Genomic DNA, 113,672 nt, shown 5'->3' on the forward strand with positions numbered 1-113,672 from the left:
CATATTCCAGTATAGTCACGTTATTATGCAAACAGCTTTGATAAATATTCGGCTGAATTCTGGATAAAATGTCCAACCCCTCAGCTCCCTGCTATTTTTTTTCTCATGAAATTATAATACACATTTCCCTAAGCGCACTGAATTATCTGAAGGATAATGTTAGAGTAAGATCAACTTTGCAGCAAAAATCCCCAGGGGAGATACAGTGTGGCAATCATCCTTGCCATTCACTTGTCCTTTTCATAAAGGTCAAACACTTGGGAGCTGCATGGTGATGGATCCATTGAAAGATAAAAATGTTACTGATAATCCATCTGGCTTTGTAAAGGGGACTGTCTGAACAGATTTTTTTTCACAAGCTACAGGCATCAAGAATTGCATTATTTGTATCTTTATACAACCAGTCACATTGTGATTTCACCGTCACTATCAATTCCACTGCGTTGTTTCCGATTGGTTTATATTTTTCACCCGTTGAAGAAAATAAGTCGCACACGTTTACATTTTTCACCAAACTTGTTCTGCACTTTCAACGGCAGAGATGTTTTACATTTGATTCTCCCTTTGATTGATAAGCATGCGCAAACACAGCGACGGCTTCACACATCTGCAGATGTAAGTTTCGGGGGACATGCCAGGCCAAAAAATGTCTCAAGCCCAGACTTACAAACACAATGGGTTGTCTCATTCCTATTTTCGGCATTGCGTGCCGGTCTTCAATTGGGCAGGTGCCACAGCCCTCTAGCCTCTTGTGATACTCTTTAAAAAGCCACAAGGCTCTCAGGGTGTGATTTTATCAATAACTGCGGCTTATACCTGCAATCTGAAGAGATCATCAGATTATCATGGATAAAGACGTACAATCAAGAAGGCTCCTAAATAATAAAGACATTGAGATCACAATTCCTGAAGTCCTAATGCTGTGAGTACATGGTGTAGGGATTGCATGCGGAGTGAGCTTTCCCAGCACCAATGCAATTCTAAAGCAAATCACTCACAGAAAGCAGTGTTTCTTCACGGGTATTGCCACTGTGTTATGTACAATAACAGCCTCCATCAAACACAGGAGTCAGCAAGAAGTTGAACAGCAGTGCATTTTTGTAGCGCATCGCCTTGCTCTATGAACGGTTTTGCAGCTTGGAATAAATTCAGTGAGATACCACAGTTTTGTGTGTTCTGCTTCATTCACGAGGATGACTTGTGAGCACCAGCTATCTATGCACATTTTAGAGTTTGCAGGTGTGGACTCCTCCGGAAGCTTCCGTTTCAAATGCAACACAAACAGCGAGATACAAATCACGAATAATTTCACAAGCAAAGGAACAAAACCATTTTCAAAATATCATTTGCCAAGCCATTTAAATGCATAATGTTACGCTTTCTCCTCACCCATCTGCCAAATGAATTTGAATGTAAGTAATATGGTAATGATGGGGTCTGCAACAAGGCTGGAACACATTTCTCAGACAATCTCGTGTTTCAGCAATGTAAATGAGGCAAACAGCACAATGGCCGTGTCAGTCAGTTATCGGTATTGTTCTAAGCCCCCGCCTCCCTCCCTCAGGCAGGCACCACTTTGAAAATTCTTTAGCGCAATAAACAGGACAATGTCACCTGTTGGAGATGATGTTACAGGGTTTTTTTAGATGTCTTGTGACCCCCCCCCCCCCAATTAATTGCCCACGAACATTTTTGCTTTCATTTGCACATTCATTTATGTTTTAAATAAACCCTCACTTAATTTTGTCTCAAGTTTTCGAGAACTAAATGTAGGGTCACGGGATATCTCGACCACCGTTGCAGGTAAAGGGATTGAATAAAAACACGTGACACCAACTTCATCATGCCTCTCGAATAGTCGATAAGTGCCAAGCGAAATAGTTGATAGCAATGGAATTAACAAAACAAAAACAAGTATGGATTGTTTTTAATGAAAGGGTTTTCTTTTGAGGGGGTCGTTCAGGGGGGTTTCTGTTCGTTGAAAATTACCGCAACCTGTCCCAGACAATGTTATCCACTTACGCTAATGCCTGCTGGTATGCGATGATTACACCCTTTTCATGTCCTCCCTTTGAAGCCAACAGAAACAGTCTCAAATTCTCATCCACAGGCAGAGAAGCCACAGCGACGCAGGTGTACTCGCCTCTGAATCGACTTAAGTCTGCAGCAGAATAGTGTCACGTTACATCGCCCTGGCAGTCAACAATGGAGATGGTTTCAGAAAGAAAAACAAATCAAGGAAACGCGGGGCACCGCATGGGCAGGTGGGATGCGTGGTTGTGTCGGGGAAGCAACTGGGCAGGTTTCTTTGTTTTCCAATGACAGAAGTTGGCACTGTAATACGTTTACACATTTTTCACTCCTGCCATGAAGGACAACAGTGTCGGAGGGACAAGACACGCACCACTTCGCAGTGGTTATGCGCGCACAGATCATTCGCGGCTTACACGCAATACCAGTTGCAACTCTGTGAACGTATTTCGAAACGGCACACCTTGTAAGTTCAAGTTTCAATTATTAGGTAGAGCCCTGTGAGCCATGCGGCTCTTAAGTCGGGTGCAACCGCAACAAACAAAATATGAATCTACATTGCAGAAAACTATTACACCACAACCAGACCAAAATAAAGCTACAAAAACAATGTAACAACAGTAATCATAGGAACTGTGATTTTAAATTTAACAATAAACGATATACATAACACGTACGACAAAACCTGCAGCCATAGCTGGCAGAACGACACTCCCAGTGTATGATGTGTGAGTGAGGCAGCAGTAGCGTGAGTGTATGATGTGTGAGTCGGCGTATGATGTGCGAGTCAGCGAATGATGATTGAGTCAGTATTAGGTTGAGTGAGTGTATGATGTGTAAGTCAGCGCACGATGTGTTAGCGCATGATGAGTGAGTCAGTGTATGATGTGTGAGCAAGTCAGCGGCAGTGTGAGTTAGTGTATGATGTGCGAGTGAGCCAGCACACGATGAGTGAACCTGTGTATGATGAGTGAATGGGTCAGTGGTTGTGCGAGTGTATGATGTGTGAGTAAGCGCATGATGAGCGAGTCAGTGCATGATGTGTGAGTGAGTCAGTGCATGGTGTGAGTGAGTCAGTGCATGGTGTGAGTGAGTCAGTGTATGATGTGTGAGTGAGTCAGTGTATGATGTGTGACAAAGTCAGTGTATGATGTGTGAGTGAGTCAGTGCATGGTGTGAGTGAGTCAGTGTATGATGTGTGAGTGAGTCAGTGCATGGTGTGAGTGAGTCAGTGCATGGTGTGAGTGAGTCAGTGCATGGTGTGAGTGAGTCAGTGCATGGTGTGAGTGAGTCAGTGTATGATGTGTGAGTGAGTCAGTGTATGATGTGTGAGTGAGTCAGTGTATGATGTGTGAGTGAGTCAGTGTATGATGTGTGAGTGAGTCAGTGTATGATGTGTGAGTGAGTCAGTGCATGATGTGTGAGTGAGTCAGTGTATGATGTGTGAGTGAGTCAGTGTATGATGTGTGAGTGAGTCAGTGTATGATGTGAGTGAGTCAGTGTATGATGTGTGAGTGAGTCAGTGTATGATGTGTGACAAAGTCAGTGTATGATGTGTGAGTGAGTCAGTGCATGGTGTGAGTGAGTCAGTGTATGATGTGTGAGTGAGTCAGTGCATGGTGTGAGTGAGTCAGTGCATGGTGTGAGTGAGTCAGTGCATGGTGTGAGTGAGTCAGTGCATGGTGTGAGTGAGTCAGTGTATGATGTGTGAGTGAGTCAGTGTATGATGTGTGAGTGAGTCAGTGCAGCTGACTCACTCAGCTGCACTGACTCACTCGTCGGACCCCCCTGGCTCCGTCAGCCCCCCCCCGGCTCCGTCGCCCCCCCCTCCCGGCTCCGTCGCCCCCCCCCCAGCTCTGTCGGCCCCCCCTGGCTCCGTCGGCCCCCCCCGGCTCCATCGCCCCCCCCCTGGCTCCGTCGGCCCCCCCCCTCGGCTCCGTCGCCCCCCCCCCGGCTCCGTCGGCCCCCCCGGCTCCGTCGGCCCCCCCCTCGGCTCCGTCGGCCCCCCCCCTCGGCTCCGTCGGCCCCCCCCTTGGCTCCGTCGGCCCCCCCCGGCTCCGTCGGCCCCCCCCTCGGCTCCGTCGGCCCCCCCCGGCCCCTTCGGCCCCCTCGGCTCCATCGGCTCCCTCGGCCCCCTCACAAACGGCCCCCACCAGCCGCTGCTGGGAGCGCGGCCCGGGAGCGTGCGTGCCTCAGGCGGCCATCTTGCAGATGGCCATTGCGGTGGTTGTAGGAGAAGGCAGTGTCGAAGTGAATCGTTTTTGAAAGGTAAAAGTCGCAGCCCTGCGATTGCTTTGCTCGCGGCACTGCTGGTGGAATGGCCTCCGCTAAGAAGCAGTTCAAGAGCCTAACTCGAACAGGATATTTGGTCTACTCTTCCACGCTGATCAGACATCTTGGGAGTATGTGAGAGTGTCCGCATTATACTGCACCACACGGAACTTGCCGATCTCCGAACTGTGGTGCATACATTTTTACTAAAACTTAACACTAACGATTGTCATTTTATCAGGTAAGACCTAATTGAGCTATATTGCTTATCTTGTGGAAATGTATCGCAGCCGAATACTCTAAACGCGTGTTTCTAAATGTAAGAGGGATTCACAGGGAGGACCGGGAGAAAAATCTACGTGACCACGTGGAGAGAGACACGCAAATTCCAAATACACAGGCGTCAGGGTTTGGATCGAACCCGCGGCCTCCTGCATACCAGGAGAGGTAGTTAACATTTCACCACCGTGACAGACACCCTGTTGGGTGGAAGAGAGGTGCTGGGGGAGAATGAGAATTTAAGAAACCTGCCCATTGTTACAACTGCCGTTCCTGGAGATCATAATTTGGAAAGAAAAAATGATATAGCAGTCGGTAACATGCATGCTGATTCAGAATTAAGCAGCTCACAGGAAGCAGGGGCTTTCTGAGAATTAATCAACGTTATTTTTGGTTGATTCGTATCCCAACTTGGGCACTTTTCTGTGCGGAGTTTGTATCTTCTTCCCCTGTTCTGCGTGGGTTTCTTAAACATTTTTAAACATATAACGCAAATGTTATTGGCCAAAAACGTCCCAATGCATTTTCCAACAGAATTACAAATAGCAACATCACCCCCTACTGTGAAAACTTGTCAGGATCCTCTGGAAAAAGCGGCTTGAGACCCAGGCTTTCCAAGGTAAATAAGAATAGTAATACTAATAATGATGAAAGGTGGCTCTAACAGAAGCAGGCAGCAAGGATAAAACTACAATTTTTTTCGTTGTTCCCAGAACAAAATGACAAATCGTTCCATAAAAAATATATAGCATTAAAAGAGGTCATTCATGAAGTGAAACGATCAATATTCCTGGTGGGACGTTGAATTATGGTACAATTCATCACAAAATTAGAAAATTAGGAAATGTTGATGCATCTTTCATGGAAACTTGTCCCAAAATGACCCCCCTCGTTGCCTAATCCCAGCGTACAGATGGACAACCTTGATTAATGTCGACTTGTTACGGCAGATAAGCAAGCTGCTTTTTTTTCTCATATTGTGAGTGGACTGACTGCACCCTCGGGGTTATGTGGCCTAGGTGCGCTTAGATCTATTGCACACAGCGCCATTGCGCTAACCTTTCGTAATAATTTACCAACAGTTACGCCCCGCGGCAAGACTGCCCATAACGTGGCCACGCATGGCATGAAATAATCAACTTAGAATATATCCATTACACCACCACGACAATTAGAATACATTGGGAGGTGGTGGGCGGGCGGGGGGGAATGTGAATTATTTAAAAATGTAGACTTTTTTGTTACAACATTTTCAGAAGATACGGGACAGAAATGAATCCCGTTAATGTGGACCCTTTGTCCAAGTACTGCACCGATTTGTCTCTCTTCTCGAGCGAGTGTCCACATGAGGAATTCAGCAGTCACTTTCACAAGGGTAGCAACGTTAGACCTTTGAGTGTCCTTTCGTGAGCATTGCTTCACTGTACACATAATCGTCATAATCAGCCATGATCTGTCCACTGCTGGATGAACGCTTCCCAATTGTACGCACGTGACTTTGCTTTGCAAAACGTCCACTTTTTGTCAGGGGTGATTTTTTTTATTTAATGCACTGTTAGTATTACAACGATATTTAATATCAGGGGAATTGTGGGACAAAGGTTGTCTCACTGCATTAAGAACCCATACATCAGTGAAGTGTGATATCTAAACCGGTCCTTGTTTGTACCCCCCCCCCCCCCCATAACAACTTCACCAACTGGTACAGACCAGTGTGGTGAAGTATGGTCAAACCCCCCCCCCCCATAACAACCTTCACCAACTGGTACAGACGAGTGTGGTGAAGTATGGTCAACCCCCCCCCATAACAACTTCACCAACTGGTACAGACCAGTGTGGTGAAGTATGGTCAAACCCCCCCCATGACAACCTTCACCAACTGGTACAGACCAGTGTGGTGAAGTATGGTCAAACCCCCCCCCCATAACAACCTTCACCACACTGGTACAGACCAGTGTGGTGAAGTATGGTGAAACCCCTCCCATGACAACCTTCACCAACTGGTACAGACCAGTGTGGTGAAGTATGGTCAACCCCCCCCCCCCCATAACAACCTTCACCAACTGGTACAGACCAGTGTGGTGAAGTATGGTCAAACCCCCCCCCATGACAACCTTCACCAACTGGTACAGACCAGTGTGGTGAAGTATGGTCAAACCACCCCCCATAACAACCTTCACCACACTGGTACAGACCAGTGTGGTGAAGTATGGTCAAACCCCCCCCCCCATAACAACCTTCACCACACTGGTACAGACCAGTGTGGTGAAGTATGGTCAACCCCCCCCCCCCATAACAACCTTCACCAACTGGTACAGACCAGTGTGGTGAAGTATGGTCAAACCCCCCCCCATAACAACCTTCACCAACTTGTACAGACCAATGTGGTGAAGTATGGTCAACCCCCCCCCCCCCCATGATTGCAAGGCACGGGGAGACCTTTAACCAACAGTGGATTTACAAAGGGCTGCAAATAATTACTGTACATGACTTAATATTACTGTACATGACTTAATATTACCCATCAAATACAGTTAATGAAATATGTGGAAATATTTTAAATAGGGGGAATTTTTTTTTATTTAGAATTAGGCTCGGAAAATGCATTGCAAAGGAGATTAAGACAAATCCCAAAACAGTTTGTTGGCATTGTGAACAGTAAACAAAGCTAAGTAAGCATGGGAGGTCCGTACGATTAGTGTTAATGGTAAACAAGTCATCTTCACTAAGACCTCTTTAGTGGTTTGTTTTCTTCAGTGCTCATGTGGAGACCCATGGTTTTAGTTCCTCCGGGAGCTATTCCCATTCTGGATTTGGTCCTGCAGTGCATTAGTGCTTGCCGGTGTGCCTGGTGACAGTCGTATTCATCATTATGTTTTACGACAAATCATGGGACCCACTAAAGCTACGAAGCTACACTCACACACATGAAATTTAGGCCGGCCATGCACACTTAATTAAGTACGAGCTTCCGAGCGACGAAGCTGTGCTGTAACGGTTAGCACACTGGACTCGCAATCCAGAGGTCAAAAGTTCGGTTCGGTCTACCGGCAACTGAAGATGATAAATTGGCAAGTTTCTTAAATCACCACACCTCTGTCTACCCAGCAATACAAACGGGTTCACCACAGCCAGTCGACTGGCAGGTCATGTGCGGTAGGGGGAAATGTGAATACTCGCACCTCCTTCAAGATGTTTGACAGAGTAGGCCAAACATCCCCTCGTCTGCTTGCAGTGGCACAAGCAAGCAATTACAGGGCTGAAACTTTAACTTTTAACCCTTTTAACGAATAACATGGGGCGTTAATGCACACATCCACAATGGAGTGAAGCCAAGTCAAAAGTTAGGATGCCCTCGTAGTTTTGACACCAAACATACAAAATTTGCCTTAAGACTGATTCAAAACAGGTTAATTCACTGCTATGTGGTGAATTAAAAAACACATGTTAAGTTCAGACAAAAGAGGATAATTTTTGTGATCCTTTTTTTTTTTAAACAGCATGCCTGCGGCACGGTTAATCAATGGCCAATTACTAAACAAATATGTTTTGAGAGGAATAAGTTGAAGTATATCCTTTTTGGCACTGTATACATTTCGCACGAGGTAAAAATGAGCTCACAGTTATCTTTCTGCGAGAAGGTCTGAAAGTCACTTGGCAATTACGGACCAGCTCCCATTATTGGAGCGGTGTGCACAGCTGCTGAGCATCTTGAGTGATGTTATTCAGGATCGCTGGAGAAAAGGTCGAAGGTTACACAAAACTGTAGCGCTGTGTCAAAGAGGGTAGAATCAATCTCTGACAATGTGATTGACGTTTTTAAACAAATTATCATGATGGTAAAACACAGCTTTATATTACAAGACTGGCAGGGTTAATATATTCCATATAAAGTTTCTAGCGAATAACTGACAAAAATTGCAATAGATTAGACATTCATAATAAAGGTTTTTGGGTTAGATCGCGTTTATTTATAAATGTGTCGTAACCCTCCACCACCCGATTAGACATTGTATGCAAGTATGCTCTTTGATTTTATTCGGTAAAGCCACGTAGATAAAATAAAGCTAAATAAAGGAAAATAATTAAATCACGACGTTTCGGAGACAACACAAGCTTCCGTCTTCAGGTGGAAAAGTCAACGCAGAATATCTGTGTCAGGAGCACAGTTCAGAGACAACAGGGATTATATACAGGTTAAGGGAGGGGGGAGGAGTCAGTAAGGGGGCGTGGGTGGGTGGGAGGGCTGGGTTAAGCAGCCTTTTGATAGGCTGCTGCGGGTAACAACCACTTCGCACTGCACGGGAGTGGCTAAAAAAACCCCCACCTTTTGTTATGCTGTGTGTGGGGTCGGGGAGATTTTGAAAGCAGGTGAAAAACGGCTGCGTTGACGTTTCCACCTGAAGACGGAAGCTTGTGTTGCCTCCGAAACGTCGTCATTTAATTATTTTCTTTTATTTTGTTTTATTTTATCTACGTGACTTTACCGAACAAAACCAAAGAGTATGAATCCTTGCAGTCACGAAAGCTTCAAATCTAGAATTGTATGCAAGTACTCTAGATTTGAAAAAAAACCCATGAAGAAGTGACAAATTGTAGATGTTAGCTTTGTATTAATTATGACTGCATATGAAATGACATCCCTCACCAGTCAATGCTTTTCTGTACAAATGATTATGTAAGTATGGAAGATATCTTAACAACACATTCCATATAGCTCATCACTTCAAAGAGAACTTATCAGCAGGACCAGTTAAGCAGATGAAATGGAACGCGTACCTAATGAAGGCGTCTTTAGAAAGAAAAAAAAACTGGCACTTACTATTGATGGATGTAAAAATTATTTATAATTGCATGGGTGTTTATATATAAGTGCAATATCATTTCCTGTGTAACATCATCTCATGCCTTCCAGTTTTACTTCCAATTTGGCCAAAAATATGTTCCAGAGACTGTCACATGTCAAGACACTGCGCGGTGTGCAGATGTCAGCACCGTAATGCTTCAAAATGACCGCTTTCACTAAACCCACAGGACATAAAGGATGGGCCATTGCCTAAAACATTGCCTTATTAGGTATTCGTTTTCTTTGAAGGCATTGTTATTTATGATACATGTATGGGATGCGTTTAATTAAAATATATAGAAATAGCATTTTAAATAATCCTAAACACCTGACGTGACTATTTTGAAGCTTTGCCTTCATATGTTAATGCTACTGGAAATGTTTTAAATTGTTTACCCAGGAAAGTGTCACTGGGTCTCACCTTTCTTTTTCAAAAGGGTCATCCATTTGTGGATGAGGGAGTAAACTAGACTACCCGGAGAAAACCCATTAAACACAAGTGGAAAATAAACAAATGCAAACACCAATGCTGTTAGACTACCAAATGTCATAAACTAAACTACTATGCTAAACTATTTTTTTTTATCTTACCAGGTAAGGCCCACTTAGCTATATAGCACTTTTTCAGAAACGACCTGGCCACAAAAGAATGCTCAACGAAGTGGATTACCATGTGGAAATGTATAGCGGCCAGATACTCTAAGTGTATATTTCTAAATGTGGAGAGAAAAACCGAATCCACGTGACCACAGGGAGAACGTGCAAAACTCCAAATATAAAACAGGCATCCAAGTTTGGATCAAACCCACAACCTCTTGTCTACCTGGCGAAGTAGTTAACATTTTACCACCACGGTACCCCATAGGCCAAACCCGTCCAGCCACACCACGTGGTCCGTGCTACTGATGGAGCTGAGAAAATTAGAAGACAGCCCCGTGTGGAAGATTGTAAATAAACAAGAACGTTGATTTATACATGTTATGTTTTTGTGTTGAAAGACACACTCTTGTCTGTTTCTTTGCTGATTTGTTACCTATATAGTATTAGTCCTCTCCTGCGTGGATACCTGGATGTAATGATAGCTGACTTTTGTACAGATACACCTACTACAGAAATACCAATTTGGAACTAATACCAATGGCAGGCTATCAGGATGGAATATAGATTGGGTGACCGGGTATCTCTTTTTTACAAGCAGGCAATGCCTACTTATGGAGACGCTAAAATGCGATTTGATCACAAACAACTCAGAGATGAAGTTGCGACTTTATAATTATTCATGGATTCGTAATGGATGCAGTGGCAGCGCAACGATGTGCTCACTTTGCCGAGTCTTAATTTCCAGATTCGGCTAAAATCAGTTGTGAGTGATGTCTGAACCAGTCCTGCACTGGCGAATGTGTGGTGAAGTATGGCCAAACAGCCCCCATGACAAATAATCTGTAAATTTGCTTGTTCATTCGTTTCTCAATCCGCTTGTCCTGGTGATGGTCGCGGCTTTCTGCGTGTTGAGTAGGGTGGTTCAGACCTCCCTTATCCTGGCGACAGACTCTTAGCTCTTCCTGGGGAATTCCCAGGCGTTGTTTCCAGGTCAGCTGAGCGACATAGTTCTACCACCGTGTCCTGGGCCGGCCCCGGGGTCTTCGCCCAGTGTGACGTCTGTCTATCAGTTTCCTGAACCACCTCAGCTGGCTCCTCTCGATGCGGAGGAGCAGCGGCTCGACTGGGAGGCCCTCCCGGATTACTGAACTCCTCACCCGATCAGGGAGAGTGAGCCCGGCAACCCTGTGGAGAAAACCTCATTTCTGCCCCTTGTACCCCATTTCCAAGGACCAGTCCGTCCAAGACTATCCCTCTCCCTGTAAATTAATAGATACATATAAATGTAATGGAATCCAGGTGTACTCGATGCAATGTTTATAATGTGACCAGAGGGTAGCAAATTAACAGCATAAGCGTTCACCAGTCACAAGTGATGACACACGCTGGAATTCTACCGTTTAAGTTATCATTCTAATTGCTTGCACCTAGAGGAACTGCTTGTTTTAGCGATGATAAGAAATTTTGAGTTTCCGGTTGGCTAGACGTTGTCAAAATACAAGTCCTGGGAATCCGGTCAATTGATCTGCAAGGCGAAAAACGACACGGTTGGTGAAATTACCTTTTTCTTGTTCTTGAAACGCTTGATGTTCCCGTGCTCTCAATGACCACTGTGCAGTTGTAATGTGAGCCAACTGTACACAGCTGTGCCCCATAATTCACACATAATTGCCCTGCCCATAACTCGCAACAAAAAAAAACACAGATGAGGATTTTTTTTCAAGTGGCACTATATACCCCCCACCCCCACGCCGACTCAACTCTTTCAAATGAGAATGTGACGGGCATGAAAAAACAGAGGTTGACTAAGAGGTTAATGAAGCAAATTGGGTTATTTCGATCCAATTATCCCATTTCCTTTTTCGCAGCCATGGGGCGGGGGACAGGCGGCTTGGAAAACAAGATGTTTGTTTGGTTGCTTGTGCCTATGCCTGCTTCTGGACATCTGTGACGAACAGAGCCGTATGGTTCATTGTATCCCTCCAGTATAAATAAATTAGCTGATTCTGATTTATGTTCCATGCGCTGTTAATGGAAAATCAATTGTGTTGTGGAAATTCGTGAAACCTGTAATGCTTTGCAAAATCACGTGTGTGTCTTTGGGAAATGCCGCATTTAATTAGTGATAATGAAGTTTTTTTTATTTAATAGTTATAAAAAATATATACGCATACACATTTAGTGAAATAGAAAATGAAATCGTTCGATCGCAAACTCGCAACAAGATGACGGTGACACAGTGTACAACAACGTCGCATGCAATGTCATCGTCGAGAGACGCTCTCACGTGACGCGTGATTTCATTGCCTTGGCTGATAAGGCTCATCAATTTAACGCTGTGTTTTTTTTTACCACCAAAATGTTACCCGCTCTTTGATCGATTTAGTTGGGTTTATTTTATTATTGAGTAAGTCCTTAACAGCTACACAATTTAAATTTTGATTTAAAGCTTTCGTGACTGCAGTAATTCATATTCTTAGTTTTTTCGGTAAAGTCACGTTGAAGAGAAACAACAAAATAACATATATATTTTTGTTATTTTGTTGTTTCTCTTCAACGTGACTTTACCGAAAAAACTAAGAATATAAGCTACACAATTTGTTTTTACTTACATTTGATTTTCTTTATGAGAGTTATCGTGACCACTCCTGCCCCCCTGCCGTGACAGGCAGATGTGCAGAACTAATCCGTGAACGCTTCGTGAGATAGCATGAACAACGAAAAAAAAGGAACATCACAAAAACAGAATATCACTTTACAAACACTCCACCAACCCACACTGAGCAGTGGTGTGAAGTAGGAACCAGCAAGCCCCACGACTGAGAGTGTGCGGTGAGGCAGTGATCTCTTCATCCAGACAAAGGGATGCACATTTTTGTTGTTGTTGTTGTTGTATATGTATGTAGAACTTCTTTCACAACACATGTAGCCAACCGTGCTAATTGGAGTTGCGGGGTAAGGACAACAAGCTAAGCACAATAATAAGTTCTCAAGAAAAGAGTTTTCGATCTATATTTAAAAGTGCATAGCTTCAGTGGCTTCCTAATATCGGAAGGAAGGAGCGTTCCAGACGGCCGAAGAACCGCATCCGAAAGCGTGCGATGTAGTGACAGTCTTTGTTCGATGGCTATCCAAAAGCTGCTGTTTAGGAGGACTGGAGTTCGCATGATGGTTTATACTTCAGTGACGAGATCAGCAAGGTATTGTGGCTCATTTGTGGCAAGCACTTTGTGTGTGTAATGAGTGCGACCTTATCATGTATCCGTTCGGCAACCAGAAGCCAAAGCAACTTGGCGAACACTGCACGGACATAGTTGGATCATGCAGTACCCGTCACGACAGGTGTCAAAGAATGTTGTACACGCAGCAACTTCGTAATGTTTTTGCCAGACGTCCCGTAGAGTAGTGAGTTGCAATAATCGAGTCTTGTCGATACTAGGCTACACGCCATTATGTTGGCAAATATGTTCTCATATGCCAATCGGTACTGAAATGAAACTGGTAGATTGTCTCAACAATTACTGCATAATAATGCAAAAAATAACCTTATTAAAATAGATCATCTTATTAGTTACCAGAAGTTCCAAGAAATTAGCCTGCGTGACCATCCAGTCTTTGCACATCATACAAAACCAAATTGTACTGCATATAAACAAACAAAGCAACAATATGTCTACTGCTGCAAGATTTGCTGTCGCTGCATTGCGGCTAATTTGCCATTTGTGGCATTCAAAATCAGCCTCAGATTCCATGAAGTCAACATCCATATTTGCAAAAAAAAATAAACGGATGAAAGGCGTGTCCCGTACAGCTCTTTCACGCGAGCGTGTGCCGCGGGGTCACGGCGTGCGTGCCTCTCCACCTACGGATCCATCTGCACACGCGTGTCATGAATAGCATAATGCCTATTGAATCGGATTGGCTGCGTAATGCTGCGTGGAAGCTGCCTGACTTATCTCTTCACACAAAGCTTTGGATCTTCTCAGCAGCAGTCATGGCTGTGTGTTTTTTTTTGTTCCCCCCCCCCCCCCAGGCTTATGAAATGTGAGCCTCCCTTATGAGAACCACCTCTGCTTTGCTTGAAGCAATCAGCCCGGCCTGTCCATGAACAATCCACGTGCCGTTCTCGGTGGTGGGATTTTGTGAGGTGCCGTTAACATTTTTGAAAGATATTTTTTTTGTTATCTATAATTGGGCTCGTAAGTGTCCATCTGTTGCATGTGTCATAGCATTGTTTAGATTTTTCAAAAAATAAGTGATCGACGTAAGAATAGCTCACTATATTGTACAAATCTATCACACAAATGATGGTAAAAAAACAACATTTGAGTGTCATGATTATAAGAATGAAATGTACTATAACTCAAGTGATGTAACATTTTGGCTGGTGGTCAGTTTGCTGAACATTATGTAAGTGGTTTTTATTTCCACGGCTTAAAACAATTACAGCATTAGTCAACTTTTACATGACACATTTTAAAGCAATACTGTGTAAAAATGTTTTTTTGTTCCTGGGTAGTAAGTGTTATGTCCTAATTGCTTATGTCTCAAAAGTAAAAAATAATGTCTATTATTCCCCACAAACTTTGCTTTTGTGACCAGGACAGTGATATTTTAAAATTTACCTATTTTCCAGAATATTCCAGATAGATTCAGTGCTGCATAAACTTGGCGTAACATCTAGAACAATCTAGAACTTTCCAGTAATATAAATAGTAGTATAAATACAGGGACCTTAAGCCCACCAGTTCAGTTTAGTTCCACCTGCCTAAGTGGATACAAATCTGCATTTTCTGAGATGGCATCAAGAGGTTGCAAGCATCAGGCAGACGCATTTTGCGATGTCTGTGACCAATTTATCAAGACAAGAGCGAAAAAGTGCTCTGTGGAAGCATCTGCTAAGATGTGTGAGGCCTACAAGGAATATTTCGGCATGCCTTTCGAGGATCAAGACAAACACTGAGCACCTCATTTCACCTGCGAGCAATGCAAAAAAAACTCTGCAAGGTAAAATGTACAATTGTTGCTCGGAATTTTATGTTATAAAAATTTTTAACATTTTTTTAATTGTAAAAGTTTTGAATTTTAATGTTTTACAGCTTTCAATGTTATTTAAAAAATATATCATCTACGAAAAATGTTGCGAGAATCTTTTGCACATTAGTCATGGGTAAAATAAATGTATATTTGTGGATGGTACAGAGGGGAAAAGAGAGCTATGAAGTTCGTTATCCCAAGAATTTGGTGGGAACCCACTGACCACTCAAGCAACTGCTAATCCTGTATGGTGGACCCTTCCAAACGTCGGACTGGCAAGAATGCACCTGCTATCACATATCCGGACCTTCCTTCAGCCACACTGCCATGAGCTCCCCGTACCCACTCCTCCAGAGAGAGAGCAGCCTTCTTTAGAAGAGAGCAGCAAGTCACAGAGTGAGGAAGACATTGTAGATCCAGATGACTATTTCAGAGGTGTAGCTGAGGAGAGTAACCCATACTACCTCAACCAAAAAGACCTCAACGACTTAATTAGAGATGTTGGTCTCACCAAGTCCATTGCCGACCTTTTGACGTCTAGGCTCAAGCAGTGGAACTTGTTGGATGAAAGTGTGCAAGTCGCAGATCAGAGGAAGTGTCACCAGCCTTTTTGCAGCTTCTTCACCTGTCAAGATGGGCTCTGCTTCTGCCACAATGTGACCAGTCTGTTCGAGGCAATCAGAATCGCCTGTGACCAGAATGAGTGTTGCCTCTTTATTGACAGCTCATCCAGGAGCCTCAAAGCCGTGCTGCTCCATAATGGTAACAAGTACCTGTCTCTTCCCCTGGCTCACTCGGTGTACCTCAAAGAGGATTACAACAGCATCAAAGAGGATTACAACAGCATCAAGACATTGCTGGACTCCTTGAGGTATGATGAGTACGGCTGGGAGGTCATCGGAGACTTCAAAATGGTGGCATTCCTGATGGGTCTCCAAGGCGGTTTTACCAAGTTTCCCTGCTATCTTTACCTTTGGGACAGCAGGGACACCAAGGCGCACTACCACAGGCGGGACTGGCCACAGCGGACCGAGTTTTCAGTGGGGAGGAATAACGTCAAGTGGGAGCCACTGGTGGACCCCCAGAAGGTGCTGATGCCACCACTGCACATCAAATTGGGCCTTATGAAACATTTTGTCAGAGCTGTAGATAAGGAGTCGGCAGCCTTCAAGTACTTTCAAGACTTCTTCCATAAGATGTCTGAGGCAAAGGTCAAAGCCGGTATCTTCGCCGGACCACAGAAAAAGAAGATCCTGGAGTGCAATTAATTCACTAGTAAGGAGAAAGCGGCTTGGAACAGCTTTGTCGCAGTGGTTCGTGGCTTCCTGGGCAATCACAAGCTCGAAAACTATGTGGAGCTGGTTGAGACTCTGGTGAAGAACTACGGCACAATGGGCTGTAGGATGTCCCTCAAAGTCCATATCCTTGATGCTCATCTTGATAAATTCAAGGAGAACATGGGAACGTACACGGAGGAGCAAGGCGAGCGCTTCCACCAGGATATACTGAGACTTTGAACGCCGCTACCAAGGACAGTATAACGAGAACATAATGGGAGACTCCATTGGGGGGCTGATTCTTGAAAGTGATTTACAGTATAATCGTAAATCTCGAAAAACTATTCACTTCTAAATCTTTTGTAGTCATTTTGTATTATTTGGTATAAATAGATGTTCATTTTGATTCGTATATATTTTTTACTTTATTTGAACGAAAAGACACAAATTCGCCCGTTTTCTCATTGAAAATAGGTACATTTCAAAATATCACTGTCCTGGTCATAAAAGCAAAGTTCGTGGGGAATAATAGCCATTTTCTTTACGTTTTAGGTATAAGCAATTACGAAATAACACTTACTACCCAGGAACAAAAATTGTGTTACATCATGTAATCTTTGCAATCTATCCATCATAAGGCAAAATGACTTTTTTACAGTAAACTATGATCATTTTTTTCCCATCAGACACTCAGATTTTCATTACCAGCTGCACATTTTACAAGATCATTCAGCAAGATGTGACAAGTAGAACGAAATGATTGCCAGCTGTGTACAGGTGTTACGCACAACAACAGAGGCTTTATTGATTGCTTCATTGCTGCTTGCCTGCCTCCGACTACACAGTCTGCAGATAAACAGCTCTGAAGCAGGTATTAGACTCTCATTCTGCAAACCCTGCAAGATTAAAAGGTCATCAGTTCCCACGACACCATATTACAGTGGATTAGTTGACGAGGGAGATGGAAATGTGCTCCAGTGTACTTGAAAATAAGTACCTGTTTGGTTATGAAACACAAGAATGATGTTAAACGGATTTCTTTTTGACGTGCTTAGATGAATTTCGCCACGTGCCTTAACATTTCAGACGAATGGGTTTTCCTATCAACGGAATTTCATGTTGCCGCAGCTTTTTGCGCCGTGACTGTGTTAGCACAGTTAACAAGACGAACATCATACAAAGTTACGGCCGTGTGTCATCACCCTGGTTGAGAAAAAAAATATGTCAACACTCCTGAGTTACAATCTGAGTCAAAACTTAATTATTGGTGGCCTGCATACCAGAATACAACAAAGATATCATCAGCAATGATCTATCTGCTGCTGGATGAAAGCGTCCTTCTCGCTGCCTTGCAATTCAACATCCCACGTGGCACCTGCACACGGGCAATCATCATCGCTCCGTTTTCCACAGTGGATACATTCTCCTCCTGGACGTGTTCTCTCCGTCGCTGTCACTTTGTTTCCACCAATGGCCATCAAATCCCTCCGAGAAACGTGTCCTGCAAAAGTCCGCCTTACTTGCTGAACGGTTCAATATTGTTGTCCCGAACTTGTGTATGCTCTCTGATCTACGTGTACCTCTGTCTGTCCATCAGTGTAATTCCAACGTGTACCACCTCTCCATGATTCTCTTCAGCTTTTGTTACATTTTCTAAGTCCGTGTCTATATTTGTTTTATAACAAGCAGCCCAACCTGTTCTCATTTACATTTCATTTCATCGTTTTCCTCCCGGTTCACTGTCAATAACTGCCTCGGTACGCATACTCTGACAGTGTTTTCACAACAGCAACAGCCGTCCGTGTACTGAGACGGTGCTAATATGACAGCTGTTTGTTGTTCAGATCCATGGGTTACGCGTGTCTATATTCAACGCAACCTGTACCAGCTGCCATGCTGGGATAATATGTGCGGCATCTCTTAATGAGTTTGGGAACCCACATGGAAATGCTTGGAGCGTTCTTTGGGAACTTAGCAGGTCTGGAGTGTTCGCATAAAGGGCAGACGCAAAAACAACACGACTTTTTGGGAGATAGAAGACGATGTCCCAAGACCTTTCTGCACTGCACAAAGCATGTCCCCCCCCCCCTTCCTTCCCCCCCAATAAATTAGTATCCGAGGTGACACCAAATCCACTTCACTCTTGGCATTACAGCTTTGTCATCAACCGTGGGAATATAACGCCGCCACGATGACGAACATCGGACAGCCTTCCGACTACGCGACACGCGCGGACTCTTTCCCATCGCGTCCTTTGGCGTCGCCTCGCGTCCTTTACCGCGCCACCCGCTGGAGATAAGTCGCCTGCAGATTGCCGGAGTGACGCTCAACTAAGCAGTGTGTCGTGCGTGCGCCATGGTCAGAAAGGCAGTGCGTCACGATGGGGAGATGAAACACAACAAAAAGAGCTACCTTTAGGCCGACTGATAATTTGTTTTACTCACCATATGTCCGTGGGGGTGGGGGGGTATTGCATAATCGTTCGTAAAGCAGAGGTCACTGGGTCAATCTCCTGGAATAGCAGTTGACAAAATGTGCAACATTATTCAATCCCGCCCACCTCTGTCCATCCAGCAGTATAAATGGTAGACCACAGCTAGTCGACCAACAGGTCGTGTGTGGTTGGGTAAAGTGTGGGTATTCCCACCTCTTCCAAGACATCTGACCAGCGTGGAAGAGTAGGTCAAGTGCCCTCTAAAGGGGCTCTCCAGAGCTTCATCTCGTGGAAGTCCTTCTACCAGCAGGGACGTGAGCATTTAAATGCAGGGTTCCACTTTACCCTTTTATTTTTAGATTGACGGAAGCGGCGGTGCGGTAGTCAGCACACTGCACTATTTACCTGCTGAACTTATTTGTATTTTGAGTCAGAAATAGCATTGAACAGGTCTCGGTTCACCCTTTCACCGACCTACACTGACCAGCATGGTGAAGTATGGTCAAACAACCCCCATGACCGACAGACCAGAGTAAAGACCTTCATCCAGCAGTTGATTGGCAAAGGCTGGAAATGAATAAATAAACTAGGGCCAAAATTCGACCATGCATTCAATAACATCTGAACACTCTGTTATATGTCCTTGATAAGACCACACTCGGGCACATATCATTTGGCTTTTAACAAGGCATCCACTTCTCTTAGGAGCGGGGCACACAAAATAGCAATTTCACTGAGCTACACAGAGTCTCACTGCACATAAAATGAGAGACAAAGAATCAAACGAATGTGCCATTTGTGCTGGCTCTCCACCAAGCTTGGCATATTCAGAAGTAAACACTGTCTGCACCTGCTAGACATTGAATCAGATGTAATATTTGAGGCACGTTAATCACTTCCGGCTCATTCGAATGCAAAGCTGCAGGGTTTTATAAATGCACGTAGCAATCATATTCACGGGCACTAATGAGTCAATTTTATTTTCTCATACAAATTTAAATAAACTGCAGTATTACAGTCTGACTTTAAGTGAATTTGAAGCTTTTTTTTTATAAGATCGGCTCTTAATTTTTCAGGAAAAAAAAACAATTACGCAGCCAGCTATCAAACACGATCCCTAAAGGCCACGGAGGCTGGATTTACGTATTGCACAGACAAGAACCTACAGTGTAGTCTTGGAAATTTCCATAAATTACACAAAGCATTTTGAACATTGGCCAATACTAACTTCTGCAATTATTAAATCTTAGCAAATAGATTTGAGCTTGTTTTTCCGTGCAAGCAAGCATGCGCACTCCCGCATACATAAGTTGGATTTCTTGCACATGTGAAGTAATCAAACGATAGCATATACTGTATACGGTGCGAAAAAAGTCCACCACACATCTATATGGTTCCAAAATGTGGTGGAGACGATCGATGGAGTAGCAGCCGAAGGAGGAAACGCCCGACAGGACACCCACCATTGAGATGGCACCATAATTTGTTTTTGCCACGGTGGCGAGATGTTAATTACCTCGCCTGGTATATGGGAGGCCGCGGGTTCGATCTTGACCTGGATACCTGCTGTATATTTGGAGTTTGCTTGTTCTCCCCATGGTCATGTGGATTTTTTTTTCCCCGGGTCCTGCAGTTTTTTCCTCCACATATAGAATCTACGTGCGTTCAGAGTATTTGGCCGCTATAAATTTCCACGTGATAGGCCACTTCGTTGAGCTATCATATGAGGCCAGGTCGCTTCTAAAAAAGAGTTAAATAGCTCAGTATGCACGTTGAACTTCTTTCACACCATATGTAGCCAACCGTGCTAATTGGAGGTGCGGGGCAAGGACAACAAGCTGAACACAAAAAGCAGTTCTCAATAAATTAGTTCTTAATCTATATTTAAAAGTACATAGCTCCAGTGGCTTCCAAATATCGGAAGGAAGAGCGTTCCAGACGGTCGCAGAAGCGCATCTGATAGCAATCGATGCTAGCCAAAAGTCACTGCGAGGAATTACCTGAAGTTCGCGTGATGGTTTATGCTCCTTGGATCAGAAAGGTATTGTGGTTCATTTGTAACAAGCACTTTGTGTGTGTGTGTGTAATGAGCGCGACGTCATAATGTATTCGTTCGGCAACCGGAAGCCAGTGCAGCTCAGCGAGCACTAGACGGACATGGTCGGATCTTGCAGTACCCATCCCGACGTCTGCCAAAGAATGTTGTACACGGTGCAGCTTGCTAATGTTTTTTTTGCCAGACGTCCCGTAGAATCTACTCATGTGCAGGAGATGGATGAATTGTTGCATTGCAAGACCATGAGATATGCAGGTGACGCCTTGAGGAGACCTTCATCCAGCAGTGGACAGATCATGGCTGATGATGATGTTCAGAAACATACAATTTTAAGGCAATCTTGATGTGATAAAGTACGACTTGTTTGTCATTATCTCACAACAACCATAGCCTGAAATAGTGATAAGAAAAACATGTTGGCAGCATTTATTTTTCAGATAGGAATACTAAGCAATGAAAAAGTACACTGCAAATAAGATGTTCTTTCATCGCTGCAATGTTGTTCCAAGGCAAAATAAATTACGGTGGAACAGCATAAGTTTAATTATACAATTGTAATAAACAACGTGATGCCGTGTGATGCAATACTCGACGACACCATAAGAATTGGGTAAATTTGAGAATAAAAATAACAATTTATACTGAACACGCAAACATTTATGACTTTCAGTGTGTGTTTTATGTATACTGTAGAGTCTCAACAGAAGGTCACAGTGATGCCCTGCTGAACTTCTGGTGTGAATAAATTATTGTGCAAGCGAGTAGTGACCGCACTTTTGCTAAATAATATCAAAATAAGGCAGCACACATTTACCGCACTAGGCGTCACTGTGTGATTACATTGTCATATTTTAGAGTCACAAATAAATGCGTTTATTTTTCACGTGCATAATTTGTACGTCTCATTAGTATCGTTTATCATTTGCTCTGTCTCGTTAGTAGCGCCATTCGCCCTATTATCTTAAATGCAACATTCGTGTGTACAGTTTTCATAAATTGTAAAAAAAAACATGTAGTTTTATGCACACGATTCAGTGTATACATTGTGAAGATAAGAATTAATTTAAATATATCAATTGGTAGATGCCAAATATAAAATGCTGTGCCCTGCAGAACAAAGCAATGCATGAATTTATCAATTGCATAAACACAGTAATTACTCCCTGGTTTTCCTTTTTCACTTTCCAGAAATAACAATAATAATTCGTCTTAACAATATCAAACAAGCCCCTGAAAATCTGTCATGAAATATATCCGTATTGTGTGGAAGGTGTACAGAACACACTAGCAACTGCTTTGCAGGGGTAATGTCACAACAGGGAGCCAATGAGAACTCTGTTTTCTCATGTCCACACAACACAGATAAGACTTCCTGAACGAGGCGGCGTCCGGATGGATGTGGCAGTACAAGGGTCCCCAGCCACACGGTGTCAGGAAACAGATGTGACGGGTCAGCTGTGTAGTAATGGCCCCAATAATACCGGGAAGCGGCAACCCATCTGCTTGCCTAAAAGTGCAAAGAGGACAAACTGCTTCCGAGTTGCATTTCAAACGGAGAAATATTACCATCCATTGTGCAGGAATGGTACATTTAATAATTAAAAATATATATACAGAAATGTCCTTTATTTAACCTCACTGAGTCCCAGGACTCTTCTTCAAAATGGTTCTGCAGCATCGGGGTGTTTGGTCAATACCATCAATGAATTATTTGGCTCAGCGTGTTAAGGTTATTTTACTTGGGAGATCTGTGGAGCATGATCACAGGGACAACAAAACAAAGACAAAAAAACATCAATATCTGCAGAGAATGAGTACATGGTCCTTAAGGAATGTGGCACAACTAACAAACGAGATGTTTAATGGTTGTAAAAGAAACACACGTGACTAAAAAAAACCAGTGCAATATGACAAAGTTACGTAGATGTGCAAGTTTTCTCTATATTTAAGTGTAACAGTGATATCACCACACGCAATCCTAAAAAGACTGCAAACATGCGGGAGCAAGAGGTGCCAGAATAGTAAAGTACAAGTGCAAGTAACCTCTGAGGGTTTGGTTTATAAGGGACGTAAAGAGGGTGAGTGAAGGGTGGGAACCAAGCCGTAGTTTAGCGGAAAGGCCATTCCAGAAACATGGAGACGCAACGCGGAAATGCTCTTTACCAAACGACGTTTTAGCAAATGGGACTTTTAGTACGAATAAGGAGGCATTTCTGAGGCTACGGGAGGCAGTTAGAGGAACTAGGTGGGCCTTTAAGTAATTGGTGGATTTGTATAAGAGGAACCTTCGGATGAAGACAGCCCAGTGATGGCCTCTGTTGAGAGGAAGCCGGAGAACCCAGAGAAAAGCCCACACATATGAGGAGGTGACAATCAACACTCTCCTCTCCTGGCCAACTGGCTGGCGAGCAGAAGTATTCTTGAAAACATTGCATGTGTGAGCCAGAATTCTTTGCCAAATAAACGTGACATGTTGCTGCCAGATGCACTTCAAAAGCAAACTTTTTCCATCACCAAAGCGATTTCATATTTCGTGTTTAATTAGTTCGCATTGTATGCTAATGTGAGCCAGTTGCTGCTTGCCTTTTGGCACAATTTTACAACCACATTCACACGGAGTACTGAGATCTCAAAGTATGCAATTAAATCAGCGCTCCTTGATTGGATTTTGATTTATGCAACGCTACAACTTTCAAATGCTAATAAAGATATTCGCTCCATGAAAGCATCCAACTTTCATAACAGCAATGCAAATTAAATTCAAATCACATCTTAAAATGCAGCGAGTCAAAACATCTTGCTTTTACATTTTTTTTAATACCAAATTGTAATTTCCCATTATACGGGAGTTCTGTATTTGCGAGTTTCGCATATTCGCGAGTTACTAAATGTGTGCAGTACTAATTCCCTATTCGCGACACACCGAACTAGAGTATTCGCGAGTGTACATGCCAGACCACCGACACCGCGGAGGTGCGCGCAGAATTTTCCATTTGAAACTGTCTGCGAAGTGCAAGCACGCTTCCTCGGCTGCCCACTTAGTCCCTTAGTTTCGCAGTAATCTCACTCTGAACTCGCTATTGTGCGGTGGTTTCCCCCCCCCCCCCCCCTTTTATACGCACTTACAGTCGACTCGTTTGCACATCTCGGTATAAACGAATGGCCTGTGAGGTCCACTAAAAAGAACGCGAATGCAATCAGGGGAAGTGGCTGGTTGATCCCCCAGAGTGCTAAAATGATAACTGTGCGACATCGTTGTCAAGCACCGGCATCTCCCGAGGAGTCACCCTCCTGAATTCCTCACCATCACCACCGCCACCGCCACCTCAATCGTCGTCAAATCGTCATAATCAAAGGTGTTACAAAAACACATTGATCTTTATGATTGATTATTTATGTATTGCACGCGTAGTCATGTTAACAGTACTACTCACAAAGTTTCAGCATTCGCAATGTGTGCATTTGAGAGTGCTTTTCAAGAACGTAACCCTCGCGGATAGAGGGTTTACTGTATATATCTATTAAAAAAAATGCATGATTAAAATTGTTGTTGCCATCATCAGTCATCTATTTAAGGCTGTGTGAAAGCATTCCACTACAGCTGTAACAATGCATTAATGCATTGGTTAAAATTGAGTCGATGCTGTGAAAGTAATACGATGTGTTTCGATGCAGAAATGTATGCAATTAGTAAAATGGAACCATTGAAGACAATAACGGCTGGTACATTCAAGGCGATCTTTAAAAAAATCACCTGATTCTTCAATATGAATCACGACCTTGAATTGATACAATTCATCATCTCACTGGTGGAGTAGTAGGGATTTGATTAATAATTCTATTTCTATATTCTACAAGCTAAACCCAATGAGATCCAGTCATTTGTACAAAATCATTTTGTAGCATTTAATGCTGAAAAATGGTAACATTGACCGATATAAATTTTCTTTCTAATACAGTGCTGTATTGATAGGTGTGTGTGTATAGACAAAGATCCCCCATCAAACCTGTTAAGGCCGGAAAAGGCACACGTGGGGTGGGTGGCCAACACCACGCCAGGACGCCTTTGTATCCCCAGTGCCGTTGTGTGTGTATCGATATATATCTTGATTTGAAGCTTTCGTGACTGCAGGAATCCATACTCTTTGGTTCTTTCGGTAAAGTCACGTGGGTAGAAAAAATAATAATAGTTCACGACGTTTCGATCGCAACACAAGCAACCGTGTTCAGGTGAAGACGGTTGCTTGATCTATCTGTTTTTTTTTTCTACCTACGTGACTTTACCGAAAGAACCAAAGAGTATCGATATATACACAAACACACACATCTACGACTGTGGGTTTAATGTTACGTGAAAACTGTTCCGTGTGGATTTTTAAAAATGGGTGACTTTTGCAAAACTGTGTGAGCCTTTCATAACAGCTGCAGTCACAAACCCCTAAGCCTGCAGTACTTAGCACGAATACATTAACATCACCGGCTCCAGCAGTAAAAATGAATTTGTCGACTGCAGGTGACCTTTTATTGCTAACCTGATGAGAAAACCAGGCTCACCAACGTCACTTAAAAGAACACTGTCGCCATTACGACCTCTTTGATGTAATTGCATCAGCTTGAGATTTTTGTAATGTTAAACTGGAAACATCACAGTTGTCAAGTACTGCTAAAATCTCGGTTGTTTAATGGCTCCTGTTGACTAATGACTGGCATACACTGGATACAGTGTGGATTTTTGTTTGCCTAAAATTCATGATCATCATGAGCTATGATGAATCCACTGCTGGATGAAAATCTCCCTAAGCCGATGCCATCTCTCATGGTCCTGCTATGCAAACAATCCATCTAGCAGTTGCACAGAGGCTGATTTCACCGCTCCATCTCCGTGATTAACACCCTCTTGGACATGATCCCTCCTTTAGCTGTTACTCTGTCGTTCGTCTCAACCACCGGCCATAATCCCTGATTTAGCCGTATTCTTATCAATCACAATTTACCAATTAATGCACTCAGATATAAGGGTTATCGTTTCACAAACAGCGAAAAGTAATGTAGCAATCAATGTAAAGTGTATGTATCTTGAACTTCTGTCACCACCGTACGTAGCCGAACGTGCTAATATGGAGGTGTGGGGAAGTTCAACAAAACACAAGTATCAAAAAATACAGTGTATTAGTACACAGTATGAAAAATAAAATATGTTTTATGATGTCTAGAGAGTGGCTATGCTCACAAATAAGTAGTATACCCCACGAACAGATTTAAGACGTAGCGGTGTTTACAGTGCTTTTCGCTAATGAATGCCTACCATCTGGATAACCAACATAACAGAGGATCTACTCTCATTAAAGGCACAAAGTCATTTATTCCTAGATTGCCCGTTCAGAGAAACACACATACCCCACATCTTTAAACACTTTAACAATTGTTATACAATGTAATTATCTTGGCATTTTTTTTGCAAAGGAACACACTACTATTATACATACCTCTGTTTATCAAGACATTTTAGCCACTATGCTTAATAAACATACAATTCAAACTAGATTCGAAGCTTTCGTGACTGCAGGAATTACTCTTTGGTTCTTTCGGTAAAGTCACATAGAAAGAAATTTAATTAAATAATAATAGAATACGACGTTTCGATTGCAACACAAGCAATCATCATCAGGTACAAATGAATGAGAAAACAAACCTAGTAAAATAGAATGCAATACAACACAGAGAGTCGGCCAACAAAACAGTCAATACCACACCTGGTTCATTACGTCCTTCCAAAGATTGCTAAATTTGAAAGAGAGACAAAACATAGACACGGAGACACACAGACAGACAAACAAGCAGAGAGAGAGAGACTCACACAGAGACGTGACTTTACCGAAAGAACCAAAGAGTAACTCCTGCAGTCACGAAAGCTTCGAATCTAGTTTGAACCACCTCTACGGGGAGGGTTTGCCATGCTTGTTTGTTTCACACTTAACTTCTAATTTAGCAATCTTTGGAAAAACGTAATCAATCGGGCTATGCGTTAACTGTGTGCTAACCGACTCTCTGTGTTGCATTGCATTACACTTCCTAATTTTACTAAATTTGCTTTCTACCGTGCTTGTTTATAAGTCCATTCTCTCCTCCGGCCGCTATGGGCAGGAATTCCACACAACTCCCCCTCTGCCCCAACCCCCCTCTCTCTCAATTTAAGGCCTCGACACAGAGACGTTGCCTTTCTGTGTGCCTATGTGTGTGTCTCTGTTTGTCTCTGTGTGAGTCTCTCTGTCTCAGCTTGTTTGTCTGTCTGTGTGTCTCCGTGTCTATGTTTTGTCTCTCTCTCAAATGTAGCAATCTTTGGAAGAACGTAATCAACCAGGTGGGGTGTTGACTGTTTTATTGGACAACTCTCTGTGTTGTATTGCATTCTATCCCCAAGCTTACAATGTTTGTTTTCTCATTCATTTGTACCTGATGATGATTGCTTGTGTTGCAATCGAAACGTCGTATTCTATTATTTAATTTAATTTCTTTCTACGTGACTTTACCGAAAGAACCAAAGAGTAAACATACAATTATTTTACGCAATTATATTTCACTTCTCATTCACATAGAATAAAACATATATCACAACCGATTTTAAATCCACTGCTGAATTAAGGCGTTCCTCACACCGTATTAGTCACGGGGCGTTTTTTTTTTACTCTACTTCACTACACTGGTCAGTACAGGTTCAGGTTGGTGAAGGGGGGTGCCGAGGATACGTTCAGATATCACTTGCCACCGATTGTTCTCTGTGGCCGAGAGTCAAACTCGGGTGACTGCGTTCACGGTGTGGTGTGTGAAACCAATGCGCTCCCACTCCACCCTTCACATGGAACTCAGGCACATGCCAGCTCAATCTATCCATAACAATCGTCGATGAAAATCTGATGAAGTTGGCTGTCATACAAAATAGTGTAAGAGTACAGATAGGCGTAATTACGTCCATTGTCTACTATAATATCAGCTGTGACTCCCAAACCTCCTGGATGCCACGTGCATTAAACAAACTCAACATCCATTTGCATGGGCGGCTTCACTCAGCACATTTGTAAAGGTAACTTGATACGAGGGGGCAGAGTTATGAAATTGGACGCAGCTTAATGTTTGCCAAGGTTTACAGTTCATGTCGGATTTCATTTTCATGCCTGAAAAATTGAGGTGACTTTGAACGTGGATTGTCTTAAGAAGACGAGTGGTTATAAAGCTTTCAAAGTCAGAAGCCATCGTCATCTCTTCGTTTCACAATTTTTCTACTGCATAAGGGAAGGTGGTATCTTGACGAATGCCTGTGATTCTGCGTAACCATCAGCACACGTTTTAGGAGTGATTTACTTGAAAGGATGTGTGTGTGTGTCCATGTATATAAAGTCCGGCAAAAACAACCCCCTACCTCCTCGTTGGTGCAGGACGGCAACGCCGTGGTGGGCAGTGCCGTGGGGGGAGGGCTAATATAAATTGGCCATTCCCCTCAAAGCATTTGTAACCACCACAGCTGCCAAATAGGGGCTCTAGACAGGTGCGAGGGGCTGGTAATCCCTCCACCTTGAATTAATTACCACCAAACCACGACTGAAAATTGTAATTAATAAGCTTGTGCTGGAGTCCCCGGGAAGACAGGAGTCTATGATCTCTCCTGACCACCCATTTGGCGGAGCCAGGAGACTGAATCCTTACCCTCGGGGCTCCTCCAGAAACAACAAAAAAACACTACGTGTGGCCACGTGCAATGTTTGAACACTCACTGCGAAGGAGAGGCTGCCACTCCTCTGTTCGGGAGGTGGATCGGTACCACCTGGATCTCTGTGGTATTCAGGAGGTCCGGTGGACCGGCTGTGGCTCCTGTCACCATGAGGGGTGAACTGCCAAACAACAGGGAGTGGCTCTTCTTCTTAACAAAATAATGAATGGGGGTGTGGGAGCATGGCGGTGAGGTGTGGGATGCTGTAAGCCTCAGGCTACTTTGGGCTCGCCTTCCCATCAACCAGAGGTGAGGAGTGGTGGTCATGGTAACTTATGTGCCCACAAAAGACGAACATCCATGGAGGGATGCAGGTAAGGCTGATGAGTCAGATGCCTTCTATGACCTCCTGTCACAGGTGCTAGCTAAAGTGGCCCCTCAGGATCGAGTCATCTTGTTGGGTAACTTCAATGCCCGAGTTGGTCATGATGCTGGCACCTGGTCTGGAGTGACTGGAAGGCATGGGCCAGATCAGCTCAATAACAATGGCAGGAGGCTGCTAGATTTTTTTGTAGCCCATGGGCTTGTAATTACCAACATGCTATTCCAGCATCGGTGCATCCACATAACATCATGGATGCATGCCGGGTCCAAGCAAGAACTTCTGCTGGACTGCATAGTGATGTACCAGCGGATGCGAGCCCATGTCCTTGACACCAGGACCTACCGTGGAGCTGATCTGCTCACTGACCATCGACTTGTCATCTGTAAGATGTGCCTGCCATTCTTGCACTCCCATTCAAACCCATAGTGGCATGGTCTCAGCTAGCTGATGAGAGTTGCAAGTGAGAATTTCATCATCGCCTGCAGCAGGGGTTGACATTGTCCCCCACTCCTCCTGATGTCGAGGGGAAATGGACGAGGTTTAGGACTGTGGCTCATGCAGCTGCAATGGCTGCTCTAGGTACATGGTTCAGACCTCCCCAGAGACCCTGGCTAACAGAGGAAGCGTTCAGGCTGGCTGAGAAAAAGCGACAGGCCCACTGTCATTGGCTACAGCATCCCACGTCGGAGAATGAGGAGGCTTATCGTAGCCTTCACTCGGAGGTTCAGAGAGCCGTGAGGCGCTGCAAGGATGGGTGGTGGCCGTCGGTTGCTGAGGAGATGGAGTCTGCCTCAATGGCCCGCGATAAAAAAAAAAAAAACTCGCTGTTTAATTCCATTTAAAAAGTAACCTGCAGCACCACACCTATTATCATCATTAGGGAAAATAGCGGTGATCCAACTCCGACCCCCAGGAACAGGCTTGCAGATTTACTGAGCATTTCTGTGAGGTTCTGGGAAGGGGAAATCCCTCAGCCTGGAAAACAACATGGGACAAAGAGGGGATGACGCTGCTGAGGCTGCGGTGCCTCAAATATTGGAAGAAGAAATCATCACCTGTGAGTGGCTGGCTGAGGTTTCATCTGTTGAGGAAGTACTGAAGGCGATCCGGAGTCTAAGACCAGGAAAGGCACCGGGCAGAGATGGTCTCCCAAGCGAAATGCTGAGGGAGGGTGGCATTTGTGCACAGACTGCCCTACATGACATCATAACAACAGTCTGGACCACTGGACGGGTTCCACAGTATTGGAAGGATGCCCTGGTGGTCCCCCTCTTAAGAAGGAGGGCCGCCCAGACTGTAACAACTACAGGGGCATCTCACTCCTCAGTGGGCCGGGAAAGGTCCTGGCAAGGATTATTCAACATCGCCATGCTAGGCATGCTGAAGAGAGGCTTGCACAGATGCCATATTTTCTGTCCGTCTGCTACAGCAGAGGTGTAGGGAATCCCAACAAGACCTACATCTCTGCTTTATTGACCTGGTCAAGGCCTATGATACCATCAGTAGGCCTGGGCTCTGGGTTGTTCTTCGTCCTTTCGGAGTCCCTGACCCTCTGCTCATGATCATTAAGGACCTTCATGATGGTGAGCGGGCCCGGGTAAAACTACGTGGCCGGGAGTCGGAGCCATTCCCTGTACACCTTGGGGTGCGACAGGGATATCCTCTAGCTCCCACATTACTTAACATTTATTTCGACCACGTAGTTCGTGAAGCCTTCAATAGCTTACTGGAATAATTTCCATCTGGTACAGATACAATGGGAGGCTGATCAATGCCCGGGTGCGGTCAAGGGATGGCTACCTATTGCTCAACCATGTTATGTATGCCGATGATCTGGAAATTGCTGCTCACTCGGAGGAGGAGTTAGAGGTGCTGCTGCTGAACCTGGAGCTTACCACTTAGAGGTGGGGCATTACCACCAGCCCCACCAAAACTAAGCACCTGCCTGGATATTTTGTACCATCGAACACTCCTCCCCCACAACTCCCAATTGGTGATAGGGCAGTTGTGGAGAGAGTGGATAGTGTCCCATACCTGGGCAGTGTGCTCTAGACCGGCTCCGGTTTGACAGCAGAGGTCTCACTCCGAATCAGTCGTGCGGCATTATATTTTCATCGGTTGCATAACGCTGGGTGGAAGCTATCTGGTCTGTTGCTCTGCACGAAGCTTCAGGTCTTCTCGGCCACAGTCATTCCCTCCCTTCTCTATGCTTACGAAACGTTGATCCCCCTAATGGAACATCTTCACTGGTTAGAAACATTAAGGCTGGCCTGCCTACAATCCATCCTGGTTTTAACCAGGCTGGATTGTGTGAGAAGCTCACAAATCCTTGAAAGATCTGGACAAAGTCCCATCGGTGAGCTTCTCCGGCAGGCAAGGCTGCGTTGGCTGGGTCATGTAGACCGCATGCCCAGCCACTGCATGCCTAAACAGCTTTTGTTTGGCCGGATCGAGGGGGCTAAACGGGCGCGGTATGGGCTAGAGAAGAGATGGAGTGATGTGGTACAGGAGGATGTGGAGCTGAGTGGACTTGCAGATGACTGGTACCAGCGGTGTCAAGATTGGCTTCTGTGGAGGAGGCTTGTGAAGGACGCTACTGGGCAGTTGGAGGCAATCACCCTCCAACAACAACAGAGGGCGGAGGAGCAATGCTCACAACAACGAGTGGAGCGCCAGGTGGCTAAAGCACAGCAAGTTGGCACAGTAGGGGGCACAGGTGGTGCATCAGCCAGTCATCTCAGTCAGTCAACCCTTGGCACCTGGGTCTGCCCCGTGACCTCCTGTCAGCGGGCGTTTGACACTTCACGTGGCCTCAACGTGCACATAGCCTGTCACAAGCATCGTGGTGACATCACCGCCACTTAGTGGCAAATGGCGGTTGTTGCTTTTGTTATATACAGTATAAATATGTTACTTGTTTTGTCCTTGGCGAAGACCCCGGGGCAGGCCCAGGACATGCTGGTGGGACGATGTCGCTCAGCTGTCCTGGGAATGCCTGGATATTCCTCAGGAAGAGCAGGAGTCTGTCGCCAGGGAAGGGAGGTGTGGACCGCCACTACTCAACACGCAGCCGCCGCGACCCTCACCAGGACAAGCGGACTGAGAAACGAATGAACGAACGGATGATCGAATGTTCTGTCCTGTATTCCAATGAATTATAGGACCTTGTACAATATTTACTACTATAATGAGCCAAGAATGTCTGTGTGTCCCGTGCGTGATGTCACTCCACGTCGGCCAGCCCCCCTAATTAATAATCATGAAGAGGTGACATCTTCCAAAATGACCCCCCCCCCCATTAATATTAATTAGCGGGTGACATCACTCCACATGAGGGGGCGAGGCGCCTCCTCCCCCTCCTCAGCGTCAACTCACAACACTCACTTCAAAGGCAGAACCCTCACGTCACGCGATCTCTGTTACGCTGTTGAGACATCGAAGTAATAAGGACCTCATGATGAACAAGGGTTTATAACCTTTAAATGAAGTAAGTCTGTCTCACCGCGGCCTTGCAAATTGCACACGAATTGATGCAATGAATATCACGTCGCGGTCTGCTTTTCAGATTTACTGCAATACACCCGTCCTTGGTTGGACAAAAGGCTGATTTACAAATAGTGTGCGATGTAATAAAGAAGTATTACAGGGTGTTTCAAAAATATAGAGCCGATTAGAAATCGCTGTATCTCTGCAACCACGAACCGCCCATGAATGAAACTCTTACCACTTGAAAGGGCGGGGCATAATCTTTCAAATGATTACCGCTCGCTGCCTCTCCCAGCGCACAAACAGCCCCTAGCCTCAGTCATTCGCAAGATGGTGACCCCGCAACACAAGGGGCGTTTTGCGTTGTGCAGTTCAGCAAGACTGAATCCGTAATTGCGGTGCAGCGTGCATTTCAACGCCGTTTTGGCATTGATCCGTCAATGTCAAACAGCATTCGTCGTTGGTACCGACAATTTGAGGAAACGGGCTGCTGTTGATGTAAGGGGAAGAGCACAGGGCGACCACGCACCTCAGAGGGAAACGTGAGAAGAGAGGCGTTTAGGACGAATTCAACTATCGTCTCGATGTTGTCCGTACAGCAGGTGGAGGGCGCATAGAGCATTTATAAAATGGTTAGTAAAACTTGATAACTCATTAAACCGTTTGTAACTCTTTGTGTAATTGTAACATGTTGCCATCGTGAAATATACTGCCTTGAAATTGGGTCCATTATTTTAAAAGACTGTATTTTAATTCCTTTGTCAACCTATGACTGAAATGAAGACCTGTTCACACTGAATTGATTATGAAAGTTGTTTGATAATATGTGACAAAATTTCTCAAAGTTGGAAGAGTGGAGGAGGGACCTTGGACGGCTTCAGATATTACTCGTGACCGACGTTAGCTATTGATGAGAGTTTAACTCAGATCACAAGGTTCGTAGCGTATTACTGTAACCACTGCGACACCACGCCCGCCAACAAATGTGTTTAAAATCGATACTCAACTCTTAAAAGAAGACGTGTTTATGCCATATTCATAATGGCATTCATTTGACCATACTTCACCACGCTGATCCGTGCGAGTTGCTGAACACGGCGACCCAAGACCGGTGTTCATCTTTTACTCGCCAATGGCGTTCGCTATGGCCGTATATCAGTCTCAAATTGCCAGGTTCATCTTGTAGTGCACTAACCACTGTGCCACCACTGCTCCCTCTAGCAACACTATGCATATGCCTACGGTATTAATCGGATTTATTTTCTGGGCAGATTGGAGTCATCTAACACAAGACGTATGTTGCCGAGAGGAGGTGACAAGCTACTCTTCAGTTTGCACACACTGCTCCAGGTGTATCCACGGAATGACAGGAGGAATAATGAAAGAGCAAAGGTCTGCAACGGGGATTGAAGCAAGAGGAAGGCTGCAAGTCAACGAAGACAATGCACTGCAGCAGTGATATTATAAAATACAACTCTAAGCATGCCAGTTGGTATTAGTTTCACATTCACGCTCCTCTCTGCAAAATAGATTAGCAATATAATCAAATATTGGAATAAGCTGGATAGACAGCAGCAATATACTCTGTTTACTCTTACACTGACTCCTCAATCGATAATGTTATGCCTAGGAAACAATAAAGTTATTTCTTTGCTTTCCGCTGACGTTAGCTGTGATTGGAAATCAAACGCCGATCGCCAGTCTCACAGTGAACTTACCATTGTGCGCCTTTTTGCGACAATTTAGTTTCCTTTTTTAAACGTATAAGGTATTTATATTAAATTCCTTAGGTTATTAAAAGAAAGGTGGCCATCATAATTCTGTAAGTTGAATGTGCCGCATGTCGTTTTGTGACACCTTTTGAAGTGCACTCAGTTTTAAAATTATGTTTTTGTGCCTACAGCGTCTGCGGGCGCTGACTTTGTGACAGCTCAAGGGAATGAAAGTATATGCCGGCAAAGTGTAGGTCACAGGATGCATGGGCAAGTCTAAGTCAGGGGCTGGAGAGAGGCAAGGGCTGGGGTGTGTGTGTGTGTCACCTGTAATCAAGACAGGCAGTGGCTGTGCTTGCCCAGGCATTCACGCTGATAAACAGTGCTGGAATGACTCAACAGATTACATATCGATTTCCTGCACAATTATCAAGTGAGACCAGAAAGTACACAATTGTTAGGAACAGTGGAATTGTCTTTAAAATGCATACCATACGTACTACGAATAAAATACCCATCACGGATAAACATAGAAACTCGTCTCATTCAAAATGGCAAGGGCTAAGAGTATCCATCTACATTTTATATAATCAAGGGGAATTCATGGAAGTAATATAGCTTAAAATGAGTAGTGACTGATTACTTAATCTCATTATTATTTAAATTAATTTCATGAAAAATGTGCTAGAGTTTCCACTTTGGAAACATGCACCATTAATATTTCAAGAATAAATGTAATCTCGTCAAAACATCTCAGCGTAAGTAATCTTTCACTTTTTTACGCTTAATAAAAATTGTCTCCTCTGCAAAAATGCAGCCGGGCTGCGCAAGGTAAAAAATAAAATTCTCATATGCTCCATAAACCTCCTTAAACAAGGGGCTTATACACTGTGTATTTGAATAGATTTGGATTGACACTAGTAAAATGACGACAACAACAAAACAACAATATCGTGCATCGATGGTGATCTCTAGAGCAATTACCGCCGCATTGTATCAGTCCGGTAAAAAAAAAAAATTGTTTAACAATCCGACCAAATATATTGTTCACACAGCAAACACAAAGACAGTAACGCAGGTGTACGTTGCCAGTTTAAATACGAGGACAAAGACGCGAGTGTGCCTGGCTTTGTGTGTCCTCCACAGCAGCGGAATAATAAGCAGGGGCTCTCTGCGTGCCGATTGCACTTCATGTGACAGGCTGGGCTCAGGATTTGCAGCTCATTACCTCACATCAGGGCTGTGTACATTTATAATAAAGCCCCGGCACTTTGTGGGTCCATGCATTCACGTGCGATTGTATGCGCATGTGTGTGTGTGTGTTTGGTGCAGGCACTGAGACCCATTGTGCACGTAACAAACCAGTTATTGGGCCGTGGGAAGAAAGTGCTCCTGCCACAATGGTATTGCTTGTTGTCATTTCAGAAAGGCAGTGCAGAATCAATAAAAACACTTAGAATTACTGCAAAGGGTATTACTTTTATAGTGTTTGAAGTATGTCGTACCGTATTAGATAATGATATTAAAACGTAACCTTATACTTAATAAAACAGTAGTCTGAACATAACACATTGTTTTAAACATCACAATTAGGGTCCTCTTGAAAATTAAGTACGAAGCACTTAGGCTTTCCTGGGTAAATATACTATGTGGACATATCCGACCGTATCAGATAATGCAATGATACAAAGAGTACATTTTGTTTTCACTCCAATATTAGTCCTTATGCATATAGATTCACATCGCAACGAGGGTCCCCTTTTTGAAAAATAAGAATGGTACAATAGTAAATAATGAGTCAGGACTTCCTTGGTAAAGATATATCAACCCTCAAATGTGCACCACACACACACACGCACACACACAGATAAAATCCAAGGATTAAAAAGAAAGCGAGAAAAATACGCCACCAATTACGGTTCTGTATCACCCACTTTGTACCACTCACAGCAGTGGTCAGGAGCAGATCTGTTCAAGGGCGGTTTGGCGCATGACGGGGGTAATGTCCGACATTATCCACGCCGTGAATGGAGGCGCACAAAGACAGCGTGGGCCTTGGAAACCCAAGATTTTTTTATATTGTGGAACTTCTTCTCCCTTATGGTGATGGACCTATGCCTTTACATATTGATTAACAATTCGAATGAATAAGCTCCACGTGCTCATACAGCAATTGCTGATTTGTGTTTTCATTATTTTTTTGCCCGAAGTGTCTATTGTGCAAATTGGCTTAAATGTCTAAGACATGGCTGCTTTGGCTCACACATATTCTAACATTATATACAATTTGCACCATGAGCAGAATTCAATTCACTGCTCGATGTTGTCTATTGCTACGTATTTAATTGTGAAGCAGACTGAAATATAACCTCTAGTATTGAATAGGTGATATTTATAAAATAGTTCATTCCATTCAGCTCCCAACATGAGCCAAATATAATGAACAATTTCATCTAAGAATGTAAAGACATTGACTTACCTTTGTTGCTCTGCAACTGAGCTATTCAATTGGTGATGAACTCATTAAAAGTAGGACACTTAACAATTGTATACATCCCTGCACAATATCCAATCTCCGTGGTCTATAACTTGGAAACAGTTGAAAAACAATTGATAATGTCAATTATGTAATTACCTAGGAAAGGGGTCACTCCCATGTTGAAAGTAATGAACAGGAATTATTTGATTGCACGAAGGATGTTGTCATCGGCAGAATATAAATATCAAGAAGTTTTCCATTACATTGTAGGAACGTTGTGAGCACCCATTTTGATCACGCAAAAATAAATAAGAACAACAATTAAATACAGTAAGTTTTTCATTTGTTTACTTATCTAGCAAAATATATTTTAAAAATCCCATGTTGAAAGTTGTCCACCTCATTGTAGTGACAGTCATTGTTTTCAACGAACTGGTTGCAAACAGAGAACAGTCAATGGTAAAACACAGAGTCATTTATTTCAATATGGTCCCATTATTCCCCCAGATCTAAGCCACAATTCAAGTCTGCTTTGATAACCACACACTTTGTCTCAAATCCAGGATTTAATCTTTATGCTGGAGTGTATTATGAAAGGCAATACCATTAATAACTATCTTTACCACTATAATTTTCTTTAATCAAATATGGCAAAGTTCAATTTGAAGCTTTCGTGACTGCAGGGATTAATCTTCTTGGTTCTTGCGGTAAAGTCACGTAGAAGGGAAATAATAAAATAATAAAAATAAAAATAAAACATACTATTTTTATTTTATTATGTTTTATTTTTATTATTTTATTTCAATTCTACGTGACTTTACCAACAGAACCAAGAAGATGGCAAAGTTCTTCAAATATTGCCAAAAAATAATATGATTTTTGTTAAAAACATTATCCATCATTATGAAGTGAAAGAAATCGAAACATTTAAACAATATTTATAAATTGTGTCATGCATTATCTGAAAATGTAAGGATTTTTTTTCAAATTAAATATAATGATGTTGAAAAATAATAACGCATTATTTAAGGAATGAAACAGGAGGATTTCTCCACAAATCTGGCTATTGTCTGATGAAGCTAGTTGCAATTACTGGCAAACGTCCTACTCAGATTGTAAATGTTGTGGCTTGGCTCTCCAACACACCGGTGTGCTGTACTCGTAATGAATTGGCCACGTTCTGTTTACGTGACAAAACTTACTAATTGGCTGTGTCGGGTGGTGGCGGGTTTAACGGCACATTTATATATTTACGCGATCTAACCCAAATAAAACTGTATTATGAACGCATTACTGTTTACAAATGCATATATTTATCAACATCAGCTCAACCAACCACGGAGAATCAAAGACACATTTTATTTCGAATGCATGTGCCTCAAAACATTGGAAGTCTTAGTATTATTTCATAAGTTATGAGTCTGGAAATATAAATGTTGATTTCTTGAAGAAAAGCCAAACAACATTTCAAAACCATTCACTTAATGCATCTTTTATGGCCTCGGAACCCCAGCGTATAAAGTATTCTGAAGTGCAATGTTAAATTTTAGATTTCCTTTGCATATGGGAAACATTTATTGAGTACCTATCTTGAAGCTCTCTGCACAGCTTGCCTCATTAAAATTCATAAGCAATTTTCCCCCAGAGATCAGTTCACACAGAACAGCTATAGAAAATACACTGTACTCAAACCTTGTGTGTGTCAGTGGGGAGGTCAGGCTTCAGGTTGACCTTTAAAATTGCCTCCATAAAATAATAAATATATAAACATAATTAAAGCGTTTCCAGCATCCATGCCAACAACACAGATTTAATATATGTAACCTAAATGTGGCAGCCAATTATTTTCATGCCCTTAATATTATATTCAGGAAGACCATTAATGCATTTTTTTTCATTACCGAGAAAAACGTACTGTATGTATTAGTTAGGTTACCTTTCCTTCTTTGATTTTCTAATAAAATTGTGATGAGTCTAAATGTTGTGTTATGTTGTTACTAGCCATATATATTTATTCATTACGTAAAAAAAACTTGACCTTAAACGCAAAGGAAATGTCAAAACATACCATGGGAACATCTATAATTAATTTCCAGTCTCTTGCTGTGATGCCTTATTTCCAAAAGCTTTTACAAAAACCATTTTTCCTGTTGAAAGCTGTCACTGGAAAAATGGAAAATTAAATTGAAATGGTACATTAATGCATTATACAGCTCAAATAATGTCCATTATTTTTTTTGTGTGCATTACTAAGTGTTGAATCATCTGCTTAGCATTTCAAACCACATTTAGTCCAATATTCTACCTAAGGCTGTATGTCAGCAATGTTTTATACTGCAGAATGGGCAAAGGGTTTTACATCTCCTGTCTTTTTGTATTTGCCAACCGTAAGTGCATTTAACCTATGCCGTACACCACACGTGCATTGTTCGCTACATTAATAACGAAAGATTGCAATAGCAACAGAGCAGTGATATCAACATTCTGCAATACATGTAATCATTGCACGTCAGATAAAACATTTAAAAATTCTAAATTAACACTGTGCTGTAAGCTTCAACCCTTATTCATCTTAATATCCTCAAGCCAGATAAGACAACACAACTTCGACAACGACGTTGTTAAAGTGTTATAAAACACTATAACCGGTTAAGAAACACATTGAAATATGGAACACAGGAAATGTCGGGGAGGTGCGGAGGACACTATAATGTAATTAGCGTTATTTAATATAAATATGCTGTATTTTTAATCAGCCGTTTTGAAATACAAGCTCAATTAAAATTAATGTTGTACTTTTTCACAAAAAGTTTCACCATCTACTCCGAATGTACGTGCATAAATGTAGTCGGCTGTATAAAGAGTGCGACAAGCACAAACATTCAAGGCAATAAAAGCATTTAATGAACTGCATATGCTACACACACACCACAAATGTCAAGGCAGACAGCTCTCAGTATCAAAGCACACGGGGCGTGATGGTCATTGACCGCTACTGCACGAAGATCGACTAGAAACACCTCCAGCACCTCCTACTGGAGAGCAGCGAGTACTGTACCTGCTGTAAGGTATACTGTTTAATAATCCCTCGGAAATCTTCACAAATACGTGCACCCTGACAAACGTGGCGGAGTACTGTCCAGTCAAATAACCCCCGCGACCCGCACTCAATCGTGGGGAGGTCCACATCCAGCAGTGGAGTTACAAAATAACTGTACAGGAATGAATGGACACCTCACCTGCATTTAAAGCGGGGGTTCTTAACCTTCACTGCATCCTTGCCCCACTTTGGTTCTCAATCTTTAAACAATTTCTCATGTTAATAAATATATCGGGTTTATTAAACAAAGTAGTTGTATTTACGTGTCCGTGCTTAATTTGTGTTTCGATTATTTGCCTTCTAAAAAAATTTGGCCACGTCTCGCACCCCCAGGGGGTGCGTTCCACCCCAGGTAAAGAAGAACCACTGATTTTAAATATAGCTTTATTATTGAATGTTCGGCAAATAATCCCATTTTTAGGTTCCCTTTGTGCATTTTAGTTTCATATATGTGCACCTTAAATTTTATTTCTCAGATAATGTATAAGTCTCAAGAATGCAAGGCAGGTAAACAAATGTAACTTAAATGATGATTGGGCCCAGAAATGCATTGCTAAAAGTGGATTGTACTTTGTCCACACAGGAACAAATATTCTCACAATGCAATGTGCCAGCAACATTTGAAACTTTTTATATTAATGTGTTTATTTAGAAATACAATTTTAATTAGTTAAGGGGTTGTCTGTTACTCAATAGTTACTTTGAGTTAACTATTCATATTTCAAGAAAAAAACAAATGATCAGTTTTTTTTTTATTTTCATTCTCACTATGCACAATCTAAAAATGGTATTAAATGTATTTCTCCAATAATTATTAACGATCTGGCCTCTCGATTTATGTGGAATGAAAAAGTCACCTTCTCAAACGTCATCCATTCCATATATTTCCTTTTTATGGCAGTGTTATTGATGAATGTGTTGAGTATTTTTTGCTGTTATTAGCGGCTGTGCACCACTGCCAACGCACTATAACAAAATACTTTGTACTCGTACAAATGGTAATATTACTGGACATAAACTGTAGCTTTACCTCGTGCATCAAAACTAGTTTTTGTCATTGACCAGAAGGAATAAGGAACAACGCTAAACAATTAATTTTGGGCTGTGTTTTTTCTACAATTTATAAGTACAAATTTGACGACAACAACAACAACAAAACCCCCTGGACTTAATAAAAGAGCATAATCATTGACAGCATCATGCTCTTTTTGTCTATGGCGTTTGGCAGATGTATCCTGCATGAGCAATGAGCAAGCAATCAATTACGCCGTGTGCATCATCAACACTGCCCATCTGGTTATATTTGCACTGCGCAAACATTGGTTTTAATGCACAGTCTCTATGATTATTATATCAACACTCCTAAAAACAACAATATAAAACAAAACACTCTAACCCAATGTATACATTCTTGTTGCTTCAACCCACCCCTCCCTCACAATCAGCCCTATTTATTTTTTATTGAATATTTCCAGTTGGGGACAATTAAACATTAAACCTTCTACAAATGACTTTCAGCTATACACATTTCCACACATGTATATCCAATGTCCACAAGTTAAATATGCACATATGCTCTATCTTGAGAATAAATGCGGCTTCCCCCCATGGGGAAACTGGCTTAAATCCATTTCGCTTCCGCAATATGCTTTTGACGTTTGATTATTACACTCAGTGGAGCAGTGCCATGTGTTGTCCTTTGAACACACGTGATCAGACTGCGTGTAACCGTAACTGCGGCCACAAAACGGCACCACTTAAGCACGGGTGGATGGTACAGAACAACTTAATATCCTCACCAGGTTTTATTTATTTGTTTACAAGCGGATGTGACTGCTGAGAGGTATACACATCCGTTACAACAATGCGTATTATAATTATTAATTTGCAGAATCGCCTATTAAAGATTTAGTAAAATGGTCTTTTGTCAGCAGTGAAACTGCATGCCATCGCAAGCAAGGGGAAGTCTGCAATAACGCTGAGTGCTTACCACGACATTGTGATTGATACTGACAATGCTGACTGCAGTATAGAATGTTGATATGCTTGTCACTACATCACAACATTTTCTTTTAATCGGTGCTTAATGTTATATATTTTCATCTCTCTCTCTCTCTGATAGCATCGCCTGATAACAGTCAAATATACAATCAACTTCATCAATCCACACTGACCAGCATGAAATATAGTTAAACAACCTTCACAACCGACAGAAATGATGTGGGGAGGTCTTTATTTACCAGTGGATTAACAAAGGGCTGTACATTGTATTATTATTATAATTACACACCAATTTAAAAGCAAGTATATTGTTCTTTATTATGCAGATAACATATTAGGGGCACGAGAGGTAGGGGGAGGTAATTGTCAAATACAGTATTAAAGTCCCTAATGCTGCGGTGTGAGAAAATGTGCTTTTATCCTCAAAGCTACAGGCTCTACGTCATGTGAATATTGATTTCACACCCACGTAATGAAACTAAAATGTATCCAAAAGCGATCTAGTATAACTTTCGCAAATTCAAGAATATAATTACGCATGGTTTAAAAGAAACCGCAATACAATATTGAGATGGTCCAGAATTTTATAGCAGTTAGGATCTAGTAGGATTTTTTTGTACATATACAGCCGTGTGTCAATCATCTGTTGAATTAGATCATTGAAACACCGTGTGGGACATGGAGGTTATTTGGCCATACTTAATCACGCTGGTCAAGCTAGTTTAGTGAAGGTGGGGAGAGTAGAAGTACAGAACAACAATGGATTTTTCATGCCCTCTGCTGTCCGCAATGTAAATTTAAACATATGGAATTATATACATATTGTATGTATATATATTTTAATACCATCTTGCTTACACAGTACTTAGAAAAGTAAATAATGCACAACGAATGTAAATAATTCTAAAAATAATATAATTATTGTCTTGGCGGATTAAGAGGTCTACAATCTGAAACAATTATAATAAATATTTCTGCTGTGTTTTAAGCTTGTACTATTTCGCTCTCTGTGCTGGAAGCATCAATGCCTTAAACAAAGGATTTCCTTTTCATAATTGATTTTTGCTTCTGCGATTAATATTGTGTTTTTTTGTGTATTTTGTGAAGTACAAAAATACAAAGTACTACAAAGCCACATTGCCATTGATTAAGTGCCTGCATCGAATTTGCAGTTGCCTCGCATTTTCTCTTTGCATAATGAGGATTGAGCACTGTGAGAAAAGGCAATGAGACATTCTGCGCACCATCCAACAATTAGGAAAATGTGTTAAATGCTAATGCATCATCCACCGAGATTTAGCAAGTCCACGCCTCTCAATTTCACTGTCGCCACGTCTGCATAAGCCACTATTTATTAAATAAATAAAATATTGTGCTCTACACGGATTCAGCATCAAGCATAACAAGACTCACATTAAATATAGGCAAAAATAAAAATGTGCCAGAATACTTCCATTACAAAATTGTGAAAATGTCGTATGTTACGCCAAACGGCTTCTGTTTTAAGCGAGACAGTATTGTGATTCCATTACCAAACGTGAAGACAGGCAAGCGTGGGCTATTAGACGTGGCAACAGCTCAAATACAATTTGGTCAAAAACAGCATGATACTCACATTTAGGAATATATAATACCATTTTATGTATTTCAAGATGATGCATCCTATTTTAAACAATTATAAAGTGCGACATTCAGCGAGGTTGGTTTAGGATAGCGAAAGCCAACGAGCAACAAGGTTGCTGGATAACAATTGCATTTCTCAACCAGTCCAATGGAATTTAATCTGGTACATCCCGTTCCGCAACAACTGTGGATGCTGATTACACACACTTGTTTGGTGTTACCTTGTTCCCAAGTGTCAAGCCCACGTTCACAACACTAGGAGGCACTGTAATGACAGCTGTTGGCAGATATCAAATATATTTTATGTTTGTGATTGTTTTCCAATAAGACAGCGGTAAATTAAGATATAATAAGAGTGCTTGAGGTACTGGACAAGATAAGAGTACTATAGTTAGGTGAATAACTTTCACAATTGGACGATGACCTGCCTAAGAGCCCGATTTAGGCAGTAATTTTGACCTAATTCTGCCACTTTTTATATAATGACTGCTGTTTTTGTAAAAAAAAATCAGAAAGGGATAAAATCACATTTTACAATTGATGTCTGGCCAATTTTTATTCCTTACAAAACCACACTCGTCCAGCTACTTATCTTGGCACATTTGTGGGTAGGCTAAATGTGAGAGGTTAAATGAGGTTAAATAAATGTTTTAATGCCAATGATGACAACGATGACAATAAATTGTCATTAGAATGATATATGAATGCCTCTGCTGCTTCTAATGGTTATGACAATGATGATTGTTACGGCAGCCGTTATTGCTTCTTATGCTCATGATGACAATGACAATGATTGATGATGATGCACGCACCCATTTAGGTCCGAATCGACTTGATAGAGGCTGCATAATTCTGAAAAATATGAAAATAATCTACATGAATCAGATCCATAGTCTCTTAACTCTGTGACATTTTTTTAGAAATCCCAAATGTATTGTGTTGATATAAGCTGTATGTGTTGGATATAACTGCATACATTAATAATATGGACTGTTATACATGAAAATAAGATGTAAGGCCACAAGAATATAATTTATTTAATCCAGCATTGGACTAAAACTAGATTATGATCAGAAGAATCGAATTGTTTTAAGACAAAGTGCTCAGATATATAACATAACCCAAAATCTGCTTGAGGCAATCTTGGAATTTTGGAGAAAACAAGCTGCTTAGAACTTCTGCCAGAATTTGAACTCAACTAACATAACATCCTTTTAGCACCTGCTGTCATACACAGTGTAATGTGAGCGTGATTCACATCTTGACAGTGTTTATGGATGTTTTCGGTAAGATTAATCAGCTAATAGCCATTTTTGTCAACAGTTACAACCAAAAGAACGAGGCAATTCACGTCGGGCCAGTAATAACCAGACAGTATTGTTTACAGCAACACATTAAAATGGGTGTATCTTAGTGTGATCTGGGGGCAGTTATGATGACAAAAGTTGGCACACATGACACATTTCTATCCCTATGTCTATTTGTGAAAAGACCCACCAGCTCAAATCAGCAAGAAAGTTGCACTGAGTAGTCACATCAGGGCGTAGGAGGGTGCTGACACTATATACTTTCTTGACTTCCACTCGCTCTTCAATCTGTCTCTGTAGAAGAATATTTTTTGTTTGTTATTTAGTATATGTTGTATTTAATGGGTTCATGTGAACCATGTGGCCGCCAGAGGTCACCACAGCCCCCAGGAAAGTATACCCTTGAAGCCCTACGATGCCTGCTGCACCAAATCACGCGTGTGGTGGCTGGCCCTGATGTCATTACGTCGTTGGCGCATACCGTTCGAGCCGCGCCCTAAGTGTGATTGGCTGGGAACTTACACAAGGGTGCTCAGCCTTACGAGCAGCTGTACTTTGAGGATCTGAATTAACTGTTCTACAGCAACCACTAAGCAAATGTATGAATGTCACAGTTTGGCGAGATGTACGTACCATTTAAAAAAAAAATCCCCTGTAAAGTGACACAATTTGGAATATTTTACCCACAATTACATATTTTTGTCATGTCAACTAAATTATTGTTTTGGGGGAATTTATGTCGACATTATCCATATGATGTGCTGGAATAGAGGCCAGTAGTTTTGGGTCCAACTGCTTCCTGCAATGTATTCAAAAAAACATTTGTGAATTCAAATGTACGCGATAAATACACCATATTTTAAAGTCTCAAAACTATAAGATGTTTCCACGTACTTATGATTTTTCTTCCCCAAATAATGCCTATATTATGGAGTTCATGCGATTTCTGACGATTATTTTACGTAAATTAATACTATTACGTGGTGCAGTACAATTACGGTCATGTACGTCTATGCTGTTCGCTTTTACCAATCCACATTGACCAGTGTGATGAAATATGATCAAATACCTCGCACGATCCATACAATATGTACATGTAAAATGTATACTTTGATTATTTGAAAAAAAACAATCATTCGCATCGTAAAGGAGACGTTTTTAAAAGCTCCGTGATTGCATAATTCGTGGGGTTTTACACAAGGGGGCAGCAGTACAACACTTGTAAACCAACAAACAGGCCTGGGAAATTAATGTATCTTTATTGAGACAAATTGAGTAAAAAAAAGAGTAGCTGAAATTACACGTGGTTGTCATGCATTCCCTTTGTGATATTCAAATAAAACATCAAAAGTAAATCGGGGGCCCTACTCAACCCTCCCGTTAAATAGACATTGTGCAGCGTTGGTACATTGTGGGTGAAGTATTGTCAAGCCCCGCCACCGACATGGCATGGGGAAGGAATCACTGACGTGAAGCAGTGCATTGACAGGGATGAAAATTATTGTTTAACATTTTAACACGAAGTGGCGTTGTCCTGTGGGTTTTAGCCATACGTACGAACGTCACTCTGTTTGGACATAGAGGGCATTTCTTGTCTTTGGTATGCAGTACTGCGTTGGGCTACATAATCCTTGCTCGGAAGGTCCAATTTAAATCGGTTGCACCAATTGCACACGAAGAGTGGTGGACATTGTGAATGAACGAAAATAAGTAAACGTTTTTTAAAAATGTTGAAGGATTCTTGTGAACAAAAGTGTTGAACTAGTTGAACGTAATTTTTCGTCCCACGTGGAAGGATTCCTCCCCACGCCGCGTCTGGTCGTGGAATTTGACTATGAAGAGGTGGGGTCGGGTGGTGGAGGGTTTTCATTTAAAGGGGAAAATACCACAACAAAAGTTGCATCACTGGAAGATGTCTTCTAGAAGATGTCTTCTAGAAGATGCAAAATTGAACTCCCACACATCTACCCCTTCCGGAAGACGTCTTCTGGAGGATGACCTGGCTGACGCGCATCTACCGCTTCTGGAAGAAGTCTTCTGGAAGGTTTCTCCTGCAACACCGGAAGCGGTAGTTACATTTCAGCGTAGCCCAATTCTGTACGGGATACTTTTTTTGTTTAAATAAATTGATTTTCCACTAATGTATCAAAATAGCCGTATAGATACTATGTACGGTAAGCGTAATAAAAAAAAACAAATATTTTTTTGGGGCTTATTTTAAAATAAAAAAAAGTCGCCGGATGTGCTCTGCGTGACCTCTGACGCCACCACCGCGTCGGGCCAGCGCGCCAAATTTGCCGCTTGAAATAAGAGCGGCGAGTGCGTCAAGCCACGCAGCCGTTTGCCTCGCCACCGCAAACAAATCTCTCTTATTTTACCTCAAAAAGAAGCAAATAAAAAACACCCGGAACATTTCACGAGACACAATTGTTTTAGTCTTCAGAAATGGTGCGAACCAAAGCGGACGGGGGTTTCAGAAAAGGTAAAACGCAAAACGCAGTTGCTCAAATGTGCCTGTTTGTGATGGGACGAAGTTTCCCCGATAGTGTGGTTATTAATTAAATCTATTTGACACACCGTAAAATGAGAATGTATTCGAAGTCGTACAACGTTTTTGCATGCAACTTGGCTACGTTATTTCTGCGCTGTCAATAAAAAGTGATGGATTTATCAGTATATATTTAATATGTGGTACTTGTTGCGCACTCGTATATTAAAAAAAAAAGTCGTGACATTCAAATTAGGTGGAAATTTGGAAGCGCGAAAAATGCATTACTCGTATAGCATACGTTGCCCGTTATATAACATACGTAGTTGGTTGCTTTCAGTATTTATAATGGAGACATCCACGAATCTTCGTTGTTTTATAGGAAACGCTGTCAAAAGTAGTGCGTGCTATCTCTGCAGTTTAAATGGTATATATAAGTACGATATTCTAAATATATAAATACGGACGATTTGCTTCGAACACGTTACGACATATACTAACGGAAAGATTGCAATTCAAGATAACCGTCAATTTTTGTATCTGGATCCGTGTCACTTAAATAGAAAGTTGCCCGCAAGCTGAATTAACATTTACAGTATATGATTGTCAGTACGCATATCTTTGGCGGGAAAAAAAGGTGACATATTTTTAAAATTCGTTAAACTTAATGGTTACAAAATACTTTTTTTTTAATTCACAAATTTGGAAGTGGTCGTAGATGCCTTGGCGCCATTTTCTGTCCCGCTCTGAGCTTTCCCCGTGGCCGGTCCTGGCCCCGTGTCGTTACTAATAAACCAATGACTTATTAATGCCCTCTTAATTGATATCACATTCACCATAAGTCTGCTCCGAAGAAGGGGGTGTAAACTAAAACTGTTCAATGGTTGATACATTTGGTGGATTTTCGAGACTTTGTATTTAAACAAAAAAAAACAAGATTACCGAGCCCACTTGAAACGAATTTTTCGTTTTCAGATCGGATTGAATACGTACGACATTCAACCCCCACCGACTTGTGTAAAACCGATGCAATGTTTCAATTGCGGTGAATATAAAGGAACATGTCCAAACCGTATCCAGTATTTTAGGAAATAATCGACCGTATCCAGTATTTTAGGAAATAATCGGAGCACGTCTTCAATTGAATTTATTTTTAAGGTAATGCCGAGGCTTCTATAGTAAGTTGGGGACAATTAAATGAGTCGCCACTGAAGTTAGGAGGGTTTTTTTTAAATGACACCCGCACGATTTGTTTTATTCCCATCGCGGGCTCAGAACTGAACAGGTGAGCACTATTTAAAGCTTTCGTGACTGCAAGGATTCATCTTCTTTGGTTCTTTCGGTAAAGTCACGTAGAGTGAGAATGAAGTAATAAATTAATAAAATAACACAATAAAATTCTCGTGTTATTTTACTTTATTATTTTATTCTCATTCTACGTGACTTTACCGAAAGAACCAAAGAAGGTGAGCACTACTCCATTCTGATTTGAGTGGGAAATCGCTTCAGATGCATCCAGACAATACATTTCAATAAAAAATAGGAAATTAATTTAGAAATGCATGAACGTCCTGGAAATGTGGAATGGTTCGTCTTGAGGTGTCCTTACCATTCTGATCCCTGTGAGTATTCTGTTAGTGATTGCAGCAAGAGCGCCACGCAAAAACTTCACAGCACCCCCAACCTCTCCTGGGTCAAGCAACGCATCACCAGGTAAGCCAGCTACCCGGAAGCATGCTGGAGGATGTTTGTTGTTAATGATTGATGTACTTTACCCCTGGAATTCTGAAAATGTATGTGGTTGATGTGCAGTGTCCAAACTACATTTTAGTTTTTTTGTAGGAAATAAATATGGTGGTGGAAACTCCGTGTGTCCGAGACCTACACCAACGTGGCAGAAGGGAATTGGCGAATTCTTTGCGTCTCCAACCAAAGCCAGTAACAAAGAGAATCGAGTTCCCGATGGGTCCGTCTCTGGAAAGAGTGGAGCAGGTTCCAGTAAGGCGAGCAGGTGAATTTTCTTGAATATTCATTGTAATTTTTTTGGTCAAATGTACTTTCAAAAACAATGTTCATTAACTAATGGTTCTCTACCCTAGGTATTCGGAAGCTGGGCCTTCCAGCAGCAAGGGAGACTGCTCACTTGAAGATTCTGATGATGAATTACAATAATTGTTTATTAATGTGTGTGTATATATAGTGGTATTTGTAAATAACCACACTTTTACAATATGCAATTCAGTTTGTTCACCTTTAACTGATGGAAGACCAATAAAGTACATTTTACAAAAACCGTATTCTTTCTGCTTCTGAATGCTTGGTGAATTTGCCATTTAACTGAACACAAACAATTAAGAATGGATTGCTCAGCTTTTATTTGCATTTTCAAACAGTCCTAACTGACATCTGGCTACTGCCAAGCTGACCTTTACACTTTAAATTGTACTTAATGGAAACAAAAGCAGAATCAGTAGATAAACACATTGCTGATTGCCAGACTGGTTCTTACAGCAAAGATGCATTCTTTAAATGCAGTTGCAATGGAATTTGTTGGTGAAAGAATGTGACACTTGTGCCCATGGGATGGTATGCAATACATTCTGAAGCAAAAAATACGTTAAACCAGGCTTGAAATTTAGCTTTCCTACAGCTAAACTGAATTTAAGCAATTCCAAAGTATCAAATGTGTTTACACCAGTTAACAAATAACATGGCTTTGCTCTATTTTTCTACCAAGTGCAAATATTTAACTAAACATGGCCATAACGGTAAAGCTTTAAGCATCCCAAAAGATAACTGCAATACAACATTGACAGATCCAAATAAGAAAGGCCAAATGGTGGATCCAGTGCAGGAACACCAGTGTTAAACTTACCAATGTATTTCAAACACTACCTCTACTACCTGAAATTGTCTGTAGAATGCCACATCCTTAAGTGCCAACACATTCATGTATCACTAGCTCTGATACTGGTTTAGTCCGTATGTACTTTTTGTATGAGATGTAACTTCTCCCTTATTGTGAAGCTGACAACATAGCTAAATACTACTGCATTGGTCATGGTAATTCAGCTTGTGTAAAGGCCATTCCCAAACATCTGCAGTCCCACTCGTTTTTGGAAAAATCAATGTACTGCAAACAAGCACGATTTGGTCAAATTGAAACAAAACATTTGTACTGTACAACCAAAAAAATATGGTTTTACAAAACAATGGGCTATAAACTTGGGTTTATTGATGTTATGCATTTTACAAAAAAAGGAATCAAGTAAGACCACAGATGAAAAGAATGTCTAAGCTCAAAACTGGGATTGGCTAGTTTTGAAGCCTCAGTTGAATGGGACATTTTGGCTTATATTACATTCAAAGCTGGTACAAAACTTACAACTTTCTATTTTATAACTTCCATAGGAGGCACTTTTGTATTTTATATTTGAATTATTTTTTTAAATATAAGTTGCCAATTACATGGAAAGTTTTAATTGTCACGTAATTACACCCCACCCCCAAAACGTATTGAGGCTTAGATGTTAACTTTGAAATTGGGCCAATTATGATACAGTATATTATGCTAAATGTCCATTTAGACATTTAGATCTACAACATTAACCTATGTACACTGGTGAAATGAAATGTGAGACCTTAAATGCAAGATGACTAAATTTACAACATTTTACATGCAAAATAAGGGATACCAAAGGATATTTAAAATTGAATGCAGCTTACTAACTGCCTGCATGCTGAGTATACATATAGGCCACTTTTGTTATACCAAGGCAAGTAAATAAAATGGGTCATTTCACAGTAAAGCATGACCTACAACTTAAATCATTTTTTTCTGTGTAATTCAAGACATTTCAATACAAATGTGGCCTTTATGTTGTGGACAGTGGTGTGGTGGTCTTGAGACTATCTTGCTTTACCTTTGGTAAACATCAACAATTCTGGCTATCTTGGATCAATTGCTAAGATGAGCTGGGAGACAATGATATCCAAATGTGCATTTCAAAGTAAAGGAGGTGGGGGTTATTGATACGATTACAATCTTGCTACTCAGTAATAATGTACAGAAGCCAGGAGGGCTGCAAACAAGGTCATTCAAGCATTGTACTGTGCAGGCAAGGACTTGACATTTTCTCAAAACAGGCAGTTTTTTTTTTTAAATCAGTGTTGTTTTTTTGCCAATGTCGTGCTTGAATGTTCAATAAAATAAAATATGGAAATTGTATGAATGTGCCTTAATGGGTTAATTAGTTTAGGTGGGAAATAGGCCAAAGAAGTCACGTACCCGACCCATTACACCACCTGACCAGGCCAACATAATTGGTTCCTGCTCGACCGCCTTTCCAACTCTTGCTTTATATGGCCAGACATGCCTGCCAATGTGCTGCACAAACTGTGCCATACACTCAAATTGACCCATTTTTGGGGTATTGCAATATGCACTCATGTGAATAAGCCTAGCCCTATTTCTATGGTGCCAATGATGCCACTGTTGGACACAAACATCTGTCATTCTTTGGGTCTTTTGGTAAAGTCACATAGGTTTAGATTAATACAATAAACTACGACGTTTCGATCACAACACAAGCGATCCTTTTTCCTCCCAATGACGATCGCTTGTGTTGTGATCGAAACGTAGTTTTTTTTTTATTAATTTGAACCTATCTACGCGACTTTACCGAAAGACCCAAAGAATATGAATTCCTGCAGTCATGAAAGCTTTAAGTCACCTTTGCTGTCATGTTAAGATTGTTTATATTGTTGGTAGCAAGCATCTATACAAAAGGACTGCAAACGTCATTGGTTGATAAGGGTGCATTCAGTAGTGCAAATAGGGCCACACTATGCATTTTATGTCCATTTGTACCTTTACACGAAATCGTTCTGACTCAATGTTAGCAGGGAAACAATCCACGTTCAGATACAAGAAACTCTACTCCATACCTGGCTTTAAACTGTTAAATACTGTACAGAAAATTATCTTACAAAAAAACAGAAACCGGCAACTAATAAGCTTTAAGCAACTAAGACAATGGGTATCCCCATTTTAATTGGTTCAGGGTGCTCTCTGCACACCGTCACACATCTTAGCCATGGCGTAGTTTGATAAGAAAGATGAGGGGGTCAATTATTGACATAACCAGAAACAGACATGTCCTCTGGTACTGTCACAAATCCTCTTGGGTCACATTATGCACTTTCCTCCAGCTGAATGAAACTTGTTCATCGGAGAAAACAACCGACAGATATGCGAGAAAAAAGTTCTTGCTCCTGTCAAATTTTATGAAAAGAACATTTTGGCATCAACTCCAGCAGATCTGCTCCACTTTCAGTTGGCCTAGCACATACTTATCGTAGACCATTCTTCTTTTAAGAAGTAAAACAAGAGTATGCGCAGCCTTTTGCCCACAAAGCCTCGACTCTCGCTTTAGCCAACATTGAAGGCAATATTAAAAACCAGGTGTCAGGAGCTTGGAAGGCAAGGGCTCCTTCAGTCTGGTGCTGGATCTAACTGAAGTCCAAGCAGTTGCTGGTAGTTGATGGTCTCCCCGAGTCATTTGTGTCGCTGGGTGGGCTTCCTCTTCCGCCTTTTGAAGAAGCAACAGCACCTGAAGACAAACACCAACCATTAACTCATACAATTTTTATGGTTCAAAGATACAGGAGATAAAAAATGTGAACCAAGGATTTTGGATAAAGTCTACATGAAGTTTTCATTAGACTTCAAGAGCCTAAAGAAAACTAGTTATGGAGAGTTATATTTTACTTCCAGGCCTGTCATTTCATAACTTTGAACAATGAGCTGTAGAAAATGTATAGTGTACTAGTTCATAAAACCTGACATCGCCAGGCAAAAGTTTTCAATAAATATAAGAATCTGATTTTTTTTTTAAATGTATCTACTAACTACTCCAAAAATTTGTATTTTTGCACACACAAAAACACAAGTAGGTAACCACTTCATTCAACTTCTTATATTTAAAGATGTAGCCATCGGAAATCGTTCAATTTAAAGGTTCAGTTCTTTTTTATTAGAAAGAACAAAAAATATTTAACTTAATACGCTAGGAGGGGAAACTCCTGTCTTTTACCGTTTTCGAATTCAGATTTGAACATAAACTAACAATTTTATTCAAAACCGTTTGAATCCGAATGATCTCAAAAACAATAAAAAATAGAATGGTTTTCACTTTGATTATATTTGCTGTTTAAAGTGCTATCAAACGAAAAAACCCACTATCTTATATTTTGAACGGTTTCTGAATGACACGCAAACATTTTTATGGGGCACTTGAAATCAAGATTTGGGGGCCTAAAATGAAAAAAAATCTCTTGATTTTAAAATTGTTCCTATTGTTTACATCCTAAAAGCTACCTATGTACTAATTTCAACTTTCTACCTCGTCAGGAAGTACCCTAGACGTTTTTTAGACACAGATTAAGATCTTTATTGAAAAGATGAAAAGCCATTTGGTTTGTCCCGTAACAATGTCTAAACAATAAGGGATAAGTATTGCCACTTCGGAAAAAAATACCAGATTGTCAACATTTCTCTGCAATTACTCTCATAAAGTAAATGTAGAGTGCACATATTTATTTAAACAGCAATACTGTTTGTATTGTTTCAGGCTTTGCTTATTTAACTGCAATTTTATATCCACTATTCTCTGGTAACCAAATCGATGCTACTTGCCATCCACAAGGATTACAGATTACAGTGGACATTTCAACTTCTGTACACCCACTTCATAAATGTATCAGATCTTAAAAATGTGACTGCCTAATCTATTTGGATATTAATTCAAGAGGTTAAAGTGCATTCTAAGAGTATACATACAAGTAAAATTACCTTTTTTAATACTTATACAAAACATTGCTCAGAAGATTCTAAGTCACAAACAGCAGCTGTTTTTGTTTCTTAACTTGTCCGTCTATTTAAAAAGGTGCATTGCAGAATAACTGCCCGACATTATCAGTCGTTGCCAAATTCTGTAAATGATGCCAAATTGTAGTATTGACTTATGTAAATCCATGTTCATGGGCCATGTAGAGCTTTTTAAAGTGATTTTTCCCCAGAATTCCCATAAGGCAAATTCAAGTTTTGGAGTCTGCATTATTAAGTTCCCAATGAAGCATTTTAAAGTAAATTATGACCTACTGAGCCATGGCCAACACAAACCCATTTGGTGGAAACTGCACGAGATGGCCAACGTTTATTTTAGAAACAAAAACAGGCACGCATTCAGCAGTTACTGTCTGCATGTGTTGCAGCAGGTCTGGAACCACTCACATGTTGAACAATTTCTGGCAGCTACGGATGACAGCAGGAGAGTAAACACAAGAGAAGGAAAACAAAGGTCAGTTAGAATTGAACCAACAGCACAGCAAGTGAGTAAGAAACATCGCTTCACGTGGAAGAGCAACAAAATTGTGCATGTAAGCAATGGAAATTGTAAAAAATGCCTACAAATAGTAACGAAAGGTGAGAAAGGCACGTTTTTCGGCAAGAATGATTGCTAAACTATGTTTTTTAAGTGGCCATACCGCACTATTTCAAACTTAGAAATGTACAACTGTAATAGACTGTTCTGTATGTAAAACTTCAAACTTCCAGTACAAACTGTCAACTGGAAAAAGTTCATAATCTCGAAAGGTATTTCGTTTTTCACTCAGACATACTTCGTCTCTTCCATAACTTCCACCTCTGCAGGAGCAGTAATTGGTGCATTTGAGTGTCCTGCTGTAGGGTCATCTGGATTCAGTTCCCCATTGGTTGAGCCCACCACCTGCGGGAATAATGTGCATTCAGCAGAACATATTTACGCAAAACATTGTTAATTCGAGGAGTTTAACAAACAATCAATCTTCAAGGTGAGTTTGAACTAAGAAACAATGCATTTCAGGAAGGCGAATTCACAATATAAAACAAAATAAATCGGCACTACTTCACCATTTTTTAAACCACAGCTTCTGTACTAATTCACCAGTTTTTAGACTGTCATAAAACAGTCCCAGCTCATTAACCAATTGAGCCACCTAATACTCATACAACTGACATTTAAGTGATACAGATGACAGCACCAAATATTTTTGGAAGACGAAACAAATTAACAAGCTATGCTGACCATTAATCCAAAAAAGGTTTCCAAAAGATACTTTTCCCCTCGAACAAAATGGCGATAGATGTTCGTACGACTAATTGGCAATTTAAATAACCTAAAATGTTTACCATCCCTCAATATTTATTTAAGTGTCAAATTGCAATGAAATCACATTTTATGCAGGGAAAAGAATCTCAATGAAAGCACTTTTGGATTGAGCGTAAGCATAAACAAAATAAAGGTCTCACCAGTGAAAATGTGAGTTCATGAAAGTTAAAATTTGAGTCATCAAGTAACATCCAAAAAATAGTCAAGTGAAGTACAGAACAAAAAAAAAACTGCCAATTAATTTGTAACGGAATTGGGTAACTACAAGATAGCAATTTGTATAAATAAACATCAATATTTCGTAAAAAAATATAATTCGCTATGCCTAAACTACTAACATCTCCAAAAACAAATGTCTTATGTTTGTTGTTTTTTGTTTATAACCGACATAAGACTTGAATAATAATGCCATGTGATGCTTGCTTCACCGATTAGTTTGGCACACGCTGGGACAGGGGAGCTGCGGCCTGCAGTTGCATGGATGACAAAGCTGAGAGAGAGGGAGGACGGGGGTTGGTGAGGAAGCAGGTACCTGAGCCATGCCGGGAAATCTGTCACCTCCTGGCGGTGCAACCACGTGGAAGGTGCTCGATTGCCTGTGGGGCTGCACTTCCCATGCCCCCCTGCGGTCTGACGGCTTTAGCAGCAGGGTTCAGGGCAGAAGGCCCATTAGTAAGGGGTCGTTAGTACAGATAAGCAGTGGTTATAAAGCAGTGGTTAAATTTAGTTGTGCAAGGGGTTGATTGTGTAAACAAAATAAGATTATTTAAAAGCAGCTTTTTTTTTAGGTCAAACTCAAATTTACATTGCAAACAGGAGATAGCATTTCAATACGTTACTCTACAAACCACACACAAATTCCAAGCTAAATACTTAGCTGAAGAGTTACCGAGGCGTGGATATTGTAGAGAGAACCTTGTTCGTTATAGCAAGGAATTAAAATGCAGTGGTTTGCCCTACTGTACCTGGTGTCTGGCTAGCTGCAGAGTCCGGTCTCTGTGTGGCTCCCTGCTGACCGGCAGAAGGGCTGTTTCAGAATGCACAGATCCAATAGGCGTGGGCTGCAAAAAAAATAATAGTATTAGTTGATAAAGATATCTATGGGACCTTTTTCCCCGGTATCAAAATGATGAGCGGATTATCAGCGCATGTTTGTTTGCATGTTTTGCCACTAGTATGTGTGTGGTTAATGCAGATTGTATTCCTTGCAATAGGTATTTATTTGGTGTTTGAACATCTTTACACCTGTTTTAATGCCAAAAAGGGTAAAGCGCATTATTGTTGTTCATCAAGTTGATAAAGATGTTCAATTGACAGTAAGTGAATAATTAAATACGGCAGTTTAAAAAAAAATATCCTGAGTTATACTCACTATCTGCCTTCCCGTCCAGTCAAACTCGTAGTCAAATGAGTAGCCTTTGCGTTCAAACAGGTCCATGAACAGATTCCTCATGTATTCATAATCCGGTCTTTCAAAGAAGTCCAGTCTTCTCACATAGCGCAAATATGTTGCCATTTCCTCTGAAATAACAAAGTTGAGTACATAAAGTGAAAACAGGTGAATTATTAATTTGCGAAGGCCACCACAAAAACCTTTTTTTAAATTTTACTTTACATTCTTTATACATATTCTTTAGAGCCACATTTCATGATGTAATATATACACATTTGCATATTACACCGTTTTCCACATTTGACGTTAATTCTAGATTTGAAGCTTTCGTGACTGCAAGGATTCACTTTGTTTTCTTCGGTAAAGTCACGTAGGTAAAAAAATAAACAAAATAAATAAACACATTTGACGTATTCTTGGTTCTTTCGGTAAAGTCACGTAGAAGGAAAATAATAAAAATATAAAACAATACAATTCTCACGACGTTTCGACTGCAACACAAGCAGTCATCATCAGGTGTGAACACCACAACAAGAAAATTAGAAAAAAAGTGGCGGTTGTTTAACGTTAGCACCACGGATAGCGATTTGACAGTTTATTCAGATGGACGAGTCCATCTATGTTCGGAAAAGAGGAGGGGGAGACGAAAAATAATGGATGCAGTCTCAGTTTTGATGTAGTTTCCTTATTCACCAAAGTTCCTGTACCTGACACCATCGCAATCATTGAAGACTTGGTTCATCAAGGACTAAACACTGAGGTACCCCCCCTGGTAAGACACTGCTTAACCAATACATACTTCACTTGGAATGGAACTTTCTACAAACAAACTGATGGCACCCCAATGGGCTCCCCCTATCTCCGGTTGTAGTCAACATTTTCATGGAGAAATTTGAAACTGACGCCATCCAGACTGCCACTCTGCGCCCAACCTTATGGAAGAGGTACGTGGATGACACTTTTGCCATCTGGCCACACGGCCGGCCTGCTCTAGACCAATTCTTGAACCACATCAATTCCATACACCCAGCCATCAGATTTACCATGGCAGTCGATGGCAAGCTACTTTTTTGGATGTCCTAATAAAAAAGAGACCTGATGATTCAATGAGCCACTCTGTCTACAGGAAAGCTACCCATACGGATGCTTACCTGAAACCGGATTCCCTCCACCATCCATCCCAGAAGAATTCCCTCATCAAGACTCTGCACCATAGAGCCCAATGCATATCCGACCAGGAACACATAGCCAGTGAACTAAAGCACATACACCAAGCTCTTAAGGATAATGGTTATTCCGACTACACAATCCGCAAAGCTATCACTCCAACCATGAAGAAGGACCCTCCTGAGGAGCCTTTCAAAACCATCACTTTACCCTACATTGCGGGAATCACAAAAAAGATCTCCAAAATCTTGAATAAACACAAGATCCAGGTCCGATTCAACACATTACATAAAATCCGTGATCTGGTTCCGTCTGTAAAAGATCTGATTCCGGACATACAGTACCCTGGTGTCTACAAACTAAGTTGCCTCTGTGGTAGTACTTACATTGGAGAAACCAAACGACATGTCTCGTACCGCATTCGTGAACACAAAGCAGATCTGAAACACGGTAGGACCAACACCTCGGCCGTGGCAGATCACTGTTATAATTCAGTACGTTCACATGACATTGACTTCTCCAAGATAGAGGTTCTTTGTAAGCCATCTGGCTACCATGAGAGATTCGTTCATGAGGCTATCCACATATACAAACACAGAGACAATTTCAACCGAGAAGATGGATTCTGGCTTGGCAATCATTGGAAGGATTTGATAAACCATTTTGGGTCTTAATTGATTGATCACGCTTAAGGTGGCTTTCAGACCGCATCCATTATTTTTCGTCTCCCCCTTCCTCTTTTCCGAACATAGATGGACTCGTTCATCTGAACAAACTGTCAAATCGCTCTCCGTGGTGCTAACGTTAAAAAAACGCCACTTTTTTCAAATTTTCTTGTTGTGGTTTTCACACCTGATGATGACTGTTTGTGTTGCAGTCTAAACGTCGTGATAATTTTATTGTTTTATATTTTTATAATTTTATTGTTTCCCTTCTACGTGACTTTACCGAAAGAACCAAGAATATGAATCCCTGCAGTCACGAAAGCTTTAAATCTAAATTTACATTTGACGTACCTGGGAAGTTTTCGCATAAAACCTCAATGGGAGTGGCTCGCTTTGTGTCTCCTATTTTTTGATACCTTTCTTTCAGGGTATCAGCCTTTGAACAAAACCACAGACAAGGGGGAAAAGGTATCAAGGGAAAGCAATACTTTTGAGCACACTCATGGACAAAAATCAAGCAACAGTAACAACCACGTGTCCAAACAGGGACAGTGGAACAAAGAGAAAAAAATTGAAATGGAAAGATGACACATTCTTCTGGCACAAATAGAGGTCATGTACGATTAACAATAGCACCACACATGCTACCATTCCTCCTGCAGAGCCCTTTAGTTTACTTTTGAGGTGGCAGTGTATATATATTTCACCAATGTTTATCAAATACATTTGCCAACAGATTATTTTTTTGTACTTGTGCGCACTCTATTGGTTCCCTTTTACACATGTTTGCAGTTAACATTAAGTCCCAACATGTGGTGCTGGGCTTGTGTAAAATATGCACTGGATCCTGAGAACACTATGCAGAAACGACATCGCAGCACATGGCACAGCAGAAACGTAATTGCCCAAACGCATCGGGTAACCGCAAAGCCCAAAGCATGAAACACTACATCATGGGACCTCCTTTGCCAGTACCAAAAGATGAGAATGTTTTCCCCTTTTTTCTGGCAACAAAACAGGTGTTAAGATGTTAAAACACCAAACTAAAACCTTTTAACAAGGAATCATGTCTGCATTAACCACAATACTTGTGGTCAGAATGCAAACAAAAAACACTGCTAATATATACATTGTCTTTGAAACTGATTGGTCCACATCAGAGACAGCTTTCTTTTGAGCTGAGTCTCAAACGGTGTGAGACCAGAGGATGCATTTTGGCGCCTTTTGGCATCCTCTGGTCTAACACCGTTTGAGACTCGGCTCAAAAGAAAGCTGTCTCTGGTGTGGACCAATCAGTTTCAAAGACAATGCAGAAATGATCAGAGTATGTTTTTTGTTTGCATTCTGACCACAAGCATTGTGGTTAATGCAGACATGATTCCTTGTAAAAGATTTCAATTTGGTGTTTTAACATCTTAACAGCTGTTTTGTTGCCAGAAAAAAAAGGGGAAAACCTATTCTCAAGAAACACTAGTGATGTGGATAGCAAATAAAAAATGTAATAATTAACGCACTCGGTCGTTGTATCATTCATTGCCTTTTGGCCGAGCAACAGAAAGCAGCCCAAATACATACCTTGAGACCCTGCCATGGCAAACTTCCTCGCAGAAAGTACATGAACATGTGACCAAGTGCTTCGAGGTCATCTCTTCGGCTTTGTTCTGTCACGAGCACAAGTGCATCATTGTTTTGTTTTGCATTACTGTATATTACTAGCTTTAATATCTAAGGTAAATACATACATTTGGGTAAATTTCGTTTGAATGCATAATTTTATTTCACGTGAAATGTGGCAATGCAAGACAATAGTGTATAAATCAATGTTGATAGCTATGTGTGGATCTTTGCAAATGTTAACACAATCGCAATTTTAACCAAGCGATGATTGATGGAATTATTTGAAAATTACTGATAAACCATTAGCCTTACATATTATACAGTAGATATATCCACACGTTAATAATAACCTACCTTTGCCCAAATGTGTGTTGATGCTCATGTACCGGGCGGTACCGGTTAGGCTCTTGTGTTCACGGTATGGGATGTGTTTCTTGGTCTCAGGGTCAATATACTCCTTAGCCAGGCCAAAGTCAATAATGTGGATGATGTGTTGCTTATTCGTGCTCTGGCGCCCAATCAAAAAATTCTCCGGCTTCACATCTCGATAGATTAGGTTCCGGGAGTGCACGTACTCCATTCTTGTCAGCTGTCACACAGCACAAAACGGATTAATCATCATCACCATCAGCCATGATCTACGACACTGCTGGAAGAAGGCCCCCCGCTCCCCCAAGATGTCACCATATCTCAGGGTCCTGAAATGAAACTTTCCATCTCGCACCTGTGCAGGAACCGATATCATCGCTAAATCTCTGGGGTGAACATCGTCTCAAGAGTGTCTCACTTTGAGTGTTACTCCATCGTTTGTCTCGAGTACCTAACATCATCCCTTCTAGCCATGACGTGCCCTGCGGAAGCCCACTAAATTTGTAATAATTAACATTACGTCTACCCGATTCATGCGTTCATCTATGTCAGTGCAAGTCCGAGCATGAACCTCTCTCTCCGCTTTTGTTGCATTTGTATTTGTTAATGACCATGTTTCTTATCCTTGCCACAGCAGATATGTACCGATTACACTATGTAACACAATTTTTCTTCCTGGGTAGTAAGTGTTATTTCGTCCTTGCTTATGCCTAAAAAGTATTATTTTCCCCCACAAACTTTGCTTTTGTGACCAGGACTGTGATATTTAGAAATTTTCCTAATTTCAATGAGAAAACTACATTTGGGGGCTGATTCGTTAATGTGATTTACAGTATAGTCATAAATCTCGAAAAACTACTCACTTCTAAATCTTTTGTAGTAAATTTTTATTTATTATTTTAGTATAAATACATGTTAATTTTAATTCATATGTGGGTTTTTCTGACTTTATGTGAACGAAAAGACACAAATTCGCCTGTTTTCTCATTGAAAATAGGTAAATTTCAAAATATCACTGTCCTGGTCGCAAAGGCAAAGTTTGTAAGGAACAATAGCCATTTTCCATACTTTTTAGGCATAAGCAATTACGAAATAACACTTACTACCCAGGAAAAAAAGTATTCGAAAAATTGTTACACCGTTTTAAACTGTCTTTTTTTCACAGTGGCATGTAGCTTTTCATTGTCAAAGTTCCCTTTTGAATGAGCAAGCTGCTGCTGTCCGCTACTTTAGTTCAATCGGTTTGATCCCAGTCCTCTTTTAATGACTGCCCTAGGTATCTTCAGTTGCCGAGTGAATTTGCACCACATGGCTTTTGTTTTGCTCATATTAATCTTGAGCACAACTTATCATTATTTATCTTGAGCCTTCTTTATGAAGCTTTTCTCTCACTTCTAGTTGGTTATGAATCATAAAAAAAAATCTGAAATGGTTATTAATTCCTGAACTTATGTTAGCCCTTTACTTCTCCAATCCAATTTTCAGAAATCATCTTCTAATGCCAATTGGATTACTTTGGTAAAATAATGTCTGCTGTCCGATTCACTTCATAATTTACATTGTTACTTCAGTACACAATCTCAGTTACATTTTAAAACATATTTTTTATATTAATTATAAACGTTTGTATTGAGGCCTTGGCTTGTGAGACTTTTGATAACTGCATAATTTTCCACTGACACAAATGCCTTTTCATAGTCTACAAAGGCTAGGCATAACGGTATATGATATGTTATATTCATTCATCTTTTCCACTACTACGAGCTTAAGGCAACCCCTTGATTGACAAGTCACGTTCATTAGCATGCAGAAGACAAAAATCGCACTGCAAACAGCAACTATTTGAAACATGCACTTTTTTGCAAGAAAATCCACCATTAAATATTATAGAAATTTTCTGCAAAGTGCAAAGGTTATGTCTCACAGAAGTGACGACCATGATTGAACACAAATAATTTAACCCTAAGACAAAGCATTTTTTAACAAATCACATTTAAATAAAAAAATAGTTCATCAGAATGAAGCTGAATTTTATAATTGGCACTTCAATTGTGCTCATGAATAAGTAAAATGGAAAAAAAACACGTACATAATTTATATCAAATGATTCTGAGCAAAAAATAAAACGTTCATAAACACAGTAAAAGCAAGACATTTCCATGAACACAAATATTAATTAACAAAGAAAGCTTCTCGATCTTTGTTTAAAAAAATGGTTAAATCTCATTTTACATAGCACATACTGACTCAGATTATGTCTCTCAGACATTCCGATTGTTGTTTAGGTAAGAATTTCCTCAGGGGTTTAGCGCTCACCACTCCTGCAGTTGATGAGAATTCCGATAAATATTTAACCATAGAAGCTTTTCCTGAATATGTCAATCAATGAGGCAGAGGACAGACTTTGCTAAATACTAAGTTAGCATTGACGCGAACATGTGTGCATGCCCAAAGAAAAAATACACTTTACACTTGTTATGTTTAAATCAGTATAATACCATACTATATTAGAAAAAAATATTACTGCATAGATTCTTAGTTGGCACGAGGCCAGGTGAATATGGTGTGGTGAAATCACCACGCAAATTTGCGTGATGATGTCCACCCGCATTCCACAGCAGTGAACCTTATTTGTGTGTGCTGATGTCACGACGCCTCTCCCGCACCCACCGGACCGGCCTGCATCTAGCACAAATGCGCAGGAAAGGCTAAACTATAGTATATAAGGAAAACAGTTTGCTGGTTGGATCCCTGTCTTTTCAGGCACCAAAGTGCACGTGTGCAGTAGTGACATCACCATGCACATCTGTGTGATGACATCACCCGCATCCCACAGGGTTGTGCCAGGTTTGTGCAAGCTGATGTCATGCCACCCCTCCCCCTGCATATCCCGTGCAAATACATAGAGAGAGAGATAGAGGCGGGAAGTGATGATGGAGGGAGATAGAAGTTAGGAAGAAGGGTGGGAAGAGAGTGAAAGGGCATGAATAGGAGAGAAAAGAGAGCAAAACGAACAGAGGAGAGCAAACAAAAAACAAGCAATGGGAGGGAGGATTAGAGAGAGGCAAGATATTTGAGATGGGGAAGGGAGAGGTGGGAATAGGGAGAGGTGGAAGAAACAGGGAGAGATGCTCGGAGGGAAGTGGGTGAGATAGAGTGGAGGGAGGAGAGGAACATCGACGAAGAAGGAGGTAGAAGAGAGGACAGAGGAATAGAGAAACAAATAGAAACAAAGAAAAAGTGAGAAATCGAGATAAAATGGGATATATAGTACTGAGAAGGTAAGAAAAGGGTAGAGAGGCATGGCACGATATACGATTAAACATTTTGCTGGTTGGGAGCCATGGATGGCCACGTCCATCCAAATTACGTGCGGATTACTAGTTTATCTAAAGATTGTACAAAGTAATTGTTACAACTCAAGCACATTATATGTAAGGCACATGTGTAGGTGTAGACTCATGTTATATTTCTTTAGCGCATCCTATGATTATTATTTCAAAAACAGATTAAGAGTGCATGACAGTAATTAATTTAGCCTCATACTCTTTGGTTCTATTCGGTAAAGTCACGTAGGTAAAAAATAAAACAACAAAAATTACCTACGTGGCTTTACCGAATAGAACCAAAGAGTATGGATCCTTGCAGTCACGAAAGCTTTAAATCTAGAATTAATTTAGCCTCATTTGTTAACATTTACTCAACTTGCCCATACAGAAACATTCAAGCCATAAACGATGCAAACGATACTGGTGACCACTGCTTGCATTCAAGTTTGCAAAGAACGTCCATGTACTTCCAAAAGATATGCAATGTGCAACGACAAAGAAAACAAATGTGTGCAATTATGTCACATCCTGTTTGCGCAAGTGTTTCACGGCTGCAAGTAAAGTGTTTTTTTCCTAAAGAACTATACCACTGCCATTATAGGGATGGAAAACGTTCACTTATATCTACCTAGCAACTGCTGAACAACCACACAATTCAGATACTCTAATGTGATACGAGCAGCCATATTACATTCGTAATGCAGAACTGCAGCTGACTTTATACTCAGGTGGTCGACTCAAATGATATCGAAAAAAGCCCAGAAGAATGGGCCACTTCCAAGTGAGGCAGCACATAAAAGTCCATACTAATTACGAAAATATAACAAATTAATGTTCATAGGGAAAACAACTGGCAGTTGAGGGCATAGGTGAATGATTTAAGATTAAACAAGCAGAACTTAATGCAAATTAACAGTAGTGTTGGTGATAAAAAATACACCGCAAACCTTCAAGGTTAAAGAAAAATTAAAACCCTGGTTGTGACTGTGATGAGAGTTCGGCAAGTCGTGAACTCACCAGTTGTATGGCGATCATGAGCACGGTTTTTAGGGTGAAGGTTCGATTACAAAGGTCAAAGAGATCCTCAAGGCTGGGTCCCAGCAGCTCCAGCACCATGGCATTGTACTTTCCGCAGGGCCCAAAGTAGTACACCTGTGGAACACCCTCTGAAAAGCCAGAGTATACATGTATACATTTGGTTTATTTACAATGGCACAGGGTCGACGGTTGCAGAATACACGTGAATTTTTCGTTTTAAAAAATGCTAAACACTTCATATAAATACTTGGGAGTTCTTAAACAATGCGTTCAGCATAGCCAATCATGTAGTAATTATGACTTGGCTGATGAACACAAGTTGTGATATTCCCAGTCAATGATTTGAAACATTTCTTCTTTTCTAAAAGTAAGAAAAACACAAATTCAGTTTCCTGTTACCTTACCACATCCGGTTTTTTTTTACAACCAGGCAAACACGATTATCACACAATATTGCTGAACACGCCCATTAAACACACACTGATAAATGATATGCAAGCAGCAAACTATGGAGCCAACATGTTAATTACACAATTGATTTCCCTTACAAAAGACATCATTACGAGCGCTATCTCAGATGATGCTGACGATAAAGCAAGCCAATATAATCCGACTCATTATGAGAGGGCCAGGACAGAGCACCATCTCAGGCAGCTAGAATTTAATGGATTTAGCCACACAATGCTCAAATCCATATTGATCTTATGCAATTATTATATCAGATATAAAATGAACATTCTGCATTGACAAACACTGTTACGCATTCAGAAGGTCTAATAATACAACTTTTATGAGCTTATGGAAAATAAGCACTGCAAAAGTACAGCTTATGTAAAGTTATCATGCCCAAAGTTTTATCAACCCAATTCACAAATGATGAAGACAAACCATGGCAACCAATGACGCAAATGAGCAACCATGAAAGTAAATACCTTTGCCGACAATATCAACAATGAATCACTTCAAAGGATTATAAATGCAAGACAGCAAACATGACCTAGCTGAGCAAAGCACACCGAATTGCCTTTAAGTCCACAATTAAGCGTGGCCTGGAGACACTGAAAACCACACGCCAAGAAAACACCACCACTTCACTCACCAGTAACTCAAGTAAAGACAAAAATAACTCTTTAAATCATAACTCAATGTCATTACGAGAAACATTAAGTTAAGGCAACTACAAAGGGCAATCAGTCACATTTGACAAAAAAATAAAACTACATAAAATGCCACACAATTGAAAAATCAAGAAAACCTCAAGTACATTAAAGAAATGTGCTTTCAAATTGGAGCGATGCTGTGCTGGCATGCAGTGTCAAAAGCTCTGTCCTTGTGGATTCGGCCAAGCGTAATGCAGGACACCTGGTCTAAGCACTCGGTATGGTGCATTTAACACGTGCAAATCCACAATGGTAATAGAACCGACAAAATGGGCAAGCCAGCAGCCCTTCGATTCGACAACCGATTGTCACACATCTACGGAAACATGATAAAAGTTGTGTTGAGTGGGATCCACATACAGCACACTAACTGGGAGATGTGGAACGCAGTGCACCAAAAATTATCCAAATTTCAATATAAAGGGTTTTTTAAAAGGGTGGGTCAAGTGTAACAAAGTTTCACAGCCAGGCACATATGCAAATCTTGGTATGTTTGGGTACTACGCAGTAAAACAATTAACAATTAACGTCAATTTCCAGCGAAATAAAAAAGAACGGGCACAAACAATGAACGAGAAAGAAGATGACTGCAGAACATTAACCTACTTGTAAGGGAACTTGACACATTCGAGATGCAAAAGTGCAAGATGGAATTTTTTTTTATCCGAACTCTAAACCAGAAAGGCTACTTTGGGAAATGTCACTGTACAATGTTGCTCATGCAGTTGCTACTTAAAGATAAACCTCAAAACTCCCCCGTGCATGCCTCCCCACAGCCCAAAATTATTCCGCTTTCAAATATAAAATTAGACGACCATAAAATGACGTGCATGCATTGATTTGTAAACACGGAGGACTGGGTGTAAGGAGACCCACTGGTTGGCGTATAGCCCCCCCTCCTCCCACCGTCATTAAAACGAATACAAACTTATAAATGGTTACACTCACGAACTTAAGTCAGAATGAAAATTTCTTAATGATGAAAGATAATGTATCCTTTATATGGTGAACGCATATTACACATCTGTCGACCATTTTATAAATACGTATTGTACACCGTAGCATTAAAATGATACGATACAGACTTGCGAGCAGTAAATCAAACCAGTTTAGCAGAACACTTGTGTGTACAGTAAAACCCATCAGAAGGTCAATCTGGCATAATACCCCAACAGTTAAGCAACAGCAGGTTTCCCTAGTAAATGTTAGCCTGCACATGAAAACAAAGCTGCACTGTGTGGGACCACTATCAGACATCGCCCAAACACAGTATTGATTTCATTGCTAAGAGATAAAAAAACAGGATATAAAAGTTTTATTTACAAAGTACTGTAGAGGTTGAGTTCTATTTTTTACCAATAAACTTCCGAGTTTCTAAATCACCCCCTCTCGTATTATATTCGTAACAAGAGCAATATTGACATATGGAGATTATCTACTCAAGCCATATTAAGTGCTAGGGTGACTTTTTTCATCAAACACCTTAAAAGCAAGAGCGAGCTTAGCCTTAGGATCAGCAGTTGAGAATCATTAATAATACAACTATAGTTAAAGCCACAGGCTAGATGGAACTAACAATAAACATATCAGTGAACAATCTTGAGCTTGTCTCTGACCACATTTCTAGTAAAGCATATTTCACAATCACATACTACAAAAGGTAAAATTGGCACATGACCAAAATTCCAGTAGTGGGATATTCTCCGGACATATGAACCTGTATAAGCAAACACTGTATATACATAATTAGGCTTCTACACTTTATCCAAATAATATGGAATAACTCCTCTTCATTCCGTGCATTTTAAACCTATCAAACATGCTGTAATTTTAAATACTATGGTGACACAAAAGCATTTTGCAAATATATTATGCATAATAAAGATTTATTGGGTTATATCACATAAATATAAATGTCGTTAAACCCACCATCACCCAGGTTTAACGACATTTATATTTATGCGATATAACCCAAAAAAAAACTTTATGAATATTGGTCGTGAAAGCCGACGTGTTAAATTGGAAAAATATTTCAGAAGTAGAAAAACTCTACATTCTAACAAGATAGTATTTTTATTTAAAGCTTTATATTTTTATTCTTTTATTGTTTCCCTTCTACGTGACTTTACCGAAAGAACAAAGAATATAAGATAGTATTTTCCTATAAGTGAAAAGTCTTGTTTTTGAACAGGCTACTGTCACTGACCTACTTACCAAAATACTGCACTGCATTAAACACGGGAGAAAAACATTATTCCATGTTCACAAGGAAGTTACACACTCGTTATCCTGCACACATTATTTAACCAGCTGAGGAAACTAGGATTATGTAATACTGTAGAGTAGAACAATTCTCAAAATACATTGCTAGAATTTAATATTTCCCAAGATTCACCGAATAAGTTTTGAATGCTCTGTGACATGAGAGTTAGTGCTACGAATGTAAAATGACATTTGGCCTTTGGAAGATATCCTTTCATTTTAAATTCTAAAATAAAACAATTCAACCAAAGACGATATTTCATGAAAAGTTTGTAATGTAAAAAAGACATTCCTTTTCATCTTATGGGGGGGCCTTTAATGTATGACCATTGTATAAATGTAGTCCAACTTCACACTCTATCCACGTCATATTAAATGTAGCCATCATTAAATGTCACGACAGTGCTGTCACCCATACTCAAGCAGTCCGCAAGCAGTTAGTGCAGTGTCCCTCCTTAATAATACGCTGCGTACAGTTTGCTGACTTCGCTGTTTAAATATTGTAATGTGGCTGCACACGCAAATCACTGGATATCCAGATTAGTGTGTGCTGTACATCTGTCAGCAAATGTATGCCACTGTTGTTTTTCATCCAATTAGTACAGATCTCACACAAAACGTGCAACAATCATGCATGTAAACAAGACATTACATAAACCTAAATTACTTATCTTAGCCCTTGAAACACATGTGATTTTTAAAATATTTTCACAGTATCCATGCGCCACTTTAATAAACACAAAATAACAACACTGTAAACCAATAAATATTCATAATACCAAATGACTGAGTCGATGTTGACTTGGCAAACGGATGTCTCGCCTATGCACAGAAATTAAAGCTCACCTGCATTTCCCAGTTGTTTGTAAAATCTATATTCCAAATGTAGCTGTGGTGCTCGTGACTTCATTGGTTCCTGCAAACAACATTCACTAGTTACACAGTTTTAATGAACAATTATTTGTTTTAATATTAGCTATTTTATACATAATTGTACCATTGCATTAGACGATGCAGTTTCATTTTAGCATCAGAAATCAAATATTACTTGATGCAAGCAATTTATATCGTTAATAACACATTTAAAAAAACACTGTCAACGTACCAGTTTTATCGCCACATATTCATTTGTGTAAAGATTCTTTCCTGTAAAACAGAAAATCACACGCGTTGACATTTACTCAGCAAAAGCCCAACATAATCACACAGCACTACAAAATTAAAGGCGTTCACTTCTCCACACTTTTAGTGTCAAGGCAACACATTCTGTTTTTTTTTGACGTCACAGTTCTGCATCTGAACAAAAACAAGCACCCTTGGGTCTTCCAGGCTCACTTACCTAGCCGGAGCTCGCCAAAGTTGCCACAGCCAATCTTCTTGCCAACCCTGAAGTTGGGGCCCACCATTAGCACGCCCGAGCCAGCCGAGCCCGATGACCTGGAGCCGTGCGCGGATCGCCCGACCCCGGCGCTCCCCCGCGGAGCTCTTTTGCTCTCCTCCATCAGTCAAATTGGGCTCCCGTGCCTCCCCCTTGCCAACCCTGCCACCGTCACTGGTTGTCCGACTGGTGCAGGCGACGACGACGACCCTCGGTTTGGACGTCGGCGCTCAGCACACTCAACGTCACCACGAGACGAGCTTGCAGCAGCTAGCTTTTCACGGAGTCGATCACAGCTGCCTCCTCCTGGAAGTCTGTGCAGGGTGTTGCCAAAATGGGCCACCTGCTGTGTAAAGCAGACGTTAAGAGCCCTGATGACATATTTTGTTACGGTTGCTGAGCACAGGCCCAAAGGCCCAATATGCCAAGAAGCCAGCGATACACAGCACACTTTAAGGTGTCATACATTTATTGAATTAAGCATGATAGAGCTTGGGAAGAGAGATGGTGAGAGGGAATTGCTAAGTAGAGTAGTAAGAGGATTGACTCAAAAGTATTTTGTCCTGCAGTATGGTGGCCAACCACAGTATGGATGAGCTGAAACAAAATAACTTACAATAGGATGTAATTGTACTGGTGTAATAGCCGCATCTCAAATTAAGGAAGCATTTTCAGATGTGCATCAGTCGCAATTTACTGCGAAAGCTTTTACTGTTATGGAGTTTCGTGGTATGTTATCTCCCGAGTTTTTATTTACTGCACTAAAAACCTGTTTGCTATAATATGTACTATCAAGTATAATCCTACATGTTAGCTGTAGCGACTAGAACGGATTGCTGTCATGCATTTATATTTTTAACCCAGATCTCCCTTGAAAAAAAAAAGGACTGCCGTCTCAAACACCGACTTTCACCTGGTTCCAAATAAAGGTCTTCCCAATTGCCATTTCTATATTGCTACAACAGCTGTCACACGTCCCAGCAGATTCTTACCTTCTAGAAATAAAGGACATTTAATTGAATGAATGGTGGGCTCCTAGGCTCGGCGCACCGACTCTTCAGAAAGAGGATTCGGGCTGCGTCGCATCACCGGCCCCCGGACGCTGCTCAACAGCCAGCCGTCATAGGAACCTGTCAAACGGCGCGAGCGAGCGCGCACACACACACAGACAACCAAATACAATCAAAATGCGGACTTCACATAGAACACATTTCGCGTGACACATAAGGCTGCATGACATACGCGATGCCCCCCGAATCGATTATGTGAGGGAACGTATTTAGAGCGCAAGATGCCAACAGGACCATTCTCCGAGGACAAAGAAGCATTAATATTTAAGGTTGGAATGGTTGTTTTTTTTTCTGCATTACTCCATCGCGTTGCTTCATTAACTCAGCAAAGCGACAAACGACGCTTCAGCCCGGTTACATACAACAAAGAGCTGGGGATTTAACAAAAACACAATGCACACACACACAGCGAGAGACACACAGACATAATACATTACCGCGGGGCCTAGTCGAAACTCGGGAAGCCTACGGTCTCGCCTGACTTGCCCGCCGCCACAAACACACCTCCCCCCAGCCGAGCGGCGAGGCCGAGCGGCGAAGCGAGCGGCCTGGCTGCATCAAAGGAGGCGGCGCGTCATCGCGCGAAAGCAATGCGGATTTTCGTCGTTCGGAATTTTTTTTATAGATATGCGAGCCGTATAAGCGGCTACGGCGAATTGTTGTGTTCTTTTTATTTTTGGCCTTTTATTGTCTTATTCCTCCGTCTCCTCTCGCTGCGGACAAGCCCGGGCGAGTCGCCTCTCTACCACACTGCGCATGCGCCGATCCGGGATGTACCACTCGCGTCAAGGGTTCCGATTTCCGCTTATGATAAGTTATCGATTACTCCACCGATTATCGGTTCGAATAGTTGCCGCTCGACTCTGCGTGGCATGATGGTGCCAATCTGGGGGATGCATCTTTATCAGAACCTGCATTTAGACTGGAGGAATCCGATGGGCTGTGAAGCTGTTTTTCACAGATGGGCGGGTCGGCAAGTTACAACAGGAAACAAGACAAAATAGAGAAAATGGTAAGCAAGTAGGTAGAATATTAAGTTGTTCAAATGCACACTTGATTACACTATGTAACACGATTTTTGTTCCTGGGTAGTAAGTGTTATTTTCTAATTGCTTATGCCTTAAAAGTACTGCATAGAAAATGGCTATTATTATTCCCCGCAAACTTTGCTTTTGTGACCAGGACTTTATGAAGGAATGACACAAATGCACACCACGTTTTCTCATTTAAAATAGGTAAATTTTAAAATATCACTGTCCTGGTCACAAAAGCAAAGTTTGTGGGGAATAATAGCGATTTTCTGTACTTTTGAGGCATAAGCAATTCGAAAATAACACTACCCAGGAACAAAAAATAATATATTTTTGTTACACTGTTATTACTCCACCAATCATCAGTTCGATTATTCGACTTCATCTTTGGCGTGGCGGGGAGTTTGAACAGGAATTCTGCTGGGAGGCACATATTATTTGTCTCTCTGAAGCAGATGGCAGCAGTGAACTTTGATGAACTTACTGATGAGTCCTAGTGAGGACGAAACTGGTCTACATTTGTCATTGTTTCATTGCTACCAATTGGGATGGCCATATTTTTTTTAATTGAGTTGGTGGTCTAAATGAGAAAATGGTCACATCAGTTCTTTGAGCTGGTAGGCTTGACAAGACTGAGAGTTTTTGTAAATTAAATGCACATTTTTGTGTTTTTAAATCTTGGCGTTTGAACAGCGATTATATATTCATGTCTATTGCATGTAGGTATTTTCGGATATATAGAATACCGAGACGTATTTTCGGTTCTACATGTTGTTGAGTATGATGTTCAAAACATTACAATCACTGCCAACACAATGCAATGTAGCTTGGAGGTTAATGATCATCAACCATGTTCAATCCACTGCCGTCATCTCTGGCGATCCAGCAATGTAACAACTATCCACCCAGCATTTGTGTAACGTCACACTGCGGGTGAGATCCAGAGTTGAAATTGGGCCAGATTTTACTGGGAAACATTTATCTGCAAAGTCCAAAGGCTGATGGATCAAAATATCCCTTTATTTTCAGATTCAATATTATACTCTAAAACGACATGTATTTGCACTATTGTCCGTTTGCTGACTTGAGATTACCCTTTTGTGAATACTGTACTGTAGTTGCAGATCTTCTCGATGCATAACGTAAACCATTTGCATGTACACAGGAATGCAAAGACAAAGCTGTCCTGTACAACGTTTGACAGGCTTGGGGCAAGTGCTGTTGTGTGTCCTACATCACCCTTGTCTCCCCAGTGCTGATGGTTAACACACCAGACCAGGTGCTCATTTAAGGCCGAGGCGACATAGAGGATGCACTGGACCGGTTCAGATATCACTCACCACCAGGGTTGTTATATTCATTGTTACATAAACATCAAGGCTATGTTACTTACAGAAGCTTAGGAGAAGCAATGGTGAACAGATATGCAGCACAGCAATGTATTGAATCAGTCTGTGCAGAGCTTTGAGTGCTAACCCCTCCTATAGTGTATATGGATTTCTATTAGTACTCAGGTTTCCTATATCACGTCACTTTAATGAGATTGGCCTAATATAGTAATGTAGCAGGACCCTCCTGATAAATAATGTTGTGCATCAATGACGCTCTCCTCTATAAAATCCATGACAGTATTATATGTACTTACAGTACTGTATATACATCAGAAATCCGTTCTGCATCTCCACATACAATGACATTTGTTAGTCAATTATGCTGCCTATTGGCTTTCCAACCAATAATATCAAGCAGTATTTAAGCAAGCAAATCTCTAGACTGATTTCAACCTTCTGGATGTCATCATCAGCGATGCTTTTTCAACAATTTTTGCCGGAAAATACGAGTCTGGAAAGCCAAAACTGCATAGGCTAATGGACTAAACATTGTTTATTATGTGGAGACACAGTGGAGTTAAGCTTATAAATGTTTGGTCTAAAAGGAGTACACTGGTGGTGCGATGTCAAAATCAGCAATGGGACAACCGAGCAACCACTCCAGCCACTTATACTTTTCTGGCTTGTTTATGTTCACTTCCTCGCCTGGTATGCAGGAGGTCGTGGGTTTGATCCCGGCCTTGACACCTGTACATTTGTGAATTTGCATGTCTCTCTCTCCCCGTGGTCACGTGGATTTTTCTCTGGGTCCTCCGGTTTTTCCCTCAACATTGAGAAACATTTATTTAGAGTATTTGGTTGCGTAAATTTCCGCATGATAAGCCACTTCGCTGAGCTATCATTTGTGGCCAGGTCGCTTCTAAACAAAGCTATATTGCTCAGTGGGCCTTACCTGGGAAAAAAAATAAAATTATTGGATTACCAAATGTTATTTGCAATGCTACTTTGGGCCATATATAGTAAACCACTATTCTGTGCTTCTTTAACGGAGTAATAGCAAAAACTACATGAACTCTAATAATAGGGTTATCCCCCTTTTTCCGGCAACAAAACTTAAACCTTTTTACAAGGATTCATGTCTGCATTAACCACAATACCTGCTGTAAAAATGCAAACAAAAAACATACTATGATAATATATGCATTGTCCTTGAAACTGATTGGTCCACACCAAGGGACGGCTTTCTTTTGAGCCTCGACCCAATTGGTGCTCGACCAGAGGACGTCAAAAGGCGTACCTAGTATGCCGCCAAAAGGCGTACCTAGTATGCCTTTTGACGCCTTTTGGCGTCATCTGGTCGAGCACCAATTGGGTCGAGGCTCAAAAGAAAGCCGTCCCTTGGTGTGGACCAATCAGTTTCAAGGATAATGCATATATTATCATAGTATGTTTTTTTGTTTGCATTTTGACTGCAGGTATTGTGGTTAATGCAGACATGAATCCTTGTAAAAAGGTTTCAGTTTTGTTGCCAGAAAAAAGGGGAAAAACCCTATTCTTATATTTTGGTACTGGCAAAGGAGGTCTAATGATGTACATGCACTTTCTTTCCTGAAGCCCTCTTGCGACTGTCAGACCTCAACATTGGCATTCACCTCCTGAACATTCAGTATTGCCAGACGCAATAAAATAATTGGCAAGCGTTCCCCGTATTCACAATGGTAAACTTAGTGAGAATTTTATTGTTTTATTTTATTATTTTATTCTCATTCTACGTGACTTTACCGAAAGAACCAAAGAAGATTACGCAGACAATTAATGGGCCTCCCTTCACATATCTGTCCTCTGCATGTACAAAAAGGTCAAAGTATGTTTTTTGGCACATCTCATTAGCCACAGGACCTTATCGACGTGCATATCAGCAGCATTTGTTCAAAACAAGAAATTATGCATCGGTCTCGACACCTAATTTGTGGTCAGGTCGCTTCCGAAAAATGAGATGAAAGTTCAGTGGGCTTTAGCTGGTAAGATAAACAAAAGTAAGTTTAAAGTAGTTCTATTTGGAGTTTTTTTTAAAAAAAGTGACGTTTACCTTTCCTATACGGTGCACTGCTATTGTGTTTTGTATCACAGTCGTTGTTGTAACGTTCTGACCCGCCCTTACTGGACATCTGCGAAAAATAACTTAACAGCTCACCGGACTCCTCCCGCATATAAAGAAATATTCAGATTGTGATTCAGTGTCTCATCAGTGGCGAACCTCAACAGCTTCACCACCCCCCCAAACCCTCTCTCACTACCCTCGACTCCAACCCCCCGCGAGATGGGGGCGAGTTGGTAGAGTCCGGGGCTCGACTTCCGCTTCCTGGTTTGAACGCTGCGCGCCACTGCTGGCGGGAAGCCCTCCGCTCACTCAAGCAGTGGCAGCCGCTGCTTTTGCTGCCCCTTGAGGTTTTCACCTCCTTTCTCCTCCTCCTCACGCCTCGTTGGTCTTCAACCCCAGCCGTTCACCTCTTCACCACAACCTATTCCTGCGGAGTCACCTCTTAATTCGCCTTTAGTCGTATTTTCTGCTGCCGATGCCGTTCACTCATTCTACCTCACGTCGCTGCTTCAATCTTCACTCACATTGACGCTTTAACTTCTCACTCATTAGGATTGATTCTCTTCACGACTGCTCCCTCATTCACCTTTTTTTTACCTCTTCGATCGTAAGTGCTCATGCTTCACCTCAATTCACCCCTCCTCCACCATCCCCCTTTTAATATTTCCACCACTTTGCTCTGAATTCTGTTAATTCTCTTGATTTATTTGAGCCCTTCGCTACTTTTATTTAATCCTAATTTTGTTTCCTTTCTCCTCGTTCTGCCTCGATCTCTTAACACTTGCTTTCCTCACTCGTCCTTCTCTTCATTGCTCCACCTCCGATCGCAGCAGACAAACCGATTATCACGGTTGGCTGCGTACGGTGTGAAAGAAGTTCAGCACACGCATACATACGCCTCTCAACTCCACCTTTATGTGGACAAGTCTCAAGAGACATGAGCTCCTCCAGACCTGACCAGCTGCTCATCGTCCTGTCCATCTTGGAAGGTGGATGATGATGTCCTTGTGTTTTTAGTCACGCTCCTTGTCCACTGCCTCTTATCCATCCCGCACCTGCGATAAGCGCGGTTGGCTACGTACGGTGCGAAAGAAGTTAAACGTACATTACCGTTACTTGAACATTCAGTTCAACTGTTACGTGTCAATGGTATACAATGTAATGTTACACGGTGAACTTACGCAGACAAACATTTTAAATGTTAGGTGAACGGATATACGAATACTGTTGTGGTCCGTATTCTGGTTTAATTGTTAAAAGTTATTGAACGCATACTGTACATGTTTTGTTAAATGCTTTTTTTTTAAATCTGTTATTATGTATGACGTTAATTGTAATGGCGATGAAACGTTTAAAAAGTAGTTTTGAAAGTTTGTTTATACAGTACACGGACTTTAATGTGCAGTGTTTATTTAAGCCCAGGGCTCCCTGGAACAAAGATACAGAACTTGTGGTATCATTGGGCTCTTACCTGCTAATAAATATAGGTCATCAAATTGACACAATAAGTGCAAAATTACGATGTTATAGAGTTGAGTGTATTTATAAAACAAAAAATATATAACGGTTTCCTTTGAATGACGATGCTTTTTAAGAGACCGGTCACAGTATTTAGTTGAGCAATGCCGTCTTAATGCATAACGTTCTTATTTAAAGCCATGAATATAGAAGGGGCTGAAACGTTTGTTCTCGGGCCATGAATAGCGGCCACGGTACCAACCACACAATGTATAAGTGGTTGTATTGTATACTGGACTATTTTGCACGTACAGTACAGAATATTTTTTACATTATAAATACATAAATGTTGTGGATTTGCACTCCAACACACCGGTGTGCTGTACTCGTAATGAATTGACATGTTCTGTTTACGTGACAAACCTTACTAATTGGCTGTGTGGGGTGGTGGCGGGTTTAACGACACATTTATATTTACGCGATCTTACCCAAAAAAACTGAATTATGGATGATATTCGTCGCGAAAGCCTACGTGTTTAACCAAATACATAACCCTTCAACATGCTTTAAGTGAAGTATGGCTGAAATACGTGAGGAGCCCTTCGTTCAGCGGTGCATTGAAAAAGTCCAGTACAATACATTGCATATACTGTAGAGTACTGTAAATAAAAACCCGTGAACAAACTATAGTCTACACGATAACTACGATTTGAAAACTTTAAAAAGTGACCCACAGAGAAACCGTATATAAGCACAACTATGTTCTCATGCCACACATAAATACAGATATGTTTTAGTTCATCAGCCTACTGATATCACAGACCAATTTGACTTGGCATCATTTATTCAAGGAAAGAAACTGAATTTGTTTTAAGCAAATACTCTACATGCAATGCTTATTGATGCTGAATCGGGTCTCAATGAGTGATGCACGTCTGCTGTGTACTGTATATATATAACTTCTTTCACACCATACGTAGCCAACCCTGCTGGGCCCTCTACCATAACCCACCGTTGCTCTTCTCCCTGCCTCTGCCCTGCCCATGCCCTTCCTCTCTTCCCTGCCCTGCCCCATCCAAGGGCGCCGCTTTCCCAAGCGTCTGCGGCACCAGCTCGTGGTGGAGGCCAGGTTCGATGGCGAGAGCCTCTTCACAGACCCCGTTGAGCACTCGGAGCAGCCCGAGTTTGCCACCGAGCTCGCCTGGGAGCTGGACCGCAAGTCGCTGCACCAACACAGGTACAGAGAGCACCTCCAAACACCTCACTTTTTGTCCCACCATCATTTTGTACGTTTTATAATTCCTTTAATACGTTTTAGAATCATAATATAACTCAATACATCCCTAGAGCTTCCTCTAAGGTTGTCCTTTGGCTATTAAACTTACTGGCGAGATGTTAACGGACTCTTATACGGGAGGTCGTGGGGGTGATCCCGACTCTGACACCTGTATATTTGGAGTGTGCATGTTCTTCGCGTGGTCGTGTGGATTTTTCTTCGGGTCCTCCAGTTTTTCCACATTTAGAAACACATGTTTGGAGTATATGGCTGCAATACATTTCCACAAGATAAGCCACTAAGTTGAGTGATCATTTGTGGTCAACTTGCTTCTGAAAAAGAGCTATGTAGCTCAGTGGGCCTTACTCTTTGGTTCTATTCGGTAAAGTCACGTAGGTAAAAAATAAAACAACAAAAGTCACGACGTTTCGGCCACAACACAAGGCCGCTTGTGTTGTGGCCGAAACGTCGTGACTTTTGTTGTTTTATTTTTTACCTACGTGACTTTACCGAATAGAACCAAAGAGTATGGATCATTGCATTCATGAAAGCTTTAAATCTAGAACTCAGTGGGCCTTACCTGGTTAAATAAAAAAATAGTTGAGTTTACAAAGTCGTACTTAAGATGTCACAACACAGTCCTGGGTGATGAATTTATAGATACTGTATTTATTTCAAATGACCCAGCCTCTTATCAACGGTTGACTGAATATTGTGAAAGTGATGGCTCCATATCTGAAAGAGTATTGACAGATGTCATTTGTTTATTGATATTCGTCGGTGACATGTAGACAATTTGAAATACAAATTAGTTTTCGCATTCAATTCACCCAAGCGTATTTGTGGGGTATTTGTAAATTGATTACCCTGTGTTTTTTATAGCTGCTAGCCCAGATAAAGGTAAAAGTGGGTAGCAAGTCAGGCCAGTACCTTGAATCATCCCAGCCTTTCAATAACCATCGTCATTATCATCAGCGATGTTGAATCCAATGATGAATAAACACCTCCCCAAGCCATCACTATCTGTCATGGTCCTGTGATGAAAGAACCTCTCTAGCTCCTGCACACGAGATAATTTCATCACTACATCTCGGGAGTAGGGGCTGTCTTGATCACCAGCCATCATCCCTCCTGTACAAGCCTCATTACTTTTGTAAATGATAAACATGATGTATCCAAACTAGATTTGAAGCTTTCGTGACTGCAGTACTGACTCTTTGTTTTTTTCGGTAAAGTCACGTAGAAAGAAAATCAATTAAATAATAATAGAATACGACGTTTCGATTGCAACACAAGCAACCATCATCAGTTAAGAATGAATGAGAAAACAAACATAGTAAACTTAAGAAATATAATGCAATTCAACACAGAAAATCGGCTAACACAACAGTCAACAGCCTACCTGCTTGATTACGTTCTTCCAAAGATTGCTTAATTTGAGAGAGAGACGAAACACAGACACAGAGACACAGACACAGAGACACAGACACAAGCAGATAGAGACAACACAGAGACACACATAGAGAGACACAACATAGACAGAGAGACAACACCTCTGTTTCGAGGCCTTAAATAGAGAGGCGGGGGTAGAGAGGGGGATTGGGGTAGAGAACAAGGAGAGAGTTGTGTGGAATTCCTGCCCATAGTGGATGGAGGAGAGACAATGGACTTATAAACAAACAAGCACGGATTTGTGTGGAATTTTCAGACCAACTGTTGCATGTCCTCTAATCCGTGTGTTTCTCTTTCTCAATGTAATTCCAATTATGCATTTCTCCCTCACACCCTTTTCAGTTAGCACTCATTGCATGCATATGACGCTCTTTCGTTCTAACGCTCTTTGTCCTGGAGTAAGTTCCCTATGCGGGCCAGTCCTTATGGAAGAAAGCAGGTGCGGCATTGCCCCGTACGGGCTTGTCTTTAACCATATGTGGTCTTGTGGAACCTGAATCGAGGTGTCAATTGTTTCAATTCTGCTCAAAGTCGATCCAACAGCCACGTTAGAGTATTGATTCATCGAGGGTTAATCATTGCATAAATGCATTGGCGATCGATGGATCGAGTAGTCCCATTGTTTAGTACTGTATATCTTCCCGCGAAACGTGTGTGTTTTAACAGACGGTGTTTCATCTTGCACAAGCTCTGACTGAATGCACTCCTCAGCACATAACGTTTTGTATTTTTATGTCATCAATACAATTTTTCGTTTTTATTTATAAAATTATTTCATACATATATCATGTGTACAGTATCATTATGGCGATTATCGATACCCCAATGAAGCCCTCATATATCGCTCATAGGTAAAAATGTAGCGGTCGGGAACGCATTTCCATTGGAACCATGCTATAATGACCTCGTATAGCGCTGTTTCCTATATAGTACAGTAAAACCTTGGATTGCGAGCATAATTCGTTCCGGAAACGTGTTTGTAATCCAAAGAACTCGTATATCAAAGCACTCGTATATCAGTTGTGATCACGTGATGCTCGGCAGACAAAGCGTATACGTACTACTCGTATTGCGAGACCTCGCTTGTTTATCAAATGAATATTTATTTTTTTAAATTTGCTCGTCATGCAAAACACTTGCAGACCAAGTTACTCGCAATCCAAGGTTTTACTTACTCCGATTCCCAAGAATGCATCCTGAGCACTATAGTAGGTATGCCTGTACATTGAGATTCTCTATTAATCTATACGTCCCAGCTGTGCACCAATCCCATGTGACCTCCCACCCCACTCACCTCTCTGAGCCCTATAATCCCATGGGGATCTGCCTCCTCCAACAGACAGCTGGATAAACCACATCACGGTGAACAAGGCTCACTAGTGTGAGTTCGGCCCAGGGCTAATCATGGCGAGCAGTTACACAGCCTGCAATCCCACAACGGGGGGCTTCCGAAAGAGCTAGGCTGTATTCCTTGGTGTACCTGAAATGATGGATGATTTGAGCCGAAGTTGCAGTGTAAACCAGTAAATGTAACAACTATTCCCAGGCTTCAGCAGTAGGGATATTGGTTAGGATTAGTATTATAGGCAAGCGACTTGATGGTAGCATCGGTTTTTTTTAAATGCCTACATCCATCACACATTATGCTCCAGCAACACTTCTTGCAATTACTCTTTTACATCAGCTGCTGCCCACTTGCACCAGACGTCTCGTCTACGTGAAGGATGATCACACCTTGACGTTCCTGGAACGAGGCTTGCTTCAGAAAGAGGGTTATTCAATACTGTGATCATAGTCACCACGTTTATTTAAGTGGTTATTTTTACAAAGTATTTATGAGGGTTGGAAAAATACAAAGATTTATTGATTACGTGCTATTGTTTCTTAAGCCTGCAATACGTGCATAGAATTGCACAGGAATTGATTGTTATTCACATACGTAATATGTAACTGGTTCACGTGGCCCCTTAAGCCATTGGAGGTGATGCCATTCTCTGCATTGTAAAAATAATCATTTGATTCTTGAATTCTAATTCATTTCATGACCCGGAATCACAATGTATGGATTCGCCGAGAGATGGAGGGGATAAATCATTCCACCCTTACTAGTTATACTATTGAAATATAACTCGTGATGTCCTATTTATATTTGAGTTGTACCACACGTTTGGCATTATGTCCAACATTTCGCCCCCCATGCTGGGAGCGAAACGTCGGACATCAAGGACCGAAAAACATGCAGTCCTACCAGAAAAGCACATTGCAGAGCTGCATAGCTACAACTGTGAAAATAAACGCAATCGATCTCAACATTATTTTTTTTTACTTCTATTAAATTTATGATTTAAGCTACTTTTCTGCTTGTCTTTTCTTTGCGGAACAATGGCACATTTTATATCCTTTTTCCAGGCTGCAGAGGACTCCGATCAAGCTGCAGTGCTTCGCCGTGGATTCCCCATCTGCAAAGGAGCCAGTTGGCTACGTGGTCCTTGATCTTAGGTCCGTTCAAGAAAAGCCGACGGTAAGAGCCTCATTGTGTTGCAGTGGTTAGTGCGCTGCATTATGAACCCAACCACCTGAGTTCAATTCCAGGCCACGGCTAACATTGGGAAGTGAGTAATATCTGAATGTGTCCTCAGGTCTCCCCCCTTCACCAACTTGTACTGACATGCATGGTGAAGTATGGTCAACAAACCCCATGACTGACACGGAGTGGGGAGGCTTTCATCCAACAGTGGATTGACAAGCGACTGTAAATGATTATTTTTACAGAATTATTGTTTTGCATGAGAAGAATAATGTCCAGGTTTTAATCTGTGGCAAGTAAAAAGCTACTATAAACTGTTTATAAATTACTGAAAGAATTGTAAAAGTAATTGACAGACCTCATGCGCAACATTTATGTAAATACTTTAGGCAATATAGGATCTCAGAAATCTCGAGTGAATTGAAGTTTGTGCCAGTGCAACAATCAAAGCTACATTTGCCTGTGACCTAATTACCCTGCAATGCACCTGATCTTGTTAGATTTCAAAAGCGAAACAGGGTTAAGCCTGGTTAGTACTTGGATTTGGAGACTAGCTGGAACAATCAAGAGTTGCAGGCTGAAGCTGTGAAGTGTGCAATATATGCAGGTACAGCAGTTAATTATTGAGTCTTTCTGTTGAACTTTGAGCGTTACCGTCTCATATGCGCTGGGGTTTCCTCCAGATATTCTACTTTCCTCCCATGTGCCAATATTCACAAATGAAATTGGACAACATCACATTGCAGGACCTTCCTGAAAGAGTCTTGACAGTTCTTGGATAAATGAAGGGTATTACCATTACATTAACATTTTTTAATGACTGTAGTATAATTTACAATGGTTCAAGGTGTTTTTTTATATTACTTTTTTAGCACAATCTGTTCCAGAAAATCTGCTCCTATTAATTGAAGTTTTTTTGCCATTTTTTTCGTAGGTACGGGCTACCAATTTATCTTTTCATGCCAAAGCCAAGAACAGAATACTGTGCATTGTTCATTCTGTTTTTACAGACTCTTTATTAGTCTGACAACTGGTGCTACTGTGTATGATTTATTTTTTTATTTAGAGGAAATAATTTACTTGTAAAGCATTTCCGTTTAATATAGAGGCAAGCAAGTGAATTGCTGTAAACAATTTTAATCACTACCATTATCATCATCAACCATAGTTAATCCACTGTCAGATGAAGGCCTCTCAAAGCTGCCATTGTTTTTCATGATGCAGTGATGTAAAAATTCACCTTTCCATCTCCTCAGTGGGTGTACTTTCATACACATTCCATTCCTACCACATCTTTCACTATTGACCATTGCTATTGTCCCCTCTAGCCATGATGTGTCTTGTCCAAACCCACTTATTCTTATTAGCAGTTTGAATTGTCTTTAACCTGCACCAAGTTCTCTAATCAATGCATCCCTCCTCTCGTCTCTCACTGTATTTCCCAGCATGCATCTCTTCATGTATTTTGTGCACTTTTCAATTTACCTTCCATTGCTTTTTTCTAAATGATCACGTTTCTTGGAAACGCATGTCATAGTGGGTAGAATGTGCTGCCAGTTATATTTATTTAAATATTTTTAGCCACCCAAGTGGTACCCACTGTTGAGCAGCAAGTATGCCAAGACACGTCCAGAGCTCCGGATTGGGGTGCTGCTGGAAAACGACTCAAAAGCACAGCCAGACGCATTCCGGGCCAGAGACGCTCCACCGAGAGACGGTATGTGAACTGCATTAGCAGTGTGCACACCAACAATCCCCGCCCTTCATGCTTTGCCACCGTGGGCTGCCCTTTTCGCCCATCGTCATGTAGGTGAAGTAATTCACATGGCGATTTTTTTTCAGTAAAGTCATGTAGATAGAAAAATAATAATAAAATAAATTGAATAAAAAAGAGAAAACACTAATGTAGACTGTAGCCTGATTATTAAGTTTGGTGAGTGTACTGGTAGTCTATAATGTTGACTGTAGGAATGGTTATTAAGCTGGGTGAGTGTACTGGCAGCCTATAATGTAGACTTATTATTGGTTCTTTCAGTAATAAAAATTAAATAAAAAAGAAGAGGTAGTGCTATGGCAAAATTTATATTAAAACGAGATAGTCTTGGATTGAACCTTGGCAGGCCTGCATCAGATCATGTTGGCTTTTACAGAGCTTTCCAGGAGCATCTGCTGAAGGAAATGCCATTGTCATGATTTTTTTTTAATGTTCACTAAGTAAAGGGATACACTCAGGTTATATATAACAATTCATATTACATTTGTAGTGACTGGGAATGTCACTGTGTGGTGCCGGGCCTACGAGGCCACGGTGGGATGTATACTGTTGTGTGTACACCCCGGACACAGGATGTAGTACCAGCCCTAGTGGGGGCTTGGGTGAGCGCTGGTTAAGCGCGGGGGCACCATGCACAGCGTGCGGTGCGGGCTCCCGTTGAGAGAGCGAGAGAGTGTCAGCCAGCTGGGGTTACGTTGGGAGCATGATACTCTTGCTGACCTGGGGACATGTGACCGGATGATACTGGACAGGGGCCACCGGTGGAGGGGGCCAATGGGTGGTCACATGGTCCGGGAAGAACTCTCGAGAGCCTTTGGGCAAGAGCGAAAGTGATCGAGAAGGTGGAGCCAGCCCCAGCCCGGCCCGATATAAGGGGTGGGGGGCCCTGTGAGGGGCTCGGGGTTCTTACTGTTGGAGAGGCAGGAGATCCACGTCAAGCTTGAAGAAGCCTCCAGCCACACGGTCCGGGACCCAGCTTGTGGTCAAGACCGGGATAGTGGAACCGTGTCTAGTTCCGCCGTAGCGTGGTTAGTTGGGTGGTCACCATCCGAGAGTATGTTGTGTTAATAGCCCTGGAGTTTGTTGTGCAAATAGTTTAATAAAACGTGTTGCTCCCGAAGAGAACGTCTGCGACTCAGTTGGACTCAATACACATTTCTTAATTTTACATGCTTGAATATACCTGTGTGTAAAATATTGTGAGTTGTCTTTTTTTCCATTTAACGGTATTTAACAATTAATGCTGAGATAAATATTCGTTATTTTCCCTTCAACGTGCAATGCTCTTTTGTGTCTTTCCTCTACTTCTTTCAATGGAATCTGACAATGAAGCTCTTAAATCGCCTCTATCTATAACTAAGCTAATGCTTCTTTCTGGTAAGAAACCTTTTTCTCTATTTGTGTTTGCATATTCCTTGCTATGTTGCATATTTCTCAGATCATAAACATGACAGCTGGTACTATAGGTCCTTATCTACATGTTTGACCCAAACTTAAATCTTCTCACTATTGATGTGAACATTTCGGAAAAACCAAAACAATAACTTTTCCTCGTCTTTATTGCGTGAAGCTTTAACTTAATGTTTTAAGTTAATCACAATTTAGCGACTTAATGTGTGACATTAGCTTTGCATTTTACTTTGTGGTGTGCAGCACGCATTCCAAACGCCAAGGCTCTGACGGCCGTGCTGGATGAGGAGGAAGGCTTCTACTGGATAGGTCCATCCCGCCAGGCCACTGATATCTACGTGGTGTCAGTCACCATTGCATTTGCAGCTCATTTAGAACAGGTATTTTTTTTATTCACAGGGAATTGGTTAGTTAGTTCATTAAGGTTTGGGGCCAGCTGTCGTGGATTGGGCAAAACTTTAGCCCACTTTTCCACCCAGGCAACTGGAGATCAGACTAAGGTTTTCTAACCTAACGATAAAAGTAACACATATTTAAGAATCACAGTTAAGAGACAAACAACTTATATACTATTAAAAAATGTTAAAATAACAAAAATACGTAAACTATCCTGCAATGAATCTTGGTTATACATGTGTCGATTGCACATGTAACTTTAAGTTTTCAAGAAGAGACAACACATGAACAAATTACATTTATAAATATGTCCTAAGCTGTAGGACACTGCCACAGGGTAACAGTTGGGATACTCGACCTCCAACCTCCCTGAGGTCGCCAGTTCCTTCTCCTGGTGCAGCAGTTGAAACAATGGGCAAGTTAGTGAAATCACTCCCACTTCTGCTCACCCATTTCTAAATGGATACGTCAACTTTAGTCAATTGGCAGATTACGTGTGGTTCAGCAATGCGTGTGTACTCCCACCCTCTCCAAAACGCATGACAAGCGTGAAAGAGTAGGCCAAAATACCCTCTATTATTCCCTTTGCGCCAGGAAAATGGCATAAGCAAGTACTGGCAGGGCTGTACCGGTACCCTTATGCCTAGGCTGTGTGTGTCCTGGGCCATCCAACACGAGTTTGAAACTTCATCCATAAGAAACTAGATGTTTTTCTTAGTCAAGTAAGTATTTTTGGCACCCCAGTGACAGAAATACACATCAATATGTAATGCAGTGGCTACACAAGAACACGATGGTGGAGCACCTCGCTGTTATTTAAAATATTTTTTGCTCATGAATAAATCTTCAAACTTATGGTGGACAGCTCAGTACATACAGCTTAGGTTTCTATTAAATAAAAGTTACGTGGGTTTCATCTTCCTTTAGCAGGGATTTTAAAACACTGTACTAACAAAACCTCCGAAATGGAGTCTGAACACGCTGCAGTTTTTAGTTTTACTTTCAAGAGAAAACCACCATATGCTGATGGTCCGAACAATAAATAAATATTTACTACCTCAGATCGTAAAGAAAGAGAAAGCAGCTGCGTTCTTTTGTCTTTCTCGCACAGAGAGATAATCTCATTTGGATCCCACCTTGATGAATAATAGGCTTTGAATTGGCTCAGGTGGTAAGCTCTAAAGTGGTAGGCTTGCGGCACCTGCTCTGTAATCATGTGCGTCCAACCCCCGTGCAGCTGGTGCCGAGCAGCATGCGGCTCCCGGAGGGAAAGCCTGAGTTCTACTTCTACTACACCCTACTGGGCAACAGTGTCGCCAACGACCCCTTCACTGACCTCCTGAACCCCAACTTCTCGCCGGAGCGAGCCTCCCTTAAAATCCGGAGCACGGTTGATGTTTTGCAGCGCTACTTCTCCTTGCAGCCTCCAATACAGGTGAATAAGCACACAGGAGGAACAACCAACCCCTCACAATTCACAACTTTGCAGCGTTTATACGTGTAACATTTTGCAACATCACTATGAGTGATATATATGACTTTCTAAACATTCTCTTTTAAATCGGTGTGCTAAACCTTGACATTGGCATTCAAGTTGCGTGCATTAATCTATGGTATTGCCATAAGATTTTGGTTACTGTAATATATTTTTGATCCTGATTACAAGCGTGCTTTTGTATCCATTGTCCACGGATTTCTATCTTGACTCTGGCATGTGGCTCATATATTGTGCCTCCAGTACATGTACGCTATTTATATCAAGAGTTATGACTCAGGGAAGCTGCCATGGTTATCATGGTTGGCACGCTGGATTTGCAATCCAGACGTAGCTAGGTCGATCTCTTGGTGCGGCAGCTAAAGCAATGGGCAAGTTTCTTAAATCTCACTCTCCCTCGATCCCGCCGGGAGTATAAATGGGTATACCACACATTATTCATAATTGATATTTGTCTCACTTAAAAATCTATTATGAATCATGATGTTGGCTGCAAAAACCTCTTATGTTCGAGCTGCCGGTTGTGTGTGGTGGGGTAATGTGTGAGTACTTGTGGTTACTGCCACATCGTCTAAGACTCCTCACCGGAGAGGCTCTGTCCCCCTAATGGAGTCTTTCTGTCAGCAGAGCAAGCAATTTCAGGGCTGCACCTCTATCTCTGCAATGGCTCCACACGTGCTTCTCACCGGGGGAGTTTTTTTGTTTGTTTCCCCCAACACGAAATGTTGTATTTTGTGCTTATGCAGATTCACCTCTGTTGTGGGGAGCAATCCCTAGGCAGCACGGAGGTGTCACTGGAAGGATTAGCACGCAGAGAGGTGGACATGAGACCTGTGACGGTGGAGGGGGTGTTCGCCCTGGTCCCTCCCAACAAAACTAAGCAGAAGATGCCGCCACTCGCTTCCGACGAGGCTCCTTCCGTCGGCGTTTCAGTGACACTCCGGCGAGAGGGTGCTCCTTCTCGGGTACGTTAGAGATACAACAATAGTTGGCCAGGGTGTCTCAAGAGGTCGGCAATGAGCCAACAAGCACCACAGGGATCCTCCATTTAATCCAGCTTTTAGCCACCCGTGATTAAATGGGTTTTTCGAGTGTAGTAAGTGGATCTCAGCTCATTCACCAATGACTACATAACCATCACATTAAATCAGGTTTAATTTAATGTTGAGTAATGTCTGGTCTGAGAATAGAAAATTGGTTTTCCTGCCATGGAATGAATATTTGTATAGCAGGGCATGTGGAAAAGTGTCCCCAAGTGTGGATAAAAGTCAGTTAAAGATATCTCAGAAGTAGTCTTCTGATATTTGCTTCTGTTCGCTGCTCTTTCACAAGTTATGTACTGCTTTGCAAAACTTCTGAATTATACTTTGAATCTTACCATGATACTGATTGCATAATTGGAATAACAAAATGTTCATGACCATCGTGGAAAGCAGAAACAAACACATTTGACACTACAAATGGGAATAAAAACGATACGAAAAAAATAATCTCTTAAAACGGAATCATGTCCCCAAATCCTGAGAGTCAATTCATTGCACGAGGGATGAATCATTGCATGCCTCGATGGAAAGTAGAGTGCACTGTTAGCACATGTGTGAAAGCGTGCAGAGAGTACATTCACTGTGAACCTAAAACGGCATCATTGTGCACACTTCAGGAGGCGAGTCCAGATAATGCAACATCTAAAAAACGGCTTCCAAGCAAAGAGCCCACAAAGCCAGCCTCCCATCTGGAAGTGAGCAAGCAAGCATCTATAGGGGTGCCGCCCTCCCCACCCACCAAACAATCAGCCTCAAGCCAGCCCAAAGCACACGGCTCATCCCCTCCGCCAAGTTCTTTCAACTCTCCTGAGTGTTCAGGCCATGGAGGCCAAGCCTCCAGGCCACAGCAGCCCCGGTCTGACCATGCTACCAATGGGAAGCCCTCAGGCCAGCCGAGCCAGGCCTCGGGGCCTCCGGTGGGGCCGGCGGGCCTCGCTGACAGTCGTGGGAACAGCACAGGAAACGAGGGCGAGAGCCTGGAGGATGATGGGAAAGGAAGAGGTCGCACTTCAGGAGGTGAGTGCCGAATGAGCAACTGCAATTATGCCAGTCAAATTGTGACAACTCCCGCAGTGGATGAAACTGACAAAAATGAGGGTCGTGTTTCGACTCAATGTGTGTTTACTTTATGAGGCAAGGAGGTTTGTTATCTGTGTCTTATGTGAAGGAATGCCGATTTGAAATGCTTTTTTAACATCTTCGCAAGTGTTTTGTGGACTAAACATTTAAATTGTTTGATGGATGTGACTACCTTTGTATTGATTTTTTACTGAATCTAAGCATGAATTTTCTTCAATAAAACATTAAAACGTGGGGTTTAAATTTTCGATATAATCAGATGTCATATTTGACATGTCCACTGTTGAAAAACTGGTCGTGACTACTGCCACACTCTATTACCCCACTTTTATGTCTAACATAACTATTTTACATTTATCTTCTCGATTGGAACCCCACCCCCCCTGAACTCATGTTTATCTTTTAAATCACATTTGGTTAATTTTCGGCAATGTAAACAATCGCAGAATTAGCTTACGCGTGAAAAATTTGGCATTTATTTTCTGAAGAGAGTACGGAGGGCAAGCGAGCTGGCCTTGTCAGAACGTGTTAGGGTGGATGTCGGCACGACGTTTCACCCAGCGTGCATTGTTCGTACGATCGGATCGCTCCCGGGTCTGATGTCAGGTCTGATGGGATCTCTTGCAGCCCGGGCCTCCAATTATCCCAGTTTTTCAACCTCTGAGGCGTGACTGCTGGCTCATGAGTCCTGTTAGAGCGAATTGTAAACAAATGAAAGAATACTGCAAAAATGTTTCGCACTACAGGAGTGATCGTTTTGTTTTCATATGCCACTTTTCACAACATTTACCAGACAAAACTTTCATAGTTGTATTAAAATAATTGCTTACTCTCTCTGTGAGTTGTAAGAACCAATCACCACGAAACCTTTTGTGAAATTAAATAATTTGTATCAGTATGGGGACATTTTTTTAATGAATTATGTAAAGTTCCATCTATATAATTTTATTGTCATAGCACAATGGTTTTATCTTGTGTGTATTGTTTCTCGCACGTTCGTACTATGAGTACAATTTTGGTCACTCCATTAACTTGGGGTAAAGTTAGCTCATCTTAAAAAATGCAAATTATAAATCAATGTAATCTCGCGCACGAATCAGCATGTAACATAATTGTAAAAATGTATACATCATTCACCAACATCAATCCACTGCTGGATGAAGTCTTTCCTTCATAAAGCAGTTTCACCATTTCTCACGGTGCCACAATGCAACAATCCATCCAGCTCCTTCGCATGATCCGATTTTATCACTCCGTCTCCACGATGGACGCCCTCTCTGGGGTACTGATGCATGGTTGCGTGCCTAATAATTACATACATTACATTTTCCACGACACGCGTGCAAAGTGTGATGGGTCTGATGCGCAGGCCCTCTTTTTTTTTTACGCAGCAGGGTCCAAGGAAGCTGCTCCGGTGTCCAGCGCCGCGACTGGCAGCGAGTCGGGCCTGACGTCCGGCTCACGCGTGGCCATCCCTGCCACTGCCCACCACATGTGCTTCTCTCTGGACTTGCGCAGCATCCGAGACCTGGCGCTGGACTCTGCTATCAGCTGCTTACTGCGGTCAGAATAGTAATACTAATAATGACATGTTATTTTGCCCTTCTTTGTCGATCCACTGCTTGGGTGAAGGTCTCCCCCTGGCGTGTCGGCGATCATGAGGGTTGTTTGTTTGCTGGTTAGTCCGTGTTGGTGAAGGTGGGGTGCAGAACATGTTTAACCTTCTTACAATAACGGTCATAATAATGTCTGTTTAGACCTATATCTTGGCCCTTTTACATATTAGTATAATAGCCATCCTATATCTGTTTAATGTTTCTGTTAACCAATTTGTAATTATTCTGTGATCGGTATGAAAATAATCACCTTGAGTCGATTTAAACTGCATGGTTTTTAGAATTGTTCATTGATTTATGTTTGTGCAATATTTGAGATCTCTCATATGATACAGTTGTTTTTTCTATTTGAGTCATTGCTATACTTTACCTGTTTTTCTTTTATAATTTTGGTGACCCGGGCCAATTATATTTCTAAGTTTACTAGGTTTGTTTTCTCTTTCATTTGTACCTGATGATGATTGCTTGTGTTGCAATCAAAACGTCGTATGCTATTATGTAATTTATTATTTTCTCTTCTCTTTCTACGTGACTTTACCGAAAGAACCAAAGAGTAGGTCTCTCAAGTTCTCACTTACGTTAAAGGGTTAGAAATTAAATTTGCCCTTCAGTCTGTCAGTCAGTGACAGAGCTTAACCAATTTTGACATAGAGGATCAAGTAATGGCTTATTAAGAAACCAGCGACAGCTGTTGGTGATGAGCTGGTTACCACCTTTGACATAGGTCAAAAATGTGACCAACACTTTTACCGTGCTAACCTAATAAGTGGGGCACCACCTGGTGGAAGAAGTGGTTTGTTGCACCTCATGTCAAAAGTTACCTTGCAGGTCAAAAATTAAGCTCAACAGGGATTCAGGTGGCTGTTACTCCGCAGTTTTTATAACAATAGTACAGTCAAACCTTGGATTGCGAGTAACTTGGTCTGCAAGTGTTTTGCAAGACGAGCAAATTTTTTTAAATAAATATTAATTTGATCAACGAGCGAGGTCTTGCAATACGAGTAGTAGTACGTATACGCTTTTGTACTACCGAGCGTCCCGTGATCACAACTGATATATGAGTGCTTTGGATTACAAACACGTTTCCGGAACGAATTATGCTCGCAATCCAACGTTTTACTGTAGTTCTGAAAAAAAATCAACCCCTCCATGGAACAGACTGGACCAACAGGCTTGTAGCATAAAAACATCATCACCAAATAGTCGGTTATTTAAAGCATATCAGAATCGGGCATATTATTGGATAAATGTGGACTGCGCACATTTGTAAAACTCCAAAAAGCAGCTCATCTGCAAGGTGGCCAGGAGGTGACAATACAGGAAGTGAACCTCTGAACCCATCTAAGTGGACTTATCACCTTGTGTGTATGGATCTCTGGGTATTTCGGTTTTTTTCCACTTCCACACTGATTATACACTGTGTAACAAAAAAATTTTTGTTCCTGGGTAGTAAGTGTTATTTCCTAATTGCCTCAAAAGTGCAGAAAATGGCTATTCCCCTGAAACTTTGCTTTTGTGACCAAGACAGTGATATTTAGAAATGTAGATATTTTCTTCGAGAAAACGTGGTGTGCATTTGTGTCTTTCGTTCGCATAAAGTGCTGGTCACAAAAGCAAAGTTCGTGGGGAATAATAATAGCCATTTTCTATACTTTTTAGGCATAAGCAATTAAAAAATAACACTTAATTACCAAGAAACAAAAATTGTGTTACATAGTGAATTATTAACAATGAAACCGATTGATGGTTTCTTAGATAAATGACATTATTATTACTACATCCCTTAATTAATACATCATCGATGGCAATACATTGTTCACTTGTGAGTACATTAAGTGAAGTGTGTCCTGACCATCATCTTCATTGTGTACATAACAGCTGTTGTGGCAACGCTCCATTTTGGTAAGTTTATTTTGGAATCAACGTCCGATTCCCGTGTTTCCACCACCATGCGCGCGTGGCTTCCCTGGCTCCACAGGTACTCGTACCCGTTCTTTGGCAGCGCTGCCCCCATCATGACGAATCCTCCGGTGGAAGTTCGGAAGCACATGGAAGTGTTCCTGCCACAGTCCTACTGCATGTTTGAGTTTGCCACCCTACCCCAACAGCTGGAGGACACATTCTACAGGCAAGCCACGAAGCGTGCTGATGCCGGAATTTGCGTTTCTTACGGTGTAACAGGGACGCTGCCGAGGTGAAACGGCTATCACACTGGACTCGCAGTGGTCGCTGCTTCGATCTCCTGGCACCGCAGTTAACACATGTTTCTAGAATCTCCCCCCCCCCCCCCTCCTCTGTCCACCCAGCGATATAAATGGGTCCACCGCGGCCGATAAAAAAGACCGGTGTGGTAGAATGTGAGTATTTCCACCTCTAAACAACAAAATAATAAAATATATAAAACAATGAAAAATATATATAATTTTTTTATTTTTTATTGTTATGTATATATATTTTATTATTTTGTTGTTTCCCTTCAACGTGACTTTACCAGAAAAACTAAGAATATGAATTACTGCAGTCACGAAAGCTTTAAATCAAAATTTATTTCCACCTCTTTCAAGACATCTGGCCAGCATGGAAGGGCAAACCAAAATATCCTCCAGGGTGGCTTCTGGAGCTGTCTCTTGTAGAGGCCTTCTGCTAGCAGTGGCCTAAGCCGTGCATTTGAGAGGCTGCATCTCTATCTTTTGCCCTTGGCAATGTGGCATTGCCGGTTACTACAACACATTTCGTCCCGCGGATTTTACCATTGTGCTTAAATGTGCACAGATGTAAAGTTTACTGTGTGCATTAGTGATGGATGTTATGGCTTGTAAAGTTGCAGGAAAGGTAATAAAACATTCCTCCGCCTTTGAATTTGGTAAGCCAAGGTTTCCTTTAAAGCCTGCTTTCACACTTCATTAACACATGTGAGAGCCAGTCCTTACTTGTTTGTTATGTACTGGACCTACCTGGTTAGGTAACACAAGAACCTCCATTAGATGGTGTTGGTTAGGGTGGTGTGACTTTATTGGATGGTAGCAAGCATTGGCGGTCAAGCATTGATGGGCCTCCAAATTATATGATGTGATCTTATCTCTTGCACTGTTTTTGCTTCTTTTGCCTTTGCTCCATATCCACTCCAAAGTACATTTTGTCCAGTGATGCGAGTGTTGTCTTCAGGCCAATGGAACAAATGAGACGGAAGAAGCAACATACACTTATGGGACAGACATTACAAACGACACGAGATAACAGATTCTCATATGGAATTCCAACACCGAATTGTGACAATTCACAAAATCACGAGCCAGGACCAGCCGGTGGATCGTGACGTGCCGACGCACGGTGGCCCGTGCCTCTGCCCCGCCGCCGCAGGGTGCCGCTGGTGGTGGAGTTGTGGCACCGCGACCGGCTCGCCAAGGACAGCCTTCTGGGCGTGGCGCGCCTCCCGTTGTCCCACGTGCTCACGACGGAACGCGCACGATTCCTGGCGCCCGACGGCGGCCAGTGCTGGAGGCAGGCGTACGGCGACCGCGCGCCCGTGCTCGCCACGCACGGGTGGGTAAGGCGAAGGAGCTGCTTTGAAACCAACGCTAAAAGCATGGGGGAAATAGCCCACGGTAACTCTGGCGCGGACACTTTGGGAGTTGTGGGTAGTTGTTGGTTATCGCTTCGATTGCAGATGCATTGTGACCTATCATGTGCTGATGCTAACATACATCTATGAGAGTGAATGAGCTCGCTTTAGTTAACAGATGCCTATGCAGTGGAGCAGCCGCACGTTTGAAGTTGGGGTTGGGCTACGAGCGAATGGTTCTCGCTGAGCGTATTGGTTAGATTACAGATTGGTATCCGTGAAGTTAGCCCCACCCGCTTCGTCACGGATAAGGGGAGTTCTATTGCTTTAAGGTTTTATTAAAGCTCCGCATATACTGACTACTGAGCCTAATGTTTCATCATCGCCATTGATGTCACCTTGTTGAAGGGAGAAAAATGCTGACGAAAAAAATGCCATGATTTTCCTCTAAATGTTTATGGCTGTCTCTTTTCCACATCGAAATATGTTGGGGGTTGTCCGGACAACGGGGGGTAGAGAAATTACACTTGTCTCGCCTTTGTAAAGGTTTGAAATTTAAAAAAAAACTGTTCACTCTGCACTTTTCCCCTCAGCTCGAGTGAAAAAATAGCCGAGTTAAATTACACGATGACTCTTGAAGACCGCGGAACTGTGAAGACCCAGCAGGTCTTAATCTCGGAGCACTCGCAGGTAACCACATCGGTGTGACGTCGTGGAGTGCAGTGCAATCAATGTCCTATAGAGGGTGGTATTTTATTGCCAGAGATTGCACCAGTGGTTCCCAACCTTTCTGGCCCTATGGACCATGATCATATCCTAAAAAAAACAAACTGCAGATCTCCACGCAGTAAAACATGGTGATTTGTAAAAAAAAAAAAGAAATCATAGTGTCTGCAACAGTTTGGTGGACCACTTCCTATGGCCTTGTGTGTATATGTTGGACTTATTTCGCACCGTACGTAGCAGACCACACGGTGGGAACCACTGAATTACACCATTACTGGGGTTCATATTCTTGGTTCTTTCGGTAAAGTCACGTAGAAGGGAAGCAAGAAAATAATAAAAATAATTGTTTTATATTTTTATTATTGTATTGCTTCCCTTCTACGTGACTTTACCGAAAGAACCAAGAATATGAATCCCTGCAGTCACGAAAGCTTTAAATCAAAATTCATTACTAGGGTTGCTTGAGAATTACATGTTACGGCATGTTTTTATTTAAAACAATGGACACTAATGGAGCTGTGTGCTGTGATTTACACACTGCTTTAACTGTAGGCTCTGAATATACCTGTCTGGTTGCATATAATGTATGAAATGGAGCTTATTTGGACTTAAAAAGATGCACTTGGCATTAACACAACATATAAAGACTGTATTTTTATCCTGGAAGGAAGTTGAATATGTTTTTTTTTAAATTCAGTAAAACCTTGGATTGCGAGCTTGATTCGTTCCGGAAACGTGTTTGTAATCCAAAGCACTCGTATATCAAAGCACTCATATATCAGTTGTGATCACGTGACGCTCAGCAGACAAAGCGTATACAATACTACTAGTATTGCAAGATCTCGCTTGTCTATCAAATTTATATTTATTTACAAATTTTGCTCGTCTTGCAAAACACTCGCAGACCAAGTTACTCGCAATCCAAGGTTTTGCTGTAGTTTGAATCCTTTCGATTTTAAATTGAATAAACAACGCATATTCCTACAAAAGTAAATAGAAAGCCTAGTAATTTTTAATCCTGTAAAGATATTTTTTAACATTGTATGAATTAATTAACTTAACTATGCTGCCATAGTGTAATGTATAACACACTGCACTCACAACCCAGAAGTTGTTGGTTCGATCCCCGGACGTGGAACTTTAAATAATGGTGCAATTTTATAAAATTTTCCCACCTCTGACCACCCAGCAGTATAAATCGGTCCACTACAGTTAGACGATCGGCAGATCGGTGGGGTAAGGTGTGGGCACTCCTACCTCTTCTGAAAGGTTTTGCCAGTGTGGAAGAGTTGGCCAAAAAAAAACTTTCTAGAAGGACTGTCTGGAGCTTCCTTTATTGGAGGATCTTCTGCCAGCATTGGCACTGAGCAAGTTTTTGAACGGCTGCTCCTTTACCTTCCCCAGGAGGAGCGGATTCCTCTCAGGGAGGCTCCACGTACCCGGCCCGAGCCGACCCCCGCCGTGGCGGTGGTCAAGGAGCCCAGGCAGAGCCAGGAGTACCAGGCGGCCCTCGAGCTGGAGATGTGGAAGGAGATGCAGGAGGACTTATTTGAAAACCAGGTACCTAACCCAGCATATATATATATCCAGCACATCATACACATTTTTTTGCGACCATCATAATTTACTGTTCGTGTCGTCCCTCCCATGCGGCGCTTCTTGACGCACCAGAGGCAAGGATTCTTGCAGATAATAGGTCGGTTAGGTTTCGAAATTTCTCAAATCTACACAATCCACTCGAGAGCTTTGGATCGCAAGCGTGCGTCACCCAGCCCGACTTATAATAGTGCTATCGAGCTTTTGGAATGAACGTTCTTCACAGTTGCTGATTATCCGCTGTTTCGAATGGAAAAACCTGGGTGTGCTGTGATTATCTGATGATTGATCGCTGCACGTAGGTCTGCGTGTGATTGCGCAGCAATGCAAAGTGGGCATAGAAAACATTTTTTTTTAATGTTAATCAAGTGCAGCAGTCAATGACTTAACCATTAATGAAATACATGGTACAGCACTGGTGGTTTTCATTATAAAACAGAAATCTAAAATGTAAGCATCGTACGGTTTTTCTGACGCTGAATAAGTGTTTACCTGCGAAATGTAGCCTTGTTAAAAATTAGAAACTGCCCTGTTTTTCTGTGTTGATTCGTAACCTCAGCGCCTCTTAAATGAGCATTATTCTCTATAAATACAAACGAGACTTTAAGGCAGGTCCCAGGAATGCCATGCGTCTCAATTAGAAATGTCAATAGCTGTGAGCCGTGAAGTACAAATGCTTCTTGCTTACTAAGGCACGTCGGTACGACAGCCATTTCTAACTTCAGTTCAGGAACTTCATTTTAAAAATGTATTGTCACGAATTTTAGTTCATTTCTTGTCAAACATTTTGTATGCAAATTGAACCACGTGACAAGTACTCTCACATTATTAGGTGTTGTTTCGCTTGTGACAGACGCAATGAATTGCAGTTGCATCTTCGGCGGCGCACGATTACCGATCGTTGTCTTTTAACAGCTGAAACAAAAGGAGCTCGTGCACATGCAGGCCTTGGCGGAGGAGTGGAAGAGAAGAGACAAAGAGAGGGAAGCCTTGGTCAAGAAGAAAGTACGTGAATCCCACTGTGTGTGTTTGTTTTCGCGGTTGTGCGTTGTACCTCTCCTGTGTGTGTTTTTTTGGGTTTGTGCCCGTGTGTTGTGCACCATGTTGGCTAACGTTTCGCTCCACGTGCTGAAGAGGCTCCCTGGCACATGGTTGCGAAACATGGGACATCTTGCCGAACAACACGTGGTGCGACCCGAAAATGCATCGGGAGGCTGTAGGTGAATCCCATTTTGGTTGTAAAGATTATTTAGAAAGTGATTACACGTGTGTGAGTCACTTTCAATGAAAATGAAGATCTAAGACGAATAAGCACTTCTAGTAAATGTTCCTCGGATTGTCATAACGCTTAAATAATTGTGTATTGGTCATAAATCAAGCTAGTTACATCATTGGTGTTTTTCCAATTGTACTGTATGCAAGTGAAACTTGGGTGATCAATTAACTATCGTACTGCAGAGAACAGTTACGTAACCCTTGGACTGCGAGAAGAACCCGTGAAAGTTGACTATCAGAGAGTGGTGGAAAAGCCAAGAGATGTAGCTAGGTGTGATGGAGAAAACGAGGAGACTGTGTTTTGTCAAGTAGAAGACAGGGAATAGAGGATTGGATTGGTCCTAGGGTCAGTCGGTCGGTTTACTGGTCAGGTGACCGGTCTGTAATGGGGGCTCTGGACAATAAAAGATGGACTGACTCATTTCTGATGGGGTCTAAAGATAATAGACATACTCACACAATGATTAGACGGAGCAGTCTTTGGATAGTGTTGCAAATGTAACACCGCCTGACAGTTTACCATTGGTAAATAAAATGCCCAAATCGCACAGCTTCATCATTGGGGGTGAGGGGTGCTCGGTAATGAACAGAACGACTGACGGATAATTGTGTTGACAGGTTTCAGAGTATTCCATTCTTGAAGAAAAACTGCGGACGACGCTGTGCGACCTCGAGAGGCGGGAGAAAGAGCTCGTTGCAGGGGAACACGAGGTGGATGCCACAGATGTGCAATCCACAGCAAGATAAAACCAGCCCTTGGTTAAAACCACTTACACACACAGCTGCTGAACATAACCTCGTGGATTTTTTTCCCACAAATTGCTAAAATCCTATCTGTTTTCTGCATTAATATTGTGTTAAATGCACCTGATTTAATACAACTTCGAAAGGTAAGCAGGCTTGAATGCTTAGTCCGTGGATTGGAGACTAACTAGGAATTCCAAGTGACAGTAGAATGGCATTGTTTTCTGTAAACTGTGGGATTTATCTGCCTTTATCTTGGCACTCCAGTTAACGTGCGTAACACTCGCGAAAGTAATTGGTCAAGCATCCCAATAATGCAGGACTCTCCTGAAAAAGCCCTGAGACACACTGAGACTTTCCTAGGTGAAGGGCATCATCATCAGCATCGTCTGTCACGGCTACGAAAAGCCAATAAAAGTGGCCAGGGCGGATTTCTGTTCGGAACGCCGCGAGGCCACGGAAGTGCCGAATGAATGAGCAAGCGATCCTCGCTCCCTGCGCCGAGTGAGTGAGCGATCCTCGCTGCCCCCTTGTGCCGCGCTCCGCAGCTCCGGCAGCTGCAGCGGGAGCTGGAGGGGGAGCGGCAGCGTGCGCAGTTGGAGGCGGCGGACCGCGTGCGCCGTGCGAACGAGGACTGCAGTCACCAGCTCGAGCTGGAGCGGCTCAAGTTGGCGCAGATGGAGGAGGCGCGCGGCCACTCACTCACGCAGGTGAGCGTGCCCTCGTGGTAATCTGAAACTTAGATTGGAAACTCATTTCTTTAGAAAGAAGTTCAACATGCATACATACAACTACCTGGAATGGTATACAGGAGGCCGTGGGTTTTTATCCCGACCCATGACGCCTGTTGTATATTTGGAGTTTGCATACCTTTCTTCCCGTGGCCGCATAGATTTTTCTCCGGGTCTTCCGATGTTTCCCTCCACATTTAGAAACGTTCGTTTAGACTATTTGGCTGCAATAAATTTCCACAAGATAAGCCACTTTGCTGAGCTATCATTTGTTGGCCATGTCGCTTCTGAAAAAAAAAAGCTATATAGCTCAGTGGGGCCTTACCTGGTAAAATAAAAAGTTTATTTTTTTTTAAAATGCATTCACGCGGGTGAGCTCGCCTGGTGTCCTTATGCAGTTGCACTCGTGCATGCGCACGTGCCTGCATAAACGCATTGACTTAGTTCCGCTCGCCCACTTGCATGCGCAGGTTAACTGTCCTATGCACTCACGCTGATGTGCCCAATTACGTACCCACGTGAGCCCGCCCATACTGTCATGCAGTTGCACTTACCTGCGTGCACGTGCCAGTGTGCTCAACCATCCCCCACATACACACGTGCGCACTCAGGTGTACATGCTCGCCGGTTCGCGTACACCAGTCTGCGCTGTTGCTGCTTGTTCCACAAGCCTAGGTGTTTCCGCATTATTCGCAGTCACTGAAGTTGTTCCCTTGTCTGTGCAGCTGCTGTTAGATTGCGCAAATTAGTTTCTTACTCATTGAAAATCTAATTGTCTCCGTATGTGTAAAAAAATTATATTCCACAGTCAGGTGTATCCAGGTCACGTGTGGTGGGTTAAAGTGTGGGTATTCACATATTATTCAAGACTTCTAGCCAGCGTGGAAGAGTAGGCAAAATACCCTCTACAGAGGGGCCCTCTTGAGCTCCATCTCGTGGAATCCCTACCACCAGCAGTGGCTTGAGCAAGCAGTTTTAGCAGCTGCATCTTTACCTTTTTGGGGTACTTTTTTTTTTTCTGAGACCATAAAGTCACTACACTTGAAAATGCAATTTAATCATGGGCGGCTGCCCAGATTTGAACCCCCGATCTCAGCAGCACTGTCTCAGTGGTCTGACATATTAGTCTCCTGAGTTACCCGGCCAGCCACCTCACTTGCTGCAAAACTCTGCTTGGCTCACGAGAAACACAGAAAATTGCAATGTCAAATTAAAGCATCGAAAAATCAACAGTGTAAAAATCAGAAAAGGTTTTAAATTGCATCGACACAATTGCCACACGAATGTAACGTACTGTCTCTTTTAATGCTGTGCCTTCCTCCGTAATGCATTCTAATGTACGATTTAAATAAAAAGGATTTAGCTCAAATTCATAAGCTTTACACAGCTGCATGGAAAATATAATAAATTGATGTCACTGCTGGATTGGTATAGGGTTCAGAAAATGGAATTTGCTTTTGCCATGGGCATGGATCTTTAAATGAATGCAAACTCCACATTATTCGACACAATAATCAATTAAATGTTTTATGGAAAGACTAATTGGTTGGCACGGCATCAATCGATAACGAAACATATCTAGCACATTTTTAAACATAAAAATTAGCATTTGCCGGGAAGTCGTGGCATTGTTATCATGACAATATCTAGAACGATATTTTAAATAATTTCCCGTAAAAAATATGCATATGATTAAATAAAAAAATTTCAGTGCCTGCTCTCTTGCAACAAATACATTCCTCTCCTTCTTCTTCTTGGCATTATTAACACTCATGTGGGGTCTACTGCCTTCCTCGTACTTTTTATTCATTCATTTGTTTTCTGGGCCATCTCCAAGTCCACTGCACAGTCCTTCGCTCGCTGGTTGCCAATTGGACCACCTCTTAATGCCTATCCGACTCCACCGCGGTGGTTCCCTGTTCATCACCTCATCACCTGATGTGATTCGCAACGAATTAAATGGTCACAGTTTAAAATCCCGCCCAAACTCAATCGCAAACACACCTCACACTCGTAGCTCTCCCATGTGTGTTCGGGTTCTCCCGCGTGTTGTTCGGAGTAATGTCTTGACATTTGGCTGCATGCGCCGGAAACGTCGGACATCGTGCCAAACAGCACGCAGTGCGATACGGGAACCCGCTTGGAGAGTCATGCAACGCAACGGAGAAAACCCCCGCAATAGTTCGCTAAACACTTGCAGCCTCGCTTTTCGTTCAACCGCTTACACAGCACCTGACTTCCTCGCTGCGTGCATGCGAGCGCAGCTGCGAGAGGCCGAGCAAAGGCACAAGGCGCTGGAGCGAGAGTTCCAGCAGTACCACGAGCAGCAAAACGTCAAGCCAGAAGTTCGTCTTCAGTCCGAGATCAACCTGCTCAACCTGGAGAAGGTTCGAGAGTGACCAGAGGCGACGGGTGGAAATATTTTTTCAACGGGGTGGCTTTGAAATGTTTTTTAAGATATTTTTTTTAATGTTTTTTTTTTTATATATATATACAATATTTGTTTTTGGAAAATGTAATTCTAAAAAAATAAAGTGCGCAAACGTTGCCACTCGTAGAGCACGTTTCTGCTCCCAAGAGCACGGGTTCGCTGATTGTATCAGTCCGCCACGTGCTCTGCTCGCGGTGACCTTGCCCCTCTGTTGTTTTTGGACATTAATTGTCTAAACGTATATTAATTTGCTCATGTTCACCGATTGCGTCAGCCTACAACGTGCGCTGCTAGTGGTGACCTTGCCTTCTCTCGACAAGTCCAGCCTTGCTGGTTTAAGTTGGCCAAGCCCTGTTAGCCCGAGCCACCTGTGGGAGGGGCACACTTTGGCGCTTTTTGCTAGCATGAGATTTAACCCCCATCAGTGCCGAAGTCGCAATTATAGTGTCACGTGCAAATGTCGTCATACTCAACAAACACTCAGGTTTCGTGTGTTTGGTTGTCGATATTGCCAAAATGCCATCGCTCGGTTAATCTCCATGTTTTTCCTGCACAGGTTGAGCTGGAACGTAAGCTGGATTCAGCCCTCAAGTCCAAGCTTCATTACAAACAGCAGTGGGGTCGTGCGCTGAAGGAACTGGCCAGGATTAAGCAGGTACAGATGCTCCATTCGACATTGCACAGTCTTATTTTTCATTCAAAGCCATTCGTCTTTTACACCCTGTGCTCCACCTCAGCCACACGCCTTGGCAAAATGTTTCAATTGTCCAATAGGCAACTGCGTTGGATGTGCTAACAAATAAATAATTAAATGCGCTCGAAGCATTTGTGTATTTCTTAAAGTGCCAAATGAATCAAGGATTTGTCTCGCTTACCGGTAATTGACGTGGCAGCACAGATGGCCTTAATGAGCAGCCAATACACCAGTTATAAAAAAAAACTGAACATCGTTGTTTACGGCTGGAATGGTAAACCCATCCAGATCAGGAGCCACTCAGCGCTGAGGTTCGTCGTGTGTGGGATATCCTCCTCCGCAAGCGCGCACTAACCCTAACCCCACTCGCTGTGTGTTCCTGTCCACATTCCCATTCTCCCTTGTACAAATCTATCACTTCAGGTGTCATCAGAGCCCAACAGCAGCCGACCTAGACGTGACATCTTACAGCTGTTGGCAGCACTCGGCTATTACAGTATTGCATTGTGGCTCAGTCATTCGGTGAAACTATGACTAAACTAATTATTTGGGTGATGCTGCGTTGGCAGTGGTGCAAATGCACAAATAACAATAGACACATTTGTCAGTAACACTGCATTACAAGGAAAATAAAAACATGTAATAGGCGACTAAATGAGTGAAACTTCATGGTTCAGTAGACCGTTGAAGAAAAACGTTACAGTAAAAAAATGGTTAATAATTGCACTTACCATTAGCATATTGTACATATATCCTTACATAGCATTAAGGATTAATTATGGTTAAATTAACGACAGTGAGAAACCTAGCGTTTTTTCTGGTGTGTGGCATTATGCGTTATTAAACACGGCTTGTTTATAATTTGGAATGCTCCCAACACATACGATATGCACAATAGGCCTGGATGCTGTCCATAGAGCGCATATGCAGTGGGAGATCAGTTGGGGGTTGTGGATGCTGTGGATGGTTTCCAACAACGGTCGGGTTAGGGAGGGTCACAGTTTCCCCTATCTGTACACAGGGTTGCATGCAGGTGACCCTCAGAGCTGAAGCTTTCACCGTCTGTGGTTGATGTACATAGTGTCGCTTATGAATTCCTAAAACCATTAGCCAGGCAGAATGGCTGTTGGCCCCCTTTATATATATAAAAAATAGTGCTTAAGTGCTAAGAATGTCCTACCTCCCCCCCCAGACTGATTTGAACTCAAATAATTAATTGACAGTACCATTTGTCATATGCACATTGCACTGCCAAGCGTTTGTGAGCTATCCTAATAGGAAATGCCACCACTTCTGGTCGACTGACCCACATCACAACTAAATAGTGTGTTTGTCTCAAGTGTCGTTCATATTTTCTACACACAGCCCTTTTAAACCTCTCTTTGTTGTAATTTTCACCCAATTGTATTCTGATTGTGCCATCGGTGTCATGTCAAGAGACAAAGCATCCATTCGGATCTCTCGCCGAGTCGTGCAATCCCAATAACATGAGCACATCCCTAGCATGCATACGCGCACTTTGTTCTGGACGAACATCGGGGCTGCCACGTTCAAGCTTTTTATTCTCACATTAGAATTTAAAACGTGAGTGCGTCCCACTCAAATCTGTTTAGTCTAATAGCATGATGTTTACACAGGGTATTATAACAATGATATAGCGATGCGTGCTTGCCAGTGCAGAACATTACACGTTCTCTAGGACCAATGACCTTCTGAACGTGTCTTCTTTGCAACAAAAAAAAAATTGGGTCTGTTGTTCATCCCAGCTGGTTTTGCCGTGGCCGTTGCCAAATTCGAAACGTTTTTCTGTCGGGGAAGAAATATGTTGGCTCGCTCACGTTTACATTTTTTTGCAAACTCGCAGACTAACAGTGCTAACAGATCACGGAGGAGGGACGATTGAGGCCGTAAATTTACTCGGCTTTATTACTGACAACGCAGGGCACTTGGTCAGATGCCACCAAAATACATGGGATATGAACCACATGGTGTTAAAATCGCATACACCACATTCCATTTTCTAGAATTTTTGAGAGACCCTGATATAAAGTAAAAACTCAACGTCTTCATTACATTGTCATATTTTACGTCTCGTCCATGATTTAACTTCCTCGACAGTTGTTTTTGGCCAGACTTGTTTAAATTATCGTGCTCCCCCCCCCCCCCCCCCTTGTTATTCATGAACACTGTTTCATGTATAGATTATGTAAGTATTAAACTAATTCCAGCATAACGGAATCTTATAAGCAGACTTAAATTGCCGTTGCTCGCTGTCTGAAACATCAAAGTTAAATGGCATTTCCTAAAACATGGCTGTTTGGATGGCAGCGATGGCGATGTAAATTTTGTCTCGCCTCTTTTTAGCGCGTTTTTAATAAACGAAAGCTCACACTACAGCGGTCGCCGCCCCTGTAATTGAGCTTACGTGTGCGTTGCGCATGCTGAGCGTTGCAGAGGTCACGATCGAGGAAGCAGCGTGCGCAGATTAAACCCAGGAGGCTTTCTCCTTTTTTTTAACACCACCGCCTGACCATCTCAAAACCTCTAAAACAATCGTTTGTCTCACCTATCCATTATCCTTGCCCAGGACGGCCTCGGGGAGCCAAGTGAGGGCGTGACGGCGGGGCTGAGTGATCGGCGCGTGTTTCCGCAGCGCTCTTTGATAGTCGCCCTCGAAATTTAATTCTGTTATTTTTTTTGCATGTAATTAAATACGTGATGTGTGCGAGTGGATTTTACATGTTTGCTTAAATGAATGAAAAAAAAATAGGAAATGGTCAAGTTTTAAATGATCTTTTCTTCATCCATGTTATGAGCTGAACATGCTCCTCTTATTTCACTTGGGAATACGTCTCAGGATCATGCATCCATGTATTCAGAGGAGCAGGCAAGTAGCTATCACTTGCACACGTCTTTCCCGCAGAGGTTCTACTTAACCAATCCCAGCACACTGTAATGGAAAAGTGTCATCACTATTTTTTTTTTCCCGATCAAAGTGCATTTGTTTTTAATAAAACCAAAAGTATATCGTGAACGATTGTATACGATAGACTGCAAGCACAGTTTCAAGTAATGAATGACTCTGCACACATGCAGACAAGATCATTGGGACAAGCACTGTTAGCAAAGTCCTATGAATGGTAATGTGGCACTTTGAACGGGTGGGTGGACCAGCACCATGCCCAGCCATGCCGGCTAAAGCGCTCCAATGCAGGTAAAAATAGCATTCCTATTATTTATCGTGGAATGAACTGCGCAGCCCATTGGGCTTCAAACGATTCAACCCCTCAATTAAATCCTCTTCACATTTCGATGCATCGTTATGATTCCATAACGTGATCTGATTAAAGATTAAATCCTATTTTTGCCTCATTTTGTTTACAACGTTAGCCAAATGTACCTTCAGCATATCATTTTCATGAATTGTAAACGATCGACCTTGCTTCCACGATTATATGCGTGTTTTACGATTGTATGGATCATTTGTAATCAATGCATTATTACAGAGGTAGTGTAACGATGCAAGCATCGTTAGTGAGCACCTATTAAGGCCGGCAGGGCACACGAGGGTATGGGTGGCCAACACCATGCCTGGCCGTCTTTGTTGTTACCCCAGTGCTGATGTTTACACACTGCATCAGGTACTCATTTAAGGCTGAGTTGCCTTAGGAGGCCCAGAACGGGTTCAGATATTCTCCACTGTTATTGGTTGTAAGTGGGAATTGAACTCGGGTCGCCGGATTCGTAGAGCAGTGCAGCGCCAGCCACGCTCGCCCTTGCATCTGGTACTCAGCTCTGGGCACCTGGTGGTGTGTTCCTTGTACCCGTCGCCCTAGAGGGAGCAGGAGAATGCTCTGGCGAGGCTACACAAGCAGCAGACGGAGCTGGAGCACATGAGACTGCGGTACCTGGCAGCCGAGGAGAAGGAGGTAGTGAGGGCCGACCGCCAAGAGCTGGAAGGCATCAAGAATGACCTCAACAGGTGAGCTCTTCCATTTATTTCCTCCGGAGGATTACGTGTCCACTGAGCATCGCCCACTACCTATGTACGCAGGTCGCTGTGATCAAACCATATTACCACTGCAAACGTTCTTAGACTGGTACTCGCACACCTGCATCTGCCCTGGACACCCGGTGGTATAGAGTTCTCAAGAGCCTTCCATCTACTCTGATCCACCACCCCTCTTCACCTCACATCAGTGGGCTTCTTAAGACCTAGCTCGGGAAATATGAAACAAATAAGCAGACAGTATGCCTTCCTTGCATAGATTATCAGCTCAAATTTTCACTCCTCTACACAGTTGTAAATGTTTTCATTGCGAAAACTTCGCTGCAGTTTTAAAATATGTTCAACGAGCTATAACTTCAACTACTGCATGGCACATTTTTAATCGCTTTCAATTTCCCCGAGTGGCTCTGTAACGCTACAGCCTCTGCCTTTTGACACTCCTTCCTGCTGAAACTACCGTGTAGCTCACAGTGTCTGGCCATGTGCTTTCTTGTCCGGAGACTAATTGGCCACCGAGACCCGCTGTCCATTGTCTGCTTTAATCAGGTTTGATGCGTGGGTCTCGTTTCGGGATGGATTGCCAGCAGACCACAAGTGAGAATTCGCAGGCAGAGTCCGCAGTGCGTCGGATCCCCGGGACGGATAATAAAATAGTTTTGTAGAGCAAGTTTGGCAGCTTTGGCAGAGCTTGGTAATGGGGCATGACTAAAAAAGAGAAATTGGCACCTTCCCGTTGTAACCTGTTAAGCCAACTTTCAAGGGAATGCTCGTGTTGCTAAAACCATTATTCAATAAAGGCAGTCCTGTTCCTGTGCTCGCTAGACATTCCTCCTGGGGCTTGTAGACAGCCGCATACATTCTGAACTACGTCCTTATACGTGTAAAAGGGCAGCTAAAATTTGCGAATGCATACAAAGAATGCGTGCATTAGAAGTGGTAGGGGAGGGGGTTTGCGCCTCACCCCCTCTGAATTGCGTACGGCAATTTGTTCTCGAACTTTGTTCAGTCCTCGCCTACGAACTTCTTTTGTGAGGCCGGCGCTGCCTTCTCACACTGCGTCCTTAGTCAGCTGTTTGTTTTCACGCTTCTTCTAAGGCTCCACGTAAATCATGACTTTCTCAACCCAGAAAAGCCAAGCCTATCAGTGGGTCATGACCTGCGGTGCGGGGAATGGCTGCGTTAATGATTTTGGCGCAGAGGTGAAGTCGTTGAGCTCAAACGTTGCCTATATTTAACTCGAGACCATAACTCTTTATGTGTAGATACAGTACGTACACGCGGGGCGGCTAGTATAGTTTCTGAAAAGCAGAAATTAAAGGTATGCAAAGCCTCTATTTGAATACGACATCGCATGACATCAATACGATTTTCTAATAGGTGCATAATTCTCAGGCTTCAAAATAACATGAACGTTTGATGGTCAACAGTTTTTCGTAAAATGCTAATATCAGTCTTGGAAATGTTGACATCTGGTATATATGCAATGGTGGTATATGTACATACAATGTAGTTTTCTTATGTTAATGTATAAATGTGGTAGAGGAGGTCAAATGCTCTCTATAGGGCCTCTCTCAAGCTCCCTCAAGTGGGAGGCCCCTTCTGCCAGCAGCAGCGGCTTAGACAAGCAATTGCAGGGCTGCACCTTTATCTTTCACCTGCTCTTTCACAAAAACTAAGAGTCGCGTACAAACCTTGCGTGACTTGTTGCTTGACATTCACTGCGACTCACATCTGCCCGCAGACTGAAACTTCAGGAGCAGCAGAAGGAGCCTGGACCGAAGCCGGCCCAGCTGCCGCTGGAGACCGCTGCCGCCGGTGCTGCCCCGCGTGCAGCCCCCGGGCACGGGGGCGGCGCCGGCGCCGCCGAGGAGAGCCACGACGCGCACCTCACGCGCCTCATTGAGGAGAGGGACACGCTGCTCCGCACGGGCGTCTACACGCACGACGACCGAATCGTCGTGGAGCTCGACCGCCAGATCCGAGATGCCATCTCGCGGCACGATGGCAGCGTCGGCCACGCGGGCCCCACGGACCACATCGGTCACACTTGAGGCGGCAGCAGCAGCAGCAGCGTCTTTCTCGCTGTGGAGAGGGGGAGCAAGCCGTGTAATAAGTGGGATTGGCTGTGGATTCCCGCGGCAGACTTACCCCCGGGATGAGCCAGGAGTGGGCTGGTTACCACGCGGCTTTTCTTCTTTGCTGCACTCTTTTTCACTTGTCACCTGACCTGGCCGCGGAATCAGTCGTGACGTTGCGGAATCGACACGGAAGAAAGTCTCTCACATCGGACAACTTCAGGGTTTTTGTTTTTTGTGTTTTAAAAAAAAAACAGTTAAAATTACAAACATAATAGATCTTAGACTGGGATCACGTAACCTAACCCAAGCGTGCGTTAAGCCTTGTTAATTTTTTTTTAATTTTGATCGCTTTCCTCCAGCCGTAGAGGAGGTGAGGGTGGGAGTGGGGTAGAGCAGGAATTGCCGTTCCCATGAATTGTTGGGATAAGCCTGGCAAGGGCTTGAGTCCTCAATAAAACAGCCGTGCAAATGTGGCATTACACACAGGCAGACCTCCCTTCCACGGCTGCCACGTGCGAGGGGGCACATCTGAGGAACAAATCTATGAGACCACTAACCCGCATATTCTTTGGTTCTTTCGGTAAAGTCACGTAGGTAAGAACCAAAGATTATGGATCCTTGCAGTCACGAAACTTCAAATCTAGCACTAACCCGCAATTGATAATTAAATTCAACACATTTTTTGTTTACACGGATGAAGCATGTGTTGTGTACCTATGCTGTTATATACAGATCAATTAAAAGTTTTCATTTGGCGATATCTGCAGGTTGTTGAAAAAATAACTTCCAGGAGGTGTGCTTTCTACTACGATCAAAGAGGTTTGTGTGTGATGTTGGTACATGGTCATGTCTATGCCCTGCAAGAGCTTTTATCACAAACACATGCAATTAAGTCTAACGGCTGAATTCCACTTTGCATTACATTATTAATTTTGCATTATGCATCTCAATCGACACAAACAACTGGGAGTTTAATACTAAAATGTTGTCATTTTAAACATTTGTGAATTTAAAGTGTGCGAATTGTAAAGTGATGTTTTCCCGAGTGTGTTGGTTTTATTTGATCTCGAGTTGTTAGGTTGTTTTTTTACTTCTTGAGTTGTAAATTTTAAAGTATTTTTCAATAAACTTAAATGTTTAGTCTTTAATTGCATTACAGAGCAACTCTTTTACAACTTTGATTGTATAATCTATTGCATTTCATAGGTGAGCATGACCATTTTACAATGCTGCATCCCTTACAAGATGCCTGCACGTGGTGTAATGGTTCCCACACCTGGGCTTGCAGTTCAAGTTCGATTTTCTGGCGCAACATTTGAAGAAATTGGCAAGTTTTTTTTTAAATCCCCCCTGCCGTCTGTCCACTGAGCTTGTTGTAAGTGGTACGTACACCACAGTTAGTCAATGGGCAGGTCAAGTGTGGTAGGTTAAATTGTGGGTACGTCCAGTTCCAAGAAGTCTGACTATCGTGTAAAAGTCTGCCAACAATACCCTCCAGAGGGGTTCATGAGAGCTCCCTCTAATGGAGGCCCTTCCAGCAGCAGTGGTGTGAGCCGGAAATTGCAGGACTGTACCCATTATCTTTTTTTTTACTTTTGCAATGTTTTACAAAATAAATAATCATTCGCCTTTTTTTGTAAACAATAACTAACGAGCCTGTTTTAATATCCTAAACGCTGCCCACAAGTACTTACAAGAAAAAAAAACTACTTTAGAAAACATTTTGGTGAAGTCCAGGAATTTCACTTTTCTTCAAGACGTCCTATTCGCCGAGCATTTACTATCGCTGGGTGACGGAATGCGGCATCGATGAAAGCCGGTGAGCGGCTCGTCCATGTTTCCAGCGTTCGTAGGCTCGGTGTGCCCTGTGGGGCTACTGCTCATGGCTGCTGGAAGAGCTGATAGATGGCCTGGCAGTGCTGTGGGCTGAAGAAACATTGATAGATTTAAGAGCCACCCAAAGATGCCTTAAAGACGATCGCATAAATCCATGAAGGAAATGCCGAGCCAGTGCAGAGCGGTTTATCTTGCGCCCTCGTACTATTTTCACTCAGAAATTTCAGCCTCGATAAATATTGTCCTGTTTAGAAATTACGACCTGAATAAATTTTGACTCTTAACCTGCAAATGCAGCACTGTATATGTATGGTCCTAACATGGACAACTTTTACTTTCTGAAGAATTGTGTAAAATGTTAATGTGGGGATACTCATGTGATCATGCTTTAGTAGACTACACAATGCAAATCCCACTCATTAACAATTAATTGATATACCAATACATTTACAAACATTCTTGGAATGTTTTTGTGGATTGTCACTCTAAGTGCAGCTTTTGAACTCACATTTGGTTCACTATGTGCGATTTTTACAATTAGAATTATCCCCCTGAGAAGCTTATACAAAGCATTTGAATGTATATTTTTTTATTACAATTTGTGTTTTAAAGAAAATGGTGTTCAGGAGTAATTTAGGTGGGAACGAGTTTGAAGTTGGCGAAATGTGAAAGTTCATTTGTTTCTATTTCCTCCTGCTGTTTCATTTTATGATTTCTATAACAAGGGGGAATGCGTCCCAGCGGAGCTTTCGTTAGGGCCATTTTGATTAAGTGTCTGCCAAAATGCATTTGCTCTGTTGACATAATTTTACCTTTCAGTTTCCCCAATTAAAAATTATTACGATAAATATGTTTGCCTTTGCTGATTTATACTTTAACTTTTTTTTAAAGTAAAGTCTGCTGCCCAAAAAGATAAATAAATCATACGCAATAGAAAGAATAATAATTGCCAAAGCTCAGCCTGACAGTTGCTAACAAGCCGACAGGAACCGCGGCAGAAGTGGCAGCCCATCTTTTGCGCGCTCCACTTTCACCGGGAATTATGTTGCGTCTTCTCTGCATTGGCGCCGGGCCCTGTTTTCACACCGTGCTGATAAGTGTGCAACCGTTTTAATCTCCGTGTCAAAACGCTCCGAGGGTGGTAGAAATATAACGTTAAAAGCGTGGCGTAAGAACGGGCGCGTTGACACGGTAGATGGAGTGATATGGCACGTTTGGCGCTTCATGTGCCGCGTTTGTCCGCGGGGGGTTTCCGTTTTATGGAATTTGTAGCGAACGAAAGCACTGCGCTTTTCTCGACCGCATTTTCCACTTCAGAACTATTATACTTACCCACAATCTATCTCCCCCCACTAGCGGGAATAAATAAATAGTTAATGGTGCGGCTTGGAAGCGGTGGCATTCTGCCGAGACAACAAATGCTGTACCTAAATTCTCCCTATGTGACAAACAAAGATACGGTTTCAAATTAATCCCATTTATAAGGAAATTCTGTTTTCAAAAGGAATGCATTTCCTAGCACACCCAATCAGTCTTTTGTTTCACTGAAACACAACTCTCCGCACGCTGACGCACACAAACGTGCCCGGTGTCTCTTGATTATGAAATTGCGGCAAAGCAAGGTTTGCATTTCCTGCAACATGAAATTCTGGAGTTTGCCCATTGTGCACCAGCGTTATGGGTACATTTTGCTGAAGTCACCTAATACAATGTACACCCAACAAGACTTCTCAGGGTGAAGCTACACTTCACAAAATACCTGTACCCGCAGTGCAATGACAAAGACCTCCCGCATGGCCTTTGCAGATGTGTAGGGCAAGTGCTGTTAGCAAGCACCTAAGAAGGCAGGAACAGTGCTTGATGGGCTGGAATGGCTATAAAACCACGCCTGACCACCTTTGTCTTCCCAATGCTGAGGATTAGGCGACGCATTGCATCATGAGTTCACGTAAAGCAGAATTGACCTAGAGGAGGCCTGGGACCCGTTCAGATATTTTCGCCACTGATGTTGGATGTGGCCCGGAATCTCACGTCAATCATTTCCAACTGCTGGTTCAGAGCCGCCTTGTTTGACACCGTTGTCTCCGGTCTTGTAAGTACAGCCCAGCTGCTCAGGCACCACGCATCTCCACCGAGGCCCTTTTCGAACTGGGCAATTGGCCAAACGGGATTCACAAATGAAATAAACTCAAAAACGAAACGCAAATTCCTGTGAGTCCACTGCTGGATGATGACTCCCTACGCCGTGTCGGTCATGAGGGCTCTTTGACCATCCTTCACTACAATGGTCAGTGCATGTGAAAAAATGCTCTATAGCTCACCGGATTCCTCCAGTATAAATACAGATTCTGATGTTGGTAAAAAAAGAGGAGGGGTGGTGGGGGGAGGGTAAGGAGGGACCGGACTGCTTTGGTCAGCATTTGCCGCTGATGTTAGCCATGGCCAGGATTAAAATGGAGGTAGCCGTGTTCAGAGCGAGCAGTATTGAGAGCTACTGAAAAATAAAACAAGGTCTCCCCGTCCAATTCATATTTGGAAAAAAAAAAGTTACAAAAAATGCGTTACTTCCAGGACTAAAAGCAACGCGCGTTCACAGTTCGCAGATTTTCTCGCTCTCCGTTCGTTACGCCCGTGACCACAATGACAGTCGCCAATGACCCTTTCGACGTTCGCTCCTCTTTTCCCGAAATTGCGAGTGCCGCCGTTTGATAACGCATTGGGCTGGGCTTGGCCCCCAGAGGCTGGCACGGCAGGTGTGATGGCTTTAGTCGTGCGACTCCGCGTGCACGTGTTACCGCGCAATGACAGAGCCAGACTTAAATGGCCGTGCAAGAGTCTAGACTCCATAAAACTACATCCTTCCTGCCACCTTTTTTTTTCTTCTGCCCATGTCAGGGCAGTCCGTGAGCTAACGGTGCTCATTCATCAAGCAGGGCTTAGCAAGACTGGGTAGGGGGGGGGGGCAATGTGTTCCTAAGTAAGGTTATATACTGCAGCGGGCGTATAGATCTACGAAGCTGTTCCTAATCTGGCTGATTGATTCTTTCCACTCGCCAGATATGGTAATAATATGCAATCAGCAAGTGGTTTACACGCAATTTTTCTCCATGCCAAGATTGTTTTACAGGGCTTCTGTAACAGTGTCCTGTAAAAGTCGGCTGGATTTGCTTTTTGTGTTTTACTTTTTTTGATGTACAACTTCATACGATACACTTTAATCAG

General features: G+C 42.1%; 3 protein-coding genes across 11 annotated transcripts; 2 read left to right on the forward strand and 1 right to left on the reverse strand.

The window, feature by feature from the left end:
* Positions 1 to 46,883: 46,883 nt before the first annotated feature.
* PCLAF (PCNA clamp associated factor) lies at positions 46,884 to 49,414 on the forward strand. Its single transcript, XM_032953508.2, has 4 exons — positions 46,884 to 47,111; positions 48,756 to 48,830; positions 48,960 to 49,128; positions 49,217 to 49,414. Exons 1-4 carry the CDS (start codon positions 47,075 to 47,077, stop codon positions 49,287 to 49,289), a joined length of 354 nt encoding a protein of 117 aa, XP_032809399.1. The 5' UTR covers positions 46,884 to 47,074; the 3' UTR covers positions 49,290 to 49,414.
* Positions 49,415 to 49,475: 61 nt separating this feature from the next.
* CSNK1G3 (casein kinase 1 gamma 3) lies at positions 49,476 to 71,562 on the reverse strand. 5 transcript variants are annotated; one of them, XM_032953504.2, is made up of 15 exons: positions 71,216 to 71,562; positions 70,701 to 70,838; positions 69,670 to 70,051; positions 69,436 to 69,476; positions 69,177 to 69,246; positions 64,888 to 65,036; positions 60,527 to 60,761; positions 60,131 to 60,216; positions 58,907 to 58,991; positions 56,703 to 56,851; positions 56,296 to 56,391; positions 55,863 to 55,967; positions 54,801 to 54,907; positions 54,412 to 54,432; positions 49,476 to 52,729 (listed from the first exon to the last, which is right to left on the reverse strand). In XM_032953504.2, exons 3-15 carry the CDS (start codon positions 69,830 to 69,832, stop codon positions 52,675 to 52,677), a joined length of 1,362 nt encoding a protein of 453 aa, XP_032809395.1. In that variant the 5' UTR covers positions 69,833 to 70,051; positions 70,701 to 70,838; positions 71,216 to 71,562; the 3' UTR covers positions 49,476 to 52,674. The 5 variants fall into 5 exon arrangements, with proteins under 5 accessions (XP_032809395.1, XP_032809393.1, XP_032809396.1 ...); XM_032953502.2 differs by having other exon boundaries at positions 69,670 to 70,054; XM_032953505.2 differs by lacking the exon at positions 54,412 to 54,432 and having other exon boundaries at positions 69,670 to 70,054.
* A 3,872-nt stretch (positions 71,563 to 75,434) lies between these two features.
* On the forward strand, positions 75,435 to 109,762 carry CEP120 (centrosomal protein 120). 5 transcript variants are annotated; one of them, XM_076066856.1, is made up of 21 exons: positions 75,435 to 76,230; positions 77,780 to 77,936; positions 81,837 to 81,948; positions 83,536 to 83,671; positions 85,061 to 85,105; positions 85,382 to 85,518; positions 86,772 to 86,969; positions 87,776 to 87,994; positions 88,690 to 89,089; positions 90,547 to 90,715; positions 92,747 to 92,896; positions 94,129 to 94,311; positions 94,924 to 95,020; positions 96,461 to 96,616; positions 97,568 to 97,657; positions 98,546 to 98,638; positions 99,220 to 99,381; positions 101,667 to 101,789; positions 102,390 to 102,488; positions 106,364 to 106,509; positions 108,278 to 109,762. In XM_076066856.1, the coding sequence occupies exons 1-21, from the start codon at positions 76,179 to 76,181 to the stop codon at positions 108,585 to 108,587; spliced, it is 3,234 nt and encodes a 1,077-aa protein (XP_075922971.1). In that variant the 5' UTR covers positions 75,435 to 76,178; the 3' UTR covers positions 108,588 to 109,762. The 5 variants fall into 5 exon arrangements, with proteins under 5 accessions (XP_075922971.1, XP_032809390.2, XP_032809391.2 ...); XM_032953499.2 differs by having other exon boundaries at positions 75,438 to 76,230; positions 90,544 to 90,715; XM_032953500.2 differs by lacking the exon at positions 85,061 to 85,105 and having other exon boundaries at positions 75,441 to 76,230; positions 90,544 to 90,715.
* Positions 109,763 to 113,672: the final 3,910 nt, after the last annotated feature.

Source organism: Petromyzon marinus, chromosome 13, assembly GCF_048934315.1.
Source record: "Petromyzon marinus isolate PM22_M1 ecotype Great Lakes invasive population chromosome 13, UKy_Petmar_22M1.pri1.0, whole genome shotgun sequence".
Taxonomy (NCBI): domain Eukaryota; kingdom Metazoa; phylum Chordata; class Hyperoartia; order Petromyzontiformes; family Petromyzontidae; genus Petromyzon; species Petromyzon marinus.

What these genes read in the sequence shown, in the direction of transcription:
- PCLAF (XM_032953508.2), top strand. Translation starts at nt 47,075, where the DNA reads ATGGTGCGAACCAAAGCGGACGGGGGTTTCAGAAAAG. An exon ending in GGACGGGGGTTTCAGAAAAG is followed by an intron (nt 47,112 to 48,755) that starts GTAAAACGCAAA and finishes GTATTCTGTTAG; the next exon opens with TGATTGCAGCAAGAGCGCCA. An exon ending in GGTTCCAGTAAGGCGAGCAG is followed by an intron (nt 49,129 to 49,216) that starts GTGAATTTTCTT and finishes TCTCTACCCTAG; the next exon opens with GTATTCGGAAGCTGGGCCTT.
- CSNK1G3 (XM_032953504.2), bottom strand. Translation starts at nt 69,832, where the DNA reads ATGGAGGAGAGCAAAAGAGCTCCGCGGGGGAGCGCCGGGGTCGGGCGA. An exon ending in TCATGATCGCCATACAACTG is followed by an intron (nt 60,762 to 64,887) that starts GTGAGTTCACGA and finishes GCTGTGTGACAG; the next exon opens with CTGACAAGAATGGAGTACGT. An exon ending in GATTTCCCGGCATGGCTCAG is followed by an intron (nt 54,908 to 55,862) that starts GTACCTGCTTCC and finishes TTATTCCCGCAG; the next exon opens with GTGGTGGGCTCAACCAATGG.
- CEP120 (XM_032953499.2), top strand. Translation starts at nt 76,179, where the DNA reads ATGAGCTCCTCCAGACCTGACCAGCTGCTCATCGTCCTGTCCATCTTG. An exon ending in CCGTTCAAGAAAAGCCGACG is followed by an intron (nt 81,949 to 83,535) that starts GTAAGAGCCTCA and finishes AAATATTTTTAG; the next exon opens with CCACCCAAGTGGTACCCACT. An exon ending in CTGGAGGACACATTCTACAG is followed by an intron (nt 92,897 to 94,128) that starts GCAAGCCACGAA and finishes CCGCCGCCGCAG; the next exon opens with GGTGCCGCTGGTGGTGGAGT.